This window comes from Oncorhynchus mykiss, chromosome 1 (genome assembly GCF_057628025.1).
Source record: "Oncorhynchus mykiss isolate SJ-2025 chromosome 1, ASM5762802v1, whole genome shotgun sequence".
Taxonomy (NCBI): Eukaryota; Metazoa; Chordata; class Actinopteri; order Salmoniformes; family Salmonidae; genus Oncorhynchus; species Oncorhynchus mykiss.
Window position 1 is genome coordinate 21765543 of NC_143022.1, and position 131958 is coordinate 21897500.

Genomic DNA, 131958 nt, shown 5'->3' on the forward strand with positions numbered 1-131958 from the left:
GGTGAAATAAAACAAATAAATAAATAAAAAAGATAAGCAAGCTGCCACAGCAGGCCTAAGTCCATTAAAGTTTTAAAAGGATTGTGGTGACTGTCTGCACCACTCCTCCCTAGTAATTATTCCATTCCTCAGTGGACATTTCTAATTTCAAGCAAACTGCCGTACTCCTCCATAACGGATATCTCTGGAACTCTTTAAGTGTGGACTCTGACAATCAATACAGGCCTTGAGAGGAGTTTGATAAATTGCTGCTGGCATACAATATAACATGTGTTCTGCCATGCCATGTGTTCTGCCACTTTGCAAACCAACAGTATTGTGTGCATAAATCTTCCAGCGCTGGTGCATAGACATGCAGCCAGGGAGCTTCCCTTTGGCCTCACAGCATTTGTTTGGCTTCCGTGAACACATTGTACGTTTGGGAGAGAAGTAATTTTGTTTAGATGGCGATGGCCCAAAGCGCATTAATCTTTTCGGAAACACAGTAATTGTTAACTCTGACTGCCAAACATGGTGGTGAGTGGTGAACTTACATGCCCCAGCCAGTTGCCTCCTACACCTAAGACCATGATTGATTGAGTCGTTGTGGTGATGATCTCTGATGTTTCTGGGAAACAATGGGAGAACTCTATGAATCCTACCTCCAATACTGGTGACCTGACATCCCCATGGTGTTAGTGATGATCAGCAAGTCAAAGTAGCTCTGTTGAAGCAAGAAGACCAGCGGCCCCTTAGCATCAAAGCAGACTTTAGTAGTTGACCTCACAGCTTGGGTCAACACAACAGTTGAAGTAGTATGAACTAGACCTGGTCATGTGGCTACTAAAGGCTGCAGATCAAACCTGCAAGCCAGCCGTTTGTCCTCATTGAATACTGTGAACCTTGGTCCAATCAGAGAGAAAGAGGCGATGCAAGAGGCTTTACTTCTCCCAAAATCTGTCCTAAAGCTATATCAGAGTTGTGCCTGTTTTTATAGATAGAAGACTCATCATGGATATAACCTATTTTAGCATGGACATTGCCATTGAGGGTTGACACCATTTTAAAGTAGTCAACTGGGTGGGGATTCCTATGAGTTGAGAGCAATCAGCCAATGAAGAAGAAAATGTACTACTTTAAAATGGAGAGACCCTCAGTAGCGCTGTCCATGCTGTCACAGACGTTACAATGACATAGATACAAATATGAATTCTCTATCTCTGTGGCCTGTTGTTCACATGGGTATCTGTCCTCTCATTGGCTAGAATGGTCCCACCAGATCTCACCTCCTCTCGCCTGCCTTCCATCTTTGGGGATATGTATTTCCATTGTTAGAGCAGTCACTTAACCATCTTGTACCCCATGTAGCCATTGCATTGACATCAGCACAGATCCTCTAACTCTCAGAGAACAGCAGGATGCTAGCCGCCAATCTCCAAGGATTTAGCATCATAAGAACCCAAACAGACCCTGCAATCCCCCTCCCCAGAGTCTCCAGGCCCTCGCTACATCAGCAGCAGGTCGTCTGTCAGCACACCTTCCATCTCTGGGCCCCATGTGTCAGTATCTGTCAGTATGTGCTTTCTGTCACATGGTGTCCCATCTCTGCATCATTTATCCTGGTGCTCTGGGTGTTGGCATAATTATCGCTTCCTTGGTCTCCCCATTCATCACTGCTCACTAATTTAGCACTGCAGAGGAGACTTACAAACTTCGATGGAAACTAATTAGAAAAGAGAATGAGGCAGAAAATTGGAGGGAGGTTGCTCTTTAAAAAGTACAGTGCGGGGAAGTATAGAGTTGTACTATGAATTTGAATGATATCATTTGTATGTGTATTTATTAGGGATCCCCATTAGCTGTTTCCAACGCAGCAGCTACTCTTCCTGGGGTCCAAACACATTAAGGCACTTACATCACACAAAACCAAAGATGAAACTGTACATCATATAAGATTATTACACCACTACATCTCTACAATACAACATGTGCAATACCACCATACAGCAATATTACAATGTGCGTGTGTGTAGAGTGCCGGTGCAAGCATGTGTATGCTTGTCAAATCAAATCAAATGTTATTGGTCACATACACATGGTTAGCAGATGTTAATGCGAGTGTAGCGAAATGCTTGTGCTTCTAGTTCCGACCATGCAGTAATATCTAACAAGCAATCTAACAATTTCACAACTACCTTATACACACAAGTGTAAAGGAATAAATATGAATATGTACAGTTGAAGTCGGAAGTTTACATACACTTAGGTTGGAGTCATTAAAACTCGTTTATCAACCACTCCACAAATTTCTTGTCAACAAGCTATAGTTTGGGCCTCCCGGGTGGCGCAGTGGTTTGTTGACAAGAAATTTGTAGAGTGGTTGATAAACAAGTTTTAATGACTCCACTTAGGTAGTGTATGTAAACTTCCAACTTCAGCTGTACATATTGTGCCACCAGAGACTCTGGGTTCGCGCCCAGGCTCTGTCGCAACCGGCCGCGACCGGGAGGTCCGTGGGGCGACGCACAACTGGCCTAGCGTCGTCCGGGTTAGGGAGGGTTTGGCCGGTAAGGATATCCTTGTCTCATCGCGCACCAGCGACTCCTGTGGCGAGCCGGGCGCAGTGCAGGCCAACCAAGGTCGCCAGGTGCACGGTGTTTCCTCATACACATTGGTGCGGCTGGCTTCCGGGTTGGATGCGCGATGTGTTAAGAAGCAGTGCGGCTTGGTTGGGTTGTGTATCGGAGGACGCATGACTTTCGACCTTCGTCTCTCCCGAGCCTGTACGGTAGTTGTAGCGATAAGACAAGATAGTAGCTACTAACAATTGGATACCACGAAATTGGGGAGAAAAAGGGGTAAAAATTTAAATTTAATTTAATTAAAAAAACAAACAAACTATAGTTTTGGCAAGTCAGTTAGGACATCTACTTTGTGCATGACAAGTAAATTTTCCATCAATTGTTTACAGAGAGATTATTTCACTTTTTTTTCACAATTCCAGTGGGTCAGAGGTTTATATACACTAAGTTGACTGTGCCTTTAAACAGCTTGGAAAATTCCAGAAAATGATGTCATGGCTTTAGAATCTTCTGATAGGCTAATTTATATAATTTGAGTCAATTGGAGGTGTACCTGCGGATGTATTTCAAGGCCTACCTTCAAACTCATTGCCTCTTTGCTTGACATCATGGGAAAATCAAAAGAAATCAGCCAAGACCTCAGAAAACAAATTGTAGACCTCCACAAATCTGGTTCATCCTCGTCTGGTTCATCCAAACGCCTGAAGGTACCATGTTCATCTGTACAAACAATAAGACGCAAGTATAAACACCATGGGACCACACTGCCGTCATAGCGCTCAGGAAGGAGACGCTCAGGAAGGAGATCTCCTAGAGATGAACGTACTTTGGTGCGAAAAGTGCAAATCAATCCCAGAACAACAGCAAAGGACCTAACCAAGGTTGCCAGGTGCACAGTGTTTCCTCTGACACATTGGTGCGGCTGGCTTCCGGGTTGGATGAGCGCTGTGTTAAGAAGCAGTGCGGCTTGGTTGGGTTGTGTATCGGAGGACGCATGACTTTCAACCTTCGTCTCTCCCTAGCCCGTATGGGAGTTGTAGCGATGAGACAAGATAGTAGCTACTAAAACAATTGGATACCACGAAATTGGGGAGAAAAAGGGGTAAAAAAAAAAAATAAAGATGCTGGAGGAAACGGGTACAAAAGTATCTATATCCACAGTTAAACGAGTCCTATATCGACATAACCTGAAAGGCCGCTCAGCAAGGAAGAAACCATTGCTCCAAAACCGCCATAAAAAAGACAGATTACGGTTTGCAACTGCACATGGGGAATAAGATTGTACTTTTTGGAGAAATGTCCTGTGGTCTGATGAAACTAAAATAGAACTGTTGGGCCATAATGACCATCGTTATGTCTGGAAGAAAAAGGGGGAGGCTTGCAAGCTGAAGAACACCATCCCAACCATGAAGCATGGGGGTGGCAGCATCATGTTTTGGGGGTGCTTTGCTGCAGAAGGGACTGGTGCACTTCACAAAATAGATGGCATCATAAGGGAGGAAAGTTATGTGGATATATTGAAACAACATCTCAAGACATCAGTAGGGAAGTTAAAGCTTGGTCGCAAATGGGTCTTCCAAATGGACAATGACCCCAAGCATACTTCCAAAGTATACTTCCAAAGTCAAGATATTGGAGTGGCCATCACAAAGCTCTGACCTCAATCCTATAGAACATTTGAGGGCAGAGCTGAAAAGGTGTGTGCGAGCAAGGAGGCCTACAAACCTGACCCAGTTAGACCAGCTCTGTCAGGAGGAATGGGCCAAAATTCTCCTAACTTATTGTGGGAAGCTTATGGAAGGCTACCCGAAACGTTTGACCCAAGTTAAACAATTTAAAGGCAATACTACCAAATACTAAGCCAGGCGATGTACCTTTACAGAACATTTTACAGGCTTATAAAGACTTCTTTGAGCTCATGTTTTCATGAAATGGAATAGGGTGCACAATCCATATATTAGCTGTATTACAAGAATTGGCTGTCCCTTATAACGTCAGGGTTAGGGTGATGGCACCCGTGTGTAATGGCTCAGACAGCCGTCCTGCATCCCTCCCCATCTCCCTGACGATGCTGCTGTCCCCTGATAAACACACAGATCGAGACACACACACTCTGTCTCTCTCAAAGTACCTGTGGCATTCTAATCCTCTAGAGCAGGGGTGTCAAAGTCAAATGGACGGAGGGCCAAATAAAAAAATCAGCTACAAGACGAGGGCCGGACTGTTCGAATGTTCATTGAAAAATTTTTAAATGACGCATATAGTCTAGTGAACCTAATTGAACCTACTGAAAACCTAACAAATATATTACAATATGATCAGATAAATAAAGCAATATTTTCTTATGGCTCTGTCAGTAATCTTTAATTTTCAACAGACACAAAAGACACATTTCCTTTATATAAATATCCCCATAACATGAACATTAAATGAAAGAAACCGGTATTCAAGGCACCATCAGTAGACTATATTTTCTATTTTAGCAAAAGTGGGCTAAATTTACTTCAAAGAAAAAACAATAATAGCAATTTTCTATCATCCACTCAACTGAAATATTTTTAAAATATAATTGGATTGAAATACAAAAAAATAAAGTGCAAAAATCTATTAATCAAAAACAACACTTTGTTTAAGGAGAAGTAACATGCAGTGAAAACAAATATTAAATTTTAACTTTTAAACTTGAACTGAGTAAAAACTCTAAATATGTGATTGCACAGTAATGTTCACTTGTTTGAGGTTGAGGGTGATACTTGGTGGTGTCCCATCTTTTCCACAAGTTCATCAATGTTCGGGGTAAGGCTCTGAGCTGAAGAAATCCTCAGAATTGAGTGGAGGTGTTCAGCAGTAAGTCGACTTCTGTGTGATGTTTTGTTCAGGTTCATCAAAGAAAACAGTTGTTCACACAGGTATGTGCTGCCAAACATAGACAACGTTTGAGCAGCCTGGATGCGCAGCTGGGGCATTGTGCCGGGGAGGAAACGGGCGAACTCCGCAGCACCCACTGCCGCATATTTTGCCCTCAGTGCATCATTGCATTGGAGGTCAATCAACTCCATTTGGAGGTTTGGTGGTGAGCTTTCCACGTCAACAGCAAATGGGTTACCGAGCAGTTCCAACCTGCTTTTTTGTGCTTCAAAGTCAGCAAATCGGCGTCGAAAGTCAGCGGCAAGCATACCTATTTTATCAGCCAACTGTGTGCTCGGGAACGCACTGATAGAGAGCTTCTCTTTCATGGTCTGGCAGCTGGGAAAGTGGCTCAAATTTTCTTTCCGCATCTGCGTCTCCCACAGAGTCAGTTTGGTTTTAAATGCCTTCACTGTACTGTACATATCAGAGATGACACGATCCCGACCCTGCAGCTGCAAGTTTATTGCATTCAGATGACTCGTAATGTCACACAGAAAAGCCATTTCACACAGAAACATTTCGTCTCGGAGTTGTGTTGTGTCTTTCCCTTTGCTGTCCAAGAACAGACAAATCTCCTCACGAAGCTCGAAACATCTTTGAAGCACCTTTCCCTGGCTTAGCCATCGCACCTCTGTGTGATAAGGCAAATCACCATGCTCCGTTTCTAACTCCGTCAGAAATGCCTTGAACTGGCGGTGATTCAAACCTTTGGCTCTGATAAAGTTAACTGTGCGCGTGATGATGCTCATTACATGCTCCATTTTCAAGGCTTTACCGCACAACGCTTCCTGGTGTATGATACAATGATAAGCTGTCAGCTCACCTGTCGCGTTTTCCTCTTGCATCTTTTCCCGTATCTTCGCCACCAGTCCGCTCCTGTGTCCACACATCGCAGGTGCTCCGTCGGTTGTCAAACCCACGAGTTTTTCCCAAGGCAGCTCCATCTCATTTACACATCTTGACACCTCTTCATACAAATCATGCCCCGTAGTTGTGCCATGCATAGGACGTAAAGCCAAAAACTCCTCTGTCACGCTTAGGTTGGAGTCCACTCCGCGGATGAAAATTGACAACTGGGCAATGTCAGAAATGTCGGTGCTCTCATCCACAGCCAAGGAATATGCAATAAAATCTTTTCCCTTTTTCACAAGCTGCTCTTTTAGATTGATGGACAACTGGTCTACTCTCTCGGCAATGGTGTTTCTGCTCAGACTCACATTTAAAAAGAGTTGCCTTTTTTCTGGGCAAACTTCGTCACAAACTTTAATCATGCAGTTTTTGATGAAATCCCCCTCCGTAAATGGCCGGGCTGATTTAGCGATCTCTTCTGCCAAAATAAAACTGGCCTTGACAGTTGCGTCCGCGTGTGTGTCCGCGTGTTTCGTTTCATAATGTCGTCTCAGATTATACTCTTTCAGTACCGCCACACTTTCTCCACACAGAAGACACACAGGTTTTCCAGCTACCTTCGTGAACATATACTCCGACTCCCACCTTGTTTGAAACCCCCGGTTCTCAGTATCCACCTTCCGTTTTGCCATTTTTGATGGGTATCTGAAAGTTAATTTTACTGTGATGCTGACGACTGCTGTGCCAATAAATATTGAAATGAAGCAGCCTACTGCTCGGTGCGTCACCTTTGCATTGTGGGAAATGTAGTATTGGTGCGTGTAAAAGATCTGCGGGCTGCCGGCTTGCTGCGGGCCGGTTCTAATAATAAATCAAGATCATCCCAGGGGCCGTAAAAAACCTTCTTGCGGGCCGGATGTGGCCCGCGGGCCTTGACTCTGACATATGTGCTCTAGAGGGTCTGGTTTATCTGAGCCATCTAACAGGTAAAACAGGAGGGATTATCCTTCTCCATCACAGCTCTGGGCTGATCCCCCTTCTTCAGAATCATCTACTGAGCAGCACTTGCATGGCTTAGCCACGGGGCATCTAGCAGATAGGCCTGCACACAGGTGTTTATGGAAGAGCTGATGGCAGGATATCCAGTAGGTGACTGTCGGAACTAGAAGCTCAAGCATTTCGCTACAATCGCATTAACATCTGCTAACCATGTGTATGTGACAAATAAAATATGATTTGATTTGACTGTGGAGGCCAGGTCATCTGATGCAGCACTCCATCACTCTCCTTCTTCGTTAAATAGCACTTACACAGCCTGGAGGTGTGTTGGGTCATTGTCCTGTTGAAAAACAAATGATAGTCACACTAAGCACAAACCAGATGTCCTTTATTAGTGGTTTCTTTGCAGCAATTTGACCATGAAGGTCTGATTCACACATTCTCCTCTGAACAGCGGATGTTGAGATGTGTCCGTTACTTCAACTCTGTGAAGCGTTTATTTGGGCTGCAATTTCTGAGGCTGGTAACTCTAATGACCTTATCCTCTGCAGCAGAGGTAACTCTGGGTCTTCCTTTCCTGTGACGGTCCTCATGAGAGACAGTTTCATCATAGCACATGATGTTTTTTGCGACTGCATTTGAAGAAACGTTCAAAGCTCTTGAAATTTTCCAGATTGACTGACCTTCATGTCTTACATTGTGTCTGCATTGTGTCCCACCACCCGCCAACCCCTCTTTTTACGCTTCTGCTACTCTCTGTTCATCAAATATGCATAATCACTTTAACGATACCTACATGTACATACTACCTCAATAAGCCTGACTAACAGGTATATAGTCTTGCTATTCTTTTTTCAAATGTCTTTTTACTGTTGTTTTATTTCTTTACTCTCACACACACACACACACACACACACACACACACACACACACACACACACACACACACACACACACACACACACACACACACACACACACACACACCTTTTTTTCTCCCGCACCATTGGTTAGAGCCTGTAAGTAAGCATTTCACTGTAAGGTCTACCTACACCTGTTGTATTCGGCGCACGTGACATTTAATTTTTTTTTGATTTGCAGTAGTGACTGTCGTTTCTCTTTGCTTATTTGAGCTGTTCTTGCCATAATATGGACTTGGTCTTTTACCACCCCTACCTTGTCACAACACAACTGATTGGCTCAAATGCAAATTCACTTTTAACAAGGCACACCTGTTAATTGAAATGCATTCCAGGTGAGGACCTCATGAAGCTGGTTGAGAGAATGCCTAGCGTGTGCAAAGCTGTCATTAAGGAAAGGGGTGGCTACTTTGAGGAATCTCAAATATAAAATATATTTTGATTTGTTTAACACTTGTTTGGTTACTACCTGATTCCATGTGTTATTTCATAGTTTTTATGTCTTCACTATTATTCTACAATGTAGAAAATAGTCTAAACAAAGAAAATCCCTTGAACGAGTAAGTGTGTCCAAACTTTTGACTGGTACTGTAAATCAATGGTAGTAATGGCTACTGACTGACCATGCAGGCATTTCCTTTAATCCTTAATATAACCCGTGCGTCAATCTATACTGAACAAAAATATAAACGCAACATGTAAAGTGTTGGTCCCATGATTCCCGAGCTTAAATAAAAGATCCCAGAAATGTTCCTTACACACAAAAAGCTTTTTTCTCTAAATTTTTGTGCAGAAATGTGTTTATGTCCCTGTTAGTGAGCATTTCTCCTTTGCCAATATAATCTATCACCTGACAGGTGTGGCATATCAATAAACTGATTAAACAGCAGAATCATTACACAGGTGCACCTTGTTTTGGGGACAATAAAAGGTCACTCTAAAATGTGCAGTTTTGTCACACAACACAATGCCACAGATGTCTCAAGTTTTGAGAGAGCGTGCAATTGGCATGCTGACTGCAAGAATAACCACCAGAGCTGTTGCCAGATAATTGAATGTTAATTTCTCTACCATAAGCCGCCTCCAACGTCGTTCTAGAGATTTTGTCAGTACGTCCAACCGACCTCACAACTACAGACCATGCCAGCCCAGGACCTCCACATCTGGCTTCTTCATCTGCGGGATCGTCTGAGACCAGCCACCCGGACAGCTGAGGAGTATTTCTGTCTGTAATGAAGCCCTTTTGTTGGGAAAAACTGATTGGCTGGCCCTGGCTCCACAGTGGGTGGGCCTGGCTCCCAAGTGGGTGGGCCTGTGCCCTCCCAGGCCCACCCATGGCTGCGCCTTTGCCCAGTCAAGTGAAATCCATAGATTAGGACCTAATGAATTAATTTCATATGACTTATTTCCTTATATAAACTGTAACTCAGTAAAATCGTTGAAATTGTGGCATGTTGCGTTTCATATTTTGTTCAGTATTAGTAACATCCACCGCATCCGCCTGTGTCAGCCTTCCGCATCTGCGGTGGCCAAACTACAGTGATGTTGGTCAGACCATGAGACATCCCGACAATAGGTCTTCTCACGAAAATGTCTGTAGCGTCCAAACGGTTTGGCCTAGAAAATAATATGACCACTCTATGGAAAGATGAGACACTCCCACAATTATTACGGGTCTGAAGGTAACCAGAACTTGTTAAAAAAAAACATGAAATGGTAGTTTTGAGGTAATTTTGTGCCAACAAAAAAAGGGTTTCAATATGTGTTCAAAAAACGTAAATATTTTCCTTAGCTTTCTTGTGTTTCCTAGACACAGGAAAGCAACTTCAAAACTTTATTCCTTATGATTTATTTTTGGACTGTTGGTTCTGCCATTTCTGAATGTGTTTTAAATGCGTTTATATGGGCTATAGTAGTAAAGGCCAAATACAATATTTTATACAAATTTTGATACCTAGTTACAGGGGTCCTAAAATTCTAAATTAAATATATATATGACCCCCCCAATGCTTAGTGTTTTAGAGGTTAAAGATTCTGGAGAATAATGTGGAGAACCACCACGTCTGTTGGCAGCACATTATCAGCCACTATAAGTGAGCTCCTTTCCTTGGCTATCTCCAGTCCACTTTATCCCCCGCCACTCATTATGTGTCTCCCAGACCCACATGGGGTTTCAGGCTATGACTCTGAGATAGGTGCCCTCTCAGCACCGCTGTGCTCTTAACCCGAGGAAAACTCAACCCACATCTCCCAATATAAATCTCCCTTCACCCAGCCTACAGCCATCAGACATCATTATCTCTCTCCACAGCCCAGAAAATCAATAGCTGGTTGGTTGGAGGGAAATATTTTAAACACAAGGATGGTGAGAAAGAGAGAGTGTGAAAGAAAAGGAGTTGTGGTGGTTAGCTAACTGTTCATGAGAGAAAAAGAGGTTGAGCTTCTCACAAATCCACTCTTGTTCAAAGCGTCTTTATAAGCAGTAATATTGTTCTGACAGTTTTATTAAATGTTTTAAGAGGAAGACAAAGCAGATTGGGAAATAATTACATGGAGGAAGGAGCTTTCTCTTCACCATGACTACAATGAGGATAATCATAATTGTTCCTACAACTTAACATCTAGCTGCTACAGAATTATGTTGAAATCGGCTGAATTTCGCAACAAATTGAATGAGGGCCTTTCTTAAAGCTGAATATGCTCACAAATGCAATCCGTGTATGCTAATCGCCACAAAGAAAGTTGAACAGACCAACAGCTATGCATTAATCCAAGTTATTTTCTGTTGTGTAATTGATAAACTTTCTATAATGCTGTATTGCTTCATGCTCATTATTGTCCACTTTCACAATATCAATCTTCCACAGTACTGAATGTTCACATTGTCTTTACAGTGTTAGCAGAGTTGTCCTTCACTTGTGTCATTGACCTTGTGAGTTCTTTGGAACATGACTGTTTTCTCTCCGGAATTATGGAATTCTACCAGAAAATGGTTTGTCTCTCGATTCTCCATCTTGCTAATATGCATACAGATGTTGAATCTGTCTGTTGTTCCAGTGCCATGAGGTTCATGGTTGCATTGTGTGTGGCAGGGACAGCCATCGTGATCTGCTACTGGGACGGAATAGTGCACTTTATCATGTACCTCATGATGATACAACGCTTATGGAACACTGTGTCACCTTGGTCTTCTTGTAATGTTGATCTACAAATCACACATACACCACCATTCTAATACACTCCATTCATGCCTGGACCAATTAAGCAAGTATTGTATTATATTGTATTGTACCTTATAGTCCCCTTCGCCAAGAGGGCTAAGGATTCGTACCGCAGAATCGGGACATCTTTGTGTGACCACACATCATCTCACTGCTGGGCCATTCATTTGAAGCTGTGTGCTGCCACTAGTTTACAGTGTTTGGAGTAACCACTTTGGGCCATTTCTTCCCCTCTCTCAGTATGTCTTATCATACCCTCGGTCTCTTCTGGGCTGGATCGTTGTTTGCCAACATGAGAGTCTTTGTGACAGGAGTTGTTGTAGGTGAGTCTCACCTTCACCCCTCCTGTATCCCACAATGACCGAGTTAATCAACTGTACAGCGTTGTAGCATCAGTGTCATAGTGTAGGCTGCCAGTACAACAATGCACTTGCCTTTATTAACATTGACAGAACAAAGCAAAACTAGTCTCAAAGCATCTGTTCTCTGGGTTTCAAACTAAGAAGTATCGGAGGATCAAACTAACCCACAACAATGTGTTACCATCATTTTGTATTTAAGTTGCATATTAGTTCAATGATGCCCTACTACGGACATATTTAGAACATCATTTAAGTTAATTACAAGCTGTGTATAATATAGCTGTAACGCTCACTATCCTCAAACTCCCTGTCATAAATCAACCAAGGCGCAGCGTGCATGGAGTTCCACATCTTTTAATTGGAGTGAAACCTAAACAAACAGGTAAACAGCAATGACCGTGCCGCACCCGATGTGCCCACGAACACACACGGAAAATAATAATTACCCACACACTAGGTGGGGAAAAAGGCTGCCTAAGTATGATTCTCAATCAGAGACAACGATAGACAGCTGTCCCTAATTGAGAACCATACCCGGCCAAAACATAGAAATACAGAAACCTAGAAAACAAAACATAGAATGCCCACCACACATCACACCCTGACCTAACCAAATAGAGAAATAAAACTGCTCTCTAAGGTCAGGGTGTGACAATAGCCTCCAAGTTATGATAATGTGGTCTCTTTTGGCAAAGGTCTACTCTGTTTCTCATGTAAACATCATGGAAATGTGTCAACTATAACACGGTTAAAATTAGACTGCTCTACTCTACTTCAGATGTACCCAGTTCCTCCTCATACTTTTAAGGGATGAAATGCTCTCTGTGTTTCCCTCCCTGGCAGGTCAATTTGGGTCAGATATCCGTCCTGCTTTCTGGCTCAACATGCCCTTCCTATTGCTTCCTATATGGGGAGCGATCAAGCTGTTTCAACATGTCCAAGACCGGGCCCACCCTCAGCGGATACAGGGTGAGATGGAGAAGGTCGCAGGTGATTAACCTGATGGATTGCTTAGGACCAGGAGTTTAACCTAACCATGTGACCTCACCAGGAAAACTAGGGCTCAGATCATAGAAATAGAATGGGTGTCCATAGAGCCCCATAGTGGAGGTGTCATAATACCCATAAAACCTAGCGGTCAAACAGGGAAATGGTTCCAATCGTTTTTCCACCATACATTTTTCCCATAGGGGATTTTAGAAACACTTAAAAGAAGGGCTGTGTTTCGTGTAGCCTTACCCTTGCGTGACATTTTGATAACCATGTACATCTCTTGTGGACAAGGTGACATTTATCAATATACATACACTACCCTTCAAAACTTAGAAATGTCCTTGTTTTTAAAAGAAAAGCACATTTTTGGCCAGAAACAAAGAACTTTCTTCTGAAACTCGTCAGTCTATTCTTGTTCTGAGAAATGAAAGCTATTCCATGCGAGAAATTGTCAAGAAACTGAAGATCTCGTGCAACGCTGTGTACTACTCCCTTCACAGAACAGTGCAAACTGGCTCTAACCAGAATAGAAAGAGGAGTGGGAGGCCCCGGTGCACAACTGAGCAAGAGGACAAGTACATTAGAGTGTCTAGTTTGAGAAACAGATGCCTAGTTTGAGAAACAGATGCCTCACAAGTCCTCAACTGGCAGCTTCAATAAATAATACCATAAACACCAGTCTCAATGTCAACAGTGAAGAGGCGACTCTGGGATGCTGGCCTTCTCGGCACAGTTCCTCTGTCCAGTGGCTGTGTTCTTTTGCCCATCTTAATCTTTTCTTTTTATTGACCAGTCTGAGATATGACTTTTTCTTTGCAACTGCCTAGAAGGCCAGCGGTAGTGTATATTCTCTCAGATTTGAAAATGCTAATTAGCATCAAAGTAAACATCATGCAAGACTACAAATCCCTGCAAGCTCCTGCACATCATCTCTAGCTGGCACCTTTGCTAACAGGTATATTTAAAGACATTTTGCCAATTTATTCATAACAACATTTAGCTAACATTAGATAGTTAGTTAATCCAGAGATTCTTACCTTTGCCTCAATGTGGCAGTCTCGTCCAGATCATCATTGCATTTGTAGTTCTTTAAAATAGCCACATTATCAGCTAATTAACGTTTCATTTGTTGGGGGTAAATACAGGTGAATATGTTGATAAAAGTCACCTTGTCCCAAAGAGATTTACACGGTTATGACTCATACTGTGGTACTCTTGCCGAGTTCCAAAACACTGTGACTTCTGACTTCAGTGTGTTCAAAACAACTGAGAAAAAAATGAGTTGCTACCGGGAAAAATAGATTTGAAGGGTCATGCAACTCGTGAACCCGGGCCTCTTTCTAGAGCTCCGACTTGAAGATCACTGAGATCATGATTTGACCTCGTATTTTTCAGAGTTTCCAGTTGTTTAGAACGCGGCATCTATTCAGGTCAAGGATGGCATAATGGGTGTACTGGCGGCCATTGCGAGTGTACCAATAGGCACAAAGCAGGAAGTGTACCCTTCAATATGTGCTGTGATTTGTTGATTCAACTCAACTGACATTACAAAAAATACATTCCATTGCATGAGCCACATCAGTTAACATACTTTGAATGAACATTCTATGTTACCATAAAAATTGTTGCGTCACAGTACCAGGCAGCCATTGTGAATGTGCCCATGAGTTTACCAGTCAAATGCGAGGGTTAAAGGTTCCAAGCCCGTTTTCATCATTCTATTTCTATGGCTCAGAGTTAAGACTTGATCAGGAAAAACTCCTGGTCCTAGTAATGCTATGTTTATACAATATCTTCTCAGAAGTGTGTACTTATGGCTATGTTTGCATATCATCTCAGTGCATCAAATCAAATCAAATCAAATGTATTTATATAGCCCTTCGTACATCAGCTGATATCTCAAAGTGCTGTACAGAAACCCAGCCTAAAACCCCAAACAGCAAGCAATGCAGGTGTAGAAGCATCTCATCTGTTTTAGTCTCATCTGACGCACAACAGACCTTTTCCAGGTGCTGCTAATACTGGGGACCATGTCCTTCACTCTCTTCAGGGGCTTGGTGAGCCAGCAGGGCCTGAATACACACTTAGAAAAAAACACACTGTCACGCCCTGGCCATAGAGAGGCTTTTATTCTATATTTTGGTTAGGCCGGGGTGTGACTAGGGTGGGCATTTTAGTTTCATTATTTCTATGTTTTCTATTTCTTTGTGTTTGGCCGGGTGTGGTTCTCAATCAGAGGCAGCTGTCTATCGTTGTCTCTGATTGAGAATCGTACTTATGTAGCCTTTTTCCCCACCTGGGTTTGTAGGTAGTTGTTTTCTGTATAGTCTTAGTTATCTTACAGAACGGTTCCTTTCTCGTGTTGTTATTTTTGTTCTAGTGGTCAGATTTAAATAACTATCACGAACACGTTCCACGCTGCGCTTTGGTCCACTCCTTCTTCATCAGACGAGCGTTACACACTCAAAAATAAAACATCAGAAACAAAGCGTTATATTAGGATTGGTCCAGCGCACCAATTTTAGTACAGCCGAAAGAGTCAATGCATATGTAAATTATTCCCTCATGTGCCACCTGTCTTTGTAGTAGATAAGATTTGTTCATGATGCATAGATTATGTCCAACATCTGTTGTGCTGATTCAATCATGTCACATGGGTGGTCTCATATGACACTTCCCTCTCAAAAAGCCACTTGAAGATGATTTGTCTGATTTGTGGAAAAATGTATCTACTTATTATATGTTTTAATGGGATTTTCATTCAATACTCGTTCATGTTCTCCTGTGACCAGACATGGTTTAAATTACAATAACTGATCCTACAGATGAGTAGTTTATAAAGTACTCTTGCCTAGAGGATCATGTTGTAACCTTCCTCGCGTGTGTGTGTGTGTGTGTGTGTGTGTGTGTGTGTGTGTGTGTGTGTGCGTGTGTGTGTGTGTGTGTGTGTGTGTGTGTGTGTGGGGGGGGAGGGGGGGGGGGGGGGGACTCCCCTCTAGAGGCCTGTTCTATCTACCTTGGCCAGTATGAGCCCTATCTGAAGGACCCGGGGGGCTACCCCAAGGTTATTTTGGGTACTTCAGACACAGAGAATGCCTCTTTGCAGTGTCAGTGGCATCCCTTAATAGTTGCTAACCCACTTTGTTTTAAATAACAATGTAATAGCCACTCCATCCAGAGTTCACTTGGAGTTGCCTTGAAGCCTGAACTCTCTCTCCTCTATGTGCATCTCATCATTACACCACAATGAGAGGGCTGAGAGGCCAGGTTGGTTCATCGTCTCTGATTTCTTAGGCAAGAGAATGTAGTTGTGACGGGGCCAGTCTCAACGACCGCCTGGGTTTACTCCAAATGCTGGGTGTTTTGTTTTATTAGGGTTCTTAACGGAGTCAATAGGTTATCTAAAGACCTTGTTATGGCTACAGTCCAGGAACAATGGCAAAGCATCGATCAGGCAGGGGACTGCATGCTGAGAACTTGATAAGCTAATCCTCCTTCCCCTGAACCCCCCATCAGCAACACACTGGGTGGGAGGTGTGTGTGTGTATGCGTGCATGTGTGTATGCTCTAGCTAGCATGTGTGTGTCAAAGCATGTGTGTGCAATACAGGTGTGTGTGTGTGTGTGTGTGTGTGTGTGTGTGTGTGTGTGTGTGTGTGTGTGTGTGTGTGTGTGTGTGTGTGTGTGTGTGTGTGTGTGTGTGTGTGTGTGTGGGTGGGTGGGTGGGTATGGTGTTACCCTGCCTTTGCATTGAGCAACCTTTTTAATCATTGATGGTGATAAACCACGGCAGACAGATGACCGGGCGCAGCACACAGACACTGCTCCAAGGACTGAAGGGCAACATGTGATTGACTCTCAGCCTCTGTACTCAATTCATTAGGATTCATCAGAACCAAAGCCCTAGAACAAAAGCCACTGTTCAAAAGGTATAATTTGATGCCATTACTTCAGCAGCTACCTGACTTTCAAGCTCCAAATATTATCTGTTGAAGTGCAAGTGAGAGTCAATGTAATGACCTCTATTTGAACACTACAATTTGGTCCTCAGTGTGCATTGTGAAAGCACTTAAAATGTGTGGGTGTGTGTGTGTGTGTGTGTGTTGTCTATGCAGCCGGCAGCAGTATTATCTGTATTCTGTGGGAGTGCTTGTACTGTTGTAACACTGTTAGTGCCCTAGCAAGGATGAAGATGTACTGCATTAATTGTCCATTGGTGTGTCTATATTAATTCTCCATTGGAGTGTCAGAGCTGTACAGTGGAGCGGGCCGGCTGGAATCACACAGATGTCTCTGAGACACTTGTACTGTAATGTAATCCTGTGACGTAATCCCTGTTGTAGATTCTGCACTTCCTGTTCTACATGCTGCCAATGCTTTGGGCCTTTGTCTATGGACTCATAGTGCCTGGCTGCATCTGGATGCCTGATTGGACTGTGTTCGAGGCATTGCCCAGGTAAGATATGGGGGACATATGTGTTATTATGGGTTAATAACATAAACTACAGTTCCCAGAATGCAATATACTCTACCTACATTTCTTCTTCTTCATCCAGGACCTCTATACTACGCGGTGTCAGAGGAAGGCCCAAAAAATTGTCAAAGACTCCAGCCACCCAAATCATAGACTCTTCTCTCTGCTACCGCACGGCAAGAGGTACCGGACCTCCAAGTGTAGGTTCAAAAGGCTCCACTGCTGCTACTCGCTGTTTATTATCTATGCATAGTCACTTTACCCCTACCTACATGTACATATTACCACAATTACCTCGACTAACCTGTGCCCCTGCACATTGATTCTGTACTAGAGGTCGACAGATTAATCGGTATGGCCGATTAATTAGGGCCGATTTCAAGCTTTCATAACAATTGGTAATCGGCATTTTTGGACACCGATCATGGCCGATTACATTGCACTCCACGAGGAGACTGCGTGGCAAGCTGACTACCTGTTATGCGAGTGCAGCAAGGAGCCAAGGTAAGTTGCTAGCTAGCATTACACGTATCTTACAAAAAACAATCAATCAATCTTAACATAATCACTAGTTAACTACACATGGTTGATGATATTACTAGTTTATCTAGCTTGTCCTGCGTTGCAAATAATCAATGCGGTGCCTGTTAATTTATCATTGAATCATAGCCTACTTCGCCAAACGGGTGATTTAACAAGCGCATGTGCGAAAAAAGCACTGTCGTTGCACCAATGTGTACCTAACCATAAACATCAACGCCTTTCTTAAAATCAATACACAAGTATATAGTATTTTTAAACCTGCATATTTAGTTAATATTGCGCGTTCTGTGCAACAGAGTCAGGGTATATGCAGCATTTAGGGCCGCCTGGCTCGTTGTGAACTGTGAAGACTATTTCTTCCTAACAAAGGCAGCAAACTTCGCCAACGGGGGATGATTTAACAAAAGCGCATTTGCGAAAAAAGCATAATCATTGTACCTAACCATAAACATCAATGCCTTTCTTAAAATCAATACACAGAAGTATGTATTTTTAAACCTGCATATTTAGTTAAAATAAATTCATGTTAGCAGGCAATATTAAACTAGGGAAATTGTGTCACTTCTCTTGCGTTCATTGCTCGCAGAGTCAGGGTATATGCAACAGTTTGGGCCGCCTGGCTCGTTGCGAACTAATTTGCCAGAATTTTACGGAATTATGACATAACATTGAAGGTTATGCAATGAAACAGGAATTTTTAGACTTATGGATGCCACCCATTAGACAAAATACGGAACGGTTCCGTATTTCACTGAAAGAATAAACGTTTTATTTTCAAAATGATAGTTTCCGGATTTGACCATATTAATGACCTTAGGCTAGTATTTCTGTGTGTTATTATGTTATAATTAAGTCTATGATTTGATATTTAATAGAGCAGTCTGACTGAGCGGTGGTAAGCACCAGCAGGCTCGTAAGCATTCATTCAGACAGCCCTTTCATGCGTTTGCCAGCAGCTCTTCGCTGTGCTTCAAGCATTGCGCTGTTTATGACTTCAAGCCTATCAACTCCGAGATTAGGCTGGTGTAACCGATGTGAAATGGCTAGCTAGTTAGCGGGGTGCGCGCTAATAGCGTTTCAAACGTTACTCGCTCTGAGATTTGGAGTAGTTGCTCCCCTTGCACTGCAAGGGCCACGGCTATTGTGGAGTGATGGGTAACGATGCTTCGAGGGTGGCTGTTGTCGATGTGTTCCTGGTTCAAGCCCAGGTAGGGGCGAGGTGAGGGACGGAAGCTATACTGTTACACTGGCAATACTAAAGTGCCTATAAGAACATCCAATAGTCAATGGTATATGAAATATAAATGGTATAGAGAGAAATAGTCCTATAATTCCTATAATAACGACAACCTAAAACTTCTTACCTGGGAATATTGAAGACTCATGTTAAAAAGAACCACCAGCTTTCATATGTTCTCATGTTCTGAGCAAGGAACTTAAACGTTAGCTTTTTTACATGGCACATATTGCACTTTTACTTTCTTCTCTAACACTTTGTTTTTGCATTATTTAAACTAAATTGAACATGCTTCATTATTTATTTGAGGCTAAATTGATTTGATTGATATATTATATTAAGTTCAAATGAAAGTGTTCATTCAGTATTGTTGTAATTGTCATTATTACAAATTAATGACCAATCAGTATCGGCTTTTTTTGGCCCTCTAATAATCAGTATCGGTGTACGGCGTTGAAAAATAATAATCGGTCGACCTCTATTCTGTACCGGTACTGTCAAGAATCCCGCCTAAGATGGTGCCTCTTCCTGTTCGGGCTGCGCTCGGCGGTCGTCGTCGCCGGCCTACTAGCTGCCACCGATCCCCTTTTCTGTTTCAGTTAGTTTTGTCTGATTAGTTTCACCTGTTTCTTGTTTGGGTTTTGTTTTGGGCTATTTAAACCCGGTAGGCCGGCTGGCTTTTGTGCGGGCTTGTTTTTCTGTTCATGGTGTGTGGATTATTGTGAATTCCGTTTTTCCGGACAGTTTCGTCCTGTTTGTTGGACTGGGTATTTATGCGCCCTTGTGTGTGGCGTGACCGTTACTCTGTTCTTGGAATAAAGATCCACGTTTTGAACTACCCTGCTCTCTGCGCCTGACTCTTCCACCCACTACTCCTAGAAGCCTTTACAGGTAACCCCTGTATATAGCCTCATTATTGTATTTTTATTGTGTTACTTTCTTTACTTTAGTTTATTTAGTCAATCACTTCTTAACTCTTATTTTCTTAACTGCATTGTTGGTTAAGGGCTTGTAAATTAGCATTTCACGTTAAGGTCTACTATACTTTTTGTATTCGGCGCATGTGACAAATAACATTTTATGCTATTTGATTCTACATATTGCTATTACTAGCCATACTAGACTTGAATAGGTTGAATTACTTTAGAGTGACTAGAGCCCCTGAAAGTTCAAACTGTGTACATTATGCTCAGCATTAGTTTCAAGTTTTATTAGTCGTATGTAAGGGATACAGATGGTATACACTGTTCAATGAAATTCTTACTTGCAGGTTTCTTCTTGACAATGCAACAACAATAAGAAATAATAAAAGATAAGAATATGAACAAAGTAAATGGATCAGTAGATTAGAATAGTGAAAGTATAGCTCCCAGTGCTACCACTATCACAAGTTCTCATATAAATATTTTATTATATCCAGCCTTAAGGTCTCTTCATGGCGTCCGTGTTCATAATAATAACCAGTCAGCCCCATCCTACGGAGACCTATTTCCTGTCATCAGGAGGTTGAATTTCCTCTCCATGCTGGACTAATAGAGGCAGTCATCAAACAAGAAGTAGTGATCAAAGGCCAGTACTGTATAGACTCATCTGCAGTCCCTACTATCCCTCTCAACCCGGGGGAAGGCCTGCCTCGGGGATTCAGCATTTCTAATCATCAGAGTCTTCTCTCTGAGGTCGTGCTGTACTGTACATCGCTAGCTGCAGATACTAATGGCTGTTGTACTGGCTCAAAGTAGAGTAAAGTATGAGATTTAAAGCTATTAAATCAAACCTTTTGTGTGAGAACACTTGAATATCAACACTTGAAAATCAGCGGTCAGCTGTAAATAAATGTATTGGCTAGTTATGAGAGTGAACAAGAATTACACTAGTATGTGGACACCCCTTCAAATTAGTGGATTTGGCTATTTCAGCCACACTTCGTTGCTGACAGGTGTGTAAAATCAGGCACACAGCCATGCAATCTCCATAGACAAACATTGGCAGTAGAATGGCACGTACTGAAGAGCTCAGTGACTTTCAACATGGCACCATCATTGGATGCCACCTTTACAAGTCAGTTCCTCACGTCTGCCCTGGTCAACTGTAAGTGCTGTTATTGTGAAGTGGAAACATCTAGGAGCAACAACGGCTCAGGCGCAAAGTGGTAGGCCACACAAGTAACACTCACTACCGAGTTCCAAACTGCCTTTGGAAGCAGCGTCAGCACAATAACTGTTCATCGGGAGCTTCATGAAATGGGTTTCCATGGCCGAGCAGCCGCACACAAGTACATGATCACCATGTGCAGTGCCAAGCGTCGGCTGGAGTGGTGTAAAGCACGCCGCCATTGGAGCAGTGGGAGCGAGCTCTCTGGAGTGATGAATTACGGCAGTCTGGCAGTCCGACGGCCGAATCTGGGTTTGGCGGATGCCAGCTGAAAGCTACCTACCCCAATGCATAGTGCCAACTGTAACGTTTGGTGGAGGAGGAATTAATGGTCTGGGTCTGTTTTCCAAGGTTCAGGCTCCTTTGTTTCAGTGAAGGGAAATCTTAACGATACAGCATACAATGACATTCTAGACAATTCTGTTGCTTCCAAATTTGTGGCAACAGTTTGGGGAAGGCCCTTTCCTATTTCAGCATGACATTTCCCCCATGCACAAAGTGAGGTCCATACAGAAATGGTTTGTTGAGATCATTGTGGAAGAACTTGACTGGACTGCTCAATCTCATCGAACACCTTTGGGATGAATTGAAATGCCAACTGCGAGCCATGCCTAATCGCCCAACATCAGTGCCTGATTTCACCAATGCTCTTGTGGCTAAAATGGAAGCAAGTCCCCACAGCAATGTTCCAACATCTAGTGGAAAGCCTTCCCAGAAGAGTGGAAAAAAGTTTTTTTTGGAATGAGATGTTTGATGAGCAGGTGTCCACATATTTTTGCCATGTAGTGTATGTTAGTTACAGCTAGGGATTCAACACCAATATGTGTTCTATTCTACACTGCACACTGCCCTATCCTATCAGGACAAGAGGAATACCTATGTAATAATGCTGTTCATTGACTTTAGCTCAGCATTCAACACCATAGCACCCTCCAAACTAATCATTAAGCTTGAGACCCTGGGTCTCAACCCCGCATTGTGCAACTGGGTCCTGGACTTCCTGATGGGCTGCCCCCAGCTGGGGATGTTTGGAAACAACATCTCCAATCCGCTGATCCTCAACACTGGCTGTGCACGCCTCCAACTCAATCATCAAGTTTGCAGACGACACTACAGTGGAAGGCTTGATTACCAACAACAACGAGACAGGCTACTGGGAGGAGGTGAGGGCCCTCGGAGTGTGGTGTCAGGAAAATAACCTCTCACTCAATGTCAGCAAAACAAAGGATTGTGGACTTCAGAAAACAGCAGAGGGAAAGGGTGGAAAGCTTCAAGTTCCTGACGATCTGAAATGGTCCACCCACACAGAAAAATGCACATAGCACCTCTTCAACCTCAGGAGGCTGAAGAAATATGGCTTGGCCCCTAAAATTCAGAAACTTTTACAGATGCACAAATGAGAGGATCCTGTCAGGCTGTATCACCGTCTGCAACCTCAGGGCTCTCCAGAGGGTGGTGCAGTCTGCCCAACGCGTCACCGGGGGCAAACTACCTGCCCTCCAGGACACATACAGCACCCGATGTCACAGGAAGGCCCAAAAGATCATCAAGGATATCATCCACCCGAGCCACAGCCTGTACAACCCGCTATCATCCAGAAGGTGAGGTCAGTACAGGTGCATCAAAGCTGGGACCAAGAGACTGAAAAACAGCTTCTATCTCAAGGCCATCAGACTGTTAAATAGTCATCACTAGCCGACTAACACCCGGTTACGCAAACTTGCACCTTAGCGGCTGCTGCCCTATATACATAGACTTGGACTCACTGGCGACATTAATAATGGAACACTTGTCACTTTAATAACGTTTAAATTATTTTTACATGCTGCTTTACTCATCTCATATGTATGTACTATATTCTATTCTACTGTATTTTAGTCAATACCACTCTGACATTGCTCGATCTAATATTTATATATTTCTTAATTCCATTCCTTTACTTTTAGATTTGTGTGTATTGTTGTGAATTGTTAGATATTACTGCACTGTTGGAGCTAGGAACACAAGTCACTCGCTACACCTGCAAAAATATCTGCTAAAAAAATGTATTCATTTGAAACAGTTATTCTAGTGTCAAGAAAAAGTGTAAATAGGATAATTTTGTTCATAAAATCAGTCTTTGGAACATCCATGCGTCACAACGGGTAAATGGAGGTCAATTTTAAATGGAAAGTTGCCCACTAACATGGGATTGATTGCTCTCTATCCAATAGCATAGACATTGAGACAAAACTGCCCATATTTTTAACTTGAGAAATACTACACCAAACAACTTAGTTATATGTAAAATTGTGCAACTTAAACATCCTCTACAAAAATGTCAAAATAAATGACAGATTTCTTGAGTTATCTGAGATTCTGGGGATTTTGTGGAAGTGAAATAAGATTCCGTGTCTACAGTGTCTCATGGGGGACAAACGTCATTCACCAAACGCAGAAACAATTAGGCAGCATATGTCCAAGACTAAAATCTCATTTTTCTAATGAGCAGAATCGCCCAATCGGCATGTCCACTGGCTCTTTAAGTGAGACTGCTTATCACAGTGTCACCTATAGGCCAGTTGGTGCAATCGGTGCAAAATGTTTTTTTTTAATAAGAATATAAGAATATGATATATAAGAATATGTTTCACATCTTCGATGTGAATACCTAAATATGGGTGAAGTAGGCAAAAATGTCATTTTTCGGGACATCAGACCTGCTTAATTCTCACTTGAAACATAGTTTTTGTGTTTAATAGGCTAAATTATACATTCTGTTCACATCTGACTCCAGTGATCTGTTCTGCAATTTGGAGTTTATGACATTTCAGATTTAGATATAATTTTTCACTAAGTAGTTTTGAGGTAGTGAACAATTTTTTTCTAAGTAACTTTAGTTAAGTAAACTATTTTTCTTAAGGGTGGCTTTAGTGTAGCTTAACTTATTCTTGTGAGGAGTAATTGTGACGACCCTCCCTGCCGAATTCTTTCTCTTTGCTCTTGTTTTCCTTAATAGGATGTCGGTGGGCGGAGCCAGGAGGGTCGTCAGCGACATGGGACACACCTGGGCCCGGGTGTGTCCCAGGATAAATACACCTCTTCCCCATTCATTGATGAGACTCTCTCCATGCAGACAAACTGTTAGATTTTGGTTGTGGCATTTTTGTTGCCTGTTTGTTTGTTTGTTTGCTTGCTTGCTTGCTTGCTTGGGCACCTTTTAACACCCCTCATTATCACATTTATGCATGCAACCACTCACTTACACTACTGATTACTGACTACACACACCATTGTTATTTGTATCTACGTTACTTCAGTTAATAAATATATTTTTTGTTATTCCTAATCTCCACGTTGTCTCCCTTTTTGTTATGGACTTTGAGCCGGTTTGTGGCATAATTGGTAGCTCAGAGTAGCTTCCCCAACACCGACGAAGAGAAGTATGTGTATCATACAGGACATCATGTTTTTCTTAGGCCGGGGACCCCTCTATTGCACTATACTGCAGAGGCAGAGAGTGGGACTGAAACAGGCTCCACTTTCCCCGCAGCCGTTAGTTCATACAAACACAGAGCTGTTGGCAAACAAACCATTTTCTCCCCTTTTCATTAGAAACAAATGCGGCAGCCTGGTACGGTACGAAGAAATACCACCTAAATAACTCACTCCAGTGTGTCATCCTTAGACTCACACACACACACATATACACACACACACGCCATAAACATACACATATGCTAATCTAATTCATTCTCCTTCAGCAGTTTTACATGCTGATGTATGGTAATGAAGAAGGAAACGCCCTGCTTGCACATGCAGTCTGTGTGACAGACCTTCTATATGAAATCCGTCCCCTTTCACAACAGCTCCATCCATATGATGGAAGTGGAGGAGCCACTGGGAATACGTGCAGATGTCTGCTCAGCTGTGCAGCCTGAGACCCCAGGAGAGTTGCGATCTGCCTTTAGCTCGATTGCTGAACACTGCAGCTACATGCGACACAAGCAGCCCAATTCTGATGTTTGGTCTTTTGATCAATCACATCAGATCTTCTTACATGACATATTTTTCAGATCTGATCTGATTGGTCAAAAGACCAATTAGTGGAAAAAACATCAGAATTGGGCTGCCTGTATCAACACAGCCTACAGCAATTCATACTTTGCTGGCAGACTGAGGCAGTATCAATATTAGTGGGTGTGAAGCAGACAGAGGGCATGATGGTCAGATGATGTAAGCTGCAGGGGTGTAGTGCTGCTGGAGCACGGAGGCGCAGCACTCCCTCAATTCTTTTCAATTTGAGAATACATGTATTCCATGAAAAACAATAGAATGAAAATCCAAATAAATATGTATAGCCGTCTAGAGGTAGTTAAATGGTGGTTTCTTCCCTGTCTATTCTCTGGCAGTGGCGAGAATGATGAAGAACTAATGGCTGCGTGTGTGCACTGTTGAAGCACGTCAAAGGCTTGATCACTTTGGCCAATCAGAATGCTGAAAAATATATCTATATTCACTGTGTCTGCCTGGGTGTTCATAAAACTTCATGGACCCCTTTTGAGCAGTAGAACCCAGAAGGATATGTGACCACTTGGTTACAGCGACACAGTTCTGCCGAGGAATCTCAAACCAGAGTGGCCACTGCAAAGCCCAAGGAGCCTGATCCTCTCTGGAAGTTGCTGTAGCCCTGCTTGGGATGTTTATCCTACATTGGCTATTGGTTGAGACACAGGGCCCTCTAGCTTGGTATGTCAGGGTGGGCAATTGAAAATGGTCAAGTTAAAGGTAATAATGCATTTAGGTTATAGTTTATTGATATGTGTGAATACACTACACTTTTTATACTTGACCTTTATTTGACTAGGTAAGTCATATGTATTTGTATTTACCTTAGGCTATGGCCTACAAATAGCTACTGCAAATTATTTTTCTTTGTTCTAGAACTGGCCGAATGGCAGCGCCATCCTTCAGCACCAGATGTTGGTTCAACTTCTTTAACATCATTAAGCGATCCTGGCACCAAATGACATCTCATCAACATCTGTTGCCTACACCTAATAGTCATACTCATTACTTATTATTACAAATACAATATTATCACCTCTCAGAATGTTACTTGTTTAATAAAGTTAGATTAAAGCTGAATCAATGTTTCGCAAGATCACATCATGATTAATTTGCATTTTAAATCAAATAAAACCGTTTTTGTCACATGCGCCGAATACAACAGGTGTAGACTTTACCGTGAAATGCTTACTTACAAGCCCTTCCCAACGATACAGAGTTTAAAAAGAATAATAGAAATAAAATAGTAACACAAGAGGAATACAAAATAAAATACAAACGAAAAATACAAACGAATGGAGAATCTAATATAATATCATAGCATAGTAGGCCTATAACGTTACTGTTACACAAAAAACACCTAATTTCTCATGAGATTTTAGGATGGTTAGCTGAAACTGAATAGTAAAAAAAAAAGTGGGATGCACCAAAACACAGCAGAGCGTGCCAATGGTAGGATCGAAGCAAAGGGCTAATAGTTTGTTTACAGCATCTGCTCTAGTACTACTTAACTCAGGAAACAGTAATTCAAGAAAATCTAAATTACCATGAAACTGATTGAGATCAATCAAACGATTGGCTTGGAGATGCATTTCGGACGTTTCACTGGTAAAACTTGAATAATTATCATTCACTATTGACAGTGATGATGGCCTATTTTGAAATGAGGTAGCCTATCCCCAATATGGTGTTTGACGTTATTAAAAATATTACATTAGATTTAGACAATATGTGTGGGAATAGGCAAACGTTGCGATTGGAGTATGCATTTTATGCATATTATATAATGGTGGGCTGGCTATTCAATTGGCTACATCTGAGAGTACAAACTTTGATTGATGACATAATTTACATTTTCTGCGTTCATACACCTTAAAAAATGGAACTACACCACTGACTGGTAAACTGGATTCTTTATGGCCTCCTACTGAGAAAAAATAAAATGTTGCACAATCAAAAGCAATTCCTGCTATAGTGTAAATTGGCGTGATCCGGACTTCAGAAACGCCGTAGTCATTCTCAACAATGCTTTTATAGTTGAAAAGAGCACCATCGTAACAGTAGCCTATACCCTTCTTTCTAGAACACTCTTGAAATGTTTAGGCGAAGAAAAATAATTTGGAGAATGCGGGCATCGATCCCGCTACCTCTCGCATGCTAAGCGAGCGCTCTACCATTTGAGCTAATTCCCCGGTTCGCAATTGTGGCTCAGAGTAGGCCCATATAGTACGCAATTAGTTTGTCTCTACCAGTGGTTAGTATTTGGTATCCTGCTAAATTATAGTCTATAATAACTACATGCACACAAATCCACATTGGGTGAAATAGCTAATAACATTACATTAGCTACAATTACAATGTTTGCTTTTGGATAACATTGCTAGGCTAAGTTTAATGAGTTTTCGGCGATTGAGTGCAACTGCATTTCTGAAACATTGTGTACCTGCTGGCACAATTTACCATGTCAATGTGACAGCAAATGCAACATTGTAGCACTGTTGTTTCCTTACTGTACCCTGAATGACAGCCTACATTGTAGTAAGATAGGACAGTGAATTGCTGTGCCACTCTCTGATAGTGATTATCATCATTATACTTAAAAATGAGTGAACTGCGGAACAGTCTAACTACCCTAGTCCTGCCCAGCGTCAGCAGTTCCCCTGCATTGACAAAAATGAAACAGCTATAGGGCAGGAGACCGCAAGCTAACTGCAGGATAGAGAGAGAGAGGATGAGTCAAGTACTGCACCATATCATTAAAAGCCTAGCTGGAGCAAACGACATACGGCATATATATCTTCAGACAGACGCAGTATTCTTGAAGAGATAATAATGGTAAGTGGGGGGATGGGTTGCCTCTGTGTCTGCGCATCATGCGGTCTTTTTTATAACTGCATGGGATATTACTGTAGCCTGCAGTAACCTTGAAGAGTTGCTACAGTACTGATGCCTACTATTGCAGTACAGTGCATGATGAGGAGGAGAGAAGGAGACTGGAGTGGCGCATGTAGGGTTATTTGTTCACAATGTGGTCAGCAGCATATTTGCATGTTCCTGTTATAGTCTATCTATATAGACAATTAAAATGTATAATATTGCAGAGGTGCCTAAAAAGGAATGTATTCTGCTGCAATAACAACTCTTTATTACATTCATTATATTATTGTTTACTTTTTTAACATCTAAACATTGGAGGCTCTGTATGACATTGTATCCATACACAGTACCAGTCAAAACTTTGGACACACCTATTCATTCCAGGGGTTTTCTTTATTTTCACTATTGTATAATAATAGTGAAGACCTCAAAACTATGAATACAATAAAATTGTATTGGTCACAGACACATTTTTAGCAGATGTTATTGTGGATGTAGCGAAATGCTTGTGTTCAAATAAAATACAATTTTATTTTTCACATACACATGTTTAGCAGATGTTATTGCGGGTTCAGCGAAATGCTTCCTAGCGCAAGTGAGTAGTGTTCCATTATTAAAGTGGCCAGTGATTCAAAGTCTATGTATATAGGGCAGCAGCCTAAGGTGCAGGGTTGCGTAACCCGGTGGAAGCCGGCTAGTGATGGCTATTTAACAGTTGATGACCTTAAGATAGAAGCTATTTTTCAGTCTCTCGGTCCAATTTGATGCACCTGTACTGACCTCGCCTTCTGAATGATAGCAGGGAGAACAGGCCGTGGTTCGGGTGGTTGATGTCCTTGATGATCTTTTTGACCTTCCTGTGACATCGGGTGCTCTGCGGTTGCGGGCGGTGCAGTTCCTGTACCAAGCGGTGATACAGCCCGACAGGATGCTCTCAATTGTGCATCTGTAAATGTTTGTGAGGGTTTTAAGGGCCAAGCCAAATTTCTTCAGCCTACTGAGGTGGAGTTGTTGTTTCCTGTCTTTACCACCTGGGGGGCGGCCGTCAGGAAGTCCAGGACCTAGTTGCACAGGGCGGGGTTCAGACCCAGGTCCCCGAGCTTGATGATGAGCTTGGAGGGTACTATGGTGTTGAATGCTGCACTAAAGTCAATGAACAGCATTCTTGCATTTGTATTCCTCTTATCCAGATGGGATAGGGCACTATGCAGTACGATGGCGATTGCATCGTCTGTGGATATATTGGGGCGGTAAGCAAATTGAAGTGGGTCTAGGGTGTCAGGTAAGGTAGAGGCTATATGATCCTTAACTAGCCTCTCAAAGCACTTCATGATGACGGAAGTGAGTGCTACAGGGCGATAGTCATGTAGTTCAGTAACCTTTGCTTTCTTGGGTACAGGAACAATGGTGGACATCTAGAAGCAAGTGGGGACAGCAGACTGGGATAGGGAGAGATTGAATATGTTCGTAAACACTCCAGCCAGCTGGTCTGCGCATGCTCGGAGGACGCGGCTAGGGATGTCGCCTGGGCCGGCAGCCTTGTGAGGGTCAACACGCTTAAATGTCTTATTCGCGTCAGCCACGGAGAAGGAGAGCCCACAGTCCTTTGTAGCAGGCCACATAGGTGGCACTGTGTTATCCTCAAAGCGGGAAAATAATGTATTTAGCTTGACTGGAAGCAAAATGTTGGTGTCCGCGACGTGGCTGGTTTTTCCTTTGTAGTATGTGATTGTCTGTAGACCCTGCCAAAAAAATTATTGTGCCTGAACTGTTGAATTGCAACTCTACTTTGTCTCAGTACTGACGTTTTTCCTGTCCAGGGTACAACTACACTTTTTGTATTTGACCATATTCCCAGTCCCCTTGCCATGGTTAAATGCAGTGGTTTGCGCTTTTAGTTTTGCGCCAATGCTGCCATTCATCCACGGTTTCTTTTTTGGGAGGTTTTAATAGTCACAGTGGGTACAACATCTCCTATGCACTTCCTGGTGAACTCAGTCACAACACACATGGAATTATGTAGTAACCAAAAACGTGTTAAACAAATCAAAATATATTTTATATTTGAAAATCTTCAAAGTAGTCACCCTTTGCCTTGATGACAGCTTTGCACACTATTGGCATTATCTTAACCAGCTTCATGATGTAGTCACCTGGAATGAATTTCAAGGAAAAGGTTAAAAGTTTTTAAAAGTTAATTTGTGTAATTTCTTCCCTTCTTAATGCGTTGGAACCAATCAGTAGTGTTGTGACAAGATAGCGTTGGTATACAGAAGATAGCCCTATTCGGTAAAAGACCAAGTCCATATTATGGCAAGAACAGCTCAAATAAGCAAAGAGAAATGACAGTCCATCATTACTTTAAGACATGAAGGTCAGTCAAGAATGAACATTTCTTTGAAAGTTTCTTCAAGAGCAGTCGCAAAAACCATCAAATGCTATGATGAAATTGGCTCTCATGAGGACCACCACAGGAAAGGACGACCCAGAGTTACTTTTGCTGCAGAGGATAAATTCATTAGATTTACCAGCCTCAGAAATTGCTGCCCAAATGTGACCAACCACCTTGATTCGGTCTTATGTGGCAAAATCTGAACTTGTGTTTATTGGATAAAAGCAGAGACACAGAGCTACAACATGGAATTGCATATGCTGCATTTGAGGAACAATGGGAAAGTAATTCTGCTTTGAAAGTTGATAAAATTGTAACCTCACTTTTGAGAAAACGGCCTTTGAATGTTTTGGTACCTCCCGGAGTGCTTTTCTTTGTCTTCACCCTTTCAGCATCGTTCACACCCTCTTAAGTATTAGCCCCACACATCTCTAAGGGTTTATCCGATTTCTGTCCTAACAACAGCAGTCAAGCACCCAAGCTAATTGGCTAATGTTGGCTAGCTTGCTATCTACTTCCAGACGCAAATGAGAGAACAGCTCACTGACCGTGGTTCCCACCGTGAAGTGGTTCCCACCGTGTGTGGTTCCCACCGTGAAGCATGGAGGAGGTGTGATGGTGTTGGGGTGCTTTGCTGGTTACACTGTCAGTGATGTATTTAGAATTCAAGGCACACTAAACCAGCATGGCTACCACAGCATTCTGCAGCGATAGGCCATCCCATCTGGTATGCACTTAGTGGGATAATAATTTGTTTTCAAAAGAACAATGACCCAACACACCTCCAGGCTGTGTAAGGGCTATTTGACCAAGAAGGAGAGTGATGGAGTGCTGCATCAGATGACCTGTCCTCCACAATCACCTGACCTCAACCCAATTGAGATGGTTTGGGATGAGTTGGACCGCAGAGTGAAGGAAAAGCAGCCAACAAGTGCTCAGTATATGTGGGAACTCAAGACAGTTGAGAAAGCATTCCAGGTGAAACTGGTTGAGAGAATGCCAAGAGTGTGCAAAGCTGTCATCAAGGCAAAAGGGTGGCTACTTTGAAGAATCTAAATATATATATTTTTGAGTTTAACACTTTTTTGGTTTCTACATAATTCCAATATTTCATAGTTTTGATGTCTTTATTATTCTACAATGTAGAAAATAGTCAAAATTAAAACCCTTGAATGAGTAGGTGTGTCCAAACTTTTTACTGGTACTGTATGTGTTCTACTGTACAATGAAGTTGAACTAATGCTTCACCATATTCCAACCTTAACCTACATACAGACTTAAATGCCCCCTTGGTCAAACCAATTGGACTAACTAATTGTGTAATACCATTTCTGAATTACTTAATTGAGCAGCTTCATCACCTCGCTCTTTCTCCTGGGGTTATAATTTAGTGCCAAGTCCGGTGACGTTAGAAGCCCTATTCCTGAATTGCTATATCACATGGTGTAATGCACTCTCTTACCACTGCATAATATAGCACATGATGTTCAGTTGCAGAATTGCTCATTAGTCATGTCCTAAACAAGATAGGAGTTGGTCCATCCTCCATGTTATATAGCTTAGCCATTTCAGGCCTTAGGAATGCCTAGCAGCACCATTGGGCACCACCATAACTCAAACTCAAATGTGTCCCTCTCTCCCTGCCTCCCTTGCAGCACTCCTCACAGCCCCTGTTCCTGGGGACAGTGACCTGCGTGGTCCTAACCTTTGTCGTCTCTGTGACCTCCCTCCCTGCCGATGCTGAGAAGGGAAGGAGGAAAGTTGTTCATGTACTAGGTAAGATCTCTGACTTTGTCTCTATCCCCATCCCACACATATTGCTTCACTACATTCTGAGGTACGTAGGCTATAAATATCCATCTTTCCAGAAGCAAGTCTCTCACCGTTGCCACTTGTTATAGATCCCCTTCAGCCCCCAGCTATGCCCTGGACACCATATGTGAATTGATCGCCCCCCCCCATCTATATTCAGAGTTCGTACTGTTAGGTAACCTACCCTGGCCAACATCTCAGCACACCCTGCAGCAACTTGCCAACCCCCCTCCCCCTCCCCCGCTCCTCCTTCACTCAAATCCAGACAGCTGATGTTCTGAAATAGCTGCAAAATCTGGATCCCTACAAATCAGCTGGGCGAGACAATCTGTACCCTCTCCTTCTAAAATTATCAGCCGAAATTGTTGTAACCCCATTACCTGCCTATTCAACCTCTTTCGTATCATCTGAGATCCCCAAAGATTGGAAAGCTGCTGCGGTAATCCCTCTCTTCAAAGGGGAGACACTCTAGACCCAAACTGTTATAGACCTATATCCATCCTGCCCCGTGGCCTCCAACTGCTTTTAAATGTTAGTAAATCTAAGTGCATACTCTTCAACCGATTGCTGCCCGCACCCTCCCGTCCGACTAGCATCACTACTCCGGACGGTTCTGACTTAGAATATGTGGACAACTACCTAGGTGTCTGGTTAGACTGTAAATTCTCCTTCCAGACTCACATTTAGCATCTCCAATCCAATATTAAATCATGAATCGGCTTCCTATTTTGCAACAAAGCCTCCTTCACTCTTGCCGCCAAACATAGCCTAATAAAACTGACTATCCTACCGATCCTTGACTTTGGCGATGTCATTTATAAAATAGCCCCCATCACTCTACTCAGCAAACTGGATGTAGTCTATCACAGTGCCATCTGTTTTGTCACCAAAGCCCCATATGCTACCCACCACTGCCACCTGTATGCTCTCGTTGGCTTGCCCTCACTACATATCCATTGCCAAACCCACTGGCTCCAAGTAATCTATAAGTCTTTGCTAGGTAAAGCCCTGCCTTATCTCAGCTCACTGGTCACCATAGCAACACCCAACCGTAGCACGCTCTCCAGCAGGTGTATTGCACTGGTCATCCCCAAAGCCAATGCTTACTTTGGCTGCCTTTCCTTCCAGTTCTCCGCTGCCAATGACTGGAACGAATTGCAGAAATCACTGAAGCTGGAGTCTTATATCTCCCTCTCTTATTTTAAGCATCAGCTGTGAGCAGCTTACCGATCACTGTACCTGTACACAGTGTCACGAACCGGCTCAAAGTTCATAACAAAAAGGGAGACAACGTGGAGCTAAGGAATAACAAAATATATTTATTAACTAAATACAATTAACAATGGTGTGTGTAGTCAGTAATCAGTAGTATAAGTGAGTGGTGGCATGCATTAATGTGATAATGAGGGGTGTTGAAAGGTGCCAACGCAAACAAACAAAAACAGCCACAAAAATGCCACAGCCCAAAATCTATCAGTGTCTGCATTGAGAGTCTCCTCAATGAATGGAACACACCCAAACCCAGGTGTCCCATTTTGCTGACGACCCTCCCGGCTCCGCCCACCGACATCCTATTAAGGAAAACAAGAGCAAAGAGAAAGAATTTGGCAGACAGAGTAGGAGGGTCGTCACACCCCCCCCATAAAACCGGGGACCAACAAGGCCCCCGGGACAGCATACCAGTCACACAAATTGACCCAGCCTCTGAGTCCACTTGCCCCAGCCAAGCTCATCCTCCGCAGAGCTCAGCAACCTTTGCGGACAGGAAGCAACCTTTAAGAGGAAAGAAGAAAACGAGACCAGAAGGGAACAGACTGGAGTGACAGAACACGACAATACCAGACACAAAATAACAGTGGTCAGTCACATGGACATTCAGGAACAGGGCGCACGAGAGAACGCATCAGCAATGACATTATGTCCCCCGGATGTGCCGCACATCGAGATGGAATGCTTGTAAAAAATAAACACCATCTCATTCTCCTCTGATTAGGACACATCATGGACCTCAAAAAGGTGAGAGGGTTATGGTTGGTGTAGACCACAATAGGTACTTCTCCCGACCCGACATACACCTCGAAGTGTTGTAGCGCCCATATAAGTGCTAGCGCTTCTTTTTCAATGACCGAGTAGTTCAACTGATAATGGTTAAACTTTCTGGAATAGAAAATTACAGGCCTCTCAACCCCAGACTCATCTGCTTGCAGCAAAACTGCACATGCCCCCACATGACTAGCATCCACCTGCAAGGTAAATGACAAATCCACACAAGGAGCAGCCAACACTGGAGTTGAGGTAAGCAACCTCTTTGCATCTTCAAAAGCCCATTGACAACTAGAAAACCATACGTAAACAGCCTTAGCTTTCAGCAAATCTGTCAAGGGAGCGACCACAGTAGAGAAAACTACCGTAATAACCAATCATTCCCAAGAATCTGTACCTTTTTAGTAGTTGGTGGTGGAAAAACATCAATAGCTACCATCTTAGCCTGAACAGGACGCACTTCACCCTGTCCAACCACCTTTCCAAGGTATGTAATGGTCGCCTGAGCAAACTCACATTTAGCCAGATTGATCGTGAGGCGGCCCGCAGCTAGGCTTGAATACAGGACAGATGTTCCTCCCAAGTATCTGCATACAGTGGGGAGAACAAGTATTTGATAACCTGCAAAATCGGCAGTGTTTCTTACTCACAAAGCATGTAGAGGTCTGTCATTTTTAACATAGGTACACTTCAACTGTGAGAGACGGAATCTAAAACAAAAATCCAGAAAATCACATAATATGATTTTTAAGTAATTAATTTGCATTTTATTGCATGACGTAAGTATTTGATACATCAGAAAAGCAGAACTTAATATTTGGTGCAGAAACCTTTGTTTGCAATTACAGAGATCATACGTTTCCTGTAGTTCTTGACCAGGTTTGCACATACTGCAGCAGGGATTTTGGCCCACTCCTCCATACAGATCTTCTCCAGATCCTTCAGGTTTCGGGGCTGTCGCTGGGCAATACGGACTTTCAGCTCCCTCCAAAGATTTTCTATTGGGTTCAGGTCTGGAGACTGGCTAGGCCACTCCAGGACCTTAAGATGCTTCTTACGGAGCCACTCCTTAGTTGCCCTGGCTGTGTGTTTCGGGTCGTTGTCATGCTGGAAGACCCAGCCACGACCCATCTTCAATGCTCTTACTGAGGGAAGGAGTTTGTTGGCCAAGATCTCGCGATACATGGCCCCATCCATCCTCCCCTCAATACGGTGCAGTCGTCCTGTCCCCTTTACAGAAAAGCATCCCCAAAGAATGATGTTTCCACCTCCATGCTTCACGGTTGGGATGGTGTTCTTGGGGTTGCACTCATCCTTCTTCTTCCTCCAAACACGGCGAGTGGAGGTTTGACCAAAAAGCTCTATTTTTGTCTCATCAGACCACATGGCCTTCTCCCATTCATCCTCTGGATCATCCAGATGGTCATTGGCAAACTTCAGACGGGCCTGGACATGCGCTGGCTTGAGCAGGGGGACCTTGCGTGCGCTGCAGGATTTTAATCCATGACGACGTAGTGTGTTAATAATGGTTTTCTTTGAGACTGTGGTCCCAGCTCTCTTCAGGTCATTGACCAGGTCCTGCCGTGTAGTTCTGGGCTGATCCCTCACCTTCCTCATGATCATTGATGCCCCACGAGGTGAGATCTTGCATGGAGCCCCAGACCGAGGGCTTCTTCCATTTTCTAATAATTGTGCTAACAGTTGTTGCCTTCTCACCAAGCTGCTTGCCTATTGTCCTGTAGACCATCCCAGCCTTGTGCAGGTCTACAATTTTATCCCTGATGTCCTTACACAGCTCTCTGGTCTTGGCCATTGTGGAGAGGTTGGAGTCTGTTTGATTGAGTGTGTGGACAAGTGTCTTTTATACAGGTAACGAGTTCAAACAGGTGCAGTTAATACAGGTAATGAGTGGAGAACAGGAGGGCTTCTTAAAGAAAAACTAACAGATCTGTGAGAGCTGGAATTCTTACTGGTTGGTAGGGGATTATTGCATCTCTAGGGGCGCTATTTCATTTTTGGATAAAAAACGTTCCCGTTTTAAGCGCGATATTTTGTCACGAAAAGATGCTCGACTATGCATATTCTTGACAGTTGACAATTGACAGTTTTGGAAAGAAAACACTCTGAAGTTTCAGAATCTGCAAAGATTTTGTCTGTAAGTGCCCCAGAACTCATTCTACAGGCGAAACCAAGATGATACGTCGAACAGGAAATGAGCAGAATTTCTGAAGCTCTGTTTTCTAATGTCTCCTTATATGGCTGTGAATGCGACAGGAATAAGCTTAGACCTTCTGCCGTTTCCCCAAGATGTCGGCAGCATTGTGACGTATTTGTAGGCATATCATTGGAAGATTGGCCATAAGAGACTACATTTTCCAGGGGTCCGCCCAGTGTCCTTTGTCTAAATTTGTGCGTAATCTTCAGGTGCGGGCATTTTCTCCTGGGATTCAGGAGAGAAAGCACACCTCCATGAACGATATATCATCGAAGAGATATGTGAAAAACACCTTGAGGATTGATTCTAAACAACGTTTGCCATGTTTTCAGTCGATATTATGGAGTTAATTTGGAAAAAAGTTCGCGTTTTGAGGACTGAATTTTCGTTTTTTTTTGGTAGCCAAATGTGATGTACAAAACGGAGCTATTTCTAATACACAAAGAATATTTTTGGAAGAACTGAGCATCTGCTATCTAACTGAGAGTCTCCTCATTGAAAACATCAGAAGTTCTTCAAAGGTAAATGATTTTATTTAAAGGCTTTTATGTTTTTATGGCTTTTATGAACAGGTAACTACTACCCTTTTTAGAATGAGGCAGAGGACCAGCAGTCAATAATCAGATACTCAAAAGGTTGGCTGAGTACAGGAATAGGAAACAGTGGTACCGGCTTAATAGCTTGATTAGGTTTACCAGTTAATTGACAGGTGTGACCAGTTTTGATGAACTCAGAAACATCCCTCTTTAACCTAGGCCAAAAGAAATGTCTTAATAGGCGATTGTAGGTTTTCCTCCAGCAACGTCATTGTGGGAAGTTGTCAACACCAACTCACGAAGCTTAACTGGTACAACAACCTGACTAATCGCCTTCCCCAGAAAACTACCATTAGACACCCACTTTCTCATCAGGACATCCTCTTGGAGAAAATAACCATGGGCGACATCTCCCAACTGTTCCACAGGCACAATTTGGTCACGCAACTCTTCTAATGTGGGGTCAGTCCGTTGCGCCTCGATTAGATCGGAGCGGGATACAGATAACGGGATAACAGGGAAAGTAGTGACAGATTTCTTTGTGGCATTCTCATTAGCCGGCGCAGTGACCAGGTCGCCACGACTCATAGAATGCATCACTGCACATGCAGAGAACACCTCTGGGGGAAACTCTGCACACTCTCATCAGGAATCCCAACAAATGACGGGAACCACTAGAGATGGAAACACGACAGGCCATACACGCTCACCAGCCAAGTTATTCCCAAGGATAACGTCGATACCCTCAATAGGCAACGAAGGACGCACCCCCACAACAACCTCACCTTTCACCAGTCCGCAATCCAACATCAGTTTATGCAATGGAACTGACAGTGTTCAAACCTATTCCCCTAATTAGAACACTACTCCCCGAATCAGTCTCAGCAGAGAAGGGTAACAGACTCCAACACAAACGATTCAGAAGCACCTGTGTCTCTTAGGATCGTCACTGGCACTAGGTCCTACTTCCTAACATAGACACAAAACCCTCCGCAATGAAAGGTAAATAGTCTGGGTCAATATGGACTTTCACATGCCCCTAGGCATGAGACAATGTGTCAGGAGTGAACTGATGTGGAACAGGCGCAGCTAACTCCGTAGGCTTAGATTTAACGTACAGTGGGGAGAACAAATATTTGATACACGGACGATTTTGCAGGTTTTCCTACTTACAAAGCATGTAGAGGTCTGTCATTTTTATCATAGGTATACTTCAACTGTGAGAGACGGAATCTAAAACAAAAATCCAGAAAATCACATTGTGTGATTTTTAAGTAATTAATTTGCAAGGTGCCCAAGCAAAACAAAACAAAACAAACAAACAAAGCCACAAAAATGCCACAACCCAAAATCTATCAGTGTCTGCATGGAGAGAGTCTCCTCAAAGAATGGTGAAGAGGTGCATTTATCCTGGGACACACCCGAGCCCAGGTGTGTCCCATTTCGCTGATGACCCTCCCGGCTCCGTTCATCGACATCCTATTAAGGAAAACGAGCAAAGAGAAAGAATCGGCAGACAGAGTGGGAGGGTCGTCACAACAGCCAATCTGTAAATAGCATACCCAACTACCTCATCCCCATATTATTTCTTACCCTCTGGCTCTTTTTCACCCCACTGTCTCTACTTGCACATCATCATCTGCACATCTATCAGTCCAGTATTAATGCTAAATTGTAATTATTTCACCTCTATGGCCTATTTATTGCCTACCTCCCTACTCTTCTACATTTGCACACACTTGTCATGACGTTGCCATCTTTGGACACCGCGAGCACCATCCCCCTACCTCGGCACCATCTCTCTCTGTCTCCTACAACTAGGCTGCTGTGGTCAGAGAGGTCGTAAATCCCTAGGGAAGATCCTGCCTCATGACCAGACCGTATAGAGAGAGAGTGAGTTCATAAAGAGAACAAAGGAATTTCTTCCACCTCACAGAACTGGAGAACCGAACGACATTTATATTCTGGAGAACGTATAAAATATCGGTGAAGAATCCAGCTACGAACTGGTCCGTTTGGTACAATTTTGTGAAACTCATGGGAAACAATACAGCCACATTACCATAAAGCTGTTTATACAATAGACTCAGATATGAGGTTTACATCTAATTGTTGTATAAGATGAATGAGTGAGGATGATACTGTTTGTGAAATTGTGTAATGTGATTTTGGACTGTTTAATGAAGGAAACTCCAATTCCCTTTGGAGTTTAACTAAATCAAAAGACCGCCCATGAGCACAGTTATGATCTGGCATCCTGGGACAGGCCCTTTTCTGCTCTTCCGAATAAAACCCCCACCCGGGTTTTCTATCACCAGACCAGCTTACCTCGATAACGAGAGGGCCAAGGTTTGAGAGGAGACCGAGCTTATCTCAATTATGAGATGGCTAAAGGTTGCAGACCAGCTTACCTTGATAACGAGAGGGCCAAGGTTTGAGACCAGACTGCTGAACTTTTAACCATCCCACGTGGTTAAACTCTTAGACTATCGATACCGAAAGAATAAGAACAAGTCTTTGATATTAATTACTAGTCTGCAGCTAGGAATTTGGTATCATTGAATGCGAAGACCGACAACCGCTATCTATCCTATAACGACATGAATGAATGTCTCTCTGAACTATCCATTCTAACCACGACAGAGAGAGAGAAAGGGCGGACAGACTCTCCAACAGAAACAAACTTCTCAACAGAGATCCCGACGACACACTGAGTGTAAATATATATATTGATTGCAATTGTTCCCGAATGAGTGAGCGTTCATGTGCAAAGAATTAGCATTTCAATTGTTATAATTATCAACTCTGTAGTGACTTCTTAGTCGACCCCCACTTCCCCTTTTGTCTAACAAGCCGCCATGCCGGTTTAGCCCACTAGGGCACATCCGTTATAAGTTCTTTATAACCATCTACTTTGTTTGTTTGTGTTATGCATTTCTGTGAATTGCGTAGATAGTAAATAAATGATTTTAAGACAATTGATGTATGGATGACTCATAGTGAAGACTGGGTTCGTGCAGATAACCAACAATTTACGACGTTTGGAATGAGACTAACGTGAGGTAAATAATAAATCATTCATTCTAAGACTAATTGAGCAGATATTAAAATATCTGAAAGTTATATTAGGAAAATTATAACTTTGTAATCTTAATATTTTCCTTGGTTGTCATGCCCTGGCCATAGAGAGGCTTTTTATTTTCTATTTTGGTTAGGCCAGGGTGTGACTAGGGTGGGCATTCTATGTCCTTTTTTCTATGTTTTGTATTTCTATGTCTTGGCCTGGTATGGTTTTCAATCAGGGACAGCTGTCTATCGTTGTCTGATTGAGAACCATACTTAGGTACCCTTTTCCCCCACCTGTTTTGTAGGAAGTTAACGTTGTAGTTACATGAGTAATGAAACTCAAAATAATTATGTAATTCGTCAGTTATTTTTTATTTTCTTTCGCCAGTAGAGTAGGCTAAGCACTGCTAGTAGGTACTGTATTCAGGAGCTGCCAAGTAGCAAGACTATTGGAGTCCAGAATAGCGACACTGCTCTCTGGTGGTTAAATTGAAAAAACTGTCATTGAACCCATTGAAATTAGGCGATCTCAGTGGAGAAATATTGTCAAGAAAAAAAAGGAAGAAGGAACGTAACACGGTGTGTACATTATTACAAATGACTGCAGTGAATGAAGTAATTGCAGAAACTTCTGAAGTGAAGAATTAGATGAAAATGAAGGAATACAAGGAATAAGGAAACTGAAAAATGAAATGTGAAAATGGCAACCATTTGTCGAGTACCAGAGTTTGAGGCTACAAAAGAGGATTTTGATTCCTATTTGGAGCGTTTGGAGCGTTGGCTGGCTGCAAATGAAATCAAAGATGAAAAGAAGGAGGCACAAAACACTTTCTCAGTGTTTTGGGTCCAGCTGAGTATGGATTGCTGAAAGGTCTCATTGAACCAATAAAAGCAGTGGAGTTGAACTATGCAGAACTGACTAAAACTCTTTCAAGGGATTTCAAGCCTAAGCCAATTCTCATTGCAGAACGTTTCAGATTTGACCAACATCACCAGAGTCAAGGGGAAACCTTGGCTGACTACATCCTTGCTTTGAAAAGGCTCGCAAGTACATGTGAGTTTGCACAATTTCTTGATGATGCTCTCCGAGACAAGTTTGTATGTGGTCTCACAGGTAAAGCATATCACAGAAGGCTTCTGTCAGAGAAGGACCTGACCTTTAAGAAAGCCTGTGATATAGCACTTGGACTCGAGCTTGCCCACAGGGATACTATTGAGCTATCGGGACATGCAGAAGGTCAGAAAGGTGTTCAACAGGTCAGTGATGCACGTGGTGAAAAAGGCTCACAAAAGTCACACCTTTCTCAGTCCCGTCCTCAAGGTTACACAAGAACAAAGCAGCCCACAAGGTCTAAGCCAAGTTGATACAGATGTGGGGGAGATAATCATCAGCACAGTGAATGTCGATTCCAAAATGAAAAGTGCCACAATTGTGGAAAGGTTGGACATTTACAGAGAGTGTGTAAAGCCTCGAAACGCACAGCAAGAGAGCAGTAAGTGTCAGACGCAGCACAAGAAGAGGAAGGTACAACTGAAACAGTAGTGGAACTGTTCACAGTGTACACAGCTCAACAACAAAAATATGGAATCTATCTCAGCATGGAGATAGTGGGAAAACCAGTAAAAATGCAGCTGGACACCGGAGCGTCTGTATCTCTGGTTCCAGAGAGACTCTACAAAGAAAAACTGAACGAGTGCCCTCTTCAGCCCATGTCCGTCCGCCTTTCTTCATACACTGGTGACACTATTCCTGTGTTAGGGCAGATCCAGCTACCAGTCCGGTATGAGGGGAAGGAGTGGAAGCTACCGCTTGTCATTGTTAAGGGAGAAAAATCAGCCTTGCTAGGCAGAAACTGGCTACAAAAGATCAAGTTGAACTAGGGAGAAATCTTCAGTCTGAGAAATCTATCTTTCACAAACCACGTCCAGTTCCCTATGCTCTTAAGGAAGCAGTAGAGATGGAACTGGACTGCCTACAGAAGAATAACATAATCACAAAAGTAGCGAGGAGCGACTGGGCCGCTTCGATTGCTGTAGTTCCAAAGAAAGACAAGACCGTCAGAATGTGCGGTGACTACAAGGTCACAGTAAATCACTGCATACTACCAGAGGAATATCCACTACCAAACGCTGAAGATCTGTTTGCCACTCTAGCTGGTGGGAAGGTTTTCAGTAAGCTGGACCTGGCATTCGCTTATCAGCAACTGAAGCTGGATCCGGAGTCAGAACAGTATCTGACCATCAATAAACACAAGGGGCTATTCAGATTCAATCGCTTGGCCTATGGAATCTCGACGGCTCCAGCGATATTCCAACAAACAATGGATCAGATCTTGGACAGTATAGACAATGGTGTGTGCTTCATGGACGACATCCTTGTGTCAGCACCAACCATCGGAGAGCACCTTGTAGTGCTGGACAAAGTGATGTCAAGACTGGAAAAATACGGAGTGAGAATGAAATGCAGCAAGTGTGAGTTCCTCCAGGACTCAGTGGTTATCTCGGATACAAGATTGATGCACAAGGCCTGCACCCAACCAACAGCAAGGTGGAAGCAATCGTAAACGCACCAGCACCCACAAATATCTCAGGGCTGAGGTCATTTTTGGGACTCCTGAACTATTATGGAAAGTTTGTGGCAAACTTGCCCACATTGTTGCATCCGCTTCACCAACTGCTGCAGGCCGATACAAAGTGGAATTGGTCCCCAAAATGCGAAGAAGCATTCAAGACTTGCAAACAGCGTCTGCTAAAGAGCAAGTGGCTTGCCCACTACAACACAGAGATGAAGCTGAGACCCGCGTGTGATGCATCTCCATACGGAGTAGGAGCCGTCATCTCACGTTCTACCGTCAGGTGAAGAACACCCTATCGCATTTGCATTACGGACTCTGTCACCAAGTGAGAAAAATTATGCTCAAATTGAGAAGGAATCCCTGAGCATAATATTCGAAGTGAAGAAGTTTCACAAATACCTCTACGGAAGGAAGTTCCAACTGCTGACAGATCACAAGCCTCTGTTGGCCATCCTTGGACCAAAATCAGCTATACCAACCCTTGCTGCACTTCGAATGCAACGTTGGGCTCTGATATTGTTAGCCTACGACTACGAGATTGAGTACAGACGATCCAGTGATCACGCAAATGCCTGATGCACTATCAAGACTACCATGCAATAGTGACTCCGACAGTGAAGATGATAGAGCAGTCTTCCAGATCTCTCTCATTGACGAACTGCGCATATCTGCTTCAGACATAGCAGAGGAAACAAGGAAAGACCCAGTGCTTTCCAAAGTCTTGGACTTAACATTAGGCGGTTGGCCAACCTTCGTAAATGACAATAACCTTCGTCCATTCATCGACAAGAAAGACCAGTTGTCCACTGATCAAGGATGTGTTCTGTGGGGATCAAGTGTGGTGGTACCTCACAAATTCCAGAGGAGACTGCTATCTGACCTGCATGAGGGACATCCAGGGATCACTCAAATGAAAGCACTCGCTCGCAGTTATCTGTGGTGGCCTGGACTGGATCAGGACATTCAACAGCATGTAGGCCACTGCTCACCTTGTGAAGCTGTTCACAACAAGCCTGCTGCTGCACCTCTTCATCCATGGTCCTGGGCTGCTACACCTTGGGAACGCATCCATGTGGATTACGCCGAGATTGACAAGAAACATTTCCTTGTTGTCATCGATGTCCATTCCAAGAGAATGGAAGTGTTCCCTACTCAACTGACCACATCTGAGAAGACCATCAATCTTCTCAGACACCTGTTCGCATCCTTTGGACTAGTCAAGGAGCTCGTATCGGACAATGGCCCTCCTTTCACGTCAAACGATTTTGAAATGTTTCTCAAGAACAACGGAGTAAGGCACATCCTGTCACCACCTTACCATCCGGCATCAAACAGAGCAGCGGAGAGAGCCGTGCAAACCTTTAAGAAGGCCTGGACTAGACTCAAAGGTTCAGTCTGTGCCCACCCACCAAAGGCTTCCCTGGTTCCTGTTTACTTACCGTAACACACCACACACAGTAACGGAATGTACACTAGCTGAACTGTTTCTGAAATGCCAACCACGTACCCGCCTGACATGGTTGAAACCAGACTTGTCAAGCACTGAGGCAAAGCACCAGCTACAGCAGAAGAAAGCTCATGACAGACACTCAAAGACTGTCAGAAAATTCAAAGAGGGATAGAGGGTGATGGTACGTAATTTCAGACACCCCAAGCGCCTGTGGAACTCAGGTGTGATCTTGCAACGCAGAGGACCTTTGATTTACCAAGTCCAAATTGGTCATCGCCAGGTCAACGTTCATGTGGATCATCTGCTACAGTCCAACGCCCCAGCAGAGACATGCCGAGAGAACAAGAACAATAACGACCCCCAGGACTATTCTCCTGACTGTGGATGTACGGGAGAGACAGCCTGACCTTCCACTCGAACCTGGCCCACCACTGGAAGCCCAGGAGGAGCGGAGATATCCTATTTGACAGCGAAGGGCACCTCAAAAGCTTGACCTGTGAGTTGAGCTGGTTAAGGAGGTAACAGACAGTAAAACAAACAAACACTTTAACATGTCCTAGATAAAAGGAAAGAAAACAGACATTACCTGGGTTAGTTATTAGGACACAAACTCCATCTTCGGGGCAGAATAATCCCGTGGATTTGTGCTGGGCTTTGAAAAGTCTGCTTCAACCCAGTAGTTGAAAAATGTTTAAGAATGCATTGTTCAGATATTGCATTAGTAGTTCCCTAATGTATTTACCTTGTTCTCTGGGAGTTAAACACTATGGGGGAGGAGTGTAGTATCTGGGATCTACATCTGTTTATATTAGTTACTATGCTGTTACTAAGCAGTAATGTATTACGGCTGTGTTACGTTACTACACCTAATAGGAAATGCACATGTCCTTACAAACCACATAGCATATCATTACAGCAGTATGTACTGGTATGTTAGCTAGCTACCTAACATTAGTTGGCTATTTATACATCAAACTTGCTAGTATATTAACAATAGGATATCTAACTAACTAGCCAACTTTTATTTACTTGATTATTCCCATCATTCTTAGCTTAGCTAAATGGTATAGTCGTTGTGCGTTCTCAATGAACATTAGGGTGCTTTCGGAAATTTGCTCTGGCTATCTATTCCGATTTCAGAGCACTCTCGTTTGAGTGTACAGAGCGCAGAATGAATTTACGAGAGCTCAACACTGGTTGAATATGGCCGGTGTCAGTAAACATCTGCAATAAAAGCAAAATCCAATTGTTTCCAGCAGCACAGTTACAGTCACCAATGCTCTGGATAACATGAAAACGGCCTAACCAGCTCTGCTAGGGCGAGTAAAATGGTCAGAGTGGTTTCATTTGTGTCTGGAAGTAGATAGCAAGGTAGCCAACGTCAGCTTGGGTACATGACTGCCAGGCAAGAACGCTCAAATCAACCCCACTCCTCGGCTTGAGGACTTTACAAACGGACAATCTGACAATGCTCTGAATTTATGAGCGCACTCCAGATTGAATTTAAGAACACACCTGAAGTTGTAAAATGTCTAACTAGTCATTTTTAGGCTAACTAGCTAGCAAGAGGTTGCATAGCAACAGCATCAACTTCTGGGGTCTGGTCTTGATGATGAAACACACATCTCTCAGGTGACACGTCTCCTCACCCCCATTGGCCCCCACAGGGGAAACGATAGCCATTGTAGAGAGAAGAAGATAGTATGTGAGCAAGGAAGATCCACAAAGCCTATCTAATTATATACACTTTCACTATCCTGATATTTTAACTGAAGTTTGGGTGGTTCCCATAACTGTAGCAGTAGTCCCTATATACAGTGCATTTGGAAAGTTTTCCGACCATTTAAATTACAGCCTTATTCTAAAATGGATTAAATCATTTTCTCCCCTTTATCACTCTACACACAATACCCCATAATGACAAAGCAAAAACAAGTTTTTAGAAATGTTTGCAAATGTATTACAAATAAAAAAAATGGAAGTATTCAGACCCTTTACTCAGTACTTTGTTGAAGTACCTTCGGCAGCGATTACAGCCTCAAGTCTTCTTGGGTATGACGCTACAAGCTTGGCACACGTGTATTTGGGGAGCTTCTCCCATTCTTCTCTGCAGATCCTCTCAAGCTCTGTCAGGTTGGATGGGGAGTGTCGCTGCACAGCTATTTTCAGGTCTCTCCAGAGATGTTTGATTGGGGTCAAGTCCGGGCTCTGGCTGGGACACTCAAGGACATTCATAGACTTGTCCCGAAGCCACTCCTGTGTTGTCTTGGCTGTATTCTTAGGATCTTTGTCTTGTTGGAAGGTAAACCTTCGCCCCAGTCTGAAGTCCTGAGCGCTCTGGAGCAGGTCTTCATCAAGGATCTCTCTGTACTTTGCTCCGTTCATCTTTCCCTCGATCCTGACTAGTCTCCCAGTCCCTGCCACTGAATAACATCCCCACAGCATCATTCACCGTAGGGATGGTGCCAGGTTTACTCCAGACGTGACGCTTGGCATTCAGGCCAAAGAGTTCAATTTTGGTTTCATCATAGAGAATCTTGTTTCTCATGGTCTGAGAGTTCTTTAGGTGCCTTATGGCAAACTCCAAATGGGCTGTCATAGGTCTTGTACTGAGGAGTAGCTTCCGTCTGGCGAGTACTGCAGAGGAACTCTGGAGCTCTGACAGAGTGACCATTGGATTCTTGGTCACCTCACTGACCAAGGCCCTTCTTCCCCGATTGCTAATTTTGTCCGGGCGGCCAGCTCTAGGAAGAGTCTTGGTGGTTCCAAACTTCTTTCATTTAAGAATGATGGAGGCCACTTTGTTCTTGGGGACCTTCAAGCCTGCAGACATTTTTCGGTTCCCTACCTCAGATTTGTGCCTCAACACAATCCTGTCTCGGAGCACAGCAGACAATTTCTTCGACCTCATGGCTTGGTCTTTGCTCTGACAAGCACTTATATAGACAGATGTGTGCCTTTCTAAACCATGTCCAATCAATTGAATTTTTCACAGGTTGACTCCAGTCAAGTTGTAGGAACATCTCAAGGATGATCAATGGAAACAGGATGCAGCTGAGCTCAATTTCGAGTCTCATTGCAAAGGGTCGGATACTTTTGTAAATAAGGTATTTCATTCTTTCATTTTTATAAATTTGCAAAATTTTGAAAACATCTGTTTTGGTTTTGTCGTTATGGAGTATTGTATTTATATTGATGAGGGGGAAAAGGTATTTAATCAATTTTAGAATAAGGCTGTAACATAACAACATGTGGAAAAAGTCAAGTGTTCTGAATACTTTCTAATGCACTGTAGGTAAAGTACAGGTCAGCTCAAGGGTGTCATATTCGCTCTTCAATGAGGTCTGGAGGGGCGCACTGAATCTTTTTCGCCTCGCCGTTAAAATTCCCCAAAAATGGTCCTCTATCCATCTTTTAGGGAATTGTCAATGCTCCCTGACTGCCTAGCTTTCATTTATGTGATTATTAGCGAGCTGGACACAGTCAAAAAACTGTGTGAATGTAGGTACGATATAATTTCTACAGTTTTTCAATTTGGTTTTAGTAATTTCAAAGTATATTGAGTTTTTTTCCCTGACAAGAGGAAAGGCCAGAGTGGACCCCCTTGCAGGACCAGATCATTGAAAAGCATAATTCCTCCCAACCTTACCTCTCCTGACCATTCTTCTTCCTTTATTCTCCCTCTTTGTGTCCAGAGGATGACACTGGAGCAGTGATCGTTCAGACCGCCCCTGGTAAAGTGATCACCCACCGGGGAGGCTCCATCACTCTGCCCTGCCGCTACCACCACGAACCCGAGAGCTCCGACCCCAACCGCATCCGCATCAAGTGGACCAAGGTGACGGATGCACTGGTGTTTGAGGACGTGTTTGTGGCGTTGGGCCTTCAGCAGAGGGTGTTCAGATCGTACCGGGGTCGTGTGTCCCTAGAACAGAATGGACCGGGAGACGCATCTGTCATCATCCACAACGTCACTTTGGAGGACTACGGACGCTACGAGTGCGAGGTCACCAACGACATGGAGGACGACACGGGATTTGTCAACCTGGATCTTGAAGGTCAGGGGTTAAGGTTGAAGGGTTCAAATCAAATCACATTTTATTTGTCATATGCTTTGTAAACAACAGGTGTAGACTAACAGTGAAATGCTTATATATGGGCCCTTCCCAAAAATGCAGAGAAAAACAATTATAACATAAGGAATACATACACAAATCAAATCAAATGTATTTATATAGCCCTTCTTACATCAGCTGATATATCAAAGTGCTGTACAGAAACCCAGCCTAAAACCCCAAACAGCAAGCAATGCAGGTGTAAAAGCACGGTGGCTCGGAAAAATTCCCTAGAAAGGCCAAAACATAGGAAGAAACCTAGAGAGGAACCAGACTATGAGGGCTGGCCAGTCCTCTTCTGGCTGTGCCGGGTGGAGATTATAACAGAACATGGCCAAGATGTTCAAATGTTCATAAATGATCAAACATGGGTCATGGTCAAATAATAGTAATCATAGTGAACAGGTAAGGGTTCCATAGCCGCGGGCAGAACAGTTGAAACTGGAGCAGCAGCACTGCCAGGTGGACTGGGGACAACGAGGAGTCATTATGCCAGGTAGTCCTGAGGCATGGTCCTAGGGCTCAGGTCCTCTGAAAGAGAGAAAGAAAGAAAGGGAGAAAGAGAGAATTAGAGAGAACATACTTAAATTCACACAGGACACCGGATAAGACAGGAGAAATACTCCAGATATAACAGACTGACCCTAGCCTCCCGACACATAAACTACTGCAGCATAAATACTGGAGGCTGAGACAGGAGGGGTCAGGAGACACTGTGGCCCCATCCGATGATACTCCCGGACAGGGCCAAACAGGCAGGATATAACCCGACCCACTTTGCCAAAGCACAGCCCCCACACCACTAGAGGGATATCTTCAACCACCAACTTACCATCCTGAGTCAAGGCCGAGTATAGCACACAAAAATCTCTGCCACGGCACAACTCAAGGGGGGTTCCAACCCAGACAGGAAGATCACGTCAGTGACTCAACCCACTCAAGTGATGCACCCCTCCTAAGGATGGCATGGAAGAGCACCAGTAAGCCAGTGACTGAGCCCCTGTAATAGGGTTAAAGGCAGAGAATCCCAGTGGAGAGAGGGGAACCGGCCAGGCAGAGGCAGCAAGGGCGGTTCGTTTCTCCAGTGCCTTTCCGTTCACCTTCCCACTCAATAATAGGACCTACTGAAGAGATGAGTCTTTAATAAAGACTTAAAGGTTGAGACCGAGTCTGCGTCTCTCACATGGGTAGGCAGACCATTCCATAAAAATGGAGCTCTATAGGGAAAGCCCTGCCTCCAGCTGTTTGCTTAGAAATTCTAGGGATAATTAGGAGGCCTGCGTCTTGTGACCATAGTGTACGTGTAGGTATGTACGGCAGGACCAAATCAGAAAGATAGGTAGGAGCAAGTCCATGTAATGCTTTGTAGGTTAGCAGTAAAACCTTGAAATCAGTCCTGGCCATAACAGGAAGCCAGTGGAGGGAGGCTAGCACTGGAGTAATATGATCTTTTTTTTTGTTCTAGTCAGGATTCTATCAGCCGTATTTAGCACTAACTGAAGTTTATTTAGTGCTTTATCCGGGAAGCCGGAAAGTAGAGCATTGCAGCAGTCTAACCTAGAAGTAACAAAAGCATGGATTCATTTTTCTGCATCATTTCTGGACAGAACATTTCAGATTTTTGCAATGTTACGTAAATGGGAAAAAGCTGTCCTTGAAACAGTCTTGATATGTTCGTCAAAAGAGAGATCAAGGTCCAGAGTAACACCGAGGTCCTTTACAGTTTTATTTGAGACGACTGTACAACCATTAAGATTAATTGTCAGATTCAACAGAAGATCTATTTGTTTCTTGGGACCTAGAACAAGCATCTCTGTTTTGTTCGGGTTTCAAAGTAGAAAGTTTGCAGCCATCCACTTCCTTATGTCTGAAACACAGGCTTCCAGCGAGGGCAATTTTGGGGCTTCACCATGTTTCATTGAAATGTACAGCTGTGTGTCATCCGCATAGCAGTGAAAGTTAACATGATGTTTTCGAATGACATCCCCAAGAGGTAAAATATATAGTGAAAACAATAGTGGTCCTAAAACGGAACCTTGAGAAACACTGAAATTTACAGTTGATTTGTCAGAGGACAAACCATTCACAGAGACAAACTGATATCTTTCCGACAGATAAGATCAGGCCAGAACTTGTCTGTTTAGACCAATTTGGGTTTCCAATCTCTCCAAAAGAATGTGGTGATCGATGGTATCTCAAGCAGCACTAAAGTCTAGGAGCACGAGGACAGATGGAGAGCCTCGGTCTGACGCCATTAAAAGGTAATTTACCACCTTCACAAGTGCAGTCTCAGTGCTATGATGGGGTCTAAAACCAGACTGAATCATTTTGTTTACATTGTTTGTCTTCAGGAAGGCAGTGAGTTGCTGCCAACAGCTTTTTCAATTTCTTTTGAGAGGAATGGGAGATTCCATAGTTTTAAAAATATTTTCTGGGTCAAGGTTTGGCTTTTTCCCACCTTTAGTGAGTTTGGTACACATCCGGTGGATAGAGAGACGTTTATTATGTTCAACATAGGAGGGCCAAGCACAGGAAGCAGCTCTTTCAGTAGCTTAGTTATGGGGTCCAGTATGCAGCTTTAAGGTTTAGAGGCCATGATTATTTTCATCATTGTGTCAAGAGATATTGTACTAAAACACTTGAGTGTCTCCCTTGATCCTAGGTCCTGGCAGAGTTGCAGACTCAGGACAACTGAGCTTTGGAGGAATACGCAGATTTAAAGAGGAGTCCTTAATTTGCTTTCTAATGATCATGACCTTTTCCTCAAAGAAGTTCATGAATTTCTTACTGCTGAAGTGAAAGCCATCCTCTCTTGGGGAATGCTGCTTTTTAGTTAGCTTTGCGACAGTATCAAAAACCAATTTTGTATTGTTCTTATTTTCCTCAATTAAGTTGGAGAAATAGGAAGATCGAGCAGCAGTGAGGGCTCTTCAATACTGCACGGTACTGTCTTTCCAAGCTAGTCGGAAGACTTCCAGTTTGGTGTGGCACCATTTCCATTCCAATTTTCTGGAAGCTTGCTTCAGAGCTCGGGTATTTTCTGTATACCAGAGAGCTAGTTTCTTATGACAAATGTTTTTAGTTTTTATGGGTGCAACTGCATCTAGGGTATTGCGCAAGGTTAAATTGAGTTCCTCAGTTAGGTGGTTAACTGATTTTTGTCCTCTGACGTCCTTGGGTAGGCAGAGGGAGTATGGAAGGGCATCAAGGAATCTTTGGGTTGTCTGAGAATTTATAGCACGACTTTTGATGCTCCTTGGTTGGGGTCTGAGCAGATTATTTGTTGTGATTGCAAACGTAATAAAATGGTGGTCCGATAGTCCAGGATTATGAGGAAAGACATTAAGATCCACAACATCTATTCCATGGGACAAAACTAGGTCCAGAGTATGACTGTGGCAGTGAGTAGGTCCGGAGACATGTTGGACAAAACCCACTGAGTCGATGATGGCTCCGAAAGTCTTTTGGAGTGGGTCTGTGGACTTCTCCATGTGACTATTAAAGTCACCAAAAATGTGATTATTATCTGCTATGACTACAAGGTCAGATAGGAATTCAGGGAACTCAGTGAGGAACGCTGTATATGGCCCAGGAGGCCTGTAAACAGTAGCCTTAAAAAGTGATTGAGTAGGCTGCATAGATTTCATGACTAGAAGCTCAAAAGACAAAAACGTATTTTATTTTTTTTGTAAATTGACATTTTCTATAGTAAATGTTAGCAACACCTCTGCCTTTGCGGGATGCGCGGGGTATATGGTCACTAGTGTAACCAGGAGGTGAGGCCTCATTTAACACAGTCAATTCATCAGGCTTAAACCATGTTTCAGTCAGGCCAATCACATCAAGATTATGATCAGTGATTAGTTCATTGACTATAACTGCCTTGGAAGTGAGGGATTTAACATTAAGTAGCCCTATTTTGAGATGTGAGGTATCACGATCTCTTTCAATAATGGCAGGAATGGAGGAGGTCTTTATTCTAGTGAGATTGCTAAGGTGAACACCGCCATGTTTAGTTTTGCCCAACCATGGTCGAGGCACAGATACCGTCTCAATGGGGATAGCTGAGCTGACTACACTGACTGTGCTAGTGGCAGACTCCACTATGCTGGCAGGCTGGCTAACAGCCTGCTGCCTGGCCTGCACCCTATTTCATTGTGGAGCTAGGGGAGTTAGAGCCCTGTCTATGTTCGTAGATACGATGAGAGCACCCCTCCAGCTAGGATGGAGTCCGTCACTCCTCAACAGGCCAGGCTTTGTCCTGTTTGTGGGTGAGTCCCAGAAAGAGGGCCAATTATCTACAAATTCTATCTTTTGGGAGGGGCAAAAAACAGTTTTCAACCAACGATTGAGTTGTGAGACTGCTGTAGAGCTCATCACTCCCCCTAACCGGGTGGGGGCCAGAGACAATTACTCAATGCCGACACATCTTTCTAGCTGATTTACACGCTGAAGCTATTTTGGACTTGGTGACCTCTGACTCTTTCATTACACAACGAGTAATGATAACTTGGCTATATACACAGGGTACCAGTACCGAGTTGATGTGCAGGGGTACGAGGTAATTGAGGTCGACATGTACATATACAGTGCCTTGCGAAAGTATTCGCCCCCCTTGAACTTTGCGACCTTTTGCCACATTTCAGGCTTCAAACATAAAGATATAAAACTGTATTTTTTTGTGAAGAATCAACAACAAGTGGGACACAATCATGAAGTGGAACGACATTTATTGGATGTTTCAAACTTTTTTAACAAATAAAAAACTGAAAAATTGGGCGTGCAAAATTATTCAGCCCCTTTACTTTCAGTGCAGCAAACTCTCTCCAGAGGTTCAGTGAGGATCTCTGAATGATCCAATGTTGACCTAAATGACTAATGATGATAAATACAATCCACCTGTGTGTAATCAAGTCTCCGTATAAATGCACCTGCACTGTGATAGTCTCAGAGGTCCGTTAAAAGCGCAGAGAGCATCATGAAGAACAAGGAACACGCCAGGCAGGTCCGAGATACTGTTGTGAAGAAGTTTAAAGCCGGATTTGGATACAAAAAGATTTCCCAAGCTTTAAACATCCCAAGGAGCACTGTGCAAGCGATAATATTGAAATGGAAGGAGTATCAGACCACTGCAAATCTACCAAGACCTGGCCGTCCCTCTAAACTTTCAGCTCATACAAGGAGAAGACTGATCAGATGCGGGCCAAGAGGCCCTTGATCACTCTGGATGAACTGCAGAGATCTACAGCTGAGGTGGGAGACTCTGTCCATAGGACAACAATCAGTCGTACATTGCACAAATCTGGCCTTTATGGAAGAGTGGCAAGAAGAAAGCCATTTCTTAAAGATATCCATAAAAAGTGTAGTTTAAAGTTTGCCACAAGCCACCTGGGAGACACACCAAACATGTGGAAGAAGGTGCTCTGGTCAGATGAAACCAAAATTGAACTTTTTGGCAACAATGCAAAACGTTATGTTTGGCGTAAAAGCAACACAGCTCATCAGCCTGAACACACCATCCCCACTGTCAAACATGGTGGTGGCAGCATCATGGTTTGGGCCTGCTTTTCTTCAGCAGGGACAGGGAAGATGGTTAAAATTGATGGGAAGATGGATGGAGCCAAATACGGGACCATTCTGGAAGAAAACCTGATGGAGTCTGCAAAAGACCTGAGCCTGGGACGGAGATTTGTCTTCCAACAAGACAATGATCCAAAACATAAAGCAAAATCTACAATGGAATGGTTCAAAAATGAGCATATCCAGGTGTTAGAATGGCCAAGTCAAAGTCCAGACCTGAATCCAATCGAGAATCTGTGGAAAGAACTGAAAACTGCTGTTCACAAATGCTCTCCATCCAACCTCACTGAGCTCGAGCTGTTTTGCAAGGAGGAATGGGAAAAACTGATAGAGACATACCCCAAGCGACTTACAGCTGTAATCACAGCAAAAGGTGGCGCTACAAAGTATTAACTTAAGGGGGCTGAATAATTTTGCACGCCCAATTTTTCAGTTTTTGATTTGTTAAAAAAGTTTGAAATATCCAATAAATGTCGTTCCACTTCATGATTGTGTCCCACTTGTTGTTGATTCTTCACAAAAAAATACAGTTTTATATATTTATGTTTGAAGCCTGAAATGTGGCAAAAGGTCGCAAAGTTCAAGGGGGCCGAATACTTTCGCAAGGCACTGTATGTAGGGATAAAGAGACTAGGCAACAGGATAAATAATAAACGGTAGCAGCAGTGTATGTCATGAGTCGAAAGAGTTAGTGCAAAAGGGGTCAATGCAGATAGTCTGGATAGATGTTGGTTAACTATTTAACTAGCAGTCTTATGGCTTGGGGGTAGAAGCTGTTCAGGGTCCTGGGGGTAGAAGCTGTTACCTACAATGGTGCCGAAGGAGATGGCTGCCATTTTACGATCCCGTAACCAATTGTGTTATTTTGTACATAATGTTTCTGCCACCGTGTCTTATGACCGAAAAGAGCTTCTTGATATCAGGGCAGCGATTACTCACCCCGTTCTTGAGGAAATCTTCTTCTTCAACAAGTCAGATGGGAAGGATTTACTCCAGACACCCGACAAGGCCCTCATCCCCGTCATTCGTAGAAGGAAAAGACGGAGGTATATCATGGACGACGGTCCGGGTGCCTTGTAAGGATCCGTCGCCGAGAGGGTAATCTACCTTCATAATCGATAATAAAATAGACAAACTATGATCATGTATATATCCTACCAACGGTACATTAAAACTGTAATGTATTATGTTTCACCGAGTCGTGGCTGAACGAAAACATGATTAACATAGAGCTGGCGGGTTTTAAGCTTTTCCGGCAGGATAGTATAGCGGCCTCTGGTAAGACAATGGGAGGCGGCCTATGCATATTTGTAAACAACAGCTGTTGCACAAAATCTAAGGAAGTCTCGAGGTTTTGCTCGCCTGAGGTAGAGAATCTCATGATAAGCTGTAGACCACACAATTAACCAAGAGAGTTTACATCTATATTTTTCATAGCTGTCTGTTTACCACTGCAGACCGATGCTGGCACTAAGACCGCACTCAATGAGCTGTATACTCAAATCAGTTTTACCTCATTTCTATCAGCATGTTAAATATGCAATCAGAGGGGAAACACTCTAGACCACCTTTACTCCACACACAGAGATGCATACAAAGCTCTCCCTCGCCCTCTATGGCAAATCTGACCATTATTCCTGATTACAAGCAAAAACTAAAGTAGGAAGCACCAGTGACTCGGTCAATAAGAAAGTGGTCAGATGAAGCAGATGCTAAGCTACAGGACTGTTTTGCTAGCACAAACTGGAATATGTTCCAGGATTCTTCTGATAACATTGAGGAGTACACCACATCAGTCACTGACTTCATCAATAAGTGCATTGATGATGCCGTCCCCACAGTGACCGTACGTACATAACCAAACAAGGCAACATCCGCACTGCCGCTTTCAAGGAGCGGGACTCTAAACCAGAAGCCTATAGGAAATCCCGCTATGCCCTCGACGAACTGTCAAACAGGCAAAGCGTCAATACAAGACTAACATTGAATCGTACTACACCGGCTCTGACGCTCATCGGATGTGGCAGGGCTTGAAACTATTACAGACTACAAAGGGAAACACAATAAGAAAGTGGCCAGTGACACGAACCTACCAGATGAGCTAGTGTTACTTGCCTCACTTCAAGGCAAGTAACACTGAAACATGCATGAGAGCACCAACCGCTCCGGGATGACTGTGTGATCACGCTCTCCATAGCCGATGTGAATAAGACCTTTAAACAGGTCAACATTCACAAGGCCACAGGGCCAGACACATAACAGACACATAACCAGGACGTGTATTGCGAGCAGGTGCTGACCAACTGGCAAGTCTCTTCACTGACTGAGTTTATTTTTCTTCACCTTTTTTTAACTAGGCAAGTCAGTTAAGAACAAATTCTTATTTTCAATGACGGCCTAGGAACAGTGGGTTATCTGCCTAAATGACTACCGACCCGTAGCACTCACATCTGTAGCCATGAAATGCTTTGAAAGGCTGGTCATGGCTCACATCATCACCATTATCCCGGAAACCCTAGACCACATATGTCAGAGTCAAGGCCCGCGGGCCACATCCGGCCCGCAAGAAGGTTTTTTACGGCCCCTGGGATGATCTTGATTTATTATTAGAACCGGCCCGCAGCAAGCCGGCAGCCCGCAGATCTTTTACACGCACCAATACTACATTTCCCACAATGCAAAGGTGACGCACCGAGCAGTAGGCTGCTTCATTTCAATATTTATTGGCACAGCAGTCGTCAGCATCACAGTAAAATTAACTTTCAGATACCCATCAAAAATGGCAAAACGGAAGGTGGATACTGAGAACCGGGGGTTTCAAACAAGGTGGGAGTCGGAGTATATGTTCACGAAGGTAGCTGGAAAACCTGTGTGTCTTCTGTGTGGAGAAAGTGTGGCGGTACTGAAAGAGTATAATCTGAGACGACATTATGAAACGAAACACGCGGACACACACGCGGACGCAACTGTCAAGGCCAGTTTTATTTTGGCAGAAGAGATCGCTAAATCAGCCCGGCCATTTACGGAGGGGGATTTCATCAAAAACTGCATGATTAAAGTTTGTGACGAAGTTTGCCCAGAAAAAAGGCAACTCTTTTTAAATGTGAGTCTGAGCAGAAACACCATTGCCGAGAGAGTAGACCAGTTGTCCATCAATCTAAAAGAGCAGCTTGTGAAAAAGGGAAAAGATTTTATTGCATATTCCTTGGCTGTGGATGAGAGCACCGACATTTCTGACATTGCCCAGTTGTCAATTTTCATCCGCGGAGTGGACTCCAACCTAAGCGTGACAGAGGAGTTTTTGGCTTTACGTCCTATGCATGGCACAACTACGGGGCATGATTTGTATGAAGAGGTGTCAAGATGTGTAAATGAGATGGAGCTGCCTTGGGAAAAACTCGTGGGTTTGACAACCGACGGAGCACCTGCGATGTGTGGACACAGGAGCGGACTGGTGGCGAAGATACGGGAAAAGATGCAAGAGGAAAACGCGACAGGTGAGCTGACAGCTTATCATTGTATCATACACCAGGAAGCGTTGTGCGGTAAAGCCTTGAAAATGGAGCATGTAATGAGCATCATCACGCGCACAGTTAACTTTATCAGAGCCAAAGGTTTGAATCACCGCCAGTTCAAGGCATTTCTGACGGAGTTAGAAACGGAGCATGGTGATTTGCCTTATCACACAGAGGTGCGATGGCTAAGCCAGGGAAAGGTGCTTCAAAGATGTTTCGAGCTTCGTGAGGAGATTTGTCTGTTCTTGGACAGCAAAGGGAAAGACACAACACAACTCCGAGACGAAATGTTTCTGTGTGAAATGGCTTTTCTGTGTGACATTACGAGTCATCTGAATGCAATAAACTTGCAGCTGCAGGGTCGGGATCGTGTCATCTCTGATATGTACAGTACAGTGAAGGCATTTAAAACCAAACTGACTCTGTGGGAGACGCAGATGCGGAAAGAAAATTTGAGCCACTTTCCCAGCTGCCAGACCATGAAAGAGAAGCTCTCTACCAGTGCGTTCCCGAGCACACAGTTGGCTGATAAAATAGGTATGCTTGCCGCTGACTTTCGACGCCGATTTGCTGACTTTGAAGCACAAAAAAGCAGGTTGGAACTGCTCGGTAACCCATTTGCTGTTGACGTGGAAAGCTCACCACCAAACCTCCAAATGGAGTTGATTGACCTCCAATGCAATGATGCACTGAGGGCAAAATATGCGGCAGTGGGTGCTGCGGAGTTCGCCCGTTTCCTCCCCGGCACAATGCCCCAGCTGCGCATCCAGGCTGCTCAAACGTTGTCTATGTTTGGCAGCACATACCTGTGTGAACAACTGTTTTCTTTGATGAACCTGAACAAAACATCACACAGAAGTCGACTTACTGCTGAACACCTCCACTCAATTCTGAGGATTTCTTCAGCTCAGAGCCTTACCCCGAACATTGATGAACTTGTGGAAAAGATGGGACACCACCAAGTATCACCCTCAACCTCAAACAAGTGAACATTACTGTGCAATCACATATTTAGAGTTTTTACTCAGTTCAAGTTTAAAAGTTAAAATTTAATATTTGTTTTCACTGCATGTTACTTCTCCTTAAACAAAGTGTTGTTTTTGATTAATAGATTTTTGCACTTTATTTTTTTGTATTTCAATCCAATTATATTTTAAAAATATTTCAGTTGAGTGGATGATAGAAAATTGCTATTATTGTTTTTTCTTTGAAGTAAATTTAGCCCACTTTTGCTAAAATAGAAAATATAGTCTACTGATGGTGCCTTGAATACCGGTTTCTTTCATTTAATGTTCATGTTATGGGGATATTTATATAAAGGAAATTTGTCTTTTGTGTCTGTTGAAAATTAAAGATTACTGACAGAGCCATAAGAAAATATTGCTTTATTTATCTGATCATATTGTAATATATTTGTTAGGTTTTCAGTAGGTTCAATTAGGTTCACTAGACTATATGCGTCATTTAAAAATTTTTCAATGAACATTCGAACAGTCCGGCCCTCGTCTTGTAGCTGATTTTTTTATTTGGCCCTCCGTCCATTTGACTTTGACACCCCTGCCCTAGACCCACTCCAATTTGAATAATACCCAAACAGATCCACAGATGACGCAATCTCTATTGCACTCAACACTGCCCTTTCCCACCTGGACAAAAGGAACACCTATGTGAGAATGTCATTCATTGACTTCAGTCTAGCGTTCAACACCATAGTGCCCTCAAAGCTCATCACTAAGCTAAGGATTCTGGGACTAAACACCTCCCTCTGCAACTGGATCCTGGGCCGCCCCCAGGTGGTAAGGGTAGGGAACAACACAGCCGCCACACTGATCCTCAACACGGGGGCCCCTCAGGGGTGCGTACTCAGCCCCCTCCTATTCTCCCTGTTCACTCATGACTGCACGGCCAGGCGCGACTCCAACACCATCATCAAGTTTGCCGATGACACAACAGTGGTAGAGCTGATCACCCAAAATGATGAGTCAGCATATAGGGAAGAGGTCAGAGACCTTGCCGGGTGGTGCCAGGACACCAACCTCTCCCTCCCCGTGATCAAGACAAAGGAGATGATTGTGGACTACAGGAGAAGGAGGACCGAGCACGCCCCTATTCTCATCAACAGGGCTGTAGTGGAACAGGTTGAGAGCTTCAAGTTCCTTGGTGTCCATATCACCAACAAATGATCATGGTCCAAACAAACCAATATAGTCGTGAAGAGGGCATGACAAAGCCTACTCCCCCTCAGGAGACTGAAAAGATTTGGCATGGGTCCTCAGATCTTCAAAAGGTTCTACAGCTGCAACATCGAGAGCATTCTGACTGGTTGCATCACTGCCTGGTATGGCAACTGCTCGCCTCACAAGGCGGCAGGGAAGCCTAGTGGTTAGAGCTTTGGACTAGTAACCGGAAGGTTGCAAGTTCAAATCCCCGAGCTGACAAGGTACAAATCTGTCGTTCTGCCCCTGAACAGGCAGTTAACCAACTTTTCCTAGGCCATCATTGAAAATAAGAATTTGTTCTTAACTGACTTACCTAGTTAAATAAAGGTAAACATTTTTTTTTAAAAGGCACTACAGAGGGTATTGCGTATGGCCCAGTACATCACTGGGGCCAAGCTTCCTGCCACCCAGGACCTCTATATCAAGCAGTCAGAGGAAGGCCCTAAAAATTGTCTAAGACTCCAGCCACCCCAGTCATAGACTGTTCTCTCTACTACCGCACGGTAGGCGGTACTGGAGCGCCAAGTCTAGGTGCAAGAGGCTTCTAAACAGCTTCTACCCCCAAGCCATAAGACTCCTGAACAGCTAATCAAAGGGCTCCCCAGACCCCCCTTTTACGCTGCTTCTACTCTCTGTTTATAATCTATGCATAGTCACTTTAACTCTACCTACATGTACATATTACCTCAATTACCTCAACTAACTGGTGCCCCCACACATTGACTCAGTACCGTTACCCCCTGTATATAGCCTCTCTTGTTATTTTACTGCTTCTGTTGAATTATTTTCAATTTATTTTACATTTTTTACTTTTTTTTTCACAACTTCTTAAAGCATTGTTGGTTAAGGGCTTGTATGTAAACATTTCACTGTAAGGTTGTAACTGTTGTATTCAGCGCATGTGACAAATAAAAAATTATTTTATTTTATTTGTTGGTTCTGTTGCACCAAGTCTGTTGGTTCCAGACTTGGTGCATCGCCATCGCTTGCCATGCGGTAGCAGAGAGAACAGTCTATGCCTTGGGTGACTGGAGTCTTTCACAATTTTGTAGGGCCTTCCTCTGACACCGCCTGGTATAGATGTCCTGGATGGCAGGGAGCTGTGCCCCAGTGATGTATTGGGCTTTACTCACTGCCCTCTGTAGCGGTTAGATGGGTTATGTGTAGTGTAAGACCTCAGTCAAAATGAAAAATGAAGTATTTGAAAATGTAACTGGCAGAATGGAGTTAGTGTTTTTCAGCTTTCACAACATGAGTAACTTGTCCTCATAGTTCAGTATCTCTCTCTCTCCTCCAGGCGTGGTGTTCCCATACTACCCACGGGTGGGGCGCTACAAGCTGAATTACCACCAGGCTGAGGACGTGTGTAAGGAGCAGGATGCCATCCTGGCCTCCCATGCCCAGCTCCACAAGGCCTGGCTAGAGGGCCTGGACTGGTGCAACGCAGGCTGGCTGGAGGACGGCTCCGTCCAGTACCCCATCTCCCACCCCCGGGACCAGTGTGGCCGCAAGGACACCCCTGCAGGGGTACGCAACTACGGCTACAGACACAAAGAGGATGAGCGCTACGATGCTTTCTGTTTCACCTCCAACCTCAATGGTGAGTGTGTGGTGTGTGTGGGGTCCTTTCCATGCTTACTTTTTACTTTTCTTGAGCAGATGAGATATATTAACATTGATTGGTGACGGGTAGATTCCCCAGATATCTCTCCACTGTATTGCCTCTGCTCTGACTATACAGTGTTTTCAGATCTGTGCAGACGAAGGGAGGGAGATGAGGCAAGATGTATTGAGATGCAGCCAGAGTCCACAGCAGCGATAGGAGCCTGTCTCTGATCCCTGCCTGTGATCCCCTAACCTTGTGTTGATTCCGCCCTCTTAAAAGGGCCACAGGGGCTTCTAGCTGTGCTTTTATCTCCTCTCCTTTGATTTCCATCAACACTTCCACACAGTCGTGGCAGGGGAAGAAGCCTAGCCTGGTTCTATGGCTCAAAACAAATTTAGGAGCACTGCTGCTACACTGCTGCTCTACTGTACAAGAACTCATCATGACAGAATTATCCATCTGCTACCAGGGAATTGAAACATTCAATTTGGAGAATCTTGATTTATGGGTACAGCCGTTGAGTGCTACGGCAAGATTGTGACTCAGTCGGCAAAGAAATAACAACATTGGATGCATTCCGAAACAAAATAGATTTTCAATTTTTTTTCTTCTCCTGAGACCGAATAAAAGTAATGATTTTCTTCCTGTGAACATTAAAGTAAAAGTCATTTTGTCAACAATATCTGAGCATCTGCCTAGTTAAATAAAGATTAAATAAATCAAATTAAAACAAATCTGAACTAGAGAAGATAAAGTACACAGTAGCCATAGTCGAACATTAACCTGGTACTTCATAGTGGAGACCTAGCAGTCTCTTCATTGCAGTGAGTTAATTACAGTCAACAGACAGACTGGCCTGAGATGTGGGCTATCTTCAGGAGTAATGGTAGGGGATACTGTTGCACTGACCAGCTGGAAGATATTAACACAGTAGCCTTTGGGGAAATATGAGACAATATTCCTCCCTAACAGGCATCAGCCACATAAACAAACGCAAAATCGATAGCCAAGTGTAAGGCTGTTGGCAGCCGTTCTGTGGTAGAAAACTACCCTGTGTTTTCTAGGGTTGCTTTTTTATTTCTCTCTGTAAAAACTTAACTCAGCTTCATTTTAGCTCAAATACTTTCTGCAATCATGATTCCAATTCTGTAAATTCTGGTAGGCGAGAAGTCTTCCCAGTGCAAGATGAAAGTAGAAATTGAAGTATTTTACTGTCCACCGATGCTGTATTGCTTTTCGATTTTGAGCAGCTGCCCAGACGGATGTTTGGTTGATTAGAGATTGGGAACACATTCTACAGGCGAGGTATCAGACTGGTCTAGGCCATAAGAACTCAGGATCTCTCCCCTCAGGGAATCTGCTGCTGTCTCATGTGGTTCTCTGTCTTTATTTCTTTGTCTCACACCCCTGGCAATTTCTCTCCTTGTCTTTTCTGGCTCCCTCTGTCTGTTTCTCTCTTTGTCTTTGCCTTTGTCTTTGTCTCTCTCTCTCTCTCCCTCTCTTTCTCTCTCTCTCTCTCTCTCTCTCTCTATCTCTCTCTCTCTCTCTCTCCTCCCCTCCTCTCTCCTCCAGGTGAGGTGTATTTCCTGAAGCGTTTTAAGAAGGTTAACTATGCTGAGGCAGTGAAGGCGTGCCTGCGTGACAGCTCGGTGGTGGCCAAGGTGGGTCAGCTCTATGCTGCCTGGAAGATCCAGCTACTGGATCGCTGTGAGGCCGGCTGGCTGGAGGACGCAAGTATCCGCTACCCCATCGTCAACCCACGCACCCGCTGCGGAGGGCCCCAACCGGGGGTCCGCCACCTGGGCTTCCCCGACTTGAAGTTCCGGCTCTACGGGGTTTACTGCTTCCGCAAGAACCAAGAGAATGTTAATGTTGATGTAGTTAAGATGACACAGCGCCCAGGGAAGAGCAGCAAGGACATCCCCATGAACACCACTACCACCAGAAACATCTAGAGAGACTGAGACAAGGGTTTATTAGGATCACTGCTGCTACAACATAGCTCCATCCAATGCTTTAAAATAAACAATGTTGCTGAACATTACTGACAATACATGCTAATTTGCAGCAGGATTCACCAGAAAGAGCGTGGTTCAGTTAGGGGCGGAATCTTTATCTCCGTGATTTCTCTTGTCTTAAATGAGGTGGGAGTCACGTTGAGGTTGGTTTGTGCGTCCACCATTGTCTCAGAGAGGCTTAGCTAGTAAATGCATCAGATCATTATTTCCCAGGCACAAAAATTAAGGCCATTGTTTACTATGCGTCTATTAGAGACATGGAGAGAGACCACAGGCATGATGGGGGCTCAGACTTCACAGTGTGTTCTGTTCTCCATGTGGCTTCATTTCTGAAGGAAAAGGTCCTTTGCGAAAAGCACTCGACTTTAAGCAGTGCCAGCCGGAGAGAGTCACATTAATTAGCGGGCTGTGGAGACAGAGACAGATCATTTACTATGTCTGTCTGACTGTAATGAATGCAGCGCATTAAGCGAGCCCCTGATTAGCAGATACTGATGATAAGCTTTAAAACAGACTACTATCATGCCTAATCTATCTGCAAATGTTGCCTGGCATGGCAGAGCACTGCTTAGAGGTGCCCTTTGAGTTCTACTGCGCCCCCAGTCGTCCGCCTCTATCCGGTTGCCATGTTTGGGTAGAGCCATCTGAAACGTTTCTCCTCAGTAACTAAGTACTGGCAACCGTACCAGAGCTCAATAAACATAGTGAATGTTGCACTTTTAATTAGATATATTTTATGAGGAAATGGTTAGTCTATAGCAAGCATGTTTTACCTGGAGCTAATTTTAGTAACTGATGCTGATCTAACTGAACTTTGTTATAGCTGCTTTAATAGCTGCTTGATTACACCATGTTTCTATGCAGCCATGGCCATTGATTGCACTATTTGTTCAATTGTGAAAACCACAATTTAACTGTATCAGTCATTATCTTGATGTATGAATTGTATCTATAGCGAGGGCTATATGCTGAAGCTGTGATTCAAAAGTAATAAATTAGATCTTGACAATGTTGTTCATTAAAACTGATTCTGTGAGATGATGTTTTCGCATTTTCTCCATCTCTACTGTATCTTTTTATTTGGATTTATTTCACCTTTATTTAACCAGATAGGCTAGTTGAGAACAAGTTCTCATTTGCAACTGCGACCTGGCCAAGATATCTGGTCTGTGTGTTTCTGAGTAGCACTGTGAGTGCAGGCTTTAGTGGGAAAACACTTGGTGCACTGCCAATACAACAGAAGTGAACATGTCATTTCCATAGCAACAGTCTTAACAAGCCCATATCAAGTTTGAGGCAAACTAACAACATAAAACAATCATTCTGTTCAGTGATGAATTTGAGCAAAGCAAATTGGAATGATTATGAGTGCCCTGTAGCTACGTCCTCAGAAGCACAAACTTAAAGTATGTTGAGACATTTGTTAAAGACACATTCAAATGCCATGAAGACATATTGTGACTATTTTAATACAACATTGTTAGAGCAGGGTTTCACTGTCATATCAATCTCTGCCATGAATTATAACAGAGGCTAAGCCCAGAGTCATCTTGACATTCATAATATAGGGGTTTGGAGCGAACATTATGCAGAGATTAACCAGAAAGACTTCAGTATCTACCTAAATTAAATGGTAACACAATTGTGTGGGGAATCAAGATGGTAGGTTTGGAATGAGAGCTCAATAGGAAGGAATACTTGTTTGAAGATGATATCTTCAAGGAGGTGTCGTGGGAGACGTGACCAGTTCACATGTTTACATTACAGTAAAAGGTCTAGCCTAGGGTATTTTCTCGAAACCTCTAGAAAATCTCCCATAGTGAGAATACGGTCTAAACCAGGGAGATTCCAGCCTCTACCAAATGTCCACAGGAACACTGTGGGGTGGACTGGGTTAGTCTCTGCTCCCATTTACTCTCCGAATGGGAACTGTGGAGAGAGGAGAGCGAGAGAGCGAACTTTGACACTTATGGCATCGAACGGATGAAAAGTGCCATCTTCATTTCATCAACCTCCTTTTTTTGCTGGCTTAAAATGAAATGAGGTGACCCTGTAACAATGGAACTGCCCCCCAGAGGAGAATCAGACAGCACAGGCTTCCATTCATCAGCCTGTGACAAGGGTCAGGCCTTCACAACACTAGACTGAGCTGAGAGAGGAGCCGTGGTGAAGGACAGAGGAAGACCTGGGTACCCCACTCCACTCAGACATGGTAGAGCCAGGGGGAGAGGAGAGAGGTAGATACCATCAGATCAGCTCTCACAGGGTTAGGGTATGTAGACTGAAGGGCATCACCTAGAGCATTCACTGAAACATCATGACTTTCAGTGAGAAGTGATCATGAAGCACTTCCTTGTTGTGGGGCTATTTCACTGTAATACACAGACTTCACCCATCAACACACTTGTATAAAATCCCAGCTTTCAGTAGTTATCAGAGAACTGTTTTCTATAATGGTGTACACCCTGTGCATTATAACGAGGGAGACGTATGGCATGTCCTTTTATGTTTCAAGCCCATGGCTTGTTATGATTGACTCTACACAGACAGACATGGATAACATTGACTCAATGAAGATGGCATCTAAATTACACCCCATTTTCCCTAACAACTTCCCTTATGCTTTACGCATATTCTGCTGCCCTGTGTAATTTGTCAAGAATATTCTGGGACACATTACGCATTAGAAACAGTTGGTTAGTGGAGATGACTAATTGGCTAAATAAGCTAACAAGTTCCCCCGGAGAGTTGGCATTTAAATATGCAGCTATGCTAAGTCAATTGAAAGTGTTAACCATCTAATGTGGATAATGAATGTGAATTCACATGGGCCTCATCATATAGGCCTCCAGATGAAATAATGCTGATTCTGTTTGCTTAGCTCCCCCCCTGAGCCGGCCGTGTGAGTCCTGCTGTTTGTTGTGATTGGAAGCTGTCACACACACAGATCAAGAGCACGCTGGACTGTTTCGAGAATCCCAGATTGGGTCGGCAAAGAGTAGCAGGAGGTTAATGAAACAACTCAAACCTTTTCGTCTGCAAGAATGAGGCGCTGTGTGTGTTGTGTGCTGTATGTGTGTGTGTGTGTGTGTGTGTGTGTGTGTGTGTGTGTGTGTGTGTGTGTGTGTGTGTGTGTGTGTGTGTGTGTGTGTGTGTGTGTGTGTGTGTGTGTGCTGTGTGTGTGTGTGTGTGTGTGTGTGTGTGTGTGTGTGTGTGTTTGGGGGCACATGGTGAGAAGAGGGGGAAGAGACAACCTCAACAGAAACACAGAGGCAATGGGAAAGAGAAAGACAGGGTGAGAAAAAAGAGTGAGGGGGTGAGAGAGAATAGGAGAGAGAGAGAAAGAGAGTGAGGGGGTGAGAGAGAATAGGAGAGAGAGAGAGAAAGAGAGTGAGGGGGTGAGAGAGAATAGGAGAGAGAGAGAAAGAGAGTGTGCTAGCAGTGGGAGAGAATGGGAAAGAGAAAGAGAGAGAGGGGGAGTGATGTAGAAGGGGTGAGGGACGTAGACTGACTCGAGGCTAGCAGGTCTTCCACAGGAATAGGGAGGGAAAATTGTCTGCTGTGAAAGCTATTGTGTTCCGATTGTAAAATAGGGAATTAAGTACCTGTAACCCCAGAGGTGTATACCACTGACCCCATCTCATCTGCTCCAAAATCACCACACCTACAGCCGTACCAGCTTGAAGTTGAACAAGTTTCAAGTTTTAATGTCACATGCACAAGTACAGTGAAAAAATATCCTTTCTTGCAAACTCAAAACCTAACAATGCAGTAATCAGTAACAATGTAATGTAATACTAAAAATAACATAAGGTAGAACAAAAACACACAAAATATAAAAATAAGAAATAAGAAGAACACAAGAAAGTAAGTAAGCATGCTATACAGGGGGGACTCCCGAGTGGTGCAGTGGTCTAAGGCACAGACCCTTGTTCGATACCTGGCTGCGTCCAGGAGACGCATAATGCTGGGAACAATTGGCCCAGCGTCATCCGGGATGTCCTTGTCAGTGCTCTAGAGAATCATTGTGGCAGGCTGGGTTCATGCAATACCATATATACAATGTGCAGGGATACTGGAGTGATAGAGGTAGATATATATGTAGGAGTAAGCATCAGGATATATGATAAACAGAGTAGCAGCAGTGTGTGTGCGTGTGTACCCATAATGACAAAGCGAAAACAGGTTTTTAGAAATGTTTGCAAATGTATTAAACATAAAAAACATAAATACCTTATTTACATTAGTATTCAGACCCTTTGCAATGAGACTCGAAATTGAGCTCAGCCATCCTGTTTCCATTGATCATCCTTGACTTGTTTCTACAACATGATTGGAGTCCACCTGTGGTAAATTCAATTGACTGGATATGATTCGGAAAGGCACACACCTGTCTATATAAGGTCCACAGTTGACAGTGCATGTCAGAGCAAAAACCAAACCATGAGGTCGAAGGAATTGTCCGTAGAGCTCCGAGACAGGATTGGGTTGAGGCACAGATCTGGGAAAGGGTACCAAAACACTGGAGGAAACCTGGCACCATCCCTACGGTGAATGATGCTGTGGGGATGTTTTTCAGTGGCAGGGACTGGGAGACCAGTCAGGATCGAGGCAAAGATGAACGGAGCAAAGTACAGAAAGATCCTTGATGAAAACCTGCTCCAGAGTGCTCAGGACCTCAGACTGGGGTGAAGGTTCACCTTCCAACAAGACAATGACCATAAGCACAAAGCCAAGACAACGCAGGAGTGACTTCAGGACAAGTCTCTGAATGTCCTTGAGTGGCCCAGCCAGAGCCTGGACTTGAACCTGATCTAACATCTCTGGAGAGATCTGAAAATAGCTGTGCAGCAATTCTCCCCATCCAACCTGACAGAGCTTGAGAGGATCTGCAGAGAAGGGGATACATTCCTCAAATACAGGTGAGCCACGCCTGTAGCGACATACATAAGAAGACTCGATGCTGTAAACAAAGGCAAAGGTGCTTCAACAGTCCTGAGTAAAGGGGCTGAATACTTATGTAAATGTGATATTTCCGTTTTTTATTTTGAATAAATTAGCCTTTTTTTTTGTTGCTTTGCCATTATGGGGTATTGTGTGTAGACTGATGAGAAAAGTAGATTTAATACATGTTTTAATAAGGCTGTAACGTAACAAAATGTGGAAGAAGTCAAGGGGTCTGAATACTTTCCAAAAGCACTGTATGTACATATTATATGTGTGTGAGCAAATGATGCAGTGAGTGTTTGTGTGTGTGTGTTGGTGTCAGTGTGTGTGTGTGTAGGGTCCCGTGAGTGTGCATAAAACATTACAGAAATAAATACATTAATATATAGAGTTACTGAGATGATAATGAACTGGGATTATGACGCTAGCTCTGATCTGGGCATATCATTGTACTGCTCTACTGATAGCCTACAACCATATAGCCTGTTTGTCTAGGGTTTCACAGTGTTATGGCTTGATGTTCTCCTGCTTGATCTTATATATCATGTTATGCCCTGCCAGCACCAGAGGTCTACTATTAACAAACGCACATCTAACCCGCATCTATGGAACAGCAGGATACTAGTCAAGAAGTGGGCCTATGAGCTAAAATAGATGCATAAATCAAATGTACACCATAAAAGAAACCGTGGTGTATGCCCAATGCCTGGATTAATCTTTCCCAAATCCTGTTGTAGAGCGTTGAGGTAAGATGCTTAATACAGTCCGATTTCCGGATCATCAGTTGTAGACACATAACAATACAACTGGGAGAGCAGCCGCCTGAGAGCGCAAGCCCGGCCAATAAAGGCCGGCTCAGGATGACATTTTGCTGGCTTTGCGTCTCGAAAAGCTATTAGCGGTTGATGCTTCGTCATCTGCACAGACATCATTATCGTTGTAAATGCAGTTGCACTGGTGAAGCTTAGAGGACTGGCCTATTCATCAAAGTAGCTGTGGGGAAGATAAATGGACTTAAGATGGATTTAACCTTTTGATTTGGCTAAGCTGTAGGGCTCACCTGTTGTTTGGAGAATCTATCGGAGCTGACTCCATCGTAGTGAGAGAAGAGTAAATGTATTTGTATATTGTTTGTGTTGCTAAACTTTGGAGGTATTAGTGAGACACTGGGGGATGATGTCAAAGGTCCCTGTTGATTGTCCATGGTTGCCAAATGGCCAATGTACAGACACTTAAACAAGATTAGCGTGATTAGAGGATGCTCTTTGTTATACACTGATCTCAGTGCCAAGTCATTTCAAAGATCACAAGCAGTGAGTTAGGATGAAACACGAATCTACATACCATCTCTGTAGGGTTAGGTTGTGGATGGTGTATGTAGAACATCCTGTTAAAACCCACCTTCAGTAAAACAAACAGAAATGGGAACAAGGGCCTAATTTCTCATTCACAAGAAAACCACAATATAAGCTGCCTTAGTATCAATGCTTCAGGTATGCAAACATACAGTTAAAGTAAGAAGTTTAGATACACTTAGGTTGGAGTCATTAAAACTCTTTTTTCAACCACCCACAAATATCTTGTTAACAAACTATAGTTTTGGCAATTCGGTTAGGACATCTACTGTGTGCATGACACAAGTCATTTTTCCAACAATTGTTTACAGACAGATTATTTCACTTATAATTCACTGTATCACAATTCCAGTAGTTCAGAAGTTACAATACACTAAGTTGACTGTGCCTTTAAACAGCTTGGAAAATTCCAGAAAATAATGTAATGGCTTTAGAAGCTTCTGATAGGCTAATTGACATAATTTGATGTGGATGTATTTCAAGGCCTACCTTCAAACTCAGTGCCTCTTTACTTGACATCATGGGAAAAGCAAAAGAAATCAGCAAAGACCTCAGAAAATAAATTGTAGACCTTCACAAGTCTGGTTCATCCTTGGGAGCAATTTCCAAATGCCTGAAGGTACCACGTTCATCTGTACAAACAATAGTGCGCAAGTATAAACACCATGGGACCACGCAGCCGTCATACCGCTCAGGAAGGACGCGTTCTGTCTCCTAGAGATTAACGTACTTTGGTGCGAAAAGGTAAAATCAATCCCAGAACAACAGCAAAATACCTTGTGAAGATGCTGGAGGAAACAGGTACAAAAGTAACTAAAGCCACAGTAAAACGAGTCCTACATCGACATAACCTGAAAGGCCGCTCAGCAAGGAAGAAGCCACTGCTCCAAAACAGCCATAAAAAAAGTCAGACTACGGTTTGCAAACTGCACATGGAGACAAAGATTGTACTTTTTGGAGAAACGTCCTCTGGTCTGATGAAACAAAAATAGAACTGTTTGGCCATAATGACCATCGTTATGTTTGGAGGAAAAAGTGGGACGCTTGCAAGCTGAAGAACACCATCCCAACCGTGAAGCACGGGGGTGGCAGTATCATGTGTGGGGGTTCTTTGCTGCAGGAGGGACTGGTGCACTTCACAAAATAGTGCACCAGTAAACAATCATGAGGAGGGACAATTATGTGGATATTTTGAAGCAACATCTCAAGACATCAGTTAAAGCTTGGTCTTGGGTCTTCCAAGTGGACAATGACCCCAAGCATACTTCCAAAGTTGTAGCAAAATGGCTTAAGGACAACAAAGTCAAGGTATTGGAGTGGCCATCACAAAGCCCTGACCTCAATCCTATAGAACATTTGTGGGCAGAACTGAAAAAGCGTGTGCGAGTAAGGAGGCCTAAAAACCTGACTCAGTTACACCAGCTATGTCAGTAGGAATGGGCCAAAATTCACCCAACTTATTGTGAGAAGCTTGTGGAAGGCTACCCGAAACGTTTGACCCAAGTTAAACAATTTAAAGGCACTGCTACCAAATACTAATTGAGTGTATGTAAACTTCTGACCCACTGGGAATGAGATGAAAGAAATAAAAGCTGACATAAATAATTCTTTCTACTATTATTCTGACATTTTACATTCTTAAAATAAAGAGGTGATCCTAACTGACCTAAGACAGGGAATTTTTACTCAGATTAAATGTCAGGAATTGTGAAAAACAGAGTTTAAATGTATTTGGTAAAGGTGTATGTAAACTTCCAACTTCAATTGTACCATATGGACTACAGAGGTATACTGTATGTTCCACAGGCCCCAACAGCTACAGTACATGATTCATGTTCAGCACTTGTTTGCTGCTTTTCCTTCAATCCACAGTCTAACTCATCCAAAACCATCTCAATTGGGTTTGTGGAGGCCAGGTCATCTGATACAGCACTCCATCACTCTCCTTCTTGGTCAAATAGCCCTTAGACAGCCTGAAGGTGGGTTGGGTCATTGTTCTGTTGAAAAACAAACGACAGTCCCACTAAGAGCAAACCTGATGCAATGGCGTATCACTGCAGGATGCTGTGGTAGCCATGCTGGTTTAGTATGCCTTGAATTCTAAATAAATTAAGAAATTATAGACAATGTCACCAGCAAAGCAACCCCACACCATCACACCTCCTCCTCCATGCTTCACTGTGGGAACCACACATGCAGAGATCATCAGTTCACCTACTCTGCGTCTCACAAAGACTCCAATTTAGACTCATCAGACCAAAGACAGATTTCCACTGTCTATTGCTCTGGTTTCTTGGCCCAAACAAGTCTCTTCTTATTATTGGTGTCCTTTAGTAGTGGTTTCTTTGCAGCAATTTCAACCATGAAGGCCTGATTCACTCAGTCTCCTCTGAACAGTTGATGTTGAGATGTGTCTGCATTTATTTGGCCAGCATTTTCTGATGCAGGTTACTCTAATGAACTTATCCTCTGCAGCAGAGGCAACTCTGGGTATTCCTTTCCTGTGGCAGTCATCATGAGAAACTATCAAAGTTATTGAAATATTCCGTATTGACTTACCTTCATGTCTTAAAGTAATGATGGAATGTCATTTCTCTTTGCTTATTTGAGCTGTTCTTGCCATAATATGGACTTGGTCTTTTACCAAATAGGGCTATCTTCTGTAAATCACCCCTACCTTGTCACAACACAACTGATTGGCTCAAATGCATTAAGAAGGAAAGAATTTCTACAAATTAACTTTCAACAAGGCACACCTGTTAATTGAAATGCATTCCAGGTTACTACCTCATGAAGCTGGTTGAGAGTGTGCAAAGAGTGTGCAAAGCTGTAATCAAGGGAAAGGGTACTACTTTTAAGAATTTCAAATATAAAATATATTTTGACTTGTTTAACACCTTTTTGGTTACTCTATGATTCTGTACGCGTTATTTCATAGTGTTGATGTCTTCACTATTATTCTAGGAAATAGTCTAAATAAAGAAAAACCCTTGAATGAGTAGGTGTGTCCAAACGTTTGACTGGTACTGTGTGTATGGTGGTATTGTAACATTTGTATTGTAGATATTTAGTAGTATAATAATGCTATATGATACATAAATTCGTTTTTGCCTTAATTTGTTTGGACTCCAGGAAGACAGCAGCTAATGGGGATCCTGTTTCTGTTCAGAGGAGAATACGAACACAAACCCAAAGCTGTTATTGTGTGGATGGAGAAGTGAAGGTCACGTTCGATACTTCATTAAGTAAACTCTTCAGCAGTCGTCCTAATGATTTCTGCGTGTCCTTGGAACTCACACAGCCCACCAAACATCACACACGCTTTAGAATCTTTCAGAAATCCCTGAAAAAAACATTGAAATAATTATCCATTGAAAACACAGAGGCAGTATGTGCTGTAGATAGGTACATTGTTGAGGCATCAATGGTAAGCCTCAATGCAGGACAGAGGAGGCCAAAACTAGATGGGGAGAGAGAGGTGTCAAGCAGTACAAAGACAGGAGAGGCAATTGTTCTTGGAACACATCAGCTTTTTCCTATGCATTGTTGGATGTGCTTGTTACTGGGTATCTTCTGTTTGCCATTTTGCGGATGTTTCAGAAAACTTGTGATATCTGTCAAAGGAGATAAGACAACAATTGTGCTTTATGAAACACAAACACAGATACCCACAACACCCCCCCCCCCACACACACACACACACGGCACAGACGTCAGTTCAACGTCTATTCCATGTTGGTTCAATGCAATTTCATTGAAATGCCGGGAAAACAACGTTGATTCAACCAGTGTGTGCCCAGTGGGGCAGTCTCTTTCCTGCTCTCTCTCCCTCCCCTTTCTCTACTTTCAGCAGAAGTCTGGAGGGAGTTTCACAACAACTTTCAACAACTTTCAACAACTATCAGTTTTAGTTCTGCATTGGAGATATGTATTCCTTTGAAAAAAACACTCTTTACTCTTTGCAAAGATACAGGTTGTATGCAGGACCGAAAAACAATAGCAAACAACACTGTAGGAGCATGTTAAATATTCACAACCTTGATTCTCACATAATTGGAGAAAATGGGTTGCTCTAGGCTTGAACAACACAAATTACTGACTTTGCATGTACTATTTACATACATTTACCTTGGGGGAGGTTCAGGCAATTTCATGGATTAATAGTAAGACTAAAACACAAAGAGACAAATATTTACACAGACATGTTGTTCCCGTTAGTCATTGTGCCCACATAATATATATTTTCAAGGGGTGTCTACATACTTTTGTATATATATACATTTGCCCCAAAGCCGGTTTAGTTTTGCTTTGTACAAAGCTGTCCTTGGTCTTTCTCTAAAACCCTTACAAGCACCACAAAGGAAGCAGATATTGTTCTGAATTAAAAAGCAACTTTGGACTGACATGGGATACTAGGAGTGGTGGGTTGGAATCAGGCGCAGTATATCATAAATTTATTCTCAGGCGAACAAAACGGTCCCGCCAACATACAATAGACCAGCCCAAACACAGGACCAAATAGTCCGGAGAATACACATATGAAAACCACCATTCAACAGAGTAACAAAAACAATAAACGTGGAATGAACGAAACCCAAAACAGTACCGTGTGGTGAAAAACACAGACACGGAAACAGAGGGGCAGCTCGGAACAGAGGGGCAGCTCGGAACAGAGGGCAGCTCTGGCACCTCTGGGCTGAGGGGCTCTGGCGCCTCAGACTCCGGCAGCGCCGGACAGGCGGGAGACTCCGGCAGCGCCGGACAGGCGGGAGACTCCGGCAGCGCTGAATGGGCGGGAGACTCCGGCTGAGCTGGAGAGGAGGAAGGCTCTAGCAGCGCTGGACAGGCGGGAGACTCCGGCAGCGCTGGAGAGGAGGAAGGCTCCGGCAGCACTGGACAGGCGGGAGCACCTGTAGGGATGAGACGGAGAGACAGCCTGGTGCGGGATTCTGTAACGGGATACTAGGAGTGATGGGTTGGAATCAGACGCAGAGAGCAGGGTTCAGTATATCGTACATTTATTCTCCGGCGAACAAAACGGTCCCCCCAACATACAGGGCGCATACAATAGAATCACCCACCACAACAGGACCAAGCAGCGTGGTAACGGGCAGCAGCAGGAGCAGCGAAATAAAGACTTCTGGACTTGGGAAGAAATCCTCGACGGGAGAGGACCCTGGGCAAAACCAGGGGAGTGTCGCCGCTCCAAGGTGCAGCCGGATAAGCGGCAGCAGGAGCAGCACGAGGAGGAATGGACATGGGAGGACGAATTGGACGGAAAAGGACCCTGGGCACAGCCTGGAGAATATCGCCGCCCCAAAGAAGAGCTGGAGGCGGCGAAGGCAGAGAGGCGCTGCTATGAGGAGGCAGCACGGCGGCGTGGATGGAAGCCCGAGAGTCAGCCCCAAAAATGTATTGGGGGGAGGCACACAGGAAGTGTGGCGAAGCCAGGTAGGAGACCTGCACCAACTTCCTGTGCTTACCGGGGGGCGAGAGAGACCGGGCAGGCACCGTGTTATGCGGTGGAGTGCACGGTGTCCCCAGTGCGGGTGCATAGCCCGGTGCGGTACATACCAGCTCCGCGTATCGGCCGGGCTAGAGTGAGCATCGAGCCAAGTGCCATGAAGCCGGCTCTACGCATCTGGTCCCCAGTGCGTCTCCTTGGGCCAGCTTACATGGCACCAGCCTTGCGCACGGTGTCCCCGGTTCGCCTGCATAGCCCAGTGCAGGCTATTCCACCTCACCGCACTGGCAGGGCTACTGGGAGCATTCAACCGGGTAAGGTTGGGCAGGCTCGGTGCTCAAGAGCTCCAGTGCGCCTGCACGGTCCGGTCTATCCAATACCACCTCCACGCACCAGCCCTCCGGTGGCAGCCCCCCGCACCAGGCTGTCTCTCCGTCTCATCCCTACAGGTGCTCCCTCCTGTCCAGTGCTGCCGGAGCCTTCCTCCTCTCCATCGCTGCCGGAGTCTCCCGCCTGTCCAGCACTGCTAGAGCCTTCCTCCTCTCCAGCGCAGCCGGAGTCTCCCGCCCGTTCAGCGCTGCGCCAGAGCCCCTCAGCCCAGAGGCGCCAGAGCTGCCCCTCTGTTCCGAGCTGCCCCTCTGTTCCTGTCACTGTGTTAGTTTGCACCAGAATAGGCTGTTTAGGTTTTCACGCTACGTTTCTTGTTTTGTAGTGTTCGTGTTTATCTTTTTATTAAACATGAATCAAAATAACCACGCTGCGCTTTGGTCTGCCTCTCCTTCAACTCAAGAAAACCGTTACACCAATGTAGACATTTTCAAATATATGCAACTTAAAAATGTTATCAGAGCAGAGCATTTCTCAGAGCATTTCATATTATTATGTACGCAAATCCAAGACTCCATTTGGTATGATACGTTACGTTTCATATGTTATGTTTTAATTTGTGGATGCCCATCACCCATTTCGTATGAAATCTTACAAATTACAATTCGTATTATATGTTACAAATTTGCAAAATGTACAATATGTCATGATTTGAAAAACGTACAATATGTTTCATTACCAAAACGTATGATATGTTACGAATTCTAGCTTGGTGGCTAGGTGGACAATATTATTTTCATCACTTATATTGAGGAAGCTATTACTTAAACACTGGAAGTCAATTGATACTCCAACGTTAAGAGAATGGAAGAATCAAATGCTTTATTTAAATATTGATCAAATCTGTCTACAAACAGAAACAACATAACACAATATGAAGTCATATGGGGCAGAGTCTTACAAGCATTGGTGTGGATACGGTGGGAACATGTGGATCTGAGCTAGTGTTATGTCATTGTTTGTTGAGACGTATGTGTGTAGATGTTAAGTTGCCTATTGTTTTTGTCTATGCATGTTTCGTTTATTGTCAAAAAAAGTTAAATAAAATATATATATTTATGAAGGAATGTAGGAGATATATTTCAATGAAAAAACATTTAAGTGTTGGTTTTACAATACAGAATTTCTGATTTTGTATCTTTCAAAAAACTTGCATGCCAACATAAGATGAAAAGACTCAATTTACCATATCTTACCATGGATCTGATCACCAGGGCCACAAAGTGCATCATTGACTGTGGTGTACAGTATCAGACCAACGTCCCAAAATTTATATAACCACACACACAGCCATATAACGGATCCAATCAAAGTTTTTTAATGATCATTTGTCTTGTAAAGAATATCATACAATATGATAAGACTGGAATCTATAAGAACATCAATAAATATGGATGAATACTTGAGGACCAGATTCACACAGTCTGTCTCATCATCAAGATCATCACACAACGTATCTGTGCTTGTACTATAGTCCTTGTAGCGCTGCTGCATACTGGGGGAGGCGCTGTTGTGTCAGAACTGTAATGTGTCACTTTAGGCTCACCAAAGGAAGTGTTGATCCTCTCATTTTAATGATGTGGCAGCAGCGGCATAACAACAGTGTTGTGTCTCTCCCATCTGTCTGGTGAACGGAGCGTTGGGAACTGAGACTGTATGAATATGGTCCAGCGAGTCTAAGCAACAAACACACCCAGAGTTCAAAATGATAAAAAAAAATCCCACACAGTATTTACATCACAGAGAGGAGGAAAGGACGAGAGGAGAAGAGGAGTGATTTGTGGTCTTGGCTGCTATGGGACTGGACCCCTCGTTTCCCATTCTCTCAGTTTGTAGCTTTCTTCCTCAGAGCAAGTGCTGGTTTCTTGACAGTGACAAAATGTTAGCTCAGTTAATTAACAGTATGTAACGCTGTCCTGTATGTAACCACATACAAAAAGGGGTAAATAAGCTCTTCACTGCTAATTCTTAGAAATCATTTCAACACTCCAGATTAAACAAATTCTGGTCTAGTAAGGGGATTGTACATCAATTAGGATGCCAACATAGTTAGTTCACATAACTAATGAATACCCAGTGCTTGGCAGCTATGGGTTACCATTTCTCTGCTATGGGAATATCATGTAAAACAGAAGGAATTGATCTTAGGGTCAAAACAGTCACACAAACACACACAATGTTGTTTTGGAGTAGATTAAAAACACACAGGGAGGGACAGAGAATAGTGTCTGGCAACTCAAAAACAAACCAGGAAATGAAGAAGTTCAAAAAGTCAGCTTGCAAAGACACTGAGGACAGGTAGGTTAGGTACCAGTCAGCAATATACATTAGACCTATCAATTTGTGCTGCCAGTCTCACAGACACTCTAACAGTACCTCAGACAGACTAACCATGAAATGAATGAGCTGTCTGTCTGCAGTGCTGTCACAACTTCTGCCGAAGTTGGTCCCTCTCCTTGTTCGGGTGGCGTTCGGCGGTCGAAGTCACCGACCTTCTAGCCATCACTGATCCACTTTTCATTTTCCATTGGTTTTGTCTTGTCTTCCATCACACCTGGTTCCAATTCCATCAATTACATGTTGTGTATTTAACCCTCTGTTCTCCCCATGTCCTTGTCCGTAATTGTTTCTTGTAGTGCTTGTTGCACGGTATGCTGGTATTACCGGGTTTTGTTTGACCCATTTATTGTATTGTTCTGTTGACGGTGATTTATGTTGATTAAACGACACCGTTGTAAATCAGTTGTCGCTCTCCTGCGCCTGACTTCTCTGCTGCCAGTACGCACCTCACTACACAAAACTATGGAGTCAGCAGGAGCAGGTACCCCGGGTATTAGGGGTGGAGGAGCGCGTCCGGGAGCACGCAGAAATGCTCCACCATCTTGGCACCGCCATGGACCGTGTTGTCCAGACAATGGACCGCTGGGAGAGACAGGGAGTTCTTCCAGCGCCTCCACCAGCACAACCGGGGTCTCCCCTGAGCACCCCTCTTCCTCCTGGTCCCAGTGGGATTCGTCTCTCCCTGCCCCAGGAATATGACTGGAAGGCTGCGAACTGCCAGTGGTTCCTTCTACAATTGGACCTATACCTGGCCACCGTCCACCCGGCTCTGCAGGGCCATGAGAGGGTGTCCGCCCTCATCTCGTGCCTCACCGGGAAAGCCCTGGAGTGGGCCAACGCCGTGTGGAGAGAGGGAGATGCGGCATTGGACCAGTTTGAGGAGTTCTTCCATCTGAGGCAGGAAACGAGGAGTTCGCCCTGGAGTTTAGGACCCTGGCTGCCGGCGCGGGATGGAACGACAGGGCCCTGTTCGACCATTACCGCTGCAGTCTGAGTGGGGACGTCCGTCGGGAGCTGGCCTGCAGAGATACCACCCTCATGTTCGACCAGCTGGTAGACCTATCCATCCGGCTGGACAACCTGCTGGTTGTCCAGCCGGATGGACCGCTGGACCGCCGGTTGGTGCTGGGATGGTTCCTCTGAGGATTGAGGCAGCAGGCAGGGCGTTCTGGTGTCACCCCAGGTGAGCCGGCACCACTCTCCCCCAGAGCCCTCTGTTGCACATATGTTTGTGTATGTCACTTTCCCTGAGTTTTCCCCGCATTCCCAGCATAAGGTGCTCGTCGATTCAGGCGCGGCTGGGAATTTTATTGATAGAGCGTTAGCCCATTGTTTAGGGATCCCCATTTTTCCCGTGGCTGTGCCCTTCCCCGTTCACGCCTTAGAAAGTCGACCATTAGGGTCTGTTTTGATTAGGGAGGTCACCGCTCCTCTGGGCATGGTGACGAAGGGGGGTCACAAGGAGAGAATTAGTCTCTTCCTTATTGACTCTCCTGCGTTTCCCGTGGTGCTGGGCCTAGCCTGGTTAGCTTGTCATAACCCCTGTTTCTTGGAAAAAGAGGGCTCTCACGGGGTGGTCGCGAGAGTGCTCTGGGAGGTGTTTAGGGGTTTCTGTTGGTGCTACTACGGTGGAAAGTCCAGACCAGGTCTCCACCGTGCGCATTCTCCCTGAATATGCCGATTTGGCTCTCGCCTTTCTAAAAAGAAGGCGACTCAATTACCACCCCATCGACGGGGCGATTGTGCGATAAATCTCCTGGTAGATGCTGCACTTCCCAGGAGTCACGTGTATCCCCTCTCACAGGCGGAGATGGAGGCTATGGAAACATATGTCTCTGAATCCCTGCTTCAGGGGTACATTCGGTCCTCCACTTCACCCGCCTCCTCGAGTTTCTTTTTTGTGAAGAAGGAGGGAGGTCTGCGCCTGTGCATTGACTATCGGGGTCTGAATCAGATCACTGTTAGGTATAGTTCCCCGCTACCGCTCATAAACACAGCGATTGAGTCAATGCACGGGGCGTGCTTCTTCACCAAACTAGATCTCAGGAGCACTTACAACCTGGTGCGTATCCGTGAGGGAGAAGAGTGGAAAACGGCTTTCAGTACCACCTCAGGGCACTATGAGTACCTCATCATGCCTTAAAGTCTTCCAAGCCTTTGTAGACGAGATTTTCAGGGACCTGCAAGGGTAGGGTGTAGTGGTATATATTGATGACATTTTGATATACTCCGCTACACGCGCCGAGCATGTCTGGTGCGCAGGGTGCTTGGTCGCCTGTTGGAGCATGACCTATACGCCAAGGCTGAGAAATGCCTGTTCTTCCAGCAGTCCGTCTCCTTCCTAGGGTATCACATTTACACCTCAGGGGTGGAGATGGAGAGTGACCGCATTGCAGCCGTGCGTAATTGGCCGACTCCCACCACGTTAAAGGCAACTACTACCAGAGATTTATCCAGGGTTTTGGTCAGGTAGCGGCTCCCATTACCACACTGCTGAAGGGGGGCCCGGTACGTTTGCGGTGGTCGGCCGAGGCGGACAGGGCTTTTAGTCATGTGAGGGCTCTGTTTACCTCGGCTCCCGTGATGGCCCATCCGGATCCCTCTTTGGCGTTCATAGTGGAGATGGACGTGTCCGAGGCTGGGATAAGAGCTGTGCTCTCTCAGCGCTTGGGAATGCCACCGAGGCTCCGCCCCTGTGCCTTCTTCTCGAAGAAGCTCAGCCCGGCGGAGCGAAACTATGACGTGGGGGACCGGGAGTTGTTGGCTGTCGTCAAGGCCTTGAAGGCGTGGAGACATTGGCTTGAGGGGGCTAAACACCCTTTTCTCATCTGGACTGACCACCGCAATCTGGAGTACATCCGGGCGGCGAGGAGACTGAACCCTCGCCAGACAAGGTGGGCCATGTTTTTCACCCGTTTTGTGTTTACCCTTTCCCACAGACCAGGCTCTCAGAACACTAAGGCAGACGCATTGTCCCAGCTGTATGACACAGAGGAGCGGCCCATGGATCCCACTCCCATACTCCCAGCCTCCTGCCTGGTAGTGTGAGAGCTGGACACGGACATTGAGCAGGCGTTACGTGCAGAGCCCGCTCCTGTCCAGTGTCCCGCTGGGCGTCTGTACATCCCGTCTGCTGTTCGTGACCGGTTGATCTATTTAGCCCACACGTCACCCTCCTCTGGTCATCCTGGGATCGGTCGGACAATGCTCTGTTTGAGCGGGAGGTACTGGTGGCCTACCTTGTCTAAGGACGTGAGGGTTTATGTTTCTTCCTGCTCAGTGTGCACCCAGTGTAAGGCTCCTTGGCACCTGCCCAGAGGTAAGCTACACCCCTTACCCGTTCCACAGCGGCCTTGGTCGCACCTGTCGGTGGATTTTCTGACTGATCTTCCACCCTCACAGGGTAACACTGCAATCCTGGTCGTTGTGGATCGTTTCTCTAAGTCCTGTTGTCTCCTCCCTCTGCCCGGTCTCCCTACAGCCCTACAGACAGCGGAGGCCTTGTTAACACACGTCTTCCGGCACTACGGGGTGCCTGAGGATATAGTGTCTGATCGGGGTCCTCAGTTCACGTCTAGGGTCTGGAAGGCGTTCATGGAACGTCTGGGGTCTCGATCAGCCTTACTTCAGGGGTTCACCCCAAGAGTAATGGACAGGTGGAGAGAGGGAACCAGGGTGTGGGCAGGTTTCTGCGGTCCTATTGCCAGGACCGGCCGGGGGAGTGGGCGGCGTTCCTTCCCTGGGCCGAGATGGCACAGAACTCGCTTCGCCACTCTTCCACTAACCTTTCTCCCTTCCCGTGCGTACTGGGGTACCAGCCGTTTCTGGTGCCTTGGCATCAGAGTCAGACTGAGGTTCCTGCGGTGGACGACTGGTTCAGGCGTGCGGAGGAGACATGGGAAGCTGGCCGTGTTCACCTTCAGCAGGCCGTGAGGCTCCAAAAGGAGAACGCAGATCGCCACCGCAGTGAGGCCCCGGTGTTCGCACTGGGGGACCGGGTCTGGCTCTCGACCCGAAACCAGCCCCTCCGCCTGCCCTGCTGGAAGCTGGGTCCGCGGTTTGTAGGGCCATTTAAAGTCCTGAGGAGTGTGAACAAGGTTTGTTATAGGTTACAGCTTCCACCTGATTACTGTATTAACCCCTCGTTCCATGTGTCTTTCCTCAGGCCGGTGAACATTGGGTGGGCCCCGGTGTACTCCGTTCGCTCCATACTAGATTTGAGGCGTCGGGCGAGAGGCCTTCAGTATCTCGTGGAGTGGGAGGGGTACGGTCCGGAGGAGAGGTGCTGGGTTCCGGGCGAGGACGTGTTAGACCCTTCAATGCTGCAGGAGTTCCACCGTCTTCGTTCGGATCGCCCGTCGCCTCGCCCTCCGGGTATTCCCCGAGACAGGTGTCGACGCGCGGCTGTCACGACTTCCACCGAAGTAGGTCCCTCTCCTTGTTCATGAGGCGTTCGGCGGTCGAAGTCACTGACCTTCTAGCCATCGCTGATCCACTTTTCATTTTCCATTTGTTTTGTCTTGTCTTGTCATCACAACTGATTCCAATTCCATCAATTACATGTTGTGTATTTAACCCTCTGTTCTTCCCCATGTCCTTGTCCATAATTGTTTCTATTACCGGGTTTTGTTTGACCGATTTATTGTATTGTTCTGTTGACGGTGATTTATGTTGATTAAACACACCGACACCGTTGTAAATCAGTTTTCGCTCTCCTGCACCTGACTTTTCTGCTGCCAGTACGCACCTCATCTCCAACAGATTCAATAGTTATTCCCCACTCTGATCAGCTTGTCGATGTATGAAGTTTAACATCTGATATGGGTGGTGTCTAGCAAAAATGATCTGATAAAAACAATCACATCTACCACAGCTTCTCAGGCTCATAGAGTGAATGTCATTCTCCTCTCGTAGGGTTAATACCATAACAGGTGATGCTACTCTCTAGCAGTCAGAAAGCAGGTGTCCTCAGCACGGGACTGCCGCTACGCTGAGTCTTCTTTTGCTGGAGGGGCTGGAGACAGAACTGACACAGCGGTGGCTTTAATGCCTCTGTTGCTACAGAGCTGTCATCTGATTCACCAGCAGCATGGTAGAAAGATGAGGGTGAGCTACAGTAGAGAGTCGTGTGGTGTTGGGGTTTAGTGTCAGGATTAACTGCCCTCAATGAGCTGCTGGACACCAGCACTGAGGGGAGGGGAGGGGAGGAGGAGAGGAGTGAAATGAGGACAGGAGAGGAGGAGAGGAGATGTTGATGAGATACACACGTTGATCATACTAAAGCAGTGTATGTAGTCATTGATGGATGTTTCCAGCCCAGATTAAATAGAGGGCAGTGCTCTCTCCCTTCTCCTCTCCGCTCCTGCCTCGCTCCTGTCCTCCTCCTCTCACTCCCAGAACAACGTAAATACAAAAGGGCAAGGTTAACGTCTCATTACAGCTTGTGCTTCAGAATGCTAACAGAGTTTTCTTCCTCTCAGGCTGTTTGTCTATTGCTACCTGAGACAGATGACAGAAACTGAACTTCTCCTCTGCTCATATTATTCCAAACTCTGATCCAATCACACGCTACCTGACTGCGCATCTACTCATCCACACACACACAGTTTGCCAACCGTGCAGAGTGCAGAGACACCACACTGATGCAGTTCTAATTAAGCAGTATCCCACTACTCTCCCACTCCCGCTCATATGTTTACATTGCCAAAGCAAGTGAAATGGATTTCTCCCACCCTCTCTCTCTCTCTCTCTCTGTGCCGCGGCAGCAGACAGCTATGGGCGACTATGCCGTGCCGTGGCAGCAGACAGCTGTGGGCGACTATGCCGTGCCGTGGCAGCAGATAGCTGTGGGCGACTATGCCGTGCCGTGGCAGCAGACAGCTGTGGGCGACTATGCCGTGCCGTGGCAGCAGATAGCTGTGGGCGACTATGCCGTGCCGTGGCAGCAGACAGCTATGGGCGACTATGCCGTGCCGTGTCAGCAGACTGCTATGGGCGACTATGCAGTGCCGTGCCAGCAGACAGCTATGGGCGACTATGCCGTGCCGTGGCAGCAGACAGCTATGGGCGACTATGCCGTGCCAGCAGACTGCTATGGGCGACTATGCCGTGCCGTGGCAGCAGACAGCTGTGGGCGACCATGTCGTGCCGTGGCAGCAGACAGCTATGGGCGACTATGCCGTGCCGTGGCAGCAGACAGCTGTGGGCGACCATGCAGTGCCGTGGCAGCAGACAGCTGTGGGCGACCATGTCGTGCCGTGGCAGCAGACAGCTGTGGGCGACCATGCCGTGCCAGTAGACAGCTATGGGCGACTATGCCGTGCCGTGGCAGCAGACAGCTATGGGCGACTATGCCGTGCCGTGGCAGCAGACTGCTATGGGCGACTATGCCGTGCCGTGGCAGCAGACAGCTGTGGGCGACCATGTCGTGCCGTGGCAGCAGACAGCTATGGGCGACTATGCCGTGCCGTGGCAGCAGACAGCTGTGGGCGACCATGCAGTGCCGTGGCAGCAGACAGCTGTGGGCGACCATGCCGTGCCGTGGCAGCAGACAGCTGTGGGCGACCATGCCGTGCCGTGGCAGCAGACAGCTGTGGGCGACCATGCCGTGCCGTGGCAGCAGACAGCTGTGGGCGACCTCAGTTGTTTAGTGACTCGTCTTCATAATTAAGGTTCATCACAATGAAGCAGCGATCCCATTGTCGGCCGTCTGTCTGCCTTCAGGCCATCAGACTACAGAGCTGGAGAGGGAGGGCGGCTGGAAGAGAGGGAGAAAACGGGTGGCTGTGTGTGTGTGTTTGAATTGAGGGTGTATATCATGATGAAAGTGTGTAAGCGTGTGTGTATGTGTCAGAGAAAGAGAGGGTGAGAGAGAGTGGGAGAGTGAGTCAGATAGGGAAGAGAGAATGTGTCTCTATGATAGAGAGAGAGAATGTGTCTCTATGATAGAGAGATACTGTGTCTCTATGATAGAGCGAGAGAGTATGTGTCTCTATGATAGAGAGAGAGTATGCCTCTATGATAGAGAGAGAGAGTATGTGTCTCTATGATAGAGAGAGAGAGTATGTGTCTCTATGATAGAGAGAGAGAGTATGTGTCTCTATGATAGAGAGAGAGAGTATGTGTCTCTATGATAGAGAGAGAGAGTATGTGTCTCTATGATAGAGAGAGAGTATGTGTCTCTATGATAGAGAGAGAGAGTATATGTCTCTATGATAGAGAGAGAGAGTATGTGTCTCTATGATAGAGAGTATGCCTCTATGATAGAGAGAGAGAGTCTGTGTCTCTATGATAGAGAGAGAGAGTATGTGTCTCTATGATAGAGAGAGAGAGTATGTGTCTCTATGATAGAGAGAGAGAGAGTATGTGTCTCTATGATAGAGAGAGAGTATGTGTCTCTATGATAGAGAGAGAATGTGTCTCTATGATAGAGAGAGAGAGTATGTGTCTCTATGATAGAGAGAGAGTATGTGTCTATGATAGAGAGAGAGAATGTGTCTCTATGATAGAGAGAGAGTATGTGTCTGTGAGTGTCAGAGATTGAGGGTATATCTGTGTGCATCAGAGCAGGCCCACACCATCCATGGAGCACATTGATCTGAGTTGACCCATTGCTCCAGGAGGCCTGCAATAACCAGTGGGTCTGGTGGGGAGATAACAACATCTTCCTAGATGAGAGGATGACTACCTGCCAAGCAAGACATGTTGGTCAGCCTCCACTGTCCTATAAAACAACCAGGACTCCATCTCTACTCCCTAATCATATCCAACATCTGATTGGAACCTCACACCTCATTCAAGCCCAGTCTCTCTCTCAGCAGAGTCTCTGTTTGTTATAGTTTTATAGTTCTGTCACGCGAGAGAGAGATCCAATCACCTCTGTTCATATTTGTTCTTCCTGCCACACACTCCACTCTGTCCCTCGTATTACTGTGAGAGACAGACACGCATTGTCCTGCTTATGTCCATATTAATCATAGTCATCACACTTTCTCTATGAGAATCTCAGCTGATTTAAATGCCTAAGGAGCACCCACCCACCCACCCACCCATAGTCAATCCATTTTCTGGAATGTCTGGAATAGTAGACGGATAGAAAAAAGCAGGTATTAGACTGACATGTTAAAGACGTCAGAGCTTGAGTGCTGTGAAAGGCCTGTGGCTCCCTATCCGTCAGAGCATAGCCACTGCCATCACAGCCAGGGACAAAGGTCAGGATGATAACCTCTTCATTAATTAAGCATGCTTTAAGGGAGATGAATTGTACTGATATGGAGCCTCTCTCTCTTTTCTTTCTCTTCCCCATCTGTGTCATTGACAAGGTGGATAAAGGGCTGAGGATGAAAGACAAGGGAAGAACTGGAGGAGGGAGGGAGGGAGAGAGAGAGAGAGGGAGAGAGAAAGAGAGCAAAAAGAAAGAGGAGAGAAAGAAAGAGAAAGAGGGGGATGTAAGCTCAGAGGAATTGCATAAGGTGATAAAGGAGCTTTAGAGAATCAGTCGGACCCTGCAGTGAAAAACAAAACGTGTCTCATTTTTTAGCGGCTGCAGAGAGGAGGTGGGCTGGGTCTTATCCCAGGCTGCAGTACACCTGTTTAAAACCAGGACACACACCTGGAGTGAGTACTATTGTGAAACAATGTGAACGACAGCAAATTGCCTCCATGTCCAGAAATACAAAAGTGCTTTATCTCTTCTAACCATCTATAATTTTTCTAGCATCTTCTGTGAGTCCTGTCGCTTCACTGTTAACCCCACACAACCCTCACTGAGATTGGGCTCTGAACCCAGCCACCTCTGCCTTTTCCAACAGCTCTGGTTCTTTGCCCTCCCCCCAGCCCAGGTCTCTTCTGGTAGTCATCCCGACTTTATGGCCCCATGTCCTATTAGCAGTACTTCTGAAGCTAATTATGGCCCCAGCTCTGTACCCGACGGCTGCACAGAGAGCCCTGTCATCCCTCTGTTTGATGTGCTGGAGAACGGGGACAACTGTAATTAAGAGTCCAGATTCCTTGCTCCTCTCTCTTTTTCTCTCTCTCTCTATTTCTCCACATGTCCTTCTCTCTCTCTCTGACAGTCTGACAGAACAATTTGTCCTCAGCTGGCCAGAGAAGTAGAGCTCTAAGATAGACGATGAACAGACCTTCAATTTAGAGACACAGATGGAATAGGAGAGTGTGGTGATAGGCATGAGAGGATTCTAATGAAGGATCATTGCCTATTAGCTAGCTGGAAAAGCAGACTCACAATCACAATCTGTCCAGTTCCAAAGGTAACAGCTTTTCTGGGTTGGGTTTCTCGACTACCAACTAGCAATCTCCTCTAGTACTTAAGCAGGAACACAGAATGACTTAGAAAGGCAACACACATAGGATGATATTGTTAGAAGAAACCATTAAAGTAACATTTCCAGTTCAGCTTTAAAAAAAGACTGCTGTGGATGCTTGATTCGATTTGATTTGACCTCAGTGGTGTGAGGTTGACTCAGATACAAGCTAACTGTGAGTTGTCTCTGTTTTCCTCTGTGCACCTAGTACACCCAGTCCAAAGTGTCTGTCTTACGATGCTGAAACACAACGCTACTCAGTCAGTACAAGCACCAGTGTCAAAGCAAAGCATGTCAATCTGTTCAGAATAACTGTTGTAGGTTATTAAGTCAAATGTCTTACAAAGAGCTGACCAAAAACAGCAAAGTCGGGAAATACACTCAGACAACAAGTCTCTTAAAAATAAAGGTGTTAGAATGAAGACTCATGGAAAAACATGGATGCATGTATCTATCTATTCCTTGACTTCTGATTCCAATGATGTTGTCACTATTTACAGCTTGTACTAAACCTCCTCCTCCACGATTGTTTATGTAAACAAAAGCTTTATTAGGTGAGTAAAGCCCCGTATCCTGGGTCCTCACTGACTCGATGACAGTAGGTCGTGAAGGGGGAGGGATAAATGTAAGAAAAGGAAAGTGTTGAAGGTAAAGAAAAGAGTACAAAGGGATTGTTATTGTCTCAGTGAGGCCTAGCAGTCAGCTGTCAGGCCTCAGAGTTGAGTATGATACATGCTGGCTCGGGGAGCCAGGCTGTGGGGTCAGGAAAAGGGCAGGAGAGGGGGTGGACAGGGGGTAGAGAGCAGTAGAGAGGGAGATTGGGCAGTGAGGTGAGGTTTGGGCAGTGGAGGCTTTCGGTTCAGATGTGGGCATGAGCATGGCCGTGCCTGTGGCCCTGGTCTCCTCCGTGGTGGCCTCCGTGTCCATGGCCGTGCCTGTGGCCCTGGTCTCCTCCGTGGTGGCCTCCCTCACTGTGTCCATGGCTGTGTTTATTGTGCTTTTTACGCTCCCATCTCCCGCTGTGATCATGGTGCCGTCTGTAGCGGTGGGCTCGCCGGGCTAGAGAGAGGGAGAGAAGGGTGTGAAAGGGGGTGAAAGGGGAGGAGTGAGGGGTAAGAGAGAGGGAGAGAAGGGTGTGAAAGGGGGTGAAAGGGGAGGAGTGAGGGGTAAGAGAGAGGGAGAGAAGGGTGTGAAAGGGGGTGAAAGGGGAGGAGTGAGGGGTAAGAGAGAGGGAGAGAAGGGTGTGAAAGGGGGTGAAAGGGGAGGAGTGAGGGGTAAGAGAGAGGGAGAGAAGGGTGTGAAAGGGGGTGAAAGGGGAGGAGTGAGGGGTAAGAGAGAGGGAGAGAAGGGTGTGAAAGGGGGTGAAAGGGGAGGAGTGAGGGGTAAGAGAGAGGCGAGACCGGATGAGAGGGAGTAGAGGGGTGTGTGACAGGTAGAGCGGAAGCAACGGGGGAGAGTCAAGGATGAGATAGAGTGAGAGAGGTATATGAGAGGAGGGAGGGGGGGAACGAAAAGTCAACACCACAGATATACAGCTCTCAACATCAGCCACTCAGCTCTGAGTGTCTACTCTAGTTTACATTGAACAGTGTGGGTGCCAAGCTCTCTACATGTATTAGCATAGGACTGTTCTCCCACTCACGGCCTGAGTAAGCCACTTCCTTTCTATGTTGTGCTGCCAAATTGGATCCGTTGGTCCTGGTTTGGGTTTGCCAACAAAAAGTCTACCTTGCCAGGACAATGATGACTAACAAACGACGATGGCAGGAAAACAACATTGCACTCAAAATGCACGGAATAAAACAAATAACAAGGCTCCATATTTTCACTTTAAACAGCAGCAATCCATTCCATTATCAGTATGAGACGAATAAATAGTATAATAACGAATGAAAGGTGAAAGGAGAATAAGATTTCTAATGACTTCATAAAATATATCATCCTACAATATGAAAGATCCTGCTGTCATAAAGAAAGATGGATGCTGTTCTGCAGAGTGACTTTTATTACTCTATGGGAGGATGGTCAAATAAAATGTTTCTTCTTGGTGTTCCTGGCATTCCTCCAAACCCCTGGCTGTCAATCTCACAGAAAAAGAGCTGTAACTTAGTTTTATCGACATTAAAAGGACATTACCATCAACACACAACCTCTATCTGATGAAAAGCTGTTCAAAATAGAGTACATGCTACAACTTCTATGGAGAGTCTTGTATTCCTATTGAATCTGATCTAATTGTCGTGTCCATTCCTCTCCTGTTGTTTGAGCATTAACCCCATAGACATAAAACATAACCCTTTAGTGATCTTGGTCACTCACACTTTGTACAGATGATCTTGGGCCGGTCCCACTTGCCGTTGGCACGACACTTGGCCGTGGGGACGTGACGTTGGAGGAACCCATCGGCACACTGGTAACGCACCAATGAATGAATGTCATAGTGGGACCGCTTACGGCCAATCAGAAAGGCATTCTCCACGTTGGGGGGGTTCCCACACAGCACTGCCAATGGAGAGAGAGAGAGAGAGAGGGAGAGACAGAAGCACAGCAATGGATGAGTGGGACATGAGGTCATAATATGATGTCTATTACCAGCATTCACAGTGATGTACATCACAGTCATTCTTTGCCTGGGTGCATGTCCCTTTTATGCCCTTGTCCCCCATGAGACCTCACGCTGACTCACTGACCTTTCAGCTCTGGCTAGAAGTTCCCCATAGGGCCAGATCTAGGATCAGTTTACGCTCCATCAAATCTAGCATTCACTATTCAGGAGGGAAACACAAAATTGACCTTAGATCAGTGTGTAGGGGCAATTTCATCATACACAAACTATCTTAGAGGGGACAGGGGCCTTAGGGGCCACAGTGTGTGACAGGTGTTAGGAATGCACCCACGCTTGCATCTCATTGGCCGGATTAGAAGGGGGACAAATGAGAGACGAATGATGAGGAGGGTTGACTGGGGGTGAAGGTGCAGTTCCTCTGTCATTCCCTAGATGGCAGCCCTGCAGTTGAAACCTAAAGCCCTCAGTACATTAACTAAACCCCAGACAGTTACCATTCAACAACCCATCTGCAGACTACAGTAAATCCTTCTTTCGCTTCCTTGAAGTAATCGCTGATTGCTAATTTGAAACATGGTTGAAGCACGTGGTGAAAATGAGAGGTCCGTATGACATTCCTAATACATTAATGTGGAACTATCAGATCAGTAATAACTCCAAGGAGTAGAGGAAAGGTGGGAAGAAGGGGAGGAAATGTGTATTTTCCAGGTATCCCGGCATTGTGACTGCAGTACTGCCCCAGTGGAGGTCTGGTCTGTGACTGCAGTACGTTCCCATGGGAGGTCTGGTCTGTGACTGCAGTACTGCCCCAGTGGGAGGTCTGGTCTGTGACTGCAGTACTGCCCTTGTGGGAGGACTGGTCTGTGACTGCAGTACTGCCCCTGTGGGAGGTCTGGTCTGTGACTGCAGTACTGCCCCTGTGGGAGGTCTGGTCTGTGACTGCAGTACGTTCCCATGGGAGGTCTGGTCTGTGACTGCAGTACTGCCCCAGTGGGAGGTCTGGTCTGTGACTGCAGTACTGCCCCTGTGGGAGGACTGGTCTGTGACTGCAGTACTGCCCCTGTGGGAGGTCTGGTCTGTGACTGCAGTACTGCCACTGTGGGAGGTCTGGTCTGTGACTGCAGTACTGCCCCAGTGGGAGGTCTGGTCTGTGACTGCAGTACTGCCCCTGTGGGAGGTCTGGTCTGTGACTGCAGTACGGCCCCTGTGGGAGGTCTGGTCTTTGACTGCAGTACGTTCCCATGGGAGGTCTGGAGTGACGTTGGAGGAACCCATCGGCACACTGGTAACGCACCAATGAATGAATGTCATAGTGGGACCGCTTACGGCCAATCAGAAAGGCATTCTCCACATTGGGGGGGTTCCCACACAGCACTGCCAATGGAGAGAGAGAGAGAGAGGGAGAGACAGAAGCACAGCAATGGATCTGCAGTACGGCCCCAGTGGGAGGTCTGGTCTGTGACTGCAGTACTGCCCCTGTGGGAGGTCTGGTCTGTGACTGCAGTACTGCCCTTGTGGGAGGTCAGGTCTGTGACTGCAGTACTGCGCCAGTGGGAGGTCTGGTCTGTGACTGCAGTACTGCACCAGTGGGAGGTCTGGTCTGTGACTGCAGTACTGCGCCAGTGGGAGGTCTGGTCTGTGACTGCAGTACTGCACCAGTGGGAGGTCAGGTCTGTGACTGCAGTACGTTCCCATGGGAGGTCTGGTCTGTGACTGCAGTACTGCCCCTGTGGGAGGTCTGGTCTGTGACTGCAGTACTGCCCCTGTGGGAGGTCTGGTCTGTGACTGCAGTACTGCCCTTGTGGGAGGTCTGGTCTGTGACTGCAGTACTGCGCCAGTGGGAGGTCTGGTCTGTGACTGCAGTACTGCACCAGTGGGAGGTCAGGTCTGTGACTGCAGTACTGCGCCAGTGGGAGGTTTGGTCTGTGACTGCAGTACTGCACCAGTGGGAGGTCTGGTCTGTGACTGCAGTACTGCGCCAGTGGGAGGTCTGGTCTGTGACTGCAGTACTGCACCAGTGGGAGGTCAGGTCTGTGACTGCAGTACGTTCCCATGGGAGGTCTGGTCTGTGACTGCAGTACTGCCCCTGTGGGAGGTCTGGTCTGTGACTGCAGTACTGCCCCTGTGGGAGGTCTGGTCTGTGACTGCAGTACTGCCCCTGTGGGAGGTCTGGTCTGTGACTGCAGTACTGCCCCTGTGGGAGGTCTGGTCTGTGACTGCAGTACTGCCCCAGTGGGAGGTCTGGTCTCTGACTGCAGTACTGCCAAAGTGGGAGGTCTGGTCTGTGACTGCAGTACAGCCCCAGTGGGAGGTCTGGTCTGTGACTGCAGTACAGCCCCAGTGGGAGGTCTGGTCTGTGACTGCAGTACAGCCCCAGTGGGAGGTCTGGTCTGTGACTGCAGTACAGCCCCAGTGGGAGGTCTGGTCTGTGACTGCAGTCCAGCCCCAGTGGGAGGTCTGGTCTGTGAATGCAGTTTGGCCCCAGTGGGAGGTCTGGTCTCTGACTGCAGTACAGCCCCAGTGGGAGGTCTGGTCTGTGACTGCAGTACACGCTCAGGGGGAGGTCTGGTCTGTGACTGCAGTACACGCCCAGGGGGAGGTCTGGTCTGTGTCTGCAGTACGTTCCCATGGGAGGTCTGGTCTCTGACTGCAGTACTGCGCCAGTGGGAGGTCTGGTCTGTGACTGCAGTACTGCACCAGTGGGAGGTCAGGTCTGTGACTGCAGTACACGCTCAGGGGGAGGTCTGGTCTCTGACTGCAGTACACGCCCAGGGGGAGGTCTGGTCTGTGACTGCAGTACACGCCCAGGGGGAGGTCTGGTCTGTGTCTGCAGTACGTTCCCATGGGAGGTCTGGTCTCTGACTGCAGTACACGCTCAGGGGGAGGTCTGGTCTCTGACTGCAGTACACGCTCAGGGGGAGGTCTGGTCTCTGACTGCAGTACGTTCCCATGGGAGGTCTGGTCTCTGACTGCAGTACACGCCCAGGGGGAGGTCTGGTCTGTGTCTGCAGTACGTTCCCATGGGAGGTCTGGTCTGTGACTGCAGTACACGCTCAGGGGGAGGTCTGGTCTCTGACTGCAGTACGTTCCCATGGGAGGTCTGGTCTCTGACTGCAGTACACGCCCAGGGGGAGGTCTGGTCTGTGTCTGCAGTACGTTCCCATGGGAGGTCTGGTCTGTGACTGCAGTACACGCCCAGGGGGAGGTCTGGTCTCTGACTGCAGTACACGCTCAGGGGGAGGTCTGGTCTCTGACTGCAGTACACGCTCAGGGGGAGGTCTGGTCTCTGACTGCAGTACGTTCCCATGGGAGGTCTGGTCTCTGACTGCAGTACACGCCCAGGGGGAGGTCTGGTCTGTGTCTGCAGTACGTTCCCATGGGAGGTCTGGTCTGTGACTGCAGTACACGCTCAGGGGGAGGTCTGGTCTCTGACTGCAGTACGTTCCCATGGGAGGTCTGGTCTCTGACTGCAGTACACGCCCAGGGGGAGGTCTGGTCTGTGTCTGCAGTACGTTCCCATGGGAGGTCTGGTCTGTGACTGCAGTACACGCTCAGGGGGAGGTCTGGTCTGTGTCTGCAGTAATTACCTGTAGGCTATTAAAATATAATAATTCATAATATTTTGCAGGCACTTTTCTCCAAAGCGACTTACAGTCATGTTTGTATACATTTTACATATGGGTGGTCCCGGGAATCAAACCCACTATCCTGACATTGCAAGTGCCATGCTCTACTAACTGAGCTTCCCTAATCACATAGCCATGATATTACTTAGCCATATAATTAGACACCTTAATAATGGCTAGCCATATCAGATTACCCCACTTTTAATAGTGCTAAAAATCTGTAAATTGTGTTAACAGCGTTTGTTTAGACTGCCAGTACAGTGATTGCTGCTGTGGCTCACACCTTAAATTCAGCCAACCAGAAAACCCCAGTTTATTACTCACTGTGTTCAGTGTGCAGTAGCAGAGACTAGGAGGGACATTACTAACATTAGCGCGCGGTGTCAACAGATCAATAGACACAGGACCAGACATGGCACTCCATAACACAACCCAGATATGCCCTTACTGACTGGGTCTAGGTTGGGGATGGCTGGCAGGCGAGCAGGTGTGTGTGTGTGTGTCAGGCTGATGTAGTGTTGTTATGAAAGCTGAAGACAGTTAAAGCCTGGATTCATCCAGCACTTTCCGAGCCCTGTGGGCTGCAGCTACTCCTAGAGGCTATCATGTCTCAGCAGATTAGATTGGGGTGAGGTGGGTATGTTTACACAAACAACACGCAAGCATATTTTCAACACACACATGCACGCACACACACACTCTCTCTCACTCACAAACACCCACGCACGCACACGCACGCTTCATTCCCAGCCAATGTCGTGCCCTGCAGCTGTCACGGCAGGCAGCTGAGTTTAGGTGAACTGTGAGTAAAGTCTAATGAAATCAAATGTTATTTGTCACATGCTCCTTAAACAACAGGGGTAGACTAACAGTGAAATGTTTACTTACAGGCTCTTCCCAACAATGTAGAGACAAAAAAGAGAAATAATATAAAAATAATAACACAAGGAATAAATTCACAATGAGTAACAATAACTTGGCAATACACACGGGGCACCAGTACTGAGTCGAAGTGCAGGGGTACGAGGTAATTGAGGTGGATATGTACTGTACATATAGGTAGGGATAAAGTGACTAGGCAACAGGATAGATGCTGTAATAAACAGTAGCAGCAGTGCATGTGATGAGTCAAAAGACTTAGTGCAGGGATGGGCAACTTTAATGGGGGATGGGGCCCACAAAACAATATCATTAGGGGCCGCGGTGGCTTGTTTTAAAGCAGGTTTGCTGCAATTCTACACATTTTGCCATAGGGTGGAGGCAAATGTTAGCAATTTTTTATATGACAATTCAACCATGCTTACTACGAGATAGCTGGCGCTAGACTAATTTAACAATCAACATTTGTTTTGCCGACATGGGCTAATTAAGTGACTGCTGATGCACTACATAATGTCTAAATGTCACCTTGTCTATTCTATTATTCTAACTCTCAACAGTAAGTTGAGACCCTGACTGAGTTAAAAGATTTCGCATGGGCCCTCAGAGCCTCAAAACGTTATACACCATTGAGAGCATCTTGACTGGCTGCATCACCGTATGGCAACTGCTTGGCGTCCGACCGCAAGGCGTTAGAGAGGGTTGTGTGTACGGCCCAGTACATCACTGCTTGGTATGGCAACTGCTCGTCCGACCGCAAGGCTTTACAGAGGGTTGTGTGTACGGCCCAGTACATCACCGCTTGGTATGGCAACTACTCGTATGACCGCAAGGCTTTACAGAGGGGGGCGTGTACGCCGAGTACATCACCGCTTGGTATGGCAACTGCTCGTACGACCGCAAGGCTTTACAGAGGGGGGCGTGTACGCCCAGTACATCACCACTTGGTATGGCAACTGCTCGTCCGACCGCAAGGCTTTACAGAGTGTGGTGTGTACGGCCCAGTACATCACCGCTTGGTATGGCAACTGCTCGTACGACCGCAAGGCTTTACAGAGGGTGGTGTGTACGGCCCAGTACATCACTGCTTGGTATGGCAACTACTCGTCCGACCGCAAGGCTTTACAGAGTGTGGTGTGTACGGCCCAGTACATCACCGCTTGGTATGGCAACTACTCGTCCGACCGCAAGGCTTTACAGAGGGTGGTGTGTACGGCCCAGTACATCACCGCTTGGTATGGCAACTACTCGTCCGACCACAAGGCTTTACAGAGGGGGGCGTGTACGCCCAGTACATCACCACGGCCACACTTTTGTAGAGGTTACCATTTTGTCCGCGGGCCTACAAAAGGAGGGCCGCAGTGATTTACTGGGCCGTACATACTATCACGCATGTAGAGACAGAGACAGTGGCAGGTGTTCCAGGTGTTCCAGGTGTAGTTGGTAACAGGCATGTAGAGGCAGAGACTGTGGCAGGTGTTCCAGGTGTAGTTGGTAACAGGCATGTAGAGGCAGAGACAGTTGCAGGTTTTCCAGGTGTTCCAGGTGTAGTTGCTAACAGGCATGTAGAGGCAGAGACAGTGGCAGGTGTTCCAGGTGTTCCAGGTGTAGTTGGTAACAGGCATGTAGAGGCAGAGACAGTAGCAGGTGTTCCAGGTGTAGTTGGTAACAGGCATGTAGAGGCAGAGACAGTAGCAGGTGTTCCAGGTGTTCCAGGTAGGGTTGGTAACAGGCATGTAGAAGCAGAGACAGTGGCAGGTGTTCCAGGTGTTCCAAGTATAGTTGGTAACAGGCATGTAGAGGCAGAGACAGTGGCAGGTGTTCCAGGTGCAGTTGGTAACAGGCATGTAGAGACAGAGACAGTTGCAGGTGTTCCAGGTGTTCCAGGTGTAGTTGGTAACAGGCATGTAGAGGCAGAGACAGTGGCAGGTGTTCCAGGTGTTCCAGGCGTAGTTGGTAACAGGCATGTAGAGGCAGAGACAGCGGCAGGTGTTCCAGGTGTAGTTGGTAACAGGCATGTAGAGGCAGAGACAGTGTCAGGTGTTCCAGGTGTTCCAGGCGTGGTTGGTAACAGGCATGTAGAGGCAGAGACAGTGGCAGGTGTTCCAGGTGTTCCAGGCATAGTTGGTAACCGGCATGTAGAGGCAGAGACAGTAGCAGGTGTTCCAGGTGTTCCAGGCGTAGTTGGTAACAGGTAAGTAGAGGCAGAGACAGTGGCAGGTGTTCCAGGTGTTCCATGTGTAGTTGGTAACAGGCATGTAGAGGCAGAGACAGTGGCAGATGTTCCAGGTTTTCCAGGCGTAGTTGGTAACAGGCATGTAGAGGCAGAGACAGTGGCAGGTGTTCCAGGGGTAGTTGGTAACAGGCATGTAGAGGCAGAGACAGTGTCAGGTGTTCCAGGTGTTCCAGGCGTGGTTGGTAACAGGCATGTAGAGGCAGAGACAGTGGCAGGTGTTCCAGGTGTTCCAGGCATAGTTGGTAACCGGCATGTAGAGGCAGAGACAGTAGCAGGTGTTCCAGGTGTTCCAGGCGTAGTTGGTAACAGGTAAGTAGAGGCAGAGACAGTGGCAGGTGTTCCAGGTGTTCCATGTGTAGTTGGTAACAGGCATGTAGAGGCAGAGACAGTGGCAGATGTTCCAGGTTTTCCAGGCGTAGTTGGTAACAGGCATGTAGAGGCAGAGACAGCGGCAGGTGTTCCAGGTGTAGTTGGTAACAGGCATGTAGAGGCAGAGACAGTGTCAGGTGTTCCAGGTGTTCCAGGCGTGGTTGGTAACAGGCATGTAGAGGCAGAGACAGTGGCAGGTGTTCCAGGTGTTCCAGGCATAGTTGGTAACCGGCATGTAGAGGCAGAGACAGTAGCAGGTGTTCCAGGTGTTCCAGGCGTAGTTGGTAACAGGTAAGTAGAGGCAGAGACAGTGGCAGGTGTTCCAGGTGTTCCATGTGTAGTTGGTAACAGGCATGTAGAGGCAGAGACAGTGGCAGATGTTCCAGGTTTTCCAGGCGTAGTTGGTAACAGGCATGTAGAGGCAGAGACTGTGGCAGGTGTTCCAGGTGTAGTTGGTAACAGGCATGTAGAGGCAGAGACAGTTGCAGGTTTTCCAGGTGTTCCAGGTGTAGTTGCTAACAGGCATGTAGAGGCAGAGACAGTGGCAGGTGTTCCAGGTGTTCCAGGTGTAGTTGGTAACAGGCATGTAGAGGCAGAGACAGTAGCAGGTGTTCCAGGTGTAGTTGGTAACAGGCATGTAGAGGCAGAGACAGTAGCAGGTGTTCCAGGTGTTCCAGGTAGGGTTGGTAACAGGCATGTAGAAGCAGAGACAGTGGCAGGTGTTCCAGGTGTTCCAAGTATAGTTGGTAACAGGCATGTAGAGGCAGAGACAGTGGCAGGTGTTCCAGGTGCAGTTGGTAACAGGCATGTAGAGACAGAGACAGTTGCAGGTGTTCCAGGTGTTCCAGGTGTAGTTGGTAACAGGCATGTAGAGGCAGAGACAGTGGCAGGTGTTCCAGGTGTTCCAGGCGTAGTTGGTAACAGGCATGTAGAGGCAGAGACAGCGGCAGGTGTTCCAGGTGTAGTTGGTAACAGGCATGTAGAGGCAGAGACAGTGTCAGGTGTTCCAGGTGTTCCAGGCGTGGTTGGTAACAGGCATGTAGAGGCAGAGACAGTGGCAGGTGTTCCAGGTGTTCCAGGCATAGTTGGTAACCGGCATGTAGAGGCAGAGACAGTAGCAGGTGTTCCAGGTGTTCCAGGCGTAGTTGGTAACAGGTAAGTAGAGGCAGAGACAGTGGCAGGTGTTCCAGGTGTTCCATGTGTAGTTGGTAACAGGCATGTAGAGGCAGAGACAGTGGCAGATGTTCCAGGTTTTCCAGGCGTAGTTGGTAACAGGCATGTAGAGGCAGAGACAGTGGCAGGTGTTCCAGGGGTAGTTGGTAACAGGCATGTAGAGGCAGAGACAGTGTCAGGTGTTCCAGGTGTTCCAGGCGTGGTTGGTAACAGGCATGTAGAGGCAGAGACAGTGGCAGGTGTTCCAGGTGTTCCAGGCATAGTTGGTAACCGGCATGTAGAGGCAGAGACAGTAGCAGGTGTTCCAGGTGTTCCAGGCGTAGTTGGTAACAGGTAAGTAGAGGCAGAGACAGTGGCAGGTGTTCCAGGTGTTCCATGTGTAGTTGGTAACAGGCATGTAGAGGCAGAGACAGTGGCAGATGTTCCAGGTTTTCCAGGCGTAGTTGGTAACAGGCATGTAGAGGCAGAGACAGCGGCAGGTGTTCCAGGTGTAGTTGGTAACAGGCATGTAGAGGCAGAGACAGTGTCAGGTGTTCCAGGTGTTCCAGGCGTGGTTGGTAACAGGCATGTAGAGGCAGAGACAGTGGCAGGTGTTCCAGGTGTTCCAGGCATAGTTGGTAACCGGCATGTAGAGGCAGAGACAGTAGCAGGTGTTCCAGGTGTTCCAGGCGTAGTTGGTAACAGGTAAGTAGAGGCAGAGACAGTGGCAGGTGTTCCAGGTGTTCCATGTGTAGTTGGTAACAGGCATGTAGAGGCAGAGACAGTGGCAGATGTTCCAGGTTTTCCAGGCGTAGTTGGTAACAGGCATGTAGAGGCAGAGACTGTGGCAGGTGTTCCAGGTGTAGTTGGTAACAGGCATGTAGAGGCAGAGACAGTTGCAGGTTTTCCAGGTGTTCCAGGTGTAGTTGCTAACAGGCATGTAGAGGCAGAGACAGTGGCAGGTGTTCCAGGTGTTCCAGGTGTAGTTGGTAACAGGCATGTAGAGGCAGAGACAGTAGCAGGTGTTCCAGGTGTAGTTGGTAACAGGCATGTAGAGGCAGAGACAGTAGCAGGTGTTCCAGGTGTTCCAGGTAGGGTTGGTAACAGGCATGTAGAAGCAGAGACAGTGGCAGGTGTTCCAGGTGTTCCAAGTATAGTTGGTAACAGGCATGTAGAGGCAGAGACAGTGGCAGGTGTTCCAGGTGCAGTTGGTAACAGGCATGTAGAGACAGAGACAGTTGCAGGTGTTCCAGGTGTTCCAGGTGTAGTTGGTAACAGGCATGTAGAGGCAGAGACAGTGGCAGGTGTTCCAGGTGTTCCAGGCGTAGTTGGTAACAGGCATGTAGAGGCAGAGACAGCGGCAGGTGTTCCAGGTGTAGTTGGTAACAGGCATGTAGAGGCAGAGACAGTGTCAGGTGTTCCAGGTGTTCCAGGCGTGGTTGGTAACAGGCATGTAGAGGCAGAGACAGTGGCAGGTGTTCCAGGTGTTCCAGGCATAGTTGGTAACCGGCATGTAGAGGCAGAGACAGTAGCAGGTGTTCCAGGTGTTCCAGGCGTAGTTGGTAACAGGTAAGTAGAGGCAGAGACAGTGGCAGGTGTTCCAGGTGTTCCATGTGTAGTTGGTAACAGGCATGTAGAGGCAGAGACAGTGGCAGATGTTCCAGGTTTTCCAGGCGTAGTTGGTAACAGGCATGTAGAGGCAGAGACAGTGGCAGGTGTTCCAGGGGTAGTTGGTAACAGGCATGTAGAGGCAGAGACAGTGGCAGGTGTTCCAGGTTCTCCAGGCGTAGTTGGTAACAGGCATGTAGAGGCAGAGACAGTGGCAGGTGTTCCAGGTGTTCCAGGCTTGGTTGGTAACAGGCATGTAGAGGCAGAGACAGTGGCAGGTGTTCCAGGCGTAGTTGGTAACAGGCATGTAGAGGCAGAGACAGTGGCAGGTGTTCCAGGTGTTCCAGGCAAGGTTGGTAACAGGCATGTAGAGGCAGAGACAGTGGCAGGTGTTCCAGGGGACTTCTGGCCCAACTGCTCCAAAGGACCAGGGTGCTCTCGCTTGGACTTGATCTGTGTGTATGTAAGAGAATACTTTGAACTGTATATGAATGAGAATTTGAGTATTTGATAATAGTCTCTGTTTGTGTGTGCGTGTGTGCATATTCATTTGTGTGTGTCTGTGACAGACAGATGCCTTCACCATGGCCCATCCTCCTGATCAGGGTGACTCATGCCAGCCTGCTCTGTGGTCTGTCCCACGGCATTATGGGTAACACTAATTACCCAGATGACGTGCATCTCTGATTGGATACTGCCTCCTGGCTCTCTCTCAAGAGGAACAGGCCTGAGTGTCAGCCACACGCCAGTCATCAGCCAATCACATCATACGGCCACTGATGAGCAGCAGACCCCAGAACAACACCACTAAACAGCAGGAATCAAGACAGAATATGCTCTGCTGTAAAGAAGGAGTGTAGTTGGGCTGAAGATTGAATGCTGCCACTGATGGATTGACTGAAAGTCAGCTTTCCAGTTGGAGCCATTAAGTAAGACCTGTGACAGTGTGTCATCAACTATGGGTTAAACCTCTGTATAATGAGAGAAAAAACATGCTGTAAATACTATATGTAACATAAAGAGTAAATTCACATCCACAGTGGAAAGTTGATCTGACTCTAGGGCAGTGGTCCCCTTTTGTGTGGCATGAGTGACTTATCTTAAGTTTTCTAACTAATTGGTGACCATTCAGATGAAGTAAATACTCTTTCTAGTCTGAGGCCAATTTTAAATCAGCAGCCAAAATGATCTAGCAGTGACCCACCAGTGAGTCCAGAGTCTCCTGATCTTCCATTTCCGATTCTGGCCAGCCGTCTCAACCTACCTATAAACCCTACCTGGCTGGCTATTAATACCCTGTCTCTCTGTCTGCCACAAATGCAAATCAGGGACCATCAGCTCTAATAAGCACTGGCTTCTCTGGCGTCTCACACTCCTCACAGCCCCATGACAGCGCAGATCCACAGAGGCCTGACCATGTGACACTGGAACTTTACCAGACAACCCTAAAACTTTGTGTGAAAGTCTTCCAACAATGCTTCACACAAAGGAGGATAATTTTGTTGTGGATTAAATGTTCTGAGAAATCTCAGCCCCTGGGTTGACAGTAAAACCCTCAGTAGTAGTGGTTTAAAGGAGCTGTCTGAAGTGGAAAGCTCAGCTACAGGTGAGCTGACTGGGTTTGGAGGTGAGCTGACTGGGTTTGGAGGTGAGCTGACTGGGTTTGGAGGTGAGCTGACTGAGTTTGGAGGTGAGCAGACTACGTTTGAAGATGAGCTGTCTGGGCATGGAGGTGAGCTGACTGGGCTTGGAGGTGAGCTGACTGGGCTTGGAGGTGAGCTGTCTGGGCTTGGAGGTGAGCTGACTGGGCTTGGAGGTGAGCTGACTGGGTTTGGTTTGGAGGTGAGCTGACTGGGCTTGGAGGTGAGCTGACTGGGCTTGGAGGTGAGCTGTCTGGGCTTGGCGGTGAGTTGACTGGGTTTGGAGGTGAGCTGACTGGGTTTGGAGGTGAGCTGACTGGGTTTGGAGGTGAGCTGACTGGGTTTGGTGGTGAGCTGACTGGGTTTGGTTTGGAGGTGAGCTGACTGGGTTTGGTTTGGAGGTGAGCTGACTGGGCCTGGAGGTGAGCTGTCTGGGCTTGGCGGTGAGTTGACTGGGTTTGGAGGTGAGCTGACTGGGTTTGGAGGTGAGCTGACTGGGTTTGGAGGTGAGCTGACTGGGTTTGGAGGTGAGCTGACTAGGTTTGGTTTGGAGGTGAGCTGACTGGGCTTGGAGGTGAGCTGACTGGGTTTGGAGGTGAGCTGACTGGGCTTGGAGGTGAGCTGTCTGGGCTTGGAGGTGAGCTGACTGGGCTTGGAGGTGAGCTGTTTGGGTTTGGAGGTGAGCTGACTGGATTTGGAAGTGAGCTGACTGGGCTTGGAGGTGAGCTGTCTGGATTTGGAGGTGAGCTGACTGGGCTTGGAGGTGAGCTGTCTGGGCTTGGAGGTGAGCTGACAGGGTTTGGAGGTGAGCTGTCTGGGCTTGGAGGTGAGCTGACTGGGCTTGGAGGTGAGCTGACTGGGTTTGGAGGTGAGCTGACTGGGTTTGGTTTGGAGGTGAGCTGACTGGGCTTGGAGGTGAGCTGACTGGGTTTGGAGGTGAGCTGTCTGGGCTTGGAGGTGAGCTGTCTGGGCTTGGAGGTGAGCTGAATGGGCTTGGAGGTGAGCTGTTTGGGTTTGGAGGTGAGCTGACTGGATTTGGAAGTGAGCTGACTGGGCTTGGAGGTGAGCTGTCTGGATTTGGAGGTGAGCTGACTGGGCTTGGAGGTGAGCTGTCTGGGCTTGGAGGTGAGCTGACTGGGTTTGGTTTGGAGGTGAGCTGACTGGGCTTGAAGGTAGGCTGACTGGGCTTGGAGGTGAGCTGTCTGGGCTTGGAGGTGAGCTGACTGGGCTTGCAGGTGAGCTGACTGGGCTTGGAGGTGAGCTGAGTGGGTTTGGTTTGGAGGTGAGCTGACTGGGCTTGGAGGTGAGCTGACTGGGCTTGGAGGTGAGCTTTCTGGGTTTGGAGGTGAGCTGACTGGGTTTGGAGGTGAGATGACTGGGTTTGGTTTGGAGGTGAGCTGACTGGATTTGGAAGTGAGCTGACTGGGCTTGGAGGTGAGCTGTCTGGATTTGGAGGTGAGCTGACTGGGCTTGGAGGTGAGCTGTCTGGGCTTGGAGGTGAGCTGACTGGGTTTGGTTTGGAGGTGAGCTGACTGGGCTTGAAGGTAGGCTGACTGGGCTTGGAGGTGAGCTGTCTGGGCTTGGAGGTGAGCTGACTGGGCTTGCAGGTGAGCTGACTGGGCTTGGAGGTGAGCTGAGTGGGTTTGGTTTGGAGGTGAGCTGACTGGGCTTGGAGGTGAGCTGACTGGGCTTGGAGGTGAGCTTTCTAGGTTTGGAGGTGAGCTGACTGGGTTTGGAGGTGAGATGACTGGGTTTGGTTTGGAGGTGAGCTGTCTGGGCTTGGAGGTGAGCTGACTGGGCTTGGAGGTGAGCTGTCTGGGCTTGTAGGTGAGCTGACTGGGCTTGGAGGTGAGCTGTCTGGGCTTGGAGGTGAGCTGTCTGGGCTTGGAGGTGAGCTGACTGGGCTTGGAGGTGAGCTGACTGGGCTTGGAGGTGAGCTGTCTGGGCTTGGAGGTGAGCTGACTGGGCTTGGAGGTGAGCTGTCTGGGCTTGGAGGTGAGCTGACTGGGCTTGGAGGTGAGCTGACTGGGTTTGGAGGTGAGCTGTCTGGGCTTGGAGGTGAGCTGACTGGGCTTGGAGGTGAGCTGACTGGGCTTGGAGGTGAGCTGTCTGGGCTTGGAGGTGAGCTGACTGGGCTTGGAGGTGAGCTGACTGGATTTGGAGGTGAGCTGACTGGGCTTGGAGGTAAGCTATCTGGGCTTGGAGGTGAGCTGACTGGGTTTGGTTTGGAGGTGAGCTGACTTGGTTTGGAGGTGAGCTGACTGGGCTTGGAGGTGAGCTGACTGGGCTTGAAGGTAGGCTGACTGGGCTTGGAGGTGAGCTGTCTGGGCTTGGAGGTGAGCTGACTGGGCTTGCAGGTGAGCTGACTGGGCTTGGAGGTGAGCTGAGTGTATTTGGTTTGGAGGTGAGCTGACTGGGCTTGGAGGTGAGCTGACTGGGCTTGGAGGTGAGCTTTCTGGGTTTGGAGGTGAGCTGACTGGGTTTGGAGGTGAGCTGACTGGGTTTGGTTTGGAGGTGAGCTGTCTGGGCTTGGAGGTGAGCTTACTGAGCTTGGAGGTGAGCTGTCTGGGCTTGGAGGTGAGCTGTCTGGGTTTGGAGGTGAGCTGTCTGGGCTTGGAGGTGAGCTGACTGGGCTTGGAGGTGAGCTGACTGGGCTTGGAGGTGAGCTGTCTGGGCTTGGAGGTGAGCTGACTGGGCTTGGAGGTGAGCTGACTGGATTTGGAGGTGAGCTGACTGGGCTTGGAGGTGAGCTATCTGGGCTTGGAGGTGAGCTGACTGGGTTTGGTATGGAGGTGAGCTGACTGGGTTTGGAGGTGAGCTGACTGGGCTTGGAGGTGAGCTGTCTGGGCTTGGAGGTGAGCTGACTGGGTTTGGAGCTGAGCTGACTGGGTTTGGTTTGGAGGTGAGCTGACTGGGCTTGGAGGTGAGCTGACTGGGCTTGGAGGTGAGCTGTCTGGGCTTGGAGGTGAGCTGTCTGGGCATGCAGGTGAGCTGACTGGGCTTGGAGGTGAGCTGTCTGGGCTTGGAGGTGAGCTGTCTGGGCTTGGAGGTGAGCTGACTGGGCTTGGAGGTGATCTGTCTGGGCTTGGAGGTGAGCTGACTGGGCTTGGAGGTGAGCTGACAGGGTTTGGAGGTGAGCTGTCTGGGCTTGGAGGTGAGCTGACTGGGCTTGGAGGTGAGCTGTCTGGGCTTGGAGGTGAGCTGTCTGGGCTTGGAGGTGAGCTGACTGGGCTTGGAGGTGAGCTGTCTGGGCTTGGAGGTGAGCTGACTGGGCTTGGAGGTGAGCTGACAGGGTTTGGAGGTGAGCTGTCTGGGCTTGGAGGTGAGCTGACTGGGCTTGGAGGTGAGCTGACTGGGCTTGGAGGTGAGCTGACTGGGTTTGGAGGTGAGCTGACTGGGTTTGGAGGTGAGCTGTCTGGGCTTGGAGGTGAGCTGTCTGGGCTTGGAGGTGAGCTGACTGTGTTTGGTTTGGAGGTGAGCTGACTGGGCTTGGAGGTGAGCTGACTGGGCTTGGAGGTGAGCTGTCTGGGCTTGGAGGTGAGCTGTCTGGGCTTGGAGGTGAGCTGTCTGGGCTTGGAGGTGAGCTGTCTGGGCTTGGAGGTGAGCTGACTGGGCTTGGAGGTGAGCTGAGTGGGTTTGGTTTGGAGGTGAGCTGACTGGGCTTGGAGGTGAGCTGACTGGGCTTGGAGGTGAGCTTTCTGGGTTTGGAGGTGAGCTGACTGGGTTTGGAGGTGAGCTGACTGGGCTTGGAGGTGAGCTGACTGGGCTTGGAGGTGAGCTGTCTGGGCTTGGAGGTGAGCTGACTGGGCTTGGAGGTGAGCTGACAGGGTTTGGAGGTGAGCTGTCTGGGCTTTGAGGTGAGCTGACTGGGCTTGGAGGTGAGCTGACTGGGCTTGGAGGTGAGCTGACTGGGCTTGGAGGTGAGCTGTCTGGGCTTGGAGGTGAGCTGTCTGGGCTTGGAGGTGAGCTGACTGTGTTTGGTTTGGAGGTGAGCTGACTGGGCTTGGAGGTGAGCTGACTGGGCTTGGAGGTGAGCTGTCTGGGCTTGGAGGTGAGCTGTCTGGGCTTGGAGGTGAGCTTTCTGGGTTTGGAGGTGAGCTGACTGGGTTTGGAGGTGAGCTGACTGGGTTTGGAGGTGAGCTGACTGGGTTTGGTTTGGAGGTGAGCTGTCTGGGCTTGGAGGTGAGCTGACTGGGCTTGGAGGTGAGCTGTCTGGGCTTGGAGGTCAGCTGACTGGGCTTGGAGGTGAGCTGAGTGGGCTTGGAGGTGAGCTGACTGGGCTTGGAGGTGAGCTGTCTGGGTTTGGAAGTGAGCTGACTGGGCTTGCAGGTGAGCTGACTGGGCTTGGAGGTGAGCTGAGTGGGTTTGGTTTGGAGGTGAGCTGACTGGGCTTGGAGGTGAGCTGTCTGGGCTTGGAGGTGAGCTGACTGGGCTTGGAGGTGAGCTGACTGGATTTGGAGGTGAGCTGACTGGGCTTGGAGGTGAGCTATCTGGTCTTGGAGGTGAGCTGACTGGGTTTGGTTTGGAGGTGAGCTGACTGGGTTTGGAGGTGAGCTGACTGGGCTTGGAGGTGAGCTGTCTGGGCTTGGAGGTGAGCTGACTGGGTTTGGAGCTGAGCTGACTGGGTTTGGTTTGGAGGTGAGCTGACTGGGCTTGGAGGTGAGCTGTCTGGGCTTGGAGGTGAGCTGTCTGGGCTTGCAGGTGAGCTGACTGGGCTTGGAGGTGAGCTGACTGGATTTGGAGGTGAGCTGACTGGGCTTGGAGGTGAGCTATCTGGGCTTGGAGGTGAGCTGACTGGGTTTGGTATGGAGGTGAGCTGACTGGGTTTGGAGGTGAGCTGACTGGGCTTGGAGGTGAGCTGTCTGGGCTTGGAGGTGAGCTGACTGGGTTTGGAGCTGAGCTGACTGGGTTTGGTTTGGAGGTGAGCTGACTGGGCTTGGAGGTGAGCTGACTGGGCTTGGAGGTGAGCTGTCTGGGCTTGGAGGTGAGCTGTCTGGGCATGCAGGTGAGCTGACTGGGCTTGGAGGTGAGCTGTCTGGGCTTGGAGGTGAGCTGTCTGGGCTTGGAGGTGAGCTGACTGGGCTTGAAGGTGATCTGTCTGGGCTTGGAGGTGAGCTGACTGGGCTTGGAGGTGAGCTGACAGGGTTTGGAGGTGAGCTGTCTGGGCTTGGAGGTGAGCTGACTGGGCTTGGAGGTGAGCTGTCTGGGCTTGGAGGTGAGCTGTCTGGGCTTGGAGGTGAGCTGACTGGGCTTGGAGGTGAGCTGTCTGGGCTTGGAGGTGAGCTGACTGGGCTTGGAGGTGAGCTGACAGGGTTTGGAGGTGAGCTGTCTGGGCTTGGAGGTGAGCTGACTGGGCTTGGAGGTGAGCTGACTGGGCTTGGAGGTGAGCTGACTGGGTTTGGAGGTGAGCTGACTGGGTTTGGAGGTGAGCTGTCTGGGCTTGGAGGTGAGCTGTCTGGGCTTGGAGGTGAGCTGACTGTGTTTGGTTTGGAGGTGAGCTGACTGGGCTTGGAGGTGAGCTGACTGGGCTTGGAGGTGAGCTGTCTGGGCTTGGAGGTGAGCTGTCTGGGCTTGGAGGTGAGCTGTCTGGGCTTGGAGGTGAGCTGACTGGGCTTGGAGGTGAGCTGAGTGGGTTTGGTTTGGAGGTGAGCTGACTGGGCTTGGAGGTGAGCTGACTGGGCTTGGAGGTGAGCTTTCTGGGTTTGGAGGTGAGCTGACTGGGTTTGGAGGTGAGCTGACTGGGTTTGGAGGTGAGCTGACTGGGCTTGGAGGTGAGCTGTCTGGGCTTGGAGGTGAGCTGACTGGGCTTGGAGGTGAGCTGACAGGGTTTGGAGGTGAGCTGTCTGGGCTTTGAGGTGAGCTGACTGGGCTTGGAGGTGAGCTGACTGGGCTTGGAGGTGAGCTGACTGGGTTTGGAGGTGAGCTGTCTGGGCTTGGAGGTGAGCTGTCTGGGCTTGGAGGTGAGCTGACTGTGTTTGGTTTGGAGGTGAGCTGACTGGGCTTGGAGGTGAGCTGACTGGGCTTGGAGGTGAGCTGTCTGGGCTTGGAGGTGAGCTGTCTGGGCTTGGAGGTGAGCTTTCTGGGTTTGGAGGTGAGCTGACTGGGTTTGGAGGTGAGCTGACTGGGTTTGGAGGTGAGCTGACTGGGTTTGGTTTGGAGGTGAGCTGTCTGGGCTTGGAGGTGAGCTGACTGGGCTTGGAGGTGAGCTGTCTGGGCTTGGAGGTCAGCTGACTGGGCTTGGAGGTGAGCTGAGTGGGCTTGGAGGTGAGCTGACTGGGCTTGGAGGTGAGCTGTCTGGGTTTGGAAGTGAGCTGACTGGGCTTGCAGGTGAGCTGACTGGGCTTGGAGGTGAGCTGAGTGGGTTTGGTTTGGAGGTGAGCTGACTGGGCTTGGAGGTGAGCTGACTGGGTTTGGAGGTGAGCTGACTGGGTTTGGAGGTGAGCTGTCTGGGCTTGGAGGTGAGCTGTCTGGGCTTGGAGGTGAGCTGACTGTGTTTGGTTTGGAGGTGAGCTGACTGGGCTTGGAGGTGAGCTGACTGGGCTTGGAGGTGAGCTGTCTGGGCTTGGAGGTGAGCTGTCTGGGCTTGGAGGTGAGCTGTCTGGGCTTGGAGGTGAGCTGAGTGGGTTTGGTTTGGAGGTGAGCTGACTGGGCTTGGAGGTGAGCTGACTGGGCTTGGAGGTGAGCTTTCTGGGTTTGGAGGTGAGCTGACTGGGTTTGGAGGTGAGCTGACTGGGTTTGGAGGTGAGCTGACTGGGCTTGGAGGTGAGCTGTCTGGGCTTGGAGGTGAGCTGACTGGGCTTGGAGGTGAGCTGACAGGGTTTGGAGGTGAGCTGTCTGGGCTTTGAGGTGAGCTGACTGGGCTTGGAGGTGAGCTGACTGGGCTTGGAGGTGAGCTGACTGGGTTTGGAGGTGAGCTGTCTGGGCTTGGAGGTGAGCTGTCTGGGCTTGGAGGTGAGCTGACTGTGTTTGGTTTGGAGGTGAGCTGACTGGGCTTGGAGGTGAGCTGACTGGGCTTGGAGGTGAGCTGTCTGGGCTTGGAGGTGAGCTGTCTGGGCTTGGAGGTGAGCTTTCTGGGTTTGGAGGTGAGCTGACTGGGTTTGGAGGTGAGCTGACTGGGTTTGGAGGTGAGCTGACTGGGTTTGGTTTGGAGGTGAGCTGTCTGGGCTTGGAGGTGAGCTGACTGGGCTTGGAGGTGAGCTGTCTGGGCTTGGAGGTCAGCTGACTGGGCTTGGAGGTGAGCTGAGTGGGCTTGGAGGTGAGCTGACTGGGCTTGGAGGTGAGCTGTCTGGGTTTGGAAGTGAGCTGACTGGGCTTGCAGGTGAGCTGACTGGGCTTGGAGGTGAGCTGAGTGGGTTTGGTTTGGAGGTGAGCTGACTGGGCTTGGAGGTGAGCTGTCTGGGCTTGGAGGTGAGCTGACTGGGCTTGGAGGTGAGCTGACTGGATTTGGAGGTGAGCTGACTGGGCTTGGAGGTGAGCTATCTGGTCTTGGAGGTGAGCTGACTGGGTTTGGTTTGGAGGTGAGCTGACTGGGTTTGGAGGTGAGCTGACTGGGCTTGGAGGTGAGCTGTCTGGGCTTGGAGGTGAGCTGACTGGGTTTGGAGCTGAGCTGACTGGGTTTGGTTTGGAGGTGAGCTGACTGGGCTTGGAGGTGAGCTGTCTGGGCTTGGAGGTGAGCTGTCTGGGCTTGCAGGTGAGCTGACTGGGCTTGGAGGTGAGCTGTCTTGGCTTGGAGGTGAGCTGTCTGGGCTTGGAGGTGAGCTGTCTGGGCTTGGAGGTGAGCTGACTGGGCTTGGAGGTGAGCTGTCTGGGCTTGGAGGTGAGCTGACTGGGTTTGGAGGTGAGCTGACTGGGTTCGGAGGTAAGCTGACTGGGCTTGAAGGTGAGCTATCTGGGCTTGGAGGTGAGCTGACTGGGTTTGGTTTGGAGGTGAGCTGACTGGGCTTGGAGGTGAGCTGACTGGGCTTGGAGGTGAGCTGTCTGGGCTTGGAGGAGAGCTGACTGGGTTTGGAGGTGAGCTGACTGGGTTTGGTTTGGAGGTGAGCGGACTGGGTTTGGAGGTGAGCTGACTGGGCTTGGAGGTGAGCTGTCTGGGCTTGGAGGTGAGCTGACTGGGCTTGGAGCTGAGCTGACTGGGTTTGGTTTGGAGGTGAGCTGACTGGGCTTGGAGGTGAGCTGTCTGGGCTTGGAGGTGAGCTGTCTGGGCTTGGAGGTGAGCTGTCTGGGCTTGGAGGTGAGCTGACTGGGCTTGGAGGTGAGCTGAGTGGGTTTGGTTTGGAGGTGAGCTGACTGGGCTTGGAGGTGAGCTGACTGGGTTTGGAGGTGAGCTGACTGGGTTTGGAGGTGAGCTGACTGGGTTTGGTTTGGAGGTGAGCTGTCTGGTCTTGGAGGTGAGCTGACTGGGCTTGGAGGTGAGCTGTCTGGGCTTGGAGGTGAGCTGAGTGGGCTTGGAGGTGAGCTGACTGGGCTTGGAGGTGAGCTGTCTGGGTTTGGAGGTGAGCTGACTGGATTTGGAGGTGAGCTGACTGGGCTTGGAGGTGAGCTGTCTGGGCTTGGAGGTGAGCTGACTGGGCTTGGAGGTGAGCTGACTGGGTTTGGTTTGGAGGTGAGCTGTATTGTGTCAACCTATTGTCTAGACTGACTGATTGAAGAGGCTAAAATGGTCTCGCTAACATGCAGGACACTTTAAAGTATTCTTTAATGTATTTAAAGCACAGCAGAAACATGACATCACCTCCTCTTCAACTCTCAGTCCCTTTCGCCCCCTCTCTTTCCTCATCCCCTCTTGATTCTTCCCTCTTTCACATTATCAGTCTCTCTCCCCTTCCCTCCCTTCCTCTTTCTCTGTCTCACCTGTTCCCTTCTTGCAGACGTAGGGCAGGTTGTAATTGCAGGGCACATCGTTCCACTTGCCGTTCTCGTGGGCGATCATCACCACACAGTCCTCTCCCCCCGCAAAGAAGTTATCCGGCTGGTTCTCACGCCAGTTCTCATATTGCTGTATCATAGTCACAGACACAGTCACAAACACAGGTAAAGTCACAGACACAGATACAGTCACAGACACAGGTACATTCACAGACACCGATATAGATACAGTCACATGGCCCAGTCACAGACACAGTCACAGAGTAAGGGTACAGTCACAGTCACAGATACAATCACAGACACAGATATAGATACAGTCACATGGCCCAGTAACAGACATAGTCACAAACACAGGTTCAGTCACAGACACAGATACAGTCACAGACACAGTCACAGACACAGATATAGATACAGTCACATGGCCCAGTCACAGACATAGTCACAGACACAGATACAGCCACAGACACAGATACAGTCACAGACACAGATACAGTCACGGATACAGTCACAGACATAGATATAGATACAGTCACATGGCCCAGTCACAGACATAGTCACAAACACAGGTACAGTCACAGACACAGATACAGTCACAGACACAGTCACAGATACAGTCACAGACACAGATATAGATACAGTCACATGGCCCAGTCACAGACATAGTCACAGACACAGATACAGTCACAGACACAGTCACAGATACAGTCACAGACACAGATATAGATACAGTCACATGGCCCAGTCACAGACATAGTCACAAACACAGGTACAGTCACAGACACAGTCACAGACACAGATACAGTCACAGACACATATACAGTAACAGACACATAAACAGTCACAGACACAGATATTGATAAAGTCACATGGCCCAGTCACAGACATAGTCACAAACGCAGGTACAGTCACAGACAGTCACAGCCACATATATAGATACAGTCACATGGCCCAGTCACAGACATAGTCACAGACACAGATACAGTCACAGACACAGATACAGTCACAGACACATATATAGATACAGTCACATGGCCCAGTCACAGACATAGTCACAAACACAGGTACAGTCACATACAGAGATACAGTCACAGACACATATACAGTCACAGACACAGACACATATATAGATACAGTCACATGGCCCAGTCACAGACATAGTCACAAACACAGATACAGTCACAGACACATATATAGATACAGTCACATGGCCCAGTCACAGACATAGTCACAAACACAGGTACAGTCACATACAGAGATACAGTCACAGACACATATACAGTCACAGACACAGACACATATATAGATACAGTCACATGGCCCAGTCACAGACATAGTCACAAACACAGATACAGTCACAGACACAGATGCAGTCACAGACACAGATACAGTCACAGACACAGATGCAGTCACAGACACAGATACAGTCACAGACACAGATGCAGTCACAGACACAGATGCAGTCACAGACACAGATGCAGTCACAGATACAGATGCAGTCACAGACACAGATACAGTGACAGACACAGTCACACAACACAGACAGAACAAAAAGAAAAGTGGTAGATAACATCATTATCCATGCAGTATAAAACAGACTGTTTCATTGTGCTCTTTTATTGAATGACACTTATGGTCTTTCTCCAGAGGTATAGACCGACAAAGAGTAATGACAGCTCTGAAATAACACCAGGCACATAGGAGCTGCCTCTAGGGAGATAGAAGTGGTAAGTAGGGCAGGATGAAAAGTGATTCAGAGAGCGAGGGTGTACATGTACACATGTATTGACACGTTCACTCTATCAATTTCCCCCGGACCTTTAGCTGACATCCACCTCCTCGCTACGACACATGAGGATAAAAGAGTAATCCTCTGTCTCTCTCACCAGGTCCATGTTGTCAGTCCACTGGAAATCCTCCTCTACTGTTCTGTCGTTCAGGCCGATCCAGGTGTTGTCATGGCTCAGATCTGAACAGCGACAGGGAAAAACACATCCACACACCACCTGTCATTTAAAAAGACAACCAGCAGTATTTACTGCAGAATAGTTATGCATATTCTGTCTCCAAGGCACCACCAGCCATTCCCTCAGGGAGGTTCAGCTCTGATCTGAACTCAATCTCATCCCTCCATAGCAGAAGGCAGAAGCAGCCAGATCTTTGTGGACGGTGCAGCATTGATGAGATCTGGGTGTAATGGAATTTCAATCATGGTGTTCCTGATTAACATCATTATGGGGCCCATTAATCTTTCTAATGGCTGTGCTCCCTTTATTACCGAGGTGGAGACGTCCATTCTCCAGGCAATTAAACAAACTTTTTGGTAAATGTGTCTGTGAAGGAGAGGATGAGGGAGGACGAGTGGGGAAAGGATAGCTCTGTCCGTTCGGGGACTGGGAGGGGCTCCCATGCTCCTATCATCCATTTCTTTATTTTTCCATCCCTTTCGTTCTCTGTCTCTTCCTCCATCCCTCTCTCCCTCATCCCTATCTTCCTCTGTCTCTCCCTCCATCACTCTCTCCCTCCATCCCTCTATTCCTCTGTCTCTCCTTCCATCACTCACTCTCTCCCTCCATCCCTCTATTACTCTGTCTCTCCCTCCATCACTCACTCTCTCCCTCAATCCCTCTATTACTCTGTCTCTCCCTCCATCACTCACTCTCTCTCTCTCCATTCCTCTATTCCTCTCTTCCTCCATCCCTCTCGCCCTCCATCCCTCTATTACTCTGTCTCTCCCTCCATCACTCACTCTCTCCCTCTATCCCTCTGTCTCTCCCTCCATCACTCACTCTCTCTCTCATCCCTCTATTCCTCTCTTTCTCCATCCCTCTCTCCCTCCATCCCTCTATTCCTCTGTCTCTTCCTCCATCTCTCTCTCCCTCCATCCCTCTATTCCTCTGTCTCTTCCTCCATCTCTCTCTCCCTCATCCCTCTATTCATCTCTCTCTCCCTCCATATCTCTCTCCCTCCATCCCTCTATTCTTCTGTCTCTCCCACCATCCCTCTATTCCTCTATCTCTCCCTCCATCCCTCTATTCCTCTCTCTCTCCACCCCTCTATTCATCTCTCTCTCCCTACATATCTCTCTCCCTCCATCCCTCTATTCTTCTGTCTCTCCCTCCATCCCTCTATTCCTCTCTCTCTCCACCCCTCTATTCCTCTCTCTCTCCCTCCATCCCTCTATTCCTCTCCTCTTCTAACTCCAACTGGGATGGCTTCTGGATCAGTGCCAAAACACGAGACTACACTTAATTATAAATTCTGTAAGGTCGTAATGATTGAAAGACACCCACCGTTGATGAAGTCCTGCTCATGGAGTGTGTGTATGCTAGCCAAGTGTCCGCTGTGCTCCCTGCAGTCCTTCTCTGCGTCCTCCCAGGTATGTCTGCGGCTGAAGTACCTGTAGCAGTGGCCATGGAACTTCCTCCATGTGTGTTCACAGCCCTCCGTGTCTGCACAAAGAGCGAGAGAGCAAGAGCGAGAGCGAGACAAAGAGATAGAGAGAGAGAAAGAATGTAAACATGTTTCTCATGCCAATAAAGACCCTTGAATTGAATTGAAATTGAATTGAGAAAGAGAGAAAGACAAAGAGAGAGAAAGAGAGAGAGAGGGGTTAGTCTACACCAGGTATTCCCAAACTGCAGGGTACGCCAAATAAAAATGTGATTCACATTACATTTAAAATAATAACAATAATATGATTATTAGAATATTTTTCCTTCACATTTTCAAACAGTCCATTTATATTTTCCAATGGGGCTATACATTTGGGTGAGTTTTTTTTCTCGCCTGAGTAGCCTCGTTTCACTGCCAAAAATAAAATGAAACCTTCTCGTGTTCAGTGAAATAACAACGCAATAAAAAACAATAAAATTACAGTGAAAATACCAGTAGTGAGGCTCTATACAGGTAGCTTCAGTACAGAGTCAATGTGAGGGGTCACCGGTTAGTCGGGCTAATTGAGGTAATATGTACATGGATGTATAGTTAAAGTGACTATGCAGCAGCAGCGTAAAAGAGGGGGGGGGGGCAATGAAAATGGTCCATTTGATTACCTGTTTAGGAGTCTTACAGCTTGGAGGTAAAAACTGTTGAGAGGCCATTTGGTCGTAGACTTGGCACTCCGGTACCGCTTGCCATGCGGTAGTAGAGAAAACAGTCTATGACTGGGGTGGCTGGGGTCTTTGACCATTTTTAGGGCCTTCCTCTGACACCACCTGGTGTAGAGGTCCTGGATGGCAGGCAGCTTTGCCCCAGTGATGTACTGGGCTGTACGCACTACCCTCTGTAGTGCCTTGCAGTCGGAAGCCGAGCAGTTGCCATGCCAGGCAGTGATGCAACCAGTCAGGATGCTCTCGATGTTGCAGCTGTAGAACCTTTTGAGGATCTGACAACCCATGCCAAATGTTTTCAATTTCCTGAGGGGGAATAGGTTTTTGTTGCTTTTGTCTTCACGACTGTCTTTTGGACCATTCTAGTTTGTTGTTGATGTGGACACCAAAGACAGCCCCTTGGTCCTTCTTTTCCTGTAGTCCACAATCATCTCCTTTGTCTGGATCACGTTGAGGGATAGGTTGTTATTCTGGCACCACAACGTCAGGTTTCTGACCTCCTCCTTTTAGGCTGTCTCGTCATTGTCGGTGATCAGGCCTACAACTGTTGTGTCGTCTGCAAACTTAATGATGGTCTTGGAGTCGTGCCTGGCCATGCAGTCGTGGGTGAACAGGGAGAACAGGAGCGGACTGAGCACGCACCCCTGTGGAGCAGGTGATGAGTGATGAGTTTTGAAGGGACTATGGTGTTGAACGCTGAGGTGTAGTCAATTAATAGCATTCTCACATACAGTGCCTTGCGAAAGTATTCGGCCCCCTTGAACTTTGCGACCTTTTGCCACATTTCAGGCTTCAAACATAAAGATATAAAACTGTATTTTTTTGTGAAGAATCAACAACAAGTGGGACACAATCATGAAGTGGAACGACATTTATTGGATATTTCAAACTTTTTTAACAAATCAAAAACTGAAAAATTGGGCGTGCAAAATTATTCAGCCTCTTTACTTTCAGTGCAGCAAACTCTCTCCAGAAGTTCAGTGAGGATCTCTGAATGATCCAATGTTGACCTAAATGACTAATGATGATAAATACAATCCACCTGTGTGTAATCAAGTCTCCGTATAAATGTACCTGCACTGTGATAGTCTCAGAGGTCCGTCAAAAGCGCAGAGAGCATCATGAAGAACAGGGAACACACCAGGCAGGTCCGAGATACTGTTGTGAAGAAGTTTAAAGCCGGATTTGGATACAAAAAGATTTCCCAAGCTTTAAACATCCCAAGGAGCACTGTGCAAGCGATAATATTGAAATGGAAGGAGTATCAGACCACTGCAAATCTACCAAGACCTGGCCGTCCCTCTAAACTTTCAGCTCATACAAGGAGAAGACTGATCAGAGATGCAGCCAAGAGGCCCATGATCACTCTGGATGAACTGCAGAGATCTACAGCTGAGGTGGGAGACTCTGTCCATAGGAAAACAATCAGTCGTATATTGCACAAATCTGGCCTTTATGGAAGAGTAGGAAGAAGAAAGCCATTTCTTAAAGATATCCATAAAAAGTGTCGTTTAAAGTTTGCCACAAGCCACCTGGGAGACACACCAAACATGTGGAAGAAGGTGCTCTGGTCAGATGAAACCAAAATTGAACTTTTTGGCAACAATGCAAAACATTATGTTTGGCGTAAAAGCAACACAGCTCATCACCCTGAACACACCTTCCCCACTGTCAAACATGGTGGTGGCAGCATCATGGTTTGGGCCTGCTTTTCTTCAGCAGGGACAGGGAAGATGGTTAAAATTGATGGGAAGATGGATGGAGCCAAATACAGGACCATTCTGGAAGAAAACCTGATGGAGTCTGCAAAAGACCTGAGACTGGGACGGAGATTTGTCTTCCAACAAGACAATGATGCAAAACATAAAGCAAAATCTACAATGGAATGGTTCAAAAATAAACATATCCAGGTTTTAGAATGGCCAAGTCAAAGTCCAGACCTGAATCCAATCGAGAATCTGTGGAAAGATCTGAAAACTGCTGTTCACAAATGCTCTCCATCCAACCTCACTGAGCTCGAGCTGTTTTGCAAGGAGGAATGGGAAAAAATGTCAGTCTCTCGATGTGCAAAACTGATAGAGACATACCCCAAGCGACTTACAGCTGTAATCGCAGCAAAAGGTGGCGCTACAAAGTATTAACTTAAGGGGGCTGAATAATTTTGCACGCCCAATTTTTCAGTTTTTGATTTGTTAAAAAAGTTTGAAATATCCAATAAATGTCGTTCCACTTCATGATTGTGTCCCACTTGTTGTTGATTCTTCACAAAAAAATACAGTTTTATATCTTTACGTTTGAAGCCTGAAATGTGGCAAAAAGTCGCAAAGTTCAAGGGGGCCGATTACTTTCGCAAGGCACTGTAGGTGCGTTGGCAACAGTTAATGGGGATCTTTAATACATACAAATACTCTCCCTTACTCCAGCAATATGACTGTCTGTTATCCCTCCCTCCCTCCCTCCCTCCCTCCCTCCCTCCTTCCCTCCCTCCAGGCCTAATCCTAGTTCGGCTGTGGGCTGGGATGGGAGCAGTATGAGGAAGCAGCGAAGCCTTGTGAAAGGCAAATGACAACAAATGACAACAATCCCCAGAAATATCTTCCAGTGGAGACACTCTCCAGGCTGATTAAGCCCTGTCACAGCCATGTCACAGCCCTGTTACAGCCAGGTCACAGCCCTGTTGCAGCCATGTCACAGCCCTGTTGCAGCCATGTCACAGCCCTGTCACAGCCATGTCACAGCCCTGTCAGCACTGAGCCTCTCCCTCCCTCCATCCCTGTCACAGCCCTGTCAGCACTGAGCCTCTTCCTCCCTCCATCCTTCCATCTCATCTCTCCATCTATCCCTCTGTCTTTGTGGGGATTAGTAGTAGTAGCATGTAGTACATGCTGCACCTGTCCTCACTGTCTACAGAGGGGGTGTGTGGGAAACAAAGAGAGTGGGAGTGTGTGTATGTGTGTGGGGGAAACAAAGAGAGTGTATGCATCTGTGTTTGGGGATGGGGGATCAGTGTTTGTGTGTCAACCCAGCCAACCCCCCTTCCCCTCCAACCCCTGCAGAGTGGGGATCAAAGAGAGATGGCCTCAGCCTTTCCTCCAACAAATCTAAAGTGACACCAGTAAATTGGGCCGTATGGGGCCCTGCTTAGCATGCAGACACTTACAGGCTGGCCTGAGAAGAGCTCAGAGGAGGGTGGGGGGGTGGGTGGGTTCAGTGAGTGAGTGAGTGAGTGAGTGAGTGAGTGAGCGTGCATGCGTGTGTGTGTGTTAGAGAGTGAGTGGCAGGTAGCCTAGTGGTTAAGAGCGTTGGACCAGTAATCTAAAGGTTGCTGGTTCCAATCTCTGAGCAGACTAGATGAAAAATCTGCTGATGTGCTCTTGAGCAAGGTATCTCTCCCTAATTGCTCCAGTAAGTCGCTCAGGGTATGTGCGTCTGCTAAAATATCAAATAAAATGTTATTGGTCACATACAGATGCTGCAGACATTTTTTGGAACCCTTCCCCAGATGTGCCTTTATTAAGTGACGTTGTTGGTGTTGCGAAATGCTTGTGTTTCTAGCTCTGACAGTGCAGTGATATCTAACAATTAACAGCTAACAATTTCACGACATATGTCAATGTAAATGTGTGTGTGTCTATGCCTACATCTGTGTGTGTGTCTGTGTGTGTGTGTCTCTGTGTGTGTGTCTCTGTATGTGTGTCTCTGTATGTGTGTGTGTGTGTGTGTGTGTGTGTGTGTGTGTGTGTGTGTGTCTGTGTTTGTGCTTGTCTCTGTATGTATGAGTGTGTGTGTGTGTGTGTGTGTGTGTGTCTGTGTGTGTGAATGTGTGTCTGTGTTTGTCTCTGTATGTGTGTGTGTGTGTGTGTGTGTGTGTGTGTGTGTGTGTGTGTGTCCGTGTGTGTCCCTGTGTGTGTTTGTGTGTGTGTGTGTGTGTGTGTGTGTGTGTGTGTGTGTGTGTGTGTGTGTGTGTGTGTGTGTGTGTGTGTGTGTGTGTCTGTGTGTGTTTGTAAGTGTTTGAGTGCTAGCTGGGGCTGTCCAGTCCACTTATATTAGTCAGAGCGGCTACATACGATGCGATAGCTAGTAAGGACCTGTTCTCCACAATGCGGTAACATGATAATAGAGTCCTCAGACACCTCTTTACCTGGAGGAAGGTTTGAAGTGGACCGCTCGGGAGCTGTCCATGGTTCTGAAAACACTCCATCTCCAGCAGAATGCATTAGCCCCGCTCACGATCACTATTAACAACCTCCCAATGGCTGGCGCTCAAAGCAATATAGTCTCCATTAGCTCCCAGTATGGGGAACAACACGTAGCAAACTGCTCAGCTGCACCCCCTCATAATAAGAAGCAATAATTAACATGTAGTGAGAGGGTAACTACAGTAAAACGTAAAACGCACAAACACAGGCACATTTGTACACAGAATGTAGGAATGCATGTTGAACGAATGGCGAATTTCCATAGCACCGAACAAATTGCCTAACGCATGTAGGCACACACACACACACACACACACACACACACACACACACACACACACACACACACACACACACACACACACACACACACACACACACACACACACACACACCAATGCATGTGCAAACACACTCACACACACTTTGCTATGCGCTGCGGAGGCCTGTGTAATTAGGTGAGTGAACACATCTGCATGGCTGCAGACACTAATCTCCCCTTCTGCTCCCAGCAGGCTCCAAGATAACACACGCACACACCATAGCCCAGTGAGTTAGTGTGTGTGTGTGTGTGTGTGTGTGTGTGTGTGTGTGTGTGTGCCTGTGTGTGTGTGCCTGTGTGTGTGTGCCTGTGCGTGTACCTGTGTGTGCGTGTGCAGGTGCGTGCGCGTTTGTGTGTGGATAAGGGGGAGGCCAAACTTTCACTTATAGGATGAATTATACAGAGCAAAGATGAGAGATAATGTGAAAATCACTCGGTCTTCTGTTTTGAAGTATCATCCAGACTTCACGGAGAGAGTAGACAGCTGACTCTCTGTTCTCTCCACAACTCACTACAGCCCACACACACAGTCTCTGCTGCCCAGGTGGGTTTAATCATCATATAATACTCTGGTGTTCCAATAAATTGCACTGAACAGTCAGCCAGATCGCTCAAGATTGACTTCGAAATTGGACGTCTGTCCATGTCCTGAGTAGGTCGGGAAATGCCTTCAAAAATGGCCAGTAGGGGCAACAGTGAGTGCTGTTAGCATCAAGTAGGCTTGGGTTTTTCTTATCTAGGGCGTTGTGGATGTACATAATTCCATGACTCCGGGTCTGAAGGCTGCGAGTTCCATCTCAGTTGTAGACACTTGTTCTGTTTTAATTGTTTTGTTTCATTGTTTTGTTTTAAACTTATCCAAAACCTTGACCCTTAACTTAACCATTTGGAATGAATGCCTAAACTTAACGTTTTAACCCAATCCAAAACCTTAACCCTTAACCTTAATTTAGACATTTTATGTATGGAGGAACTTCGAAATTTGACATTTGGAGAAAGTGCAAAAATGTCTAATTCTGCAGTGAGATTTTGAGAGCTTGTTGTGAACACTATGTGTTTACTCAATTCTGTCCATTGGGTGGAGATTAGAATGTCCTGGTGTGTTATTGCTGGTCCTGCAGGGCAATGTCTGCTGTCTGTTCAGATCACACCCCAATCAGCCCTAGATTCCCCCTTCTACCCTAATACCTTCCCTAACAGTTTGCCTGCTCCGTGGATGGTCTTTGTATGAATGTCCAACTTGGCTCACATTGGCTGTGTTGTTATCCACAGAAATGGGGAGAATGGGGACACTGGGAGCTACACACAGACACACACACACACACACACACACACACACACACACACACACACACACACACAACTGTTCAAAAGTTTGGGGTCATATAGAAATGTCCTTGTTTTTGAAAGAAAAGCACATTTTAATCATAAATACAGTGTAGACATTGTTAATGTTGTAAATGACTATGGTAGCTGGAAACAGCTGATTTGTTAAGGAATATCTACATAATGTAGGCATACAGAGGCCCATTATCAGCAACCATCAATCCTGTGTTCCAATGCACGTTGTGTTAGCTAATCCAAGTTTATAATTTTAAAAGGCTAACATCATCATTAATAAAAACTTTTGCACTCATGTTAGCACAGCTGAAAACTGTTGTGCTGATTAACGAAGCAATAAAACTGGCCTTCTTTCGACAATTTTAGTATCTGGAGCATCAGTATTTGTGGGTTCGATTACAGGCTCAAAATGGCCAGAAACAAATAACTTTCTTCTGAAACTCGTCAGTCCATTCTTGTTCTGAGAAATGAAGGCTATTCAATGCGAGAAATTGCCAAGAAACTGAAGATCTTGTACAACGCTGTGTGCCCTTCACAGAACAGTGCAAACTGTCTCTAACCAGAATAGAAAGAGGAGTGGGAGGCCCCGGTGCACAACTGAGCAAGAGGACAAGTACATTAGAGTATCTAGTTTGAGAAACAGATGCCTCACAAGTCCTCAACTGGCAGCTTCATTAAATAGTATCCTCAAAACACCAGTCTCAACGTCAACAGTGAAGAGGCGATTCCGGGATGCTGGCCTTCTAGGCCCATCTTAATCTTTTCTTTTTATTGGCCATTCTGATATATGGCTTTTTCTTTGCAACTCTGCCTAGAAGGCCAGCATCCCGGAGTCGCCTCTTCACTGTTGACGTTGAGATGCATGCCAGCATAGCCACTACACAACACAACACAACACAACAGAACCCAACACCAAACAATACATTAATTGCATTATAACGGTGCCAAATGGTGCCCACAAATTGTTTGTGCCCACATAAAGCTGTCCCAACAGCAGATATTTCCTTTCACCACCATGGAATGAATCCTTACCACCACTCTACCTGGCTACCAGTGGAGCCTTGTCTGGCAGCGCAACAGTTCATTCAGCCTCATTTACTGCCTTTTTAAAAACCATAGCTGATATGGCTGACTTGCTTAACTTCACTAGGGTAGGGGGCAGCATGCCCAAATTAAACTGCCTGCTACTCAGGCCCAGAAGCTAGGATATGCATACAAGTAAATTAGTAGATTTGGATAGATTAGTAGATTTGGATAGAAAACACTATAAAGTTTCCAAAACTGTTAAAATATTGTCTGTAAGTATAACAGAACTGATATGGCAGGTGAAAATCTGAGGAAAATCCAACCAGGAAGTACTATTATTTTGAAAGGCTGTTTTTCCATTGAAAGCCTATCCACCATACAAAGACTTAGGACCCAGTACACTGTCTCTATGGCTTCCTCTACATGTGATCAGTCTTTAGGCATTGTTTCAGGCTTTTACTCTGAAAAAATGAGTGCGATACAGCATTTTCAAGAGGACAGTGGAGATTTCCAGACATGAACCAAGCGCGTGATCGGGAGCGTGCCTTTCTTGTTTCTCCTTTTCTATTGACGAAGCTTTTGTCCGGTTGAAATATTATTGATTATTTATGACAAAAACAACCTGAGGATTGATTTTAATCATCATTTGACATGTTTCTACAAACTTTTATTGTACTTAAAAAAAACAATGTCTGGACTTAGTGCCCGTGGCTTGTGCATTCGGATTACTGGACTAAACACGCAAACAAAAAGGAGGTTTTTGATCATAATCATTATCGAACAAAACAAACATTTATTGTCTAACATGGAGACCTGGGAGGGCCACCAGATGAAGATCATCAAAGGTAAGTGATTAATTTGAATGCTATTTCTGACTTTTGTGACACCTCTCCTTAGTTGGAAAATGGCTGTATGGTGTTCTGTGGCTAGGCGCTGACCTAACATAATCGCAAAATGTGTTTTCGCCATAAAGCCTTTTTGAAATCTGACACAGCGGTTGCATTAAGGAGAAGTTTGTCTTTATTCTTACGTTTGACACTTTTATCAATGTTTATGATGAGTATTTCTGTAATTTGATGTGGCTTTCTGCACTTTCACCGGATGTTTGTTGGAGACAATGCATTTATGAACATAACACACCAATTTCAAATTAGGTTTTTGGACATAAATATTAACTTTATCGAAGAAAACACACATTTATTGTGTGACATGAAGTCCTGTGAGTGATTAATTTAATTTCTGACTTTTGTGAGCCCTCTCCTTGGCTGGAAAATGGCTGTATGGTTTTCTGTAATCGTTTGGTGTGCTTTTGCCATAAAACCTATTAGAAATCGGGAACACTGTGGTTGGATTTACAAGAAGTTTATCTTTAAAATGGTGTATAATACTTGTATGTTTGAGGAATTTTAATTATGAGATTTCTGTTGTTTTGAATTTGGCGCCCTGCAATTTCACTGGCTGTTGTCGCTAGCGTCCCACTTGTACCAGAAACGTTAAACACATTTGGTTACTACTGACTCCTTGTGGATTTGTGTAAGTTGATAAGAACCGCATTCTCCTTCAATAATAACAAACGGCAAAATTAGTTTTGACTTCTGAATCATACACCAACATTATTACATTTATGTTCAGTAAATTCATAATGTTTATTCTTATATCATTAGCACTACTACTGAACCTTTTGTTTCATTTTCTTTTTGAATGGGAAGAGACTGTCACTGGAAGACATGGTTACAGACCCAACAACATTATATAGTATCTCCTCGTCAAAAAAAGCACATGAGTTAATTATAATACACAAAGTAAGCAAAACAAGGAAATCATTCTGAAATTGCCTAAAATTAGAAATTAGATACCAATGAGATAGACCTACATAAGCAACAGGCCTATAACAATTGAGATGTACAATATATGGCATAAGGGAACGATGAGCGGATAAGAGGCAATACATCATTTTGATTAAGACATTAATGAGCGAGCTAAGATGGACGTTGACTCGGTACCGGTACCCTCTGTATATAGCCTCGTTATTGTTAATTTACTGTGCTGCTGTAAAATTTTTACATTAGTTTATTTAGTAAAATATTTTCTTAACTCAATTTCTTTAACTGTATTTTTGGTTAAGGACTTGTAAGTAAGCATTTCACGGTAAGGTCTACACCTGTCTACACCTGTTGTATTCGGCGCATGTGACAAATACAATTTGATTTGATTTGATTTGTATTCAACATAACTATTTGTTCAGCACTTCTGAAATGTACAGCGACAGAATTAATAAGATGGGCAGTTCTTACAGTATTCTCCCTGAACACCAAGTCAGAACTATAGGATAAATAAGGGGGGCAAATAGCAGACAAAGAAGCTCTTACAGTATTCGATTATGACATTTATCTAAATCTTTAGGCTATATGTGAACCACCAAGTCAGAACAGTAGGCTAAGTTCTGAGGTGGAAAGGGACCAAGTTATTAGGGTGAGGCACATGGGCTACTAACAGCTTACTACACAACATACAACTAGTATTACTTTCTTAGCAGTATACATTTTACATAATTTATGCAGCAGCATACAATAAATTTTTGGACTCATTGTTGTTGTGCTTTGCTCACTTGAACAGGAAGGTGGCGCGGCGGTCCTTCTTGTGGGCAAATGTTGTCATCAAACTCTGGTATTCTCTGGATGTATGGTGCTTTCAAGACAACTGGGAACTCATAAAAATACAAAGTTGAATCATGACATCAGTGATCTTCAGGTTGGAGCTATAGAAAGAGGCCCGAGTTCGTGACTTGGAATTCCGAGTTGGAGGACTATTCAAAACGTGTTTTCCAAGTCCGAACTCGTTTTTTTCAGAGTTCCCAGTGGTCTTAAACTCACTGAAGTCTGAGATTTCCCAATTCCGAGTTTCCATTTGTTTTGAACGAGGCAGAAGTCATGCTGGATTGTCAGCAGGGCCAATGTATACAAACCTTTTTGTGTCCATGGTGTTGCGTGTGAATGTTTATCCTTTTAAGTTTGGAAAAGAGACCCTTTCAGATGTGAAAGGATTTGCCAGTAGATTGTCAACATGATTCATGAAGATGACTGCTTGTCTAGCTTGCTAGCTAAGATTTTGAAAGTATGATGTTGACATGATCAGTCCAATCAAAGTTCTGGTAGATATAACGTCATTTTGGATGGGCACTTCTAATGTAAATCTATGGCAGCACACAAGGGGGCTTGAACTGCCTAGCTCTCCCTGTAGATTTTGTGGTGACGTATTGTCCCCATGAGTGACAGAACATTGAGCCAAACACGGCGCAACTAGAGAAGATTACCAATGCTTACGCTCTGCATTATCCGCTGGCTGCCCCACCACCACAGAAAGCACTGAGCTAGGCTGAAACACCTGCATTTTGGATTTGCCTTACTCAAGAAAGCAAGAAAGAGACAACGTTTGTATGCGGCTTTATTCACTCAATACATTTGTTTTTACATTGTTTGCAAACTGATATGTGACGCGAATTAATGCCAAAATAACATGCAAAACAGCTAAACAGCTAAACTGCCCTGAATGACGGGTCGCCACTGGTGTGCAGACAGACAGACAGACAGACAAACAGACAGACAGACAGACAGACAGACAGACAGACAGACAGACAGACAGACAGACAGACAGACAGACAGACAGACAGACAGAGAGCCTGGCCCAGATCTGTTCTACTCCCAGATCTGATTTCCTCCTCCGACAGAAGTCTCACTGCCTGACAACACTCATCCATCGCCTCTATGATATTTATGCCTTTACTCACGTTTTTCTTTTTCCTTTGGACCAGGGTACATTTCTTCCATTAATATTCAGAGGGAGAAGTGAATGAGCATCAGTTAGGGATATAAAATGGCAAATGCTTCCAGCTGAGTGATTGGCTCATTTATCCACATCACCATGTGTTTTTTCGGCACCGTGGCTTTTTGAGACCTCTGATGATGAAACGATGTGTGTGTCTGCATGCCTTCTGCCTCCCCCAGCTCACCTCCCCTCTCTTACTCTCTCACATCCCCTCGCTCTCTCCCTCCCTGTGACAATCGCTTTGATGACTGACAGCTCTTTGCCATTTAAACGAGGCCAGACAGAGTCGGAGAGAGCCTTCCACACTCTCACAGTTTTGTGAATGTGTAAATGGAGGATAGGATGGGAGTTGTTATGGTTATTACCAGGTCTGTGATGAGGATTCTAATCGGGTGAGGATTACATGTAATTGGTAATTGGTGAAGAGTGTACATTTTTGATGCTCTCTGATGCCTGGCTGTGCCTCATTCCACCTATTGGGCCTTTGGAAAGTATTCAGACCCCTTGACATTTTCCACATTTGTTATGTTACAACCGTATTCTAAAATGAATTAAATAAAATAATTTCCTCAGCCATCTACACACAATAATACCCCATAACGACAAAGCAAAAACAGGTTTTTAGACATTTTTGGAAATGTATTAAAATAAAAACAGAAATACCTTATTTACAAAAGTATTCAGACACTTTGCAATGAGACTCAAAATTGAGCTCAGGTGCATCCTGCTTCCATTGATCATCCTTGAGATGTTTCTTCAACTTGATTGGAGTCCTCCTGTAGTAAATTCAATTGATTGGACATGATTTGGAAAGGCACACACCTTTCTATATAAGGTCCCACAGTTCACAGTGCATGTCAGAGCAAAACCCAAGCCAAGAGGTCATAGGAATTGTCCGTAGAGCTCCGAGACAGGATTTTGTTGAGGCACAGATATGGGGAAGGATACCAAAACATTTCTGCAGCATTGAAGGTCCCCAAGAACACAGTGGCCTCCATCATTCTTAAATGGAAGAAGTTTGTAACCACCATACTCTTCCTAAAACAGGCCGCCCGGCCAAACTGAGCAATCGGGGGAGAAGGGCCTTGGTCAGGGAAGTGACCAAAAACCCAATGGTCACTCTGAAAGAGCTCTAGAGTTCCTCTGTGGAGATGGGAGAACCTTACAGAAAGACAACCATCTCTGCAGCACTCCACCAATGACTCCTAGACCATGAGAAATACAATTCTCTGGTCTGATGAAACCAGATGGAACTCTTTGGCCTGAATGCCAAACTGGAGAAACTGGAGAAACTGGAGAAAACCTGGCACCATCCCTACAGTAAAGCATGGCGGTGGCAGCATCATGCTGTGGGGATGTTTTTCAGCGGCAGGGACTGGGAGACGAGTCAGGATTGAGGCAAAGATGAATGGAGCAAAGTACAGAGAGATCCTTGATGAAAACCTCCAGAGCGCTCAGGACCTCAGACTGGGGCGAAGGTTCACCTTTCAACAGGACAACAACCCTAAGCACACAGCCAAGACAACGCAGTAGTGGCTTCGGGACAAGTCTCTGAATGTCCTTGACTGACCCAGCCAGAGCTCCGACATGAACCCGATCGAACATCTCTGGAGAGACCTGAAGAAAGCTGTGCAGCAACACTCCCCATCCAACCTGACAGAGAGGATCTGCAGAGAAGAATGGGAGAAAATCCCCAAATACAAGTGTGCCAAGCTTGTAGCGTCATACCCAAGAAGACTGGAGGCTGTAATTGCTGCAAAGGTGCTTCAACAAAGTACTGAGTAAATACTTACGTAAAAGTGATATTTCAGTTGTTTTTATTTATACATTTGCAAAAATGTATAAAAAAATGTTTTTGCTTCGTCATGCTTTGTTTTTTTATTTCTCCGTTATTTGACCAGGTAAGTTGACTGAGAACACTGGGGACCTGGGGAATAGTTACAGGGGAGAGGAGGGGGATGAATGAGCCAATTGTAAACTGGGGATTCTTAGGTGACCGTGATGGTTTGAGGGCCAGATTGGGAATTTAGCCAGGACACCCCTACGATAAGTGCCATGGGATCTTTAACGACCTCAGAGAGTCAGGACACCCGTTTAACATCCCATCCGAAAGACGGCACTCTACACAGGGCAGTGTCCCCAATCACTGCCTTGGGGCATTGGGATATTTATTTATTTTTAGACCAGAGGAAAGAGTGCCTCCTACTGGCCCTCCAACACCACTTCCAGCAGCATCTGGTCTCCTATCCAGGGACTGACCAGGAACAACCCTGCTTAGCTTCAGAAGTAAGCCAGCAGTGGCATGCAGGGTGGTATGCTGCTGGCATAGCCCATTGTTATGCGGTATTGTGTGTAGACTGATGAGGGAAAAAACAATTTAATCAATTAGGCTGTAACCTAATTTGTAATTTGTTAGGCTGTAACCTAACAACATGTGGAAAAAGTCAAGGGGTCTGAATATTTTCCGAAGGCACTGTAAATACCTGGAGATGTGATATACACCAAGCTGCTGCTAGAGACGGAGAGAGGAGAGAACAATCCACACACACACACACACACACACACACACACACACACACACACACACACACACACACACACACACACACACACACACACACACACACACACACACACACACACACACACACAAACACACACACACACACACACACACACACACACACACGTAGTGTCTGCTGTATGTAGTTGCTCTTCCTCTTAAAATGAAGCGAGCTGCAGCTTCTTCAGGCCGTCAGGGGGGGAGCTGTTATTGGTGGGCCTGACAGAAAGTCCATCAGATCAGCATTAGATAGGTCCGAGCCTCTGTTTACAGACCAGGGTCCACTGGGGACACCACTAGAGAAGAGGAGACCAGGGCCCCAACACTCAGTCTAACAGCTCAGCCTCTCAGCCTGGTTCACCACAACACATAGTCTAATGGCCCAGTGCTAATTTCCCCCTCATCTTTAGCTTAAAGTTTCCTTAACTTTGCGATCACTTTGAACAAACGTTTAGTCAGTGAATCAGGCCGTCTCCATGGTAACATATATTCTTTCTGCCATATATGACTTCAAACCACTGTAAAACCCCTTAAGTATGCCCTTACCTAGGGAAATAGTTGAGTGGCTCAATGCAACACTGTTAAACAATTCCCATACGTAAGGGAACATGATTCCTTAATGTACAGTGCCTTGCGAAAGTATTCGGCCCCCTTGAACTTTAGGACCTTTTGCCACATTTCAGGCTTCAAACATAAAGATATAAAACTGTATTTTTTTGTGAAGAATCAACAACAAGTGGGACACAGTCATGAAGTGGAACGACATTTATTGGATATTTCAAACTTTTTTAACAAATCAAAAACAGAAAAATTGGGCGTGCAAAATTATTCAGCCCCCTTAAGTTAATACTTAATAACCCTAACCCTAACCCTAACCCTAACCCTTTGCTGCGATTACAGCTGTAAGTCGCTTGGGGTATGTCTCTATCAGTTTTGCACATCGAGAGACTGAATTTTTTCCCATTCCTCCTTGCAAAACAGCAAAACATGATTGTGTCCCACTTGTTGTTGATTCTTCACAAAAAATACAGTTTTATATCTTTATGTTTGAAGCCTGAAATGTGGCAAAAGGTCGCAAAGTTCAAGGGGGCCGAATACTTTCGCAAGGCACTGTAAACCAGGCCAAGCTAACCCCGGTTATATCAACTAGTACTGAGTGGGTTGTGAATGCTGTGTGTGTGTGTATATGTGTGACTGTGAATGTCTGTGTGTTTAAGTGTGTGAGTGTTGTGTGTGATAATGTGCGTGTGCGTATGTGTGTGAGTATGCATGTGCATGTGTGTGTGTGTGTGTGTGAGTATGTGTGTATGTGTGTTGACGTGCTGGGTCTGCCTGGGGTAAAGAGAAAATAAGCATTGCTTTCTAGTGCTGGGACTGCTTCACACATCTCTCCTCCGCCAGTAGCCATGCTCTCCAATCCACCTGTATCCCTGTCACTCTTCCTCTCTCCCCCTCCCCCTCCCTCCGTTACACAGTATTGAGCATCATTCTGAGGGAGACGATGGGAATTGCTTCTGGAACATGTCCCTAATTAAGCACCTTGAATGAGAACCAACCCAGGTTCCTATTCTGACTCACAAAGACAAGGTGGGCTTTCTCTTTTCCTCCAGAACAGACTTGGCAGAGACACACAAGAACATATGGGCTGAGAGCTGTAGTCAGAGTCAACTGACAGCATTTCATTATTCCGTTTGACTATTCCCTGTCAAGTTGCCTGTAAACTTGGTGATAATTTTCCTGGCTGGAATCATACGCCTCGTGCAGATGCGAGGCCCCTAGAGAGGTGGATCGTGTTTAGAGTAGCTGTGTAAGGATTAATAGAGACAACAAAGACTTGAAGCCCACTCGGTCTGCCCGCCTTCTGCTCAGAGTGAGTCCCAGCACGTGTCCCTCACAACGTATGTTATTATAAAGCATAAATCTTCATTAGCATTAATAGCCTCTATAAAGACACAGAGGATGACCCAAATTAATTTGTCGTCTTTCCTTGCGGTTTATGCTGAGTCGGGATTTAGAAAGGACCCACAGCGGCTCAACGGCTCTGGGCTTTCCCTGGAGTTGCCTGTCTTAAAACACAACACCACATAAAACAACATCTCTCTCCTGTCTGTCTGTTATGTCTGCCTGCCTGCCTGCCTGCCTGTCTGTCTGTCTGTCTGCAGTCACGACTTCCACCGAGTGTGGCTCCTCTCCCTGTTTAGGTCGTCGTCGCCGGCCTACTAGCTACCACCGATCCATTTTTCTTTTTAGTTTGGTTCTGTCTGTCTGTCTGCCTGTCTGTCTGTCTGTTATGTCTGCCTGCCTGCCTGCCTGCCTGTCTGCCTGCCTGCCTGCCTGTCTGCCTGTCTGCCTGTCTGCAGTCACGACTTCCACTGAGGGTGGCTCCTCTCCCTGTTTGGGAGGTGCTCGGCGGTCGTCGTCGCCGGCCTACTAGCTACCACCAATCCATTTTGGTTCTGTCTGTTTCTTACACCTGTGTTCTATTGAGTTAATTTCTGTGGGTTTATTAACCTCATTGCCTGCTGGTATTTTGTGCGGGATGATTTCTGTGGTTGTTTGGTGCTAGATTGCACAACAGGCTATTCTCATGGTCGTTTGAGTCGTTGTGATTTATTTTAGGAGTAGATTGTTTTTCCTCCTGTTGTCACTTCAAATTCCTGTTTTGTTGGGCGCCATTCGTTGGGTTTGTTTCCCGACCTGTTTTGTTGGGCGCCTTCATTGGGTTTGTTTCCTGACCTGTTTTGTTGGGCGCCTTCGTTGGGTTTGTTTCCCGACCTGTTTTGTTGGGCGCCTTCGTTGGGTTTGTTTCCCGACCTGTTTTGTTGGACGCCTTCGTTGGGTTTGTTTCCTGACCTGTTTTGTTGGGTGCCTTCGTTGGGTTTGTTTCCCGACCTGTTTTGTTAGGCGCCTTCGTTGGGTTTGTTTCCCGACCTGTTTTGTTGGGCGCCTTCGTTGGGTTTGTTTCCCGACCTGTTTTGTTGGGCTCCTTCGTTGGGTTTGTTTCCCGACCTGTTTTGTTGGGCGCCTTCGTTGGGTTTGTTTCCCGACCTGTTTTGTTGGGCGCCTTCGTTGGGTTTGTTTCCCGACCTGTTTTGTTGGGCGCCTTCGTTGGGTTTGTTTCCCGACCTGTTTTGTTGGGCGCCTTCGTTGGGTTTGTTTCCCGACCTGTTTTGTTGGGCGCCTTCGTTGGGTTTGTTTCTCAACCTGTTTTGTTGGGCGCCTTCTTTGGGTTTGTTTCCCGACCTGTTTTGCTGGGCGCCTTCGTTGGGTTTGTTTCCCGACCTGTTTTGCTGGGCGCCTTCGTTGGGTTTGTTTCCCGAACTGTTTTGTTGGGCACCTTCGTTGGGTTTGTTTCCAGACCTGTTTTGCTGGGCGCCTTCGTTGGGTTTGTTTCCCGACCTGTTTTGTTGGGCGCCTTCGTTGGGTTTGTTTCCTGACCTGTTTTGTTGGGCGCCTTCATTGGGTTTGTTTCCCGACCTGTTTTGTTGTGTTTTGGGACTTCCAAATAAATATTTTCTATTTGGACCTCAGTGCTCTCCTGCTCCTAACTCTTGCACCCACCTCGTCCTAGCGAGGCATCTTACATCTGTCTGTTTACCTTCCATCTGTCTGTCAGCAGGCTGTCTCTGACTCAAACATCTCCTTAGAAGTACAGCACAGAAAAGGTACAGACAGGGGTCAGGTTCAACAAGAATGTTCTGCATTGTACTTAAAGCATGAGGGGCTGTGGCTCAATTCAATTACAAGTACACTTGACCTCGCAAAAAATGCAGGTCAATGACCCTCTGATGTAGCTTCTGAACCAGTACTCAGCAAACTGCATAGGCCTACTGCTGCTCCGAGTTCAATGATGCATCATATGTGTATGATGATTACAGTGTGTGTCTATGCTCTGTCATAAACTGCTGCTATAAATATGTGATGCCTACTGGGGTACCTCCACACAGGGAATTACACATCTTCTTCATGAGCTGATACAACACAAATGTGTCATGGAAATATAGCACAGTATGCATGTATGTACTGGCAAGGACTGGCAAATATAGTACAGCATGTATTTACTGGCAAGGACTGGCATATATAGTACAGTATGCATGTATTTACTGGCAAGGACTGGCATATATAGTACAGTATGCATGTATTTACTGGCAAGGACTGGCATATATAGTACAGCATGTATGTACTGGCAAGGACTGGCATATATAGTACAGCATGTATGTACTGGCAAGGACTGGCATATATAGTACAGTATGCAAGTGTTTACTGGCAAGGACTGGGATATATAGTACAGTATGCATGTATTTACTGGCAAGGACTGGCATATATAGTACAGCATGTATTTACTGGCAAGGACTGGCATATATAGCACAGTATGCATGTATTTACTGGCAAGGACTGGCATATATAGTACAGCATGTATTTACTGGCACGGACTGGCATATATAGTACAGCATGTGTTTACTGGCAAGGACTGGCACATATAGTACAGTATGCATGTATTTACTGGCAAGGACTAGCATATATAGTACA

General features: G+C 46.1%; 2 protein-coding genes, 1 long non-coding RNA gene, 1 other non-coding gene and 1 pseudogene across 4 annotated transcripts in view; 3 read left to right on the forward strand and 2 right to left on the reverse strand.

The window, feature by feature from the left end:
* The first annotated feature begins 9887 nt into the window (after positions 1–9887).
* Positions 9888–17274, forward strand: LOC110532051 (transmembrane 6 superfamily member 2-like; annotated as a pseudogene).
* A 2347-nt stretch (positions 17275–19621) lies between these two features.
* On the forward strand, positions 19622–24540 carry LOC149985436 (uncharacterized). Its single transcript, XR_016482434.1, has 2 exons — positions 19622–19959; positions 24218–24540. It is a non-coding gene; the product is annotated as an uncharacterized LOC149985436 (long non-coding RNA).
* A 2845-nt stretch (positions 24541–27385) lies between these two features.
* trnaa-agc (transfer RNA alanine (anticodon AGC)) lies at positions 27386–27458 on the reverse strand. The gene has a single exon. It is a non-coding gene; the product is annotated as a tRNA-Ala (tRNA).
* A 302-nt stretch (positions 27459–27760) lies between these two features.
* On the forward strand, positions 27761–64319 carry LOC110506309 (hyaluronan and proteoglycan link protein 4-like). The gene is made up of 5 exons (XM_021585878.3): positions 27761–28101; positions 32191–32311; positions 47929–48291; positions 60960–61262; positions 62841–64319. Exons 1-5 carry the CDS (start codon positions 28099–28101, stop codon positions 63221–63223), a joined length of 1173 nt encoding a protein of 390 aa, XP_021441553.2. The 5' UTR covers positions 27761–28098; the 3' UTR covers positions 63224–64319.
* A 12415-nt stretch (positions 64320–76734) lies between these two features.
* Positions 76735–131958, reverse strand: part of LOC110532063 (neurocan core protein) — a 265380-nt gene continuing 210156 nt past the window's right edge. The window contains exons 12-16 of the mRNA XM_036967166.2: positions 113334–113492; positions 111927–112009; positions 110029–110173; positions 89422–89604; positions 76735–88161 (exon numbers count right to left, since the gene is read on the reverse strand). Coding sequence (XP_036823061.2) covers positions 87962–88161; positions 89422–89604; positions 110029–110173; positions 111927–112009; positions 113334–113492 — 770 coding nt within the window. The 3' untranslated portion in view covers positions 76735–87961. The remainder of the gene's footprint in view (positions 88162–89421; positions 89605–110028; positions 110174–111926; positions 112010–113333; positions 113493–131958) is intronic.

What these genes read in the sequence shown, in the direction of transcription:
- LOC110506309 (XM_021585878.3), top strand. An exon ending in TGTCAACCTGGATCTTGAAG is followed by an intron (nt 48,292 to 60,959) that starts GTCAGGGGTTAA and finishes TCTCTCCTCCAG; the next exon opens with GCGTGGTGTTCCCATACTAC. An exon ending in TTTCACCTCCAACCTCAATG is followed by an intron (nt 61,263 to 62,840) that starts GTGAGTGTGTGG and finishes TCTCTCCTCCAG; the next exon opens with GTGAGGTGTATTTCCTGAAG.